Source organism: Saccopteryx leptura, chromosome 11 (genome assembly GCF_036850995.1).
Source record: "Saccopteryx leptura isolate mSacLep1 chromosome 11, mSacLep1_pri_phased_curated, whole genome shotgun sequence".
Classification (NCBI taxonomy): domain Eukaryota; kingdom Metazoa; phylum Chordata; class Mammalia; order Chiroptera; family Emballonuridae; genus Saccopteryx; species Saccopteryx leptura.
Window position 1 is genome coordinate 12,845,730 of NC_089513.1, and position 143,156 is coordinate 12,988,885.

Here is a 143,156-nt window from a genome sequence, read left to right on the forward strand (position 1 = left end):
GGCTACCGAGGAAAAGCCTAGAACGAGGCCATAGCGGACCAGAGCTGCAGCCGCCTCTGCAGTTATTTGGGGATCTGGGGTGTCAGGGGCTCCCAGTTTGGGCGCTAGTTAACTGGATGTCTCTGGTCATGCACAGTCCTGTTTGCTCCAATCCTTGTAGAGCTTTCCCAAAATTCATTAACTTACCCAGGACCAAAATGATAGTTTGTTAGTAGGCAAGACCCCTTTTTCTTTCCTCTCTTCCAGTGTCTCACAATGAGGTTACAATATTTCTATATTCGTAGAAATGCGGATAGTAAACACACAAGTCCAGTTTCCTGGCTGAGCTTTTGTTTAAGAATACAGAAATTCAGGCTCCTCTTTCTGAGCACTTCTCACCATGGAAGGTGCCGCCCGGTGGCATCAGAGACTGTGTTTAGTGTGGATTCTGGTTTCAGGAAACCTCCTGAAACCTTCATTGATTTTTCTCTTTCAGTTGTTACATGTTTTTCTGACACACTAGGTGTTTTCTCTACAATAAATGTAGTGTGTGCTGTGTCAGTTGGAGGTCTCCTAAGAAGCAGGTGCAAAGGTGGAACTCAGTGTACATAGATTCTATTAGAGGAAAGGCCTGTTAGAGCAAGTGGGGAAGGAACCCGACCTGGTTGAGGGTGATCAGGCCACAACGCAGGTGTAAGACTAACTACCCGTCGGCATAATGACCTAGCTAATTAAACACTGACTAAATCTATGCACACCTGAGTATGTGGAAAAAAGAAATCAAAATTGAACACTTTACAGACAGTTGGTAAAAATAAATATGTAACCGCTAAGATGTTTTTGATAAAATCAGATCTGGGTAAGATTGCTATGAAAGTTTAGGGGAAATGTGTTCATTTCTAGAAGAATTCAACACTGTTGTTGTGTTGCAGTCTCTCTATAGTTCAGTGAAACTAAAACTGGACATCATTGCCAATAGGTAAAGGATGTGATTTCTGCAAAACAAGTAATAAAGAGCTCAAACCAATGGATCCTACGCAAAGAAGAGACAATAGGCTCACATCACAAGTATACATTCCCACGCTTTAAGCTAAATGCAAACGTGTTATCTGTGATTTGATGGGCTTTCTCAATTAGCCAATCAACTACTCCTGACCTAGGAGCCTTCCACATGTGTTAAACACAGTACAACTCCATTTACTACTATTTTTAACATGTAAGGTAACAGAGGAAAAAAGATGTTCCTGGGCTGGAGAGAATACATGAATGTCAATTTAGGGTCATGGTTAGGTCCTTTTGTTTCATAAATATATATTTGTTAAGAATGGTTTTAGAACCTTGCCAAAATCATAAATGGTCTCCTTTGATTGCATACCTATATTTTGCAAAGATATATTTTATATATATATATATATAATGGTATAAATTTTGAGACCCCAAAAGATAGAAATTGGCCTAACAGTTTCTGTACACTGGACACCAGAAGTGGACACTCCCTCCTAGCTAATAGTCCCTCGCAGCACTGCAAAGTTATGTTCTGGAAGGACCTTGGTCTTCGTCTCCTCTGTAGATATCTGGTCCCAACGTCCATCACACAAATACCATACTTAATCAACTCTTCAATGACATGCACATTGTTTCCCACTTTAACCTCTACAAAATCGGATGCATCTTACAAATCAAAGACATTGTGTAATTGTTGTCAATGAAGCAACAGTCTTTGTGTACTTGTCACCTGTGCATGCGCCAGCTTAGCCATAGCTGCTCATACCATCCTCATTTCCACTGGGCTGTATGCATTTGGGGTACTAACCTGCCCTTTAAGATGGCTTCAAAAAATTCCACCCTGATTCAACACTGAAACAGAAAACTATTGTGTCTGCAAAAAGGCACAGAACTGGAACAGCTGGGCATAAACTTGCTCTTAGTAAAGCCAATACTCTTTGAAGGCAGTTCGGTCACAGTTCTATATTTTCTTGAAAATCACTTTGGAAGATTTAAGAAATGTAGATACCCACAAACAGGTGAAACTCAGCCACCTTTTCTCTGCTGAGAGACAGGCTAAAAGGTTGCTTACCAGGTTAAGAAATGCAACAGAAGGCAGAAGAAAGGGCCGAATTCCTCAGAGTGGGTGAAAGAACTTGTCAAAGCAATCAGAAGCCAATGACATCAGTTCTTGCATAGCAAAGGACTATTGTTAAGATGGTGTCCATGTTTGATGGGTGGTAATTTTTTCTCTTTAATCTAAGGCATCTTAGAATTGGTAAGGCATGGTACTTTTCTATTCTTTTTTTTTTTAATTGATTGATTTCACTGAGAAAGGAATAGAAAGAGAGAGAGAACATTGAGCCACTCCAGCATGTGCCCTGACCGGGGATCGAACTGGCAACCTCTGTGCTTCGGGAAGATGCTCCAGCCAAGTGAGTTATCAGCCAGGGTGGTACTTTCTCATTCTTAGAGAAACCAAATACGTGTGATATGCGTGTTCTGAAATCACACTGCTACCCACAGGTCACATGAGAGACAGTCGTAAATGCATGTGGCCCCAGAAAAAGTTGGGGGTGGACAAGGGCCCTCTGCCTTCCTTCCTGATAGCTTTACCTTTCCTGATTCTGTTCCCTGCAGGCCCAGCTGCTCTTCCTGCTCTGACACACCCGATGCCCTTGGAATAGCTCACCCTACTTTTCCTTTCCTTTCTTCATTGATGTGGTTCTGCCTCTCACGATTGTAACAGAGGTCTTGCTCAACCATGATGGCTGCGTGCAGAGCCTCCACCCTCAGTCTACCCCGCGGGTTCAGATGGAGCCTCTTCCTCAAGGCAGGACTGTGAGTGTGACCGGCTCACCCACACCCTCTTGTCCAGGCTGCTATGAGCCCAGGATACACCTGTGGTGGTTGGGATGGAGCAAGAATCTTCTGAATGAGAGACCCATGTGTATGCACTCTAAGGGCCATTCAGATCCTCTCCAATGGCTGGTCTGTTGTTTGGGGTAAGATATTTACATTTAACATTTGCATAACCTTTAACATAAGTCAAGGACAATAAGTTATCTGACGTGACTGAGTGAGAGGTGGTCTGCTGAAATAAATATTCTGATTATTAGATAAATATATCATACACACCATAAACAGCAAAAGGAGACATCAAAGAACTAGACGGATCACTTTATTTGAGCACAATTTAACATTGCAGGATGTTACAGCTCCTTTTTTTTTTTTTTTTTTTTTTTTTTTTTTTTGTACAATAATACCAGTTGTGTGCATCCATAGGAATAAAACTCCAGGTTTAATAAGGAGGCCTGGATCATAGAATGCCAAGTAGACAACTTTTGAGATCTAGGTTTTGGAAGACATTTCTGAGAGGGTAATTATCTATTCAGTGTGCCTTCCATTGGTTTCAGGCTTTCCTTCGCCTCCAAAAATAACATGAGGTCAGAGGTCATTTCTCTTCACCTGTTCCCCATGAGGCTGTCGCCAGGGGTGCAGGCTGGAGGCAGGACCTTCATTTCCAAGGGGTGAGCCCTGGCTGCCGAATGGTTATCCCCAACCCCCCAAGTTCAGACACACTGTGAGTGCTGGGGGCACACGCTGCTGCCCTGTCGTCCTGGGGGCCACTACAATTCTGGGGTTCAGGGAGCAAGCCAGGAAAGGTGGGACCAGGGCTCCTTCCAATCACTGCCCACTGGCGGGTTCTGAAGAGCTGGGGAGAAGTGGGGCTAGACCTGGGAGGCACTTGGTGCAGGGCAGGGTGGGGGGTGGCTAAGGAAGCCAAGTATTCTGGGCGAGTCGGAGATTGGGGTTTCTGACCCTTTTAGGAGGAACCGGATGTAGCTGAGTGCAGGACTGGGGCACATTAATGCCCACATGCAGAGGGGATATTTGAGAATTAAACCATCCATAAAAGCAAGGCTTTATAAATGGGCTGTGAGTGTGACAAACATTGACTTTGGGCCACAGAGCTCTGGATTTGCTGAGCGTCACGGGTGAGTGGATGACAGGGGTTGGAGCTAAGGAGGTGGCCACGGCCTCCTCTGTGCTCTCGTGGGCTTCCGAGTCAGGAAAACCTACCCTGGCATGATCTAGCGGCCAACTGGGACAATGTTAACAGAGTCCCAGTAACAGAAAAATAAAATAACAGAAAGAGGCTCCAGCCTAATTCTCTTTTTAAATAAAGTTGGGTGGCTGGGGCAATGGGGGGTTCCTATTAGAAAGTTTCATTGTGCATTTGTTGCAAATTATGAATTCCACTTTGGAAGCAAACAAAGTAGTTTGCACAGACTGCTTTCTGAAGTGGGACTAAGACAGTCAGGCTGGCTTTGCGCACCGCCCGAGCTCAAGCACCTACCTGCGTGTGGAGCAGAGCAATCAGTCACCCCTGTGGTCCTTGGGGTCCCGACTCGCCCTTAAAGAGCCTCCTTTTTTCTTGTTCCTCTGTCCTGCCTTTATGTACATTTAGTTCCCACAGGCTTCCTTTATTAATATTTCAATTGATTGTTGCTGACCTACACTTGAATCCAAATATTTGCCCTATTCAGTGTGAATTGTGCATTCAGCCAAATGCTTGATTATGTCTGTGCTCTTTTGAGCAAACTGAATGGGCTACTTGACTAGGTAATGCCGATATAGCCTGGTCATTACTCGTGTTTGTTAGAATTGACCAGATGCAACAAGCAAGGAAGGGAGAGGGGGAGAAAAAGGGTTTGTGTTTGGCTTTCCGTCCATGCCGCCACAGTGAAGCAAGTGAAACTGTGTACTCTCCAAGGCGTCGTTATGAACTGTCTCCCTGTTCTTCACAACGGACCCTTGGTCTGGTCTGAATCAAATGGGCCAGCAATCAAAAGAAAATTATGCCCTGGAAAAGAAAAATAGTATATTTTTTGTGGTGACTAGCATTCTCATTTTCTTATTTATTAATTGTCCTCAGTCTCACTCCCTACACTGTTGAACAATCATGGCATTTTTCTCTGCATAGAAAACTGATCCTTTATGAGCATCAAATGTCACGGAACTGCACAATTTACAACTGTGATATGTCAAGTCACAATTCGTACAGTTATGGATTGACCTGCAAGGGCCGGTCCTGAGTTATGCTGTCAAAACACTTCGTGTGGAATTAGTTAGAATTCTTGACTCTGACCTAAGGAAGGAAGCCAGTGCAGGTCCAGGAGGAGGATTTCGTCAGAAACAAGAGTGGTTTTGAAATGGGCACGCGTTTGGCCAGGAGCCCAGAGCAGGAAATAAAAAGATTGTACCTGTGTGTTTGCACTTGCCCTTGAGGAAATCATAGCTTGTTGGAGAAAGCAGACACGTAAAGAATGTAGAAAAGGTAGGAATGTGACCACGTAGGGCAGGATACAAAGTGATCTGGTCATTATGGACCAAACAAAGTGTGAGTAAAAGGACTCCTGCCCTTGTGGAGCCTACAGTCTGTTAGACAGGCTCCTTCATGGCTGTGCTTAAAGGAACAACAAGGTGATGTGGGTATTCAGAGCTGGAAGAGGTCACATCCAAGTGCACCAGGTATGCCTAAACTGTGATTTTGTCTAGAGAGGTTACAAAATTCTTTAAGTATGTCCCACAAGGCTCTTTGAAGACAAGTGGACCTGCTGCCTGACTCCATTTCTGTTACACTGATTATGACGCCTGGTTGTATACAAGACAGGAGGGGAAGAGGAAACCGATACCTGTTAAGTACTTACTTATGGACCAGCCATTGAACTAGACACTTGCGACCTTGCGTCTCCCTTATTTACGGAGATTTTCCTCCTGCTGTTTTGTTGTTGGTTCTGTCAATGCTATAAATATACAGTTTCTCTGGTAATTTTTTTTTTGAAATGTACATATGACTTTATTTTAACAAAGATAGAAATGGCTACCTGTTCATGAGAAGGTCGCCTTGACATCTGGTGTTTCTATAGGGTCAAAAACACCACAGAGTAAAGGCAAAACATGGCAGTTGGCTGTGCATATGGTGTTTGAAGGAGAGTGGGGGTTGAGGAAGGGGAGAGTGTCAGAGGGGAGCTCAGGAAATTTTTTTCTTATAAATATCTAACAATAATCAAACTGTTATTGTGTAAATATCTTTGGGAGGAAAAGATTATATGAACAAAAAGGTATTGCTCTAATAAAAGTATATTAACAGGATTTATATAACAAATCACTGTGTTACTGATAATCATGGTGACATAAAGGTAAGGCCCATTACTTATAACAAGGTTAAATAATCAATTCTAAAAATATTTGTATCAAACCTGTATGAGTTTCCTCATTGTGCCAAAACAAAGTACCACAAATTGGTGGCTTACAAAACAGAAACTTATCTCACAGTTCTGGAGGCCAGAAGCCCAAAGTCAAGGTGTTGGCAGGACCATTACCCCCTGAAGGCCTCTTTCCCAGGTCCTAGTGGTTTGCCAGCGATCTTTGGTGCTTGTAGATGCAGCTCTTTAATCTTCTGTCTTCACGGGGTGTTCTCCCTGTGTCTTCACATCCCCTGTCCTCCTTGTGGGTCGGTCTCTGTATCCAAATTTCCCCATTTTATGAGGACATAAGTCATATCAGATTAAGGCCAAACTATTCCAGTATGACCTCATCTTAACCAATTATATCTTCAATGACCCTATTTCCAAATAAGGTCACTTTCCCAGATACTAGGGATTAGGTTAGGACTTCAACATATCTTTTAGGGGGGACACAAGTCGACCCATAATAGCACCTGCTTCACAGTAACCTTGGAAAATCTGGTGTTCCCTAGCAGTTTCAGGTGTTCACGTCAAGACAAGAAGGGTCTTGACCAAGAACAGTGGCCATTTCAACAATGACCACACCTAGTAAATTATAACCAAAGGCCAGGAAAATGTTGGTTTTCACATTGGCAGGACAGATTATTTAAAAAACACACAACTAATATTATATTAATTAAGGGAGATACCTTGTTTTGATAATGAAAAAATGTTGACAAGTAGTATACTTGGCTGTGAAAAAAAAAAAGAGGTTAAATTGTGCAAATTATCTGATGGAGTCACATCGACTTGATATAGAAAAATACATTTCTTTCCCCATCCTTGGTATTTTCTACAAGGTCAGAACTCCTGTATTTGATGCTGGTTGTGTAAATATTTTATAATCTCAGAAATGTACAGCATTTAATGCCATACTTAATATCTGGTGGTTTTAAAATAGAACATGGCAATGGAAGGAGATTGGATTTGGGGTGGTGAACACACAATACAATATAGATGATGTATTATAGAATTGTATACCTAGCACCTATATAATTTTATTAACCAATGTCACCCCAATAAATTAAATAAATAGTTATACTTAACCCATTATCTTATAAATCATAAATATTAAATTTATAAATTGATGCATCTTGGGGCTTTTCCAAGGTATGAAAGAATTTAGTTTGGTTCAATAAATGGTTGTTATAAATACCATACTTTCTTTATAAAAGGGTCCAGAATAAGCCACTGTGGCGTAAAAGTTATTTGGGGCTGAAAACATTTAAGTTCCTGGAACCCCTTATCTGCCTAAAAATAGTTCCTAAAAAGACTTAATTTTCATAAACCTCTCCCCTGGAGCAACTCCTGTCTCTTCTAGGAGAAGAGAAGTCTGTATCACATTCAGACATTGGGAACTGGTCATACCTTCCATTATTCTTCCAACGGTTCATTTATCTTTCCAAAATATCATTTGCTTTTCTTTTTCTTTCTTAATTTTTTTATTTGTTGGTTGATATTGGAGAGAGAGGAAAAGAGAGAAAGAGAGAAACATTAATGTGTTATTTCACTTATTTATGCATTCTTTGGTTGATTCACATATGTGTCCTGACTAGGGATCGAACCTGCAACCTTGGCCTATGGGGACTACACTCTAACCAACTGAGTACCCGGCCAGCATTCATTTGTTTTTCTTGAAGGCCTTTTCTTCCTTTTTCCAATCCTGTTTCTAAGAAGGCATGTGTTCTCCCAGAACTATGCCTCTGGCCCTTCTCATCTCCTATTAAAATGGTATGTAAACCTCATAATTCTCCTTGAGTCACATTTTTCTATGAATAAAAATCTACCTTTTCTCTTGCTAATCTATCATCAGTTTTATCTGCAGGGCCCAAGCCCAGACTCTAAGCGAGTAAAGGGAAAGTTTTCCCTCTGCAACACCATTTGCTCTCTGAAACTTGCAAGGCACTGTTTGTATGTTTACTTTTTTCATGTGTTATCTCATCCTCACAAATGGGTTTCATTATCCCCGTTAAAGAAATGAGGTGACAGGCCGAGAAAAAATGAAAATAACCTGTTCATATAGAGGGCAATTTTTAAAGCAGACCCTTCTGAGCCCAAGTTTCATAGTCTTTCCATGGAGCCTATATTGTTTGATGGTTGTCTCATAACTTCGGGTTTCAAAAGAATATGCTATGTGCTCCTATTTAGGTCTCTCTCTCTCTCTCTCTCTCTCTCTCTCTCTCTTGTTGTTTGCACTTAATGACTGAACACCACTTTGCATCCAGAAAAACCTACTCCATCCATTTCTGATTCATTGACATGTAATGAACCATGTGTTATACGATTATGCATACAAATTGAGATGGAGCCAATGCAAACATGCTTGGTGCTCCAGATGTTACAAAAAGCAGTTCTATCCACAAAATCGGAGCACTGTGGCTTTACCTCAAGTCTGCCAGATAACAGCCTCTGGTCCTGCATTTGCCATTCACCATGATTTGGGGGGAGATCCCTCAGACTCCCTGAGCCTCCTGTAGTCAGCCCCTAGTATCTCAGTCTTACCTCATAGGACCATTCTACGGAACGAGAAAACGTCAAGGAAAGCGTTTCTTAAAGATCAAATCCCCAAAGGGCTGTACCTTAAAAATCATCATGAAATATCTCAGCAGAGCCCACACATCTGGTGTGGCCGCAGCAGAGGTGGGAAGTCAACCACCAACTTGCCCCATCCATGTACTTAAGGGGTTATTTCCCCCTAGAAACGGGGCCTGTGTGGCGCCCTTCAAAACTCATGGTAGAAAGCCTGGGTAATAAATTATTAAGAGAACAAAGACTGAGCTCATCGAAAAGCTATTGCTCTGTGGGTAAATACAACCCCACTGTGTATTAAACAAAAATTAAACCCCATTTTCTTTTTTGTAGTTAAGTTGCCATCAATTCAAATAGTGAGAACAAGGCCGTGGACGTAGTTAATAGCGTGCTGGCCAGCCGGGCCAGGCTTTGAAAGCAGTTAAGCTTCTCTAAAGTGCTGCTTGTGCTCAATTATAACTCACTACTTACCATCTTCATAATTTAAATCTGTCCGCCCCTCGGGAGGGGGGAATTTTTTTGCTAATCAAAGCCATGAATGCACCCTTTTCCCTTTGACAGCATTAAATTAAAGCTAAATGGTTGGTTTTGAATGAGTTACTGTGGAGAATAAAGGCATTAATGAGGTAATTTCATTACGGAGACTCATCCAGGCCCATGTGAAAACGAGGGAAGTAAGTGGAGGGGAAAGCGGTGGAGGAAATTAGGGTTCCTTCCACCCTAATTAATGTTTGGGGGCATTTAGGACAGGCACCAAATTAACTGCTCCAAAGAACTCTCATTGAAAAAAAAAAACTACATTGTGGCCGTCCCATGTAATTAGAGGACAGGACAAGAACACTCTGTGAGCAGAAAGCCGTCTTGAACGGAGTTGGCTGGTCACAGAGAGCGGGCCATTAGGGAGGCGGAGGTTTAAGGCAGCACTGGGCAGACAATGTGGGATTGTTTAGGTCCTTGAGCCCTGGGAGCTGTAAACAGGTAGCCTCTGAATAAGGAATTATGAGATTCCTGGGAGGCCTGTCTTCCCAGCAAAACAGTCTTAAATGCATCCAAAAGGAAGAAAGAGAGGTGAATGGCCCAGCGTGGTCGGTCAGTGGAGAGAATGCTCAATGCTTGTCTTAAGTGATTACGTGAGGTTGTGCGGGCCTCTCTCCTCGAGTTATCTTTACACTGCCTTTGTCTCCCTTAATTGGAGCTGATGAGGTGCTAATTGGAGACCTTTTTAAAAAGCCCACTACTTTAATCATTGGAAAATCTGGGGAGACTGAGGGAGTGGAGTTAATGAGACATTTAAAAAGGAGAGGGAGAGCGAAAATACAAGTGTGTCTTGACAAAAAGACAAAGCTGTCATTTGTGGTGTCCGGGAGGGGTGAAAGGGAAAGGTTTGACGGAGAAAGGCGAGGTATTTTCTTTCCAAAGCATCCTCGCAGGTTAGCAGGAAGAGGACCCATCTGCTCCGCCCGGCTGTTTCTTGTCTTTCGTTCTCATACTTAGTTCTCATCACTCTCTGAGTTCGGGCTAAAAAGCCTTTCTGTTTCAACTCTCTAGCTCCTTTTCAAAACTGTAAGGAGAGGGTGTATGGAGACAGGCATGCTGACCTTTGTCCCTCCACTCAGAGCGCAAGTTTTTCCCCTTTGGATGTCATTTGCCATTTTCTCGGGTCACAGAGAGGACCCTCCACCTGAGACCTTGTCCTGTCCCACAGGCATTGCATGAAATGTGCTTATGGGAATGTCCTTAAGGAGTAGGAGTTGGGGGGGGGGGGGGGGAGACAGAATTAGCTTCCCAATAGTGCCTTCAAGAGTTGACTGTGTTCTGATTTCTCTTTTTTGACTCCTCCTTTATAGTTTTATACATGTTCTAAATCTTTAGCATGAGCCTGTATAAGTGTTATCATCAGAAAAATAACATTTTAATTTTTCCACTTGAGGTAACTTTGTTTACATTTTTAAGTGGCAAAGAAATCAGAACAGAGTGCACAGCAGGGAGGAGAGGTCTGCTGTCCCAGAATGGGCTTCCAGAAACACCTTCCCGGGGTTACCGCGCCGGCTTGCCTGCTCCTGCCCCGTGACAGGGCCCGGTGGGAGGGAAGGACCCCACAGAGATGCAAAGCCCAAGCGAGGGTTGCACGGACTCCCACTCAACCCTCCCTTCCCTGACCTCTTGCAGGATTTATACAGTCTAGCACCTTATATATTACCTCCTATTGTGGTCAAACACATCTTGAAGGTTAATTTCCGAACACATTGTAACTTACTATAGAGCAGTGACCCTGAAGTTTGTCTTCCATTCCCAAATAAGTATTCTAGTGCTTAAGTTACTTTTTTCACCCTGCCTTAATGTAAAATCCAGTCATGCAATAGACCATCGGTCAAAGAAATATGAAATTGACATGCTACAGGTCGAGCCTATGACATGTACAAACCCTAGCGGGATTGGGATCTCGTTTTAGCCTTTGTGAAATGACTTGATACATGTCAAGTGCTTGGCACAGTGCCTGGCAGGCAGGGTTATGGCTCCATAACTTAAAACCGACACATAGAGCCTGAATAAGAGCCATAACCTTGGGAAGCCAACAGTCTTAAGAGGCAAAAATGACATACGTGAAAAAAACTGCATTTCCTTTGAAAACTGTAAATCTAAGGAAGAGGTTGGTTTATGGAGAGATGTTTAGAATGAATGTCACTTCTGACATCTATGGCTGTAGAAGTCAGCCTGCCTGTATCTTAGCTCTCGGTCAGGGAGACAACACTTCCCCTGTGGAGAACCTTAGGATCACAGCGCTACAAAGATCCCTCCAAGTGCCACTCTTCTGCAGATGAAGCAGGGATGTGCTCACAATCACCCAGGTCACCAAGAGTGGCCAAGTCGGCCCAGACTTGACATCTTCCTCCCAGGTCAATGCTTCAGTAGCCCCTAGGACCAGAACCAGAACCAGCCAGCCTCCTGCTCTGAAGCTCCTAAGAATGTTTGATGAGAACAGGAGAGCTCTGATGTCCTTGTATACACATACAAGCATTTGCACACATATACTAGCACCCAGATCTACACGTTGACCCCAGTTTGTGGTTGGAGGGGGGCATGGGGAATCCTTCTTTAAATTCACATGGACAATTTGAACATCAAGAGGAAAGTCTCTGTGTGTCTGGGTGGCTCTCCATCAAACTGGTTCATTCGATCGTTTGCGTACCCCTACATTCAGCGCCCAGCAAATCCTGGGATACCTGCAAAGTGTCCGCAGGTGAGCAAAACCACGACACAGCCCGATACAGCCGGCTCTCATGGAGCCCCTCACCTAGTGTGGGGCAGGCACGACACAGACTTACACGAGGGGTGCTCTCAGTGCTGAGTGCTATGGAGGACAAGCGGGCTGTGACACCAGAGCAGGTGGATGTTGTCGGACAGTCATTCACTGAGGTCTCCTAGTGACACTGAGGCAGGTGCTTTGAAAACTCTGAGCTACAGGCAGCAGACAGCAGAACCACCCCCCACCCCACTATGAAAGCACACTGGGGCCCTGGCCAATTGGCTCAGTAGTAGAGCATCGGCCCGGCATGTAGAAGTCTGGGATTTGATTCCCAGCCAGGGCACACAGGAGAAGTGCCCATCTGCTTCTCCACCCTTCCCCCTAGCCTTTCTCTCTACCTCTCTCTTCCCCTCCCGCAGCCAAGGCTCCACTGGAGCAAAGTTGGCCCGGGCACTGAAGATGGCTCCATGGCCTCTGCCTCAGGCGCTAGAATGGCTCCGGTTGCAATGGAGCAATGCCCCAGATGGGCAGAGCATCGCCCCCTGGTGGGCATGCCAGGTAGATCCTGGTCGGGCGCATTCAGCAGTCTGTCTGTCTGCCTCCCTGCTTCTAACTTTAGAAAAATACAAAACAGAAAGAAAAGAAAAGAAAACACATTGGAACAGGGGAGCTCTGCTGTCTAACAAGTGAATGGCAGCCTGAAGATGGAGAGAAAGGCGACTGGGGGAGGGAGCGGCAGGTGCTGGGCCGGGAGCCTGCGGAGCCGTCTGCAGTTGGCTGCGGCTTCTGAAAGAGCAAGAGGAAGTGTCCATCTCTGCAGCCTCTATCTGCACAGTGACCATATTTCTCATTACTAAATTTTAAAAAACAAAACAGAACACAGAATCTAACACATTGTTTCATGTTATAACTTAATTTGATAAAATAACTGGCACAGACCCAAATTAAAATGAACTTATTTATACAAGTATTCAATTGATTTTACTGGGGGAAAAAAATACCTTTAGATGAAGTCTAGGACACATGAGAGCCAGGAATTAAGTTTTCAGCATGTTAGCTGCAATGTGAGGACTGTAGAGGCACACTCCTAATTTGATAAGGAAGAAACCACGTTCCAGAAAGATACGTGACTTCCTGACAGTTATGTCAGGGGCAGGATTAGAGAGCAGGGCTCCCGCCCTACAATTCAGTGCACCCCAACACCTGCCTGGCCCCCAGGCCGGCCAGCTGCAAAGTAAAACTACATCTGTGAAACTCACAGAAAGCTCCTACTAATAAAAGAAATGCAAACTAAGGCTCCACAGTATGCCACATTTCACCCAATGGGGAAGTTCAGAAAATTGTACCAGAAAGCAAGAAAACTATGTGTTTCTTGGGATTGTATCAGTGGGACTCAGGGGGCACCTTAAAGAGGTCCCACAGGAATGATCTTGAGCGGATTAAAATGCATCAAATATGTTAAATGATACTGAACAATAAACAGAAAAGCGACAGCCGACAACAAAAACAGATAGGTCACTCTTGGAGGATGCCTGGGAACTCTTTTGTTCTGAAACTGATTACAAAAAAGGAAAGAAGCATTTTTCTTATTGGCATATAAACTGAAAATCAAAGTATATAGTTGATAGGAAGTTTCTTTTCATGGAAACATCCAACTAATAAATGAAGAAGAGATGATGGGATTAGAATATCGCCATCTCATCAGACCTGATGAAATAATAGTGGACCCAGGACGTAACTGGCAGTGGATGCGAGTGGAAGTGTACACTCCCCACTGTCTAAGAGCTGTTCTTGCCCCAATTCCAGCTGGCGTGGCCAGTCTTCTGACGGCTCAGCACTCTCAGACCCGACCTTTGCCCAGGCCTCTGCAGTTCGTACTGTTCTTCAATAATAAACTCCTAATTGATCCTCCAGCATTTTATGGTCTTCTTGTCTCCTCACCTCAGACTTCCCGCGTGATCCCTGTACGATGTGTATTTTTGTGCCTCTCTCCCCTGCTCTAACTGGTCAGTCCCTGTGGTAGGTTGAATTGTATCCCCTCCCCTCCCAAAGGTTTGCCCTGGTCCTGTCAGTACCTGTGAATGTGACCTCACTTGGAAATAGAGTCTTTGCAGATGTAATCAGGTTAAAATTAGGAGCGAGACAGTGTTGATGGTTGTATGACACTGTAAATGTACTGTCACTAATGGAAAATCTGCGTTATGTGTATTGCACTATAATGACAAAAATAAAGACATCTGCACACTGGGATTATGGAGAGAGTGAGACATCTTCCTGCCATGGCAGAGCTGTCCCCTGGGGGGAGATGGACCACACTGCTGACTGGCAAACACAAAGGAAGAGGCGGGCACAACGTGCTTTGGGGTCCCAGAAGGAATTTAATTCTGCTCAGGAGGAAATGTGAGGGTTCAAAGACCAGGGGGCATTTGAACAGACTAGGAGACAGATGACAGCCATTGTTGCCAAAGGGAACAATATGTGCAAAGGTCAGAGGTGTGTGAGACCTGGCCCCCTTTTATTATTATTATTATTATTATTATTATTGTAGTGCAATACACATAACATAAAGTTTACCATTAGTGACATTTAGTACATTTACAGTGTCACACAACCTCAACACTGTCTAGCGCCTAAACATTTTCATCGGCCCTAAAGGAAACCCTGTATTCACTAAGCAATCACCACCCCCCACACACACAGTATGCCTCTGCCTCTTCACTGCCCCTGGCAACCACCAGCCTGCTTTCCATCTCTGTAGATTTGCCCAGTTTGAGTATTTCATATAAATGAACCCATACAGTATGTGACCTACCCTGTCTGGCTCCACTCGCTTCACATAATGTTTCCAAGGTTCATCCATGTTGTAGCATGTTATCAGTTCCCCGTTCCTTTTATGGCTGAATAATATCGCCCATTTCGTTGACCCTTCATCAGTGGACACTCCTGGTGTCTCCACCTTTTGGCTCTTGTGAATAGTGCTGCTATGAACATTCATGTACAAGTTTTTGTTTGAACACCTGTTTTCAGTTCTTTAGGGTGTATACCCAGGAGCAGAAACGCTGGGTCATATGATAAGCATTGTTTGTTATTGAGGAATAGCCAAACTGGTTTCCATGGTGACTGCACCATTTCACAGTCCCACCTGGGAACAATGTGGACATCTCCACATCCTCTCCGACACTGACTTCCCCATTTTAAAAAAAATTATAGCCATCTTAAATAGGTGTTCCTTGAGTCTTTTCAAAGCATCAGTAAGATTGTAGCAGTGCTTCTCACGATGTCACATACCTGTGCAGTACTCGGGGGTCTTATTAAAATATAAATTCCGATTCAGTCAGTCTGGGGTGGGATTGGAAATTGACATTTCTTTTTTATAAGATTTTATTCAGTGATTTTACAGAGGGCAGGGTGGAGCGAGAAGTATCAACTTATAGTTGCTTCACTTTAGTTGTTCATTGGTTGCTTGTCGTATGTGCCTTGACCAGGCAAGGCCAGGGTTTCAAACAGACGATCTCAACATTCCAGGTCAACGCTCTGTTCCCTGCTCCACTGCAGGCTAGGATGATATCGGCATTTCTAACAAACTCCCAGGCGATGGTGATGCTGATACTGCTGACCCAAGAGATTCATTTATTGCCAGAGATCACAAAGCAAGATTATAGTTGTCACTCACTGGAAGCACTCCAGTAGCTGCCATCTGCGATTTGAATAAAATGCAAACCCTGTACTGTGTTCAGAAGCCCCTGTCCTCCCAGCCTGCCCTCCCCCATTCTTCAACTCCTGACCACACTCCAGTCATTCTGGGTTTCTCTTCTGCTTTTTGCACAAGCCATGGGTTTCCTGCCCCAGGGACTTTGCACTTTCTGTCCCCTCTACCTGGGACACTGCCCCTGATCCTCACTTGACCACCTCTTCATCTCTTGGGTCTCTTCATCTCAAATGTCTCCCCTGTCAAGAGACCTTCCCAGAGCCATTTCTACCCAAAGTACCAACTGCCCTGCCCACTGACTCTACGGGGCACTTTCAATCCCATTTCTATGTTTGTTTTGTTGTTGTTTGGTTGGTAATTGATATTACAATTTAAATTTTCTTTTTTTTTTTTCTGAAGTTGGAAACGGGGAGGCAGTCAGACAGACTCCCGCATGCGCCCAACCGGGATCCACCCAGCATGCCCATCAGGGGGCGATGCTCTGCCCATCTGGGGCATTGCTTTGTTGTGACCAGAGCCATTCTAGCGCCTGAGGCAGAGGCCATGGAGCCATCCTCAGCACCCGGGCCAACTTTGCTCCAATGGAGCCTTGGCTGCAGGAAGGGAAGAGAGAGACAGAAAGGAAGGAGAGGGGGAGGGGTGGAGAAGCAGATGGGCGCTTCTTCTGTGTGCCCTGGCCAGGAATTGAACCCGGGACTCCTACACGCCAGGCCGACACTCTACCACTGAGCCAACCAGCCAGGGCTTAAATTTTCTTTTTAAAAACATGGTTTTTTTTGTTTTTTTGTGATGGAGACAGACACAGAGAGAGACAGATAAGGACAGACAGGCTGGAAGGGAGAGAAATGAGAAGCATCAATTCTTCATTGCAGCACCTTTTAGTTGTTCATTGATTGCTTTCTTATATGTGCCTTGACCTGGGGGCTACAGCAGACCAAATGACCCCTTGCTCGAGCCAGTGACCTTGGGCTCAAGCCAGTGACCTTGGGCTTCAAGCCAGCGACCTTTGGGCTCAACCCAGTGACCCTGGGGACATGTCTATGACTCCATGTTCAAGCCAGCAACCCTGCACTCAAGCAGGATGAGCCCAATGAGCACAGTGAGCTCAGGGCTTTGAACCTGGGTCCTCTGCTTCCCATTCTAACACTCTATCCACTGTGCCACCTCCTGGTCAGGCAAACATGTTGACAGTTTTATCTTCTATCTCCTCATGTAAAACAGTATGAGACAAATGTCTCCTCTGTCCGATTCATTTCTCTGTCCCTAATGTTTAGAGCAGTGCTCAGCACATAAAGGTGCACAGTAAAGGAATTATTAAATGGATTAATGAATTGATTACAGTGCTAAGCCCTTCTTACACATCCCCATGGTTTTCAGGTGTGGCTGTACATACCTGAAGTCTAACCCAGAGGTTATAAATTATTATCATAATTATAAATGTGAAACACCTTCCTGCATGCTTCTAGACCATTTAAACCAGTGGTAGCCCCGACCGCCCACTAGTGGGCACTCCAGCTCTCATGGTGGGCGGTAGCGGAGCAACCAAAGTATAAATAAAAAGATAGATTTAACTATAGTAAGTTGTTTTATAAAGATTTATTCTGTCAAACTTAGCAAAAATCTGACATAAAGTACTTGGTAAGTAATTATTATTATATGCTTTAACTTGCTGTAACTCTGCTTTATAAATTTTATAAAGTAAAGTTACTTTCCTATTTTATAAATCACCATTACTGTGGAACCGATGGGCAGTTAGAAAATTTTACTACTAACAGAGATACAAAAGTGGGCGGTAGGTATAAAATGGTTGTCTACCCCTGATTTAAACAGTTGTCAGACAAAAGGCTGCATTTCACCTCAACCTCCCAGTGGCTTCATCATTGTCTCTGCTCCCATACCTGCTGGCCTCCCACACCAGAACTTTCACATCTGCTTACAATACTCAGAGAAAGGAAACCAGACATGTCCTTCACCTCAGTCTCCTCTATGTCCCTTTGTAAATGCACACAGTTGCATGAAGGGCTCAGCTGAGTGCCAGCTCCAGGGGGCCTGCCCTCGAGGCAGCTGACAACACTACACGTCTGCCCCCATTCTACAAGCAAGTGTTCTCTGTTTCCCTCCGTGGAGCTGATGCTTGTTTTCTCTTTTTGCCTTTGACCCTGAAGATGCTGAGTTTATTTGGGCCTCTATTGTGCCTCTACTTCATACACAGTGAACTTATTTGGGTCTTAACTTCCCAGAGTATTTTGAGCTTTATTCTATCAGGTTTCCCTTTGTCTTTCATATATATGTATGAAACATGGAGTATTCATTCTTTTCTCTTTGAAACAGTTCTCTAAGTGAGCATCCAACCTTCATAAATCCCATGAGCCTTTGCATCTATGTTTTAGGGATTCTTAAGTCCTTTCCCTACCACCCTGTGAAATCTGTCCTTTCCAATGTAGTGTCGGGTTGAAAGTGAGTTTCTCTTCCCAGTCCCTGTCATCTCAGCCTGGGCAGTTTTGGATCACTTTCCTCTCTTGCACACTTAACTCAGCCCTGTTGGGAGAATTAGCTCCGAAGGGTGTGCGCCTTGTCTGACGCTGGAAACATCACACTGGTCTTACTTTGACAGAGGTCATTGTCAGACTTCGCCAATACATCTTCCTTGATTTACCATTTTCTGCCTTAACCCAGACATTCAATACCCTCTGCTTTTCATCTGTTACTTGATTTGGTGATTACAGGCTGAAAATTTTTACTGCCTATAGCTCCTAAAAAATAAAATCTTTCTTCTGGTGCTGTGTTTTCTCAGTTCTGCAATTGGCCTTGGTGATCAATCATCCTTTGTGTTCCTAGCTCCCCTTCTTGTTACTGAGCATCCAAGAATGGACAGCACCAGATGGGCATCTGTCCAGCTGTGCCTGCATCGCTCTTAAAGTTGATGGCATGTAGCCTAGTGTGTGGAGGACCTGGGTTCGATTCCTGGCCAGGGCACACAGGAGAAGCGCCCATTTGCTTCTCCACCCCTCCGCCGTGCTTTCCTCTCTGTCTCTCTCTTCCCCTCCCGCAGCCAAGGCTCCATTGGAGCAAAGATGGCCCGGGCGCTGGGGATGGCTCCTTGGCCTCTGCCCCAGGCACTGGAGTGGCTCTGGTCGCAACAGAGCGACGCCCAGGATGGGCAGAGCATCGCCCCCTGGTGGGCAGAGCGTCGCCCCCTGGTGGGCGTGCCGGGTGGATCCCGGTCGGGCGCATGCGGGAGTCTGTCTGACTGTCTCTCCCTGTTTCCAGCTTCAGAAAAATGAAAAAAAAAAAAAAGTTGATGGCGTGTCTCTGCTCACTTACCTGCCCACTCACTGGTCTGCGAGCACCTGCTGTCAGACAGTGGACACTCATCTTTGTGTCTACAGCATCGAGCGCAGTGCCCACCTCACAACGGACTCTTAGTAAATGTTTATGGAGTACTGAATACATATACCACGACTTAGAAGCCACGAGACACGAACCAGGTGAGGCTGTTAGCAAACACTGAAAGAGGCCTCCGGGTGAGTGTGAGATGGGTTTGTTTCTGTAAGTGTTCAAAGAAGGGAAGGGAACCAGGGCTCACAGTGTTTGTAGAAAGCGTTATAAGACCCAAACTTGGTCATTGGAAGAAAAAGAGAGAGAAGCAACTAGGCAACCAGGAGGGCACTTGAGTTTTCCACTCTGCCCCCCAGGTTTCCGTGGGGGCCACCTTTGTCATCTTCTCATTTGTCACAGCCCTCCCTCATTAGGTCGCCCGCACTGTTGTTCTCTTCCACCTTTACCAACCTGGTCTGAAATCTTCTTATGGTGCTTATCTGTGCAACCTTATCTTATTTTCTAGCCCAGCGTGAGAAATCAAAGACTCTGATGGACAATGCCACTTTTGTCTCCTTGTCCAAAGGTCCCTTGGGCCAATCTCCCAGCCTGCTGTGGTCGCTGAGGCTGTCCCTCTGGAGACACAAGGCTGTGCAGTAATTAGGTCATAGGAGGCATGGAAACCAGAGGCTTCGGCTGGACACCAGGCGGACACTCATAAATAAAGATCAGCATCGCTCGAGTTCAAGAGGAGCTCATTTCAGATCCATAGGCTTGGTCTAGCTCAGCAGTGACAGTTATGCCCAGTTATGCTCTCTAAATGTTCTGCATTTAGTTTTTGAAGCACTTAGTTTCTGTGGTGAAATCAGTCAATAGCCATGTAATTGTTATTTCCATTTCTCCATCTCAGATTGGTCCGGGAGGCAGTTACCATGCCCAGTTCATTAATCGACTGGCCTTAGCATTAACAGCCCCTCCATCGGGGGTTGCCTTGGAGACAAAGCTTCCTGTGGGTAATCCAAGATTATCTAGCTCTTTATCCTCCATGTGACCCTTAATTACTTGCTAAATTAGAATGGTTTTCTGAAAATCACAAGCGGGGGTTAATATGTTCTTCCAGAGCTGGTCAAGCCAAGATGACACTGAATTCACTGGGAATTCAAGTTACATGATCCCTGAAGGCGTCTCTTTGAGTAAGAAGATGAACTCTCCCCCTGGGAGGTACCGCCCCCCATCAAGCTCCTGTCACTCACTGTTCCTACGCCTGCTTTTCTAGTTGTGGTTTAATCTTCTTGGGACAATTCACTATGTCAATATTGAGCAGATCCACTCTGGACAGGATCCTGCATCCATTGGTCTTTATTAATTAACTGCTTTAAATTTAAGGGCATTTTTTTATCATAATTGTAGGGCTTTACCCTTTGCGTTTATACAATTACAAACCTTTGCGTGCCAACTTTAAACAAGCATAGGAACTGAAGAAACTATTTTTTTAAACCAGAAAGTAAACACTTTGGGGGAAGAGGTATGGGTCATAGAGTGTCCAACCTAGCATTTTATAGCTTCCGAGGGAGACCAGTGGGAAGGAGGTCTGATTAGAATGCACCTAAGGAGATATTTCTTTGCTCGTTTTTGCAAATAAGTAAATATGTGTAAATGCAGGTATCGGCTGAGAATTATTATGAGAGCTTATATTTAGCACAGAGCCTGGGATCTAACAAGCATCCATCCAAGAAGTGTTTAGGAAACTGAACTGAGTAGAATGTGTTAGAAATAAACATCATTGGTGACTCAACACCTCCAGTTATTTACTCAGACTTCTGAAGGAGTCGTTGGCAAATTGCTAAAACTCTGTTCAATCAGAACGCTTAACTGATTGCATATAAAGCTTTGTGTATTCATGATTATACTCCTTGGCTGTCTACCACCTTGAAAAATATTTAAGCATCTATTGTATATAAGGCATCGTGCAGCCCTCATTTTGTTCAACTATAGTAGTCAGAATTAGCAGACGAGTCGTATGAAAATCATTTTACTACATTTGCTCATAGCTTAATCATGGTATGTGTGAAACACCAGGGAATTGACTTTGACTATATGATACATTTAGAGTAGCCATCAGAGTGAACTCCTTTTAAAGAGAAGTTTTGGTCAACCTTGGAGTGGTTACCAATGGAAACTGAGGTTTTCTTTGACAGCATTTCAAAGTAGTTTTGTTCAGCATTTGCTGAGATGTGTTCCACAAGATGGAAGTCCTGCAATATAATGAATGTTGTACAAAAGAGATTCTAGGATCAAATATCCTTGGAAAATATTGTATGAAAATGAAATTAATCAGGCTTCCCTACTAGAGAAGACCCGTGAGCTTTTAACACTTTAAAATGCATGTGAAACATCAAGTCTCAAACTTCTGCTTATAGAATTCTCATTCTCATAGTACCTCCCAGTAGCATTAATACCCTGTGAGTTTTTAAAGGACACACTATGAGAAACACCATTTTCTTTTTCTTGCCCTACTTTGGCTAATAGGTGCAGATACACTGATTTTAAAAATTGACGAATCGGATATTCCATTATCACACCCTCACCTATGAAAAGGTACTCTAATTAAAAACCATCCTGAGATGAATTTAAGCAAGTTGCTTTGGAGCCCTGCCTGAGCAGTTCTAATCATGACTTCATAAAAGCCAGGAGGAGAGGCAATCCAGAGACAGAAGTCGCTGTTCTCCATGGAGACTCAATCCAAGTCTGTGTTCTCCCTCCTTAGAAACCTTATACCTTGTTTTCCTGTTGATTAAAAAGTATCCGGGCCCTGGCTGGTTAGCTTAATCAGTTAGAGCATCATCCCAAAACACCAAAGTTGAGGGTTTGATCCCCAGTCAGGGCACATACAAGACGCAACCAATGAACACACAACTGAGTGGAACAACAAATGAATGCTCTCTTCCTTCAGCTCCCCCCCCCCCCCGTCTCTCTAAAATCAATCAATAAAAATTTTTTCTTTAACTTCTAATTATTTGAACTGCAGTATAATCTTGAACTGAAAACTCTTTGTTCTTATACTCATGTTAACGTGTCCTCCTACCTTGGGCCACTCTTGCATTTTGCATCCTTAATAAATAGTCTACAAAGTCTATTACAGACGTTACCATGTTCTTGCTTAAACCTGTGTAGGAGACACTGTCGGATGCCTTTCAGTCTTTCATTTCAATCTTCTTTCTGAACTGCTTTGGTCAGGTATTCAGCCCATGTGACGCTGGGGAGCCACCTCTATCCTCATCTCCCGGGAGAGGTCATGATTTGTCTAAGCCAGTGATTCACACAAAAAAAGTGCAGTCCCCCAACAAACAGCATTAGTATTATCTGGAGCGTGTTAGCAGTGCAAATTCTTGTGCACCATCCTCAGCCTACTAAACTAGAAGTGTTGCAGGTGAGCTCTGCAGGAGATTCTCAATCACACTGGTCTGAGAGCCACCGTTCTTAACCGAACCTGGTAATTCTATGCTTCACCAGTAATTGATTCAGTGCATGGCCTTCCCCGGGCTACTCTTAATGTTCCAAAGGTGGACATGTAACTTAAGTTGACCTAACTAGAGTGGAAGGTAGAAATTGTATTTCAAAGTTGGAAGACAATTTTTTTCCTTTCTCTCATGGGACCCGAGGAAGGAGCTGCCATCTTAGAACTAGGAGAGAAGCCTGAGGACTAAGTCAGTGCAAGGTGGAGCCAGGGCCACCTCAAAGACGCAGAGCCTGGTCATACCCCTCCTGCACCCTAGACCTACCTCTAACTTCCAGTTCTGTGAGATAACAAGTTTCCCTATTGTTTTAACCACTTCAAATTGAGGCTTGTTGTTTTTTTAATTCTTGCAGTCTATAACATCCCATTTATTAAAACATATATAGTAATTTTCTAATTTTTAAAATTAAACCTGAAATCTCCAAGGAGGTTATATTCCTACTGCCTTGCCTCTAGTATAGGGGAGCACTTGATTATGTTTGATGAGTGAATGTGAATGAACCCATGAACAAAAGTGAAATGATCACACACTGAAGGAAAAAGCAGATATGTTTTTCATTCTTATTAAATACACTTGGTTCCAAGTCATTATCAGGTTCCAATAATAATTAATCCATGAATGCAAACAATGAATTGTAATGCAACCTTAGTTTTAACACTATTTTCTTTGCAACTAACTGAAATCCTTCCCAGCTAGCTTAAGCGAAAATGAGGGTTGATTATAAGGCTACTGATGTGTCTCGCAGAGCATAGATTTTACTTCTAACTTTAGCAATCAAGAATATGTGTCATTGGTGAGGGGAGTGTTAGAGCATTCACATTTCTATATATATTAGCCAATATTTCATATTATCATAATTTTAAATTGTTTCTAGTCTGATGACTAGGAAATGGTATCTCACTGTTCTAATTCAAATTTCTCTGATTTAATTCACATTACTTGGAATAAACATCTTAACATTTATTTCTTGGCAATTTAGATTTCATTCTGGGGAAATGGCCTGTTCTAATCCTTTGTCTGCTTTGTTTTGTTTCGATGCTCATGTTGTGTGTGTTCTTCCTATTGCTTTCAAGAAGGTTTTGATTGTGAGTTCTAAATTCTAATCCCTTGCCAAGCTTATGAATTAAAGTTATATTATTCCTGTATGTAATATTTTCTCTCATTCTGTTTATTGTGTCTTTTGTTGAACAGAAGTTTTTTTCGTGAATTTACAATAGGTAAATTTATCAACCTTTCCTCCTCATGAGTTGAGGTTCTTGTGTATGTTTGAAAGAAATGTTTTTCTATACTGAAGTCATAAATATATTCTCTTGTATTTTCTTCTAAATGATTTATAATGTTGCTTTTTTTACATCTTGATCTTTCATTTACCTGGAACTTAATTTTATGTAAGGTGAAAGATAAGAATCCATTCTATTTTCTTACTTCAAATGGTGCTAATTTTCCCAGTACCATTCATTGAATAGTCCAGCATATTTCTAATACTTTGTAATAAAAAATATCAATGTTCCCATATACACGTATATCTATGGGCTTTGTTCTGATCCATTGTGTTATCTGGCCCTATCTCCATATCACCCTGTGTTCATTATAAAAATTATTATGATTAGATAGTAGAGTTAATAGAACAATCTGACAGAAAAAATCCTGCCTCCTTGGTCATGTTTTTCAAAATAGTCTTGGCTGGTTTTGGCCTGTTGCTTTTCCACATGAATTGTAGGATCAGCTAGTCAAGATTCATTGTCCTCATTAATTAGAATTGCTTTTAATTATAAATTAATGGAGGGAGAATTAAGATTTTTTTCATTTAAGTCTTCTCAAAGATGAACTTAGTATATATTTCTATTTATTTAGGTCTTCACATGGGTGTCACATTTTGGAACACTGAAAAAAATTAGATAGAAAAATCCTTTACTTACTGAGCTAGCCAGTAGCTGACAAGAAGTTTTCATTATTGCCATACATGTCACTGAAATTTTTTCTGAGCTTCATATTAAATATGCTTCAGCATTCCAAATGTATGCAAAACACTTTATCTCTAGGGAATGGATAAAAAAGGCCCTAAAAGCTCTGGTTCAATTCTTCATTAATGCAGCGAAGATGTACGATTGTTCCCTATCAAAGCTCTAGCTTTGATTCCCAGTCTAAATGTTTTGCTTAACCTCCCTTTGATAATCCGTTGTCTTTCTGCATTGGAAATCAATATCTACAAATATTTATTCTGAGGTCAAAATGGTGCAGGATGTCATAGTTCAGAGAAGAACATTTTCCTCCCCTCTCCAGTTTTCTCTCTTCTTTTGCTTTCTGTTCTCCTGCCTACTTTTACTGCCCCTCCTTTCCTTCTTAACTGTGCCTGAATTTGTCAAAGACTTGAAAGATAATGTTTTATCCCAATGGAAGTATAAAGGGACATATTGCTGACCTTTCCATATATGAGAAAAAAATTAAAGTTTCATTTTATAATAAGTAACATGTCCTCTTTCAAGTATGAGCCCTAATTTTACATTTACTAAGTAAGTATATATACAGTAAAGGTTGAAATGGGGTCAATTAGTCTGTCTAATCATAGCAGGACCAAGAAAGGTGTCTTTACATACACTGATTGTGTAAGACAAATACTATTTAAGAGCTTCACCCACACATAACATATTAATACATAAGCAACAGATATCAATACATACATGTCAAATAGAGCTTCATTCTCCCTCCTCTTTCCTAACCCAAATTGCATCCAAAGGAGTTCTTACCTACATTTTTTATTCATTGACTAAAAGGTAAACATGAAAAATTAAGTTGAAATTTTCATTATAATTGACAAATTCTTCAGCACTAACTACCGTAACATATACAATACAGTTAAGATATACCAAATTAATCATATTAGCTTTGCTCTGCCAAGATCTATGGGATGACAGATAAATAGCCCTCAGGCTATTTATAAAATGTCTGCTACTTACCTAAATAAAGTTAGGCAGTTTGTGTTCATATAAAGTCAACAAATAGTTCAGTTCTCACTGCTCAAATATCACTGTACTGGCTGTGTTTTCTTAAGGACAAAATAAGAGGTGAACTGTGTGTTGTGGTGAATGCAGCCACAATGGGACTGGCTGAATGGGGCTGAGTTAGGCTTCTCTGGGCTGTCTGTCAGTGGAAGAGTGAAGAAATGTCATTAGAATAGCTCCTGTTTATTGGGAGTTTGCTGAGTACCAGAACTGAATTCTTTCTAAAATGTAATGGCATTGCTGCTGCTATTCATCTCCCTTATCCAGATGTGGAAACCAATCTTTAGAAAGGATAAACACCTTACCCAAGACCACACACTGGGAAACCACGATTCAGCCCCAGCCGGTTAACTCCAAAGCCCTGTGCCTCACCACTGATTTACAACTGCTGAAAACATAGAGAAGAGCCTTTGGTATGTCCAACATGTTATTTTAGGAAAGGTAGACATGTGGTTTGTGAAAAAGGGCTCTTTCTTATAAATGAAACAGCTAGAGCAAAGCCTAGTATTAGATGAAAACCTTGGGTTAATTTCCTATTAAATGATGGAATGTGTGTCTGTCACCCAGAACAGTGCCTGATCTGTAGCAGCACTCAGTACAGGTGAGGTCTGGTATCAGGAGTCAAGGTAACAAAACATGGAAATGATGGCTTATATGAGTAAGGGTCTTAGCTCAGAAAATAGAAGTCTGGAGATAGGCGGATGTGGCCTGCCAAAGGGGCTCAAGGAAATTGTTAAAGTAGCGGCTCCTCTGGCTTTCGGGGCCATCATTTTTAGCCCTTGGAATTAAATTTTGAGAGAGGTAAAGCCTGAGTGACAAATTCATAGAAACCCCCGATTCAACACCAACAAAAAGATCCTAAGGCTCCACAGCCCTGTGGGTCGCTGGTTCCCAATTTGAAGTGCCCTAACACAGGCTGGTGGAGCTCAGTTGGCTGGGAGTATGCCTTGTTTCTGTGAAGAATAATTTCTGCAGAGAACACCTAATGAAAAGAACATAATGAAGGAATGCCTGTCTTCTAAAACTGGAAAGGTTTACTACAGCCACGAAGGACGGATGTGGTGGATTCACAGGTGTCAGGGCTCGCGAATTCCACTTCTAACGTGTTAAGAGACAGAAGGGTTCTTGCAGATAGGCATTGATTGAGTCGGCTCCTGCAACACCCGCTGTCACGTCGTTGGAGTGTTGGATCCCCTTTCCCCACCCGGGATTGGAGAGGCGGGGCGTGCACAGCAGACCGCTTCCAGGCCCCGCCCCCTCTGGCGTGGGCCCGCCCACAGATGCTCCGGGTCCCCCGGCCGCCTAGATAGCGGAGGCCGGGGGCGGGGCTCACCCTTGCCCCCAGGATACCTCGGGTTCCGCCAATCAGCGAGCGCCCTGTTGGCCGTCTGCGACTCCGCGCTCCTCCCCCTGCCGTCGGCCTCTGCTTTCCAGAATCCAAGATGGCGGGATCTAGGCAAAGGGGTCCTCAGGCCAGAGCACGGCCGCTTTTCTGGGCCCTGCTGCTGTCGCTTGGTCACTTCGTCAGGGGCGACGGCGTGGGAGGCGACCCTGCGTCCGCCGGTGCCCCGGGAACCCCAGCCACGCTGCCACATCGCCGTTTTGAATACAAATACAGCTTCAAGGGGCCGCACCTGGTGCAGAGCGACGGGACCGTGCCTTTCTGGGCCCACGCGGGGAGTAAGCCGGGGCAGAGGGCGGGGGGCCCGGGTCCCATCCTCGCCTGGCAGCCCCTCCTCCTCCTCACCTTCTTCCCGCTGCACACCTGTGCGCCGCGGAGGGGACCCCTCCAGGCAACCCCTCCAGCAGGCCGGCTCTGGTCTGAAGGTTCTTTCCACCTGTTCCCCGTCTTCGCTCCATTCTGCCCACCCCCCTTCCGCCTGTCCTCTCCTCGAGCTCGTCGTCTCTTTCTGTTTGTTCTAACGGTCGGTGTCTGTTACTTCTTACACTTCCAAGCACTCACTTAAACTCGCCTCTAGGCATCACGTTTCACCCCAAGGCCACGTCTCCAGGGGGAGCGTCCCGCACCCCCCAATCTGAGACCTGTTCAAGCAGCCCCCACCTCCATTCCCGCTTCCCCTCGGCCCTCCGCTGCTTTTTTTCTTTTAAACTCGGTGTTAGCAATGGTTAATGCTCCAGTTTGTACCCGATGCCCCTGACGGCTCCAGAGATGATATATGTTGGTTTTATTGTAATTTTTAAGTTTCAATGTCAGGACATTATTCTCACCGTGTTGGAACGCTACCTTACATTTGCCACCCTCGGTGACGCGGTGTGGTCTTTGATCTTTCTTCTTGCATTAAAACATTGTGTAACTTAATAGTCACACGTGTTCCTTTTTAGTTAGTAGACCAAGGGATATATATTTTTGATACTGTTTCAGAATTTGAGACTAGCATTATGTCTACAGTTTTAAAAGAAAAAGTTTTTTTTTTTTTAAAAAATCGAAATAACCTATGCTCCGTGTTGTTTAATTCATTCTCCGTTTGGCAACGTTGGTAGAGAGGAGCTTGCTTTGCTAGACACTAACATATGTGAAAGAAAAGTATCTGTACTTTAGTGCCGATGTGTCATTGCTGACCACGGAATCAGCCATAGCTCTTGACATGCTGGAAGCTCTGTTCAGTAGCCATCAGGTGCAAAGCTCTGGCAACTTGAATTCCATCTTTATGTGTAATTAAGAAGTCATTTATATAAGAAGGTTTGTATGTATCACTTTACACTGTCCACTACTTGGAACAAACTATTCCATTTCTAGAAAGTAATTATTGAATGGGAAGCACACTTCTAGGAAGGGCCATTTCACTGAAACTCAAAGGGTATAAATGCAATTTGACATAATGACAAGTCATAAAATATTTGAAGTAGAGTGCAGTTATTTTGTTTACTCAGTAGACATTAATTATGTGCCACTCATCAAGGGATATATGTTCTGGGCATTTGTTAGCAAGGTGATGTTCTTAATACACAAAGATGATGCTGGTGTACCAAACACATGTTTTGGAGTTTTTTGTTTTTCTTTTGGAATGATGATGAGTTTTTTCAGTAGTGGTGATGGGTTTGTTCACCCTTTTCCACTTCTGCATTTTCCCATTGCCTGCTTGCTCTTCTCTCTCTCATGCTTATGCCCCACATTCAGCCAGTTAATTAGGAATGTTAATCAACTACCCACATTAGTTACCTTGGCTTTCTTTACAGAGCCTGTAACCCACTAAGTTTGCTGTAGAAGTGTCAGCTAATGGATCTGGGCGAATTAAAGCTGTATGGCTAGACCGAATTTGAAATAAAGAGATTAGTATATTAGCCATGACATTTGCATCTACTGACTCTGGGCATCGCTTCTTGCAGGTGTCTTTTGCTTTTATTATTACTGTGATTTTTTTTACAGCCTCACTGTTTTATGAAACTCCACTGATTATTTTTCCCTTTTCATTTTGCTTTGAGGTTCATTATTTAAAACAACATAAAGAAAGTTAAAATTTAGCTTCAACATGGCCTTTTACATTCATCCCCAAATGAGGACCACCTCTATGTTTCTTAACCCTAATGTCCTTTTGTACTGTCAGTACACGTCCTTGGGTCCATCAGGGCAAAGATTGATAACAATTTATAACTCTTTATAGCTCTCAGAGCTCTTTCACCTTCTTCCTGATTTGATCCTTAGTAGGTAAGGCAGGTGTTATCTGTTTTATAGATTAAAGAAAAAAAACCCTGATGTTCAGAAAGGTTAAGATTCTTGGGAAAGGTTATGTAGCTAGTGTCAGTAAAGTAGATCTTAAATACAGGTCTTCTTATTCTATATCTAGTGCTCTTTCCAGGACCTGCCCCCATCTCTTAAGTGTTTGAAACTGATGGTAACAAATAGTAACTGATCTTACTAAAGCATCTGTTTTCCCTACTGTCAAGAGAGAATACAGTTACTTCCCAGCATGGATGTCAGAACTAGTTAATATCTGATAGGGTGTGCTAGAATTTTTCAGATTTAGGCCTGATAGTTGCTTTAATCATTATTTAGTCCAGCAATAGGAATAGCCAACATTTATTGAGATATTCATATGCACTTATATAGGAACTTACATGCCTCTGAGATTCTTAGAGAAATGGAATAACTTACCTATGATAAATAACTAGTAAGCGGTGGAGCTGGGACTTGAACCTTGTTTGCAGATGTGAACCACTGTTTTGGGGATCTCTTCTCTGAAAAATCTGATGCTAAAGAACTATATATTGACTTGAAATTCAGTTGACTTTCTCTCTAGAAGGAAATATATATGCACAAAATTTTGCATATAACTTTTGGGGTTTTACGGAAGTAATTGAGCCAGCCCCTTCATTTTACAGGTGAACATATGGTGAGCCCAAGAGAGTAAGAGAATTATTTGCTCAAAGTCACACAGCTGAACTGAGACTAGGAATAAGTCTCTTGATTCCTAGTGGTATGTTCTTTTCACACTGTTTGAGCTTTCTAACATTTGTAAACTGATGAAATACATTGCAGTTTTTAAAAACATTTGAAAAATAATATGAGAAGCAAATATTTGCCTTTTAAGCCAAAATTTTCTCTTTTGCATTTTTAGTGTACAGCTACAGCTTTAATTTTTTTTTTTTTTTTTTTTTTTTTTTTTTTGGCGAAGATATTGTACTATTCAAAAGATGGGGTGGGGTGGAGGGGTCATACAAAGCCCTAAAATTTAAAAGTTAAAACTATTAACATGAAATTGTTTCTTACCAAAATTACTGTATAGGTTACTGAGTTAAAATTTGATCTCTGTAAGTATAGGTAACAGTTTGGTGATGACTCATTGAGTTTTACCTAATTATAACTTAAAGCTTTTTTCCCCTGATTTTTATTCTAGATGCTATTCCAAGTTCAGATCAAATTCGAATAGCACCATCTTTGAAAAGCCAAAGAGGATCAGTGTGGACAAAGACAAAAGCAGCCTTTGAGAACTGGGAAATCGAGGTGACATTTCGAGTGACTGGAAGAGGTCGAATTGGAGCTGATGGCCTGGTATGATCATTTCTTTAACTTAAGAAATGTATATAAATGCAGATACCACCAGCCTCTAAGTGTTCCCTGTTATATTTTTACAGGCAATTTGGTATACAGAAAGTCTCGGGTTGGAGGGTCCTGTGTTTGGATCAGCTGACATGTGGAATGGTGTTGGGATATTCTTCGATTCTTTTGACAATGATGGAAAGGTATATTTGTTGTCAGGACTGTTACCCACTTGAATATATCTGCCAACAAAGTTAAGCTGTGAGAAATACAATTTACTTAACATTTTTGTCAGTTTAATAGAATTTATACACTTTAAGCTATGAGCTCCTGATTTGTCATATGCCAGCATGAGGTCATAATGGAGCCCTAACCTTGAGAATTTTGCAAGGCTCCTTTCCCTAGCACCCTGTATGTGCACAGTGGTTTCAGTGGCTAAGCATGAGTCATTTGGACGTTGGCAATGAAACCAGTAGTGTTTAGAGTCAGTCATTATAGTTTATTTTCATGAAAATATCCCGTGTGCATTACTACTACTAGCTCGCATGTTAATATCTTTTCATGCATTAATCACTTTTTTGATCAGCCTGTTTCTCTGATCTTGCCTAAAACAGTTAAGAACAAAATGTACTTATTAATTGAGAACATTAACTTGTGCTTGAGCAGCCTTAAGATTTATAATCTTGGCCCTGGCCAGTTGGCTTGGCAGTAGAGCATCAGCCTGGCATATGGAAGTCCCAGGTTCGATTCCCGGTCAGGGCACATAGGAGAAGCACCCATCTGCTTCTCCACCCCTCCCCTCTCTTCTTCTTCCACAGCCATGGCTCGAATGAGCAAGTTGGCCCTGGGCACTGAGGATGGCTCCATGGCCTTGCCTAAGGCACTAAAATAGCTTGGCTGCCGAGCAGCAGCCTCAGCCCCAAATGGGGGCTGCCAGTGGATTCCGGTCAGATGGCACATGCGGGAGTCTGTCTCTGCACCTCCCTGCCTCTCACTTGATTAAAAAGAAAAGGATTGATGATCTTTGTTTCAGCTGGTTATTTCTCTATTGGGATCATTATTCACAGTTTCAAGGAGAACTTTAATAAGTCCTTGAATGCTGGTGCCATATTAGTCCTCCTATATAAACTTCCACAAGTCCCACATTTGTCCCATGCTCTCAGTGTGACCTCACATGTTGAGATTAATTTTTCAAAAAGAGAACACATCATCAGTCTTTGTTGAGGTGTTGCATGACCTCAATAATGATTTTGTAAGAGTTTAAATTTTTTCTAAGTAAGTAGAAATCTGTTATCTTAACATTTCAATGTTAGAATATTAGAGATGTAAGAAACCTTATAGTACCTCCAAAATGATCTAGAATTCTTTGGTCTTCAGGACTTTAAAACAAATATATTCTCTTTATTTTTAGAAAAATAATCCTGCCATAGTAATTGTAGGCAACAATGGACAGATCCATTATGACCATCAAAAGTAAGTACGTGTTTTTTACATTATTCCTGATTTAAGTTTTTTTTGGAAACCTTGTAAAATAATATTGTTTCAAATCCGAACATTTTCCAGATGAAATAGGTTATTTTGTCTTGAGATTTATTTTACAACTTGGTGGAAAGCTCTTATTTTAACTTGGTTGTCTTTTAAAGTTCTTTCTGTGGACCACCTCAGATTTTAAAAATAAAAATGTGTTATTTTACTTAACCTAAAATTATGTATTACTTTTAAAAGTTCGTAAAATGTTCCCTGGCTGTCAGTGATGCTACTAGTCATGGCTTTTCATCTTTATTGAAAGGCATCTTTCAAAACATAAAGTTCAAACCTTGGCTAAACTAATGACTAAGAAATGTGTGAGACTTCTGAGTATTTAGTGTATTTGTAATGTGTAGGAATTAGGTAGCTACATTTTTTATTTTTATAGGTTTGTTGTAGGAGTAATTAACTTCTAGCCATCAATGAACTATAAGAAAAATGATTTATCCACATTTCTGTTTACTGTTTCCTACCTTAGTGATATTTTCACTCTGGTAGTTAGCTGTGGAGCTATTTAAAATAAAGGTGCCAAGATCTCCCCCTTGCGGTGCTGATTCTGCTCTGGGGCCCAGGACCCCCACGCCAGCCTCACGTAGAGGAGCAGTGTAACTTTCAGTATCCAGAGTCCTGACAGGAGTCCCAGGGACAAACTCATGCCTCAGCTTCATGTCGTCTGAATAAGTAACTTCAAATACCTTAAGACTTTGTCTTAACTTGATACAATTTTAATCTTTCTAGATACGAATCATTTTAAATAATGAGTTTTGGAAAGCTTCAGTTTTTTGTTTTTCTTCCCCTCATGCCATAGTGATGGTGCTAATCAAGCTTTAGCAAGTTGCCAGAGGGACTTCCGTAATAAACCCTATCCTGTCCGCGCAAAGGTTATATATTACCAGAAGACGTTGACAGTAAGTACCGTGCATTTATCAATAAGCACATGAACAATAGTCTAGGATGACTTTTCATTTTGAATCTTAGGCAGAAATTAAATGCATTTAAGTTGAGGTGTTGTTCATGTACTCATCAGTGTTGATATGAGAGAAGAGAAGTGGTTTCAGAGTGTGGTGTAAGTGGTCGTGTATTGTAAAACCTGGTCACTACAGGTTTGCATTTACTCAGTAAATGCTTAAGCATGCCACACATTATGTGCATAGCCAAGCCTTCAGGATACAAACACAAGTAATGCAAAAGTTATTTTCTCTGAAGAGCTTCTAAGTCTAATGCAGGAGACAATTATGTGCTGTTACTGTGCTGTGTGCTGAGTGCAGCAACACATACTATTAAGAAACCAAGGGGTAAGAATCCTGTCCCTGCTGGGCAGGAGTTGAGAGGCTCAGGACCAGGTTCACAAGAGCATAGCTGGAAGGGGAGGTAGGAATTTCCTACATAGATGAGGTGTGTATTCCCGGCGGAGAAAACAGGCAGAGGGACTTTGGAACGATTTGGGCAAGGCAAGTATGTCGATTGGTGTGACTGGAGGGCGGAGTGTTGTAAGAAGTGAGGTGAAAGGTTGGCAGTAGACAAGTCTGGCAGGTCTTGTATAGTGTATCTTTAAGGAATGGTTTAAGGCAGTGGTCCCAACTCCTGGGTCACGGACTGGTACCGGTCTGCAGAGAAAGATTAAATAACTTACATTATTTCTGTTTTATTTATATTTAAGTCTGAACGATGTTTTATTTTTTAAAAATGACCAGATTCCCTCTGTTATATCCATCTAAGATTCACTCTTTTTCTTTTTTTTTTTTACAGTGACAGAGAGAGGGATAGACAGGGACAGACAGACAGGAATGGAGAGATGAGAAGCATCAATCATTAGTTTTTCGTTGCGCATTGCAACACCTTAATTGTTCATTGATTGCCTTCTCATACGTGCCTTGACCACGGGCCTTCAGCAGACCAAGTAACCCCTTGCTCAAGTCAGCAACCTTGGGCTCAAGCTGGTGAGCTTTTGCTCAAACCAGATGAGCCCTCGCTCAAGCTGGTGACCTTGGGGTCTCGAACCTGGGTCTTCCGCTTCCCAGTCCGACGCTCTATCCACTGCGCCACCACCCGGTCAGGCTAAGATTCACTCTTGACTCTTGTCTCGGTCATGTAATACATTTATCTGTCCCACCCTAAAGGCTGGTCCTGAAAATACATATTTTCTGACATTAAACCGGTCCATGGCCCAAAAATGGTTGGGGACCACTGGTTTAAAGAGTTAAGCAGGAAAGTGAAATGATCAGATTAGCAGTTTAGGAAGAAAACTCAGGCGGCAATGTTCTTGTAATGGTATTTGTGAAAGGAGCAAAAGATGTGATTTGATCGATCCAATTGTTAAGACTCCTTGGCTTTTATGGGCCATGCGCTGTGCTTAATACTTTACGTGCGGTTTCTCACTGATCCTTTCCAAAGCCCTAGGGGGTGGGCATCCCCGTCTTGTACGTGGGAGGATTAGATATGGGGAGAGTAGATATTAGTTACTTAAAACTTGGACAGTGTCATACCAAATAAGTAACAGAACTGATTTGAACCCAGCAGCATCTTAACTGACGACTGCACTTGTGGTCTGAACTGCGGTAGAGGAGAGACTAGGCGGTACAGATTACAGGACTTAGTACTGGTTTGCTGGGAGCTGAGGAGTTGTCAAAGTTTTTTCTGGATTTGTGGCCGGGTGTACAACAGTGGTACCATGAACCAGCCAAGAGCAGCCATTGTTCGTGTTTGAGGGGAAGTGGGAAGGAAGAGGGTTGCCAAGTTTTGTTGGTGGTTAATATTAAGTCACACAGGGAAAAGGTTACAATATTCTGCCCAAATTTTTGGCATGGTCCCTGTCAGTATGAAGGGTTAATCTCCATACAATGCCTCCACTCTTAATCCCTGCCACTCTTACTTGGGTGGGGCTGGTGATCGGGGTACTGGAACCGAAAGGTGTCGAGATGGGCCAGGCCTGATGGGAGCTGTGAGAAGAGTGTGCCTATGTCCTGTGGGTCCCTGGGCTTCGAGTTCCAGGATCCTCTTAAGACATTCAGGATCAGGGCTTCGGAAGTGCATTCTGCAGAGTAGAAACGGAAGTGTCTCATTCGTGTTTTCATTCTCGACCTTTTCTGTCAACATGACTTTGGTCACTTTTACTGTCTCTCTGCTGACTTAATGACAGTCCTCTTACGTTCCTAATTTAGGGATGAGGAGCTCAGTGGTTGATAAGGGAATCTATGTAATTTTCAATAAGTTACAGTAAAAATTGTAAATTCATTGAGTTTTTTTTAGCTGTCACTGGGGTTTCAGAACAGATCTGGTCCCTCTTCTGTGTAAGCCATTCACAGAAGTCACGGTCCCTAAATTCTCGAGGAAAGGGGAACCGGGTTCTATTTTAGGAAGATTTTCATGGAAAGTTATCAAATTTTTCTCTTTCAGCCTTTGGCATATAGTGAGCAAAAACCATTTTCTTAAGTGAAATATCCTATTGTATAATGTACAAAAAATAAGTTGTTATTTAGTGAACAAGGGATTAACCTTTATAATGAGAGAAAGCTGATAGATTTTTTACAATTAGACCAAATATAAAGATCAAATAGTAGTAGTCATAAATTAACTTCTTGAAATTCCTTTTACAATGTCTGTTGTAAAAGCTATAGCTACTCTGTGTCTCTCTAGGTAATGATCAATAATGGCTTCACACCCGATAAAAATGATTATGAATTCTGCGCCAAAGTGGAAAATATGATTGTCCCCGCGCAAGGGCATTTTGGAATATCTGCCGCCACCGGAGGTCTTGCAGGTGAGTCTTGCTGTCTTTTCTCATTAAAAGTTTGTGAGTTGAGGCCCTGGCCGGTTGGCTCAGCAGTAGAGCATTGGCCTGGCGTGCGGGGGGACCCGGGTTCGATTTCCGGCCAGGGCACATAGGAGAAGCACCCATTTGCTTCTCCACCGCCCCCCTCCTTCCTCTCTGTCTCTCTCTTCCCCTCCCGCAGCCAAGGCTCCATTGGAGCAAAGATGGCCCGGGTGCTGGGGATGGCTCCTTGGCCTCTGCCCCAGGCGCTAGAGTGGCTCTGGTCGTGGCAGAGCAACACCCCGGAGGGGCAGAGCATCGCCCCTGGTGGGTGTGCCAGGTGGATCCCGGTTGGGCGCATGCTGGAGTCTGTCTGACTGTCTCTCCCCGTTTCCAGCTTCAGAAAAATACAAAATAAATAAATAAAAGTTTGTGAGTTGAGTTTTGTTGGGAATAGTGTATTTTGGAGATGTGTAGACTTGTTTACTTTTAACCTTTTAAGACAGGTTGTAAGCTTCCCATAGCCTGAGGGCCGATCTTCTGGTCCCTCGGGTCCTCTAATTCTCTCCTTAGACTCTAGGCAGGCGTCCCCAAACTATGGCCCGCGGGCCGCAATGCGGCCCCCTGAGGCCATTTATCCAGCCCCCACTGCACTTCTGGAAGGGGCACCTCTTTCATTGGTGGTCAGTGAGAGGACCACTGTATTTGGCAGCCCTCCAATGGTCTGAGGGACAGTGAACTGGCCCCCTGTGTAAAAAGTTTGGAGACCCCTGCGGGAGACAGGTGGCTGGGGCTACACACAATAATGCAGGCAGTGGTTTCCAACCAGTGAAATCACCTCGAGTACAAGGAAATTCGACTTAAGATTTTTAGGCCTATATGTAACATACATCAGGGTGGTTAACTGTTTTGTGGACCAGCACAAAATTTCTGGCAGACTGGCAGTTGAAAAACACTGAGTCAAAGGCTCCATTTGGGTGCTATTTAAAGAGAAGGAGACATCTACAGTCAAGACCAGAAAAAGTTAATTGCCAAATGGTTTAGGATTCTGAGAGGTGTCACAACACATTTACGTGAATTTGGTAGCCTGAAGTAATATTATTGAGCACTAAACTTTAAACAAGTATTTATCCATTTTTTCCACATGTGGTAATAAATGAACTTATCATTTGACATTAATACCATCTTGTGTTTATATGGTACATTATATAATTTTTTTTTTAATTTTTTCATTGATATGAGAGAGAGAGAAGCATCAGTTCATTGTTCCACTTAGTTGTTTGATTTAATTGTGCGTTCATTGGTTGCTTGTCGTATGTGCCCTGACTGGGGATTGAACCTGTATGTAACCTGAGTGTGTGGGGACGACGCTGTATCCACTGAACCATGTAATTTTATTATTTTCAAATATATGAATTGTTGCTTACACAGGGAGGGAGAGAGAAAGGATAGATTTTTTTACCCTAATTTTATATGAGTTTGCCAAATTTTGGATTAAATAACCTTCTAAAGATCACATAGCCAGTCATGGTCAGACCCAGGCAGTACTTGGTTTGCGTTTCTGACTCCTGAGTCAAGGATTCACCGCATGACTGCTCCTAAAGTTACCTCATCTACACTGTGCTGTTACACTTGTCTCTAATCTGGCTACATATCTAGATCTTCATAATAGTAGCAGAAAGCTTAAAGATTGCCTTACCATTGAAATTGCTTTTGTTTTGTGGATATGACTAGGCAGGATTGGTATTTTAGTTCAATATTTTGAGGTTTGATCTGCAGGGTCCCTGTTTTCAGCTTCAACAGCTTGAAGTTAATTTTATTTTTATATAATTTTAGATAAAATTGTTAATGACTGCTGTGTGAGGGAAACAAGTTTGAATGCTGTATAGATAGGGTAATCCTATTACCTGAACCAGGACGCTTTGAGAGTGAAAGGAGCAGCTATTAGTAATGCTGGGACGGCGTGGGTAAGCCATGACACCCCGATAAGCCAGGACAGAGCAGTGCTCTGTGTGTAACAAGAAAGCAAGGCAGGAAGTGGCGCGTGCTCTAGGACAGATAGGCAGGGACAGGGAGGAGCAGCAGACACGTAAAGGACGGGATTTTGTGTATTTGGCCAGGACATAGTGCATGAGAGTTTGTGGGGAAATTGAGTAGGGGTCTTGATGCCAGGGTTAGGAGTTTGGGCTTGATTTGACTCTTCGATTGTTTGTTCATTCCCTTATCAGACATTTATTAAACATTTATTTTGTGTTAAACGCTGCTAGATGTTCTGGTGTAGGATTTAAAAAAGTGAATTTTGCTTATTTCCAATGTAAATCTTTCTGATGAATTTTTGTCTAGGCTCACAGAGTACCATTGCATTTACCAAATTAGAGCTGATTTTAATTTCCCTTGTTGATTAGTATTTTTTAAAGCAATAGATATCTATAGATTCACAACCATAAAAATAAATCTATTACAGAAGATTTTCACAATTTTTTTTTTTTAATTTATAGATGACCATGATGTCCTTTCTTTTCTGACTTTCCAATTAACTGAGCCTGGGAAAGAGCCAGTAAGTATTAAGTTTTTCAAAAACTTGATTTTCAGTTTGGTGATACTGCCTGGTAGCTGATCAGTTGGGGATAGTGCCTTGGGTTTGGCTCTCGTTTCTGCCAGTTACTGCCATGTGACTTTGTGTAAGTTACTAGCATTTCTTCACTGGGAAACTGAGGTATTGGTATTAGCCATTTCGGGACATCCGTAAGCGTTAAATAAGACAGTGCACTTCTAGCAAGCACTCAATAAATGGGAGTGGCTATTAGTATTTTTTGTTGCAATTATTAGTATCAAAAGTAAATTGGTTATGATTTAAATAAGAACATTTTTATATTAACCTTTTAGCTAGTCATGGAGTAGTTAAAATGAGTAAAGACATATTTTGAGGTTTATTTTTTTCTTTAAAATATCTTTTTAATATGTTTTTAAACTCCAAAAAAGCCTACACCAGATAAGGAAATATCAGAAAAAGAAAAAGAAAAATATCAGGAGGAATTTGAGCACTTTCAGCAAGAATTGGATAAAAAAAAAGAGGAATTTCAGAAGGGCCACCCTGACCTTCAAGGGCAACCCGGTGAGTTGTAGCGAAGCTGTCCTTGGCCACAGTGTGTGCGGCAGCCCGTGTGTTACTGCACTTTCACTCTGTCTTAGCTGGCACACTCCAGGTAATTTCTGGAAACAGTCTGTGAATAACCCCTCAGTCTTGAAAGGGCTTGGAAATTTATGCTCCACTAAGAGTGAAGTGTGAGGGAAGGACCCCGTGTGCGTGGATGAGCAGTGACCCATGGCAGCCCCGTGAGGACAGGGGCTCGTGTTTGCTACTGGGTTCCCGAGACCTGAAACACAGCCGTGCTGACCTAGTAGTTGATAATCAGTAAATATTTTTGAATGAAGTTGTTCAAGGTTGAGTTCTTTGCTGGCACACAGTTACCTCACTGACACAGAGACAACTCCAGTGACACGAAGTGACTTCCTGGCCCTCCACTGCTCAGCGGGTTCCAGGCTCCAAGGGTAGACGTCTGAAAACACTGTTCTAAGATGCTGTCATTAAGAACTTGAGTGTGCCACCTGTTCAAAATAAAACATGTTAAGGCCAAATACAGTGACTTTATTTATTTGCTAACTTTTATTATCTGGTCGTTCCCTATCAGCACAGTTGAACTCTTAGTAGTGCGTGATTTCTAAATGATCAACTGGATGATTCAGACTTAAGTTAAAATGAAAGATAAATGTTACTCTTTCCTGGGGTTTGTTTTAAAGATTACATGTGAAGTGTGAGTATCCAAAGCTGACGATGATATATGAAATGGCTTGCTTTCAGCACGCCCAGGCACAGAGGGAACGGCAGCTCTTCCTTACCTCGGATGCTTAATCCTTCACACAAGTAAAATGCACAGGTTTTAAGAGTATAGTTTGATGAATTTTGACAGATGTGAATATCCATTTAACCATCACCCAGATCAGTACACAGAATATTGTTATCACCCCAGAAAGTTCCCTCCAGTGAGGCAACTATTCCTTTTTTATTTTCCTATTTATTGATTGATATTTAGAGGGAGAGAGAGAAACATCAGTGTGTTGTTCCACTTATTTATGCATCCATTGGTTGCTCCTTATATGTGCCCTGACCAGAGATCAGACCCACAATGTTGGCACATCCAGATGATACTAACCAACTGAGCTACCCGGCCAGGGCCAGAGGCAACCACTATTCTGATTTCTATTAACATTTCTTAGTTGTGCCCATTTATAGAAATAGGATCACATAGTATATCTGAAAGAGAAAATGATTTTTAGGTGAAAAATAATGAGACTGAATTTATAATGTTCAACTACCAGACATAGTAATTTAATCATGTTATCTGCATGTTCACTGCTGGGAAGATTATACTGATGTTCTAATTTTAATATATATTGGTACCTTGGTCACATATGGTATTTTGAAAATTACTTGTTTATTCTAGTAATTTTTTATTTGTAATTTCCATTTCAGCGGAGGAAATATTTGAGAGTGTAGGAGACCGTGAGCTGAGACAAATCTTTGAAGGACAGAATCGTATTCATCTTGAAATCAAGCAGCTGAACCGCCAGTTAGACATGATTCTCGATGAACAGAGGAAGTACGTTTCTTCCTTAACGGAGGAGATCTCTAAAAGAGGAGCAGGGCTCCCAGGGCAGCAGGGACAGGTAAGCTTGCAGACGCTCAGGTGTGCCCTCAGGTGTGCCCTCGTTAGTGTCATGTCCTGATGGGGGAGGGGTGGAAGAGCCAGGCCGCTGTGCTGCTTGTTTCTGCAGAATGTGGAGTCTGAGCTGGCTGCTGCCTGTGTTTTTCCTGCAGATTTCTCAGCAAGAACTAGATACAGTTGCGAACACTCAGCAGGAGATTCTGAGACAAGTAAATGAAATGAAGTAAGTATACAATAGTAATATCCGAGTCACATGCTCCTAAGCCTAAGTGTGACTTCTCTAGATACGCAAGCACATTATTGCTGTCAGATTCCTGCACGAGCGTAAGAGTCATATTCTAGATTGGTTTTATAAATACGGTAATATGAAGTATGAAAACTTGTGACATTTAGCCACTACAGATGTCTAAATTTATTAATTGTTCTGAGCTAGAAAAGAAAAAAGTACTTCAGCATCTTTACAAAACATGGGTTTGTCACAGTTACTTGACAGCCGGGACTGTTCATGTATTTCTAAAAGATAAAAAGAATATGGGTAATACATAACAGTTCCTTGAAAACCGCCAGGGAGTTACCACGCGTAGCACTGTGGGATTGCAACACAAGCGTTCTTGATGCCGGAACTGACGATGGAAGGAAGGCATCTTGAAGGAAACCTGCTGTGTGTCTACCTCTTTCATTCCATCTTGTCCCCTAAGGGAGACTGGACTAAGGGACGGGGCAGAGAGGAGATGCTGTGTCCTTGGAACGCTGAAAGATATGTTTCTAAAAAGGATTCACTTGTGCACATAATTAACAGCTTCCAGTGTGTGGAGCAGAGAAACAGCCAAAATGTCATGGTTCATAAGCTAGTACTGGAGAGCACTGCCCCAGCCAGTTCAGCCTTCACCAACAAGGATGTCAACACGAGTTCTTTAGGACTGGGACATTGGACAGGATTAGGGTAAATAGAAGGCGAAAATACCAACACCTAGAGATTAAAGGCAACCCAACTTTAACAGTCAGTTTGTATTTCTTTCAATTATACTGTTCAGCGTTTTAAAAAATTTTCAAGTTGTAAGCCCCTGATTAAAATAGCCATGATGCTAAATGAACAGTTAAATTCTTTCAGGAATACACTGGCTTATCTAACATTTTTTAACCATTATTTTGACCTAATTTTAAACTTTAGATGTTGCATAAATAGTGCAGTTTCTATATATCCCCCACCCGTCTTCCCCTATGTTAACAGCTTACGAAAGCAAGTACGGTGGTCAGACTCAGACTGACACTGGTTCAGCACTATTCACTCATGAGCTTATTCAGATTTCACCGGTTTCCCTAACGCTGATCCAATCCAGGATCCCATGTGGCTTTCAGTCATTTCCAAGTAGACTTCCACAGTCTAAAGTAAACCCATCTTTCCTTGTCTTTTATGACCTTTACATGAACTATATATAAAATAGCCAAAGCCAAAATCCATCATTCTGTCAGAGTTTGAAGAAGGGTGACGCATTCTAAAATTGCCTTTCCAGTTAAAAAGAATTCTTCCCATCACTTGTCCTCCTGAGCTAGTTCAGAAAAGGCAGAATAAATACTTGATTCTTTCTCCTGACCATTTTTCAGAACAGTGAGTCAGTGCCCTGGCAGCCTCCAAGGTAAACGATGAGGTAGTAAGTAAGAGGTGATTTTTTTCTTCAACTCCTGGACTTGAACATGTTTTGCTGTTTGGAGCCACTAGTCTTTATAATTGATGTTCAGGTTGTCTCATCTTTGGCCACTAGCGCCCCCTTCAAGTCAGCGTCAGTACCCTCTCGGCACCACCCAGCCGTCTTGTTGCTTCCTTCCCTTCCAGTGTCCTTCCAGGCTCCGGTGCACGTTCCTGTCCCGCACGTGCCCAGTGCATTGTTCCCTGGAGCGCTGGTCTGCTAGTGGAGATGGAGTTTTAGGCAGTCCCGTGCTTACTGCTACTGGGTGGTGGTTGCTTCTAGGCCTCTTCGGTGGACAGAGTTACGAATGTTTCTGAACTTCCATTTGTATGTGGTAGCTTGTGTCATTTGTTAATTGGTTATATATTTTAAATATTGAATTCAAAGTATTAAATGTTTTTGGTGAGTAGACAGTATTTAGCATTTCATCTTTACCTAATTTATTGTGTACCTGTTGCATTCTAGGTACTGTGCTAAGCATTTTCACATGAATATTTATTTTCACATATTCTTCTGGGTTGCTCCTAATTCTCCTCTTCATCCCTACACTGTGATACTTAAGCTGCTTAACCTCTTCATCCATTTTGATCATCAGTTATCCCATTCAGGACAATTACCACCCTTCTTAGGCCCTGTGACCCAGTCCGTCACTGAAGCTGTCAGTGCTCGAAGTTTTGATCGTTCGTCCGAACGATGGGGTCACGTTTTACATGGAGAACATTCTGAAGTCAGTGTGTGTAAGGTGAAATGTCATGCAGAGTCAAATTATCCTTCAAAAAGTTAGCACGTGATGCAGACTACTTACCACACTGGCGCTCAGTATGCCAAACCCCCAGTTTTCCTTCATATCTGGAACAGGTAGATGCCTCTCTGGTCGGCTTCCACGTGCGGCAGTAGTTCTGTCTGTAGGGGCTATCTGAGAGAACCGCAGGGGAAACAGACAGAATGACGTCTGACGTGGGAATCTCACGACCATCCCTAGGTTCTGTGATTTGCTAGAAGTACTCACAGAATGCAGAAAAGCTGCTGTACTTAACAAATGTTTTATACAACCAAAGGACAAAATCAGCAAAGGGGAAAGGGAAATAGAGTGGAGTTGGGGAAGACAGGTACAGACTTGCTGCTGTCCCCGCGCCACTTCCCAGTGGGGTCCCAGGAACAGTGCTCATTCCTCAGGAGTGATATGTAACACCATGTCCAAAGTGTCACCAACCAAGGAAGCCCGCCCATGTGACTTGGTATCGGGATTTGTGTTAGGGGCCAATCCTGTGGCGTGAAGCACCCTATTACTGACCTTCAACCCTCACTCTGCTGCCCCCTGCAGGTCTAGCAGAAACATAAGTCATGTTATTAGTGTAAACTCTGGTGGGGTCCCAGGCCTCAGGGAGACCAAAACACTTCCACACAGAATGTTCCAGGCTCTTGGTGGTCACCTCCCAGGGGCTGGTCAAGGACCAGTACTGAAATGTGCAGGATTTGAGCAGCCCAGGCCTAAAGGGTTAACTCTTCACTGCACATTAAACACCTAGAAAGATTTAAATTCATTAAGATTATCCATTTTGTTATTCAATATCCATTTATAACACTGGTTTTAACACAGATTATTTAGTTATTCTGTATGTCAGGGGTTGGGAACCTATGGCTCACGAGCCAGATGTGGCTTTTTTGATGGCTGCATCTGGCTCACAGACAAATCTTTAATAAAAAAAAAAATGTTAAAAATATAAAACATTCTCACATATTACAATCCATTCATTTCCTGCCACTCATGTTCATGTTGCGGATGGCTAGAGCCAATCACAGCTATCCTCTGTGACAACACCAAGTTTTTATTGGATAATGCGTAATGTACACAGGTCGTTGCGAGGTCAGGAAGTAAACTTCCCTCCCTTTAATCAAGTAGTCAGCTAGCTAATTGCAGAAACTCTTTTGATGAAGATGGCTAAAAGGAAAAAAGATGAGGAGTATCGTACTTTTCAGCAGGAATGGACAAAGGAATTCGCCTTTGTGGAGAGAGCAGGTTCTGCAGTGTGTCTAATATGCAATGATAAAATTGCATTGATGAAACGGTCAAATATAAAGCGGCACTTCGACACACACCATACTACATTTACATCGAAATAACCAGTGGGGGACAGCAGGAAGAAGGCATGTAAAGAGCTACTTTTTCAGAGTACAAGCTAGTCAGCAGCAACTCCATGTTTGGACCCAACAAGGTGACTGGAATTCGGCTAGCTTTGCTGGTGCTTTAGCAATTGTGAGAAACGGAAAGCCATTCACAGATGGGGAGTATGCCAAAACATTCATGCTTGATGTTGCCAGTGAACTTTATGATGACTTTTTGGATAAAGACAAGATAATCAAACGAATAAAAGACATGCCTCTGTCAGCAAGAACTCTTCATGATCGTACGATCATGATGGAAAATCAAATTGAGGCAACACAAGTGAAGGACATAAATGCAGTACCATTCTTTTCTCTCGCTTTGGATGAGTCAACAGCCATAAGCCATTTATCCCAGTTCAGTGTGATTGCAAGGTATGCTGTTGGTGACACACTACGTGAGGAAAGTCTTGCTCTTTTGCCTATGAAAGAGACAACAAGAGGGGAGGATTTATTCAAGTCTTTCACTGAGTTTGCTAAAGAAAATATCTACCGATGGATAAACTTATTTCGGTGTGTACTAATGGTGCTCCATGCATGGTGGAGAAAAACAGAGGATTCGTAACGCTTTTTCATGAACATGAAAAGAGACCCATCCTAAGTTTTCACTGCATCCTACATCAGGAGGTGCTTTGTGTTTAGATGTGTGTCGAGCAGCTTGGTGAGGTGATGTCACTGGTCATTCAAGTGGTCAACTTTATTGTTGCCCAAGCTTTAAATGATCGCCAGTTTAAAACACTGCTGGATGAAGTTGGAAATAATTATCCTGGTCTGCTTCTGCACAGCAATGTGCGTTGGTTGTCAAGAGGGAAGGTGCTCAACTGTTTTGTGGCTTGTCTGAGTGAAATTCGGACTTTTCTTGAAATGAAAAACATCAAGCATCCTGAGTTAGCTAACACTGAGTGGCTCCTGAAGTTCTACTATCTTGTGGACATGATTGAACATCTGAACCAGCTCAATGTGAAAATGCAAGGCATTGGAAATACAGTCTTATCCCTTCAACAAGCAGTGCTTGCATTTGAAAACAAGCTGGAACTCTTCATCACAGACATTGAAACAGGTCGTTTACTACACTTTGAAAAATTGGAGAGTTTAAAGATGCATGCACAGCAAGGGACCCTGCTCAACATCTTGATCTCCAGTAGCTAGATCTTCACATCTAATCTCCTGCAGTCATTCAAAGTGCGCTTTGGAGAATTTCGTGAGCGCATTTGTCTTTTTAAGTTCATCACCCATCCACACGAGTGTGCTGTAGACAACACCGACCTGAGTTACATCCCCGGTGTCTCCATCAGAGATTTTGAGCTACAAGCTGCTGACCTGAAGGTCTCAGACATGTGGGTGAATAAGTTCAAGTCACTGAATGAAGATTTGGAGAGCAGAGCTGTCGAGCAAACACAAGTGGGGAGAAATGGAAAAACTTCAACAGGCGGACCAGCTGATTGTCAAAAACTTGGAATGCGCTTCCCATCACATATCATGCACTGCAGCATGTGAGTATTGCTGTACTGACAATGTTTGGCTCTACGTATGCATGTGAGCAGTCTTTCTCACATCTAAAGAACGTTAAGACCAACCTACGATCACGTTTAACAGATGGAAGTCTCAATGCCTGCATGAAGCTTAACCTCACCACGTATCAACCAGACTAAAAGCCATCAGCAAAACCATGCAGCCCCAGAAGTCGCATTAATGGTAAGAAGTATTTTATTCATCATTGGTTAGCAACAGCATAACATTATTAAAAAGAATTCAGAAACTTACTGTACTTTAAAAGTGTTGGTCTTACATAAAATGCACACATTTACTTGTATTTAGTGTTAAACATATTGTATGGCTCTCACGGAATTACATTTTAAAATATGTGGCGTTCATGGCTCTCTCAGCCAAAAAGGTTCCCGACCCCTACTCTATGTGGTTAGATGATCTTTAGTAAAAGATAAAGGCATAGTGTTATAGTTTTATAAGTTATTTTCTCCAACGTTGAAGACAATTCAGTTTTTACAATCAGATATATTGAGCTTTGAAGTGTATCTAGCCATTTGAAATCTATAACAAAAAAAAATTATCTTTTCTAGTGATTCCACTGTCTAAAGGGATTTTCTGTTTCAGGAATTCCATGAGCGAAACTGTCAGGCTGGTCAGCGGCCTCCAGCACCCTGGGTCTGCAGGCAGCGTCTACGAGACAACCCAGCACTTCAGTGACATCAAAGAGCACCTGCACGTGGTGAAGCGGGACCTGGAGAGCCTGGTGCAGCGGAATGCCGTAAGCTGTCCCCGGGCTGGGGCTGGTCGGCCTCTGTGGGGAAGACAGTGTCCTTGCTCTGCTGCGGCCGCTATAGTTTTCCTGTTACCGCTGAATGCCTCTGCGATGCATGGTTTACAGTGGGAGTGTGTGAAGCAGTTTGTTCTGGTGTTATTACTTAGTAATTACTGTGTTGTTTATTATCACTGACCTACTTTTGCCCACTCCTGTGTTCAGGTAAAGTTGTTCCATATGTCTGTTCTTCATCAAGTTTCCATAGCTTATTGAATAGAATTATTATTTTATTAATTGCTATTTCAATAACTAGAACTCATAATTTTGACATTTTTCCCCCTAGATTACTATCTGTATGTTTATTTTAAAAAAATCATTATCATTAATGATTATCTTTCAACAGCTTTGAAAGGGTAAATGTCTGTCCCCCTTGACAGACCCTTGTTAGATGGGCGGACCGTGCGGGGTGACTGTCTCTCTCTTGGATGTCAAGGGGGCGCAGATCTAAAGCTGACAACAGCTCTCTCTAAGCAAGACTCCTTTTTTCAGCTACTTCCCTGTCTTATTTAATTTTTAAAATTTTTGTTTTTATTTTGTTTTACTTTATTAAGTGGTTTTTACGGTGTAAGCCCCATCTACATTTTTGGAGATTGGCAGTAAATATTAAAAATCGGTAATTTTTTTTGAAATGTAACGTGCATAAGAGACTATATTAGAAGACAGACGCCTGGTACTTTTAAGGTTTTTTTCTTAATTATATAAAATTCAAAAATGCTGGTAGCATTTACCTCTTCCCCTTCCAGTTTTTCAAATGTGGCTAAATAGTTTTCTTACTGACCACTGCCTCTCATCCTAAGCATTACTATCTATTTTCTTAATTCTTGATGAGGTTATCCCCCCCCCCCCAGCCTTTGTTGACACTATGGGTATTGTATGTGTGTACTGAAGAACTTGGTCCCGTAGGTGGAGCACATTGGGAAACAGTCTCAGGAGCCATTCCAATGTCTGCATACCTGAGGGAATCTTTGTCCCTGATACTTAATGGTTTCCTGATAATGGAAGGAATACTCATGGAAATAGGAAGAGAAACATTTTTCAAAATCCTAACTAGTCGAGTCGATGCTGGGAGGCCGGGAAGGCTGAGAGGGCTGAGAGCTCGGTACAGCTGTAGGCCTGTGGGGCAGTCGGTAGGGAGGCCGTGTGGGGGTCGGAACCGGAGCACATCTGAGCGGGTCCGGAGCACCATCCCCCCTCCCCCCGCGTCCTGGTCGGACGGTCACATGGCCCCTGCTGAAGGTGATGCTGTTAATAACTACTGTACAGCAGATGTCAGCTGGTCATGTCCAGGGGATTCGTGGTCTGTGACCTTCAGGGACACTAAAATGACTGTCCCTGTGGTGCAGATGGGAGTGACTGGACCGTGCAAGGCGGGGGCTGTCCAGGGTCAGCCACTCTTCTGGAAAGTTGGGTGGGAAAAGCTAAGGGGACGGAAGGTAGTTATTGGACGAATAAATGGAAATCCTTGAGTTTATGTAGTAAACCAGTTTTATAAAGATTTTCATGTTTCTTTTTCTAAAATAACTAATTTGACTAACTGTAATAGAGAGTTCTTTGCCTTATAGCCATCAAATGAAAGGCCAAAGTGCCCAGAACTGCCCCAGTTTCCATCGTGTTTATCTACGCTTCACTTTGTTATATTTGTAGTAGTGCAGACGGTGTTATTCATCGGTTATATCATGTATAGGTAAGTCTTAAAAATTTGACCCAACATTTTAGTATTTGAAATATTGAATAAAGTTATTCCTGTTCATACTAGAACTTTCCATACCTAGAAATTAGGTTTCTGCAAAACAGCTATTATTTCTAGTCTCTTTTAGTTCACATGGGAGTTTATGTATAGGATGTGTGTTTATCTTAATGTAGTTAATATTAATAGATATTGTATCTTTTAATATTAAGCAATCTTATTTCTTTCCAAATTAAAGTACATAGAAATTTTTTTTCCTTTTTTTTAGAACTCAGCAAGAAGCAGCTGCCAAAAAATTCTTCTGACCACCATTTTATATATGTACATCATGTATGTATGTACAAAATGTTGTCTTTTGGGGGGAATGTAAGTATTTAAATTGCTTCATAGGCTAAATTATTAAATTTTGTATAAAATAACTTTAAACATTGATTTGCAGTAACAGTAGACCTTAAAGACAACCACGTGTAAATTTGTGCATAGTACATAAAATCTATTTAAATTTCAGTGAGTTTCTGGCCAGTAGACAACAGCCACTGAACAGATATTGACAAAGAGGGTAAATAATAGAAAACGAGCCGCTCCCAGATAGGAGAGTTGTCCTTAAGTCTCGGATGTTGGAGGTTTTTTATTTAATATAAACACACTTGCCCACCTGCCCCCCTCAAATATGAGGTCTAACTAAGAACTCATCATGACTATTTTATAACCAAAGTATTTTAAAGAGGCCAGAATTTCCTCTCGAAGCCCCAATCCCGCAGTCCTGTAATCTAATACTACTCCCTTTGAAATCAAAGATTGTTTTGTCTGAGAGCATTAGCATCTGGATAATGGGCTTCCAAGTATTTTCGAAGTATTTTTTCCCTGATTATCAATGATACATTTGGTTGGGGAAATTTTGCCTAAAAACAAAGACGTTCAGGTGAATACATTCCTCTGGTGATAGTTTTCATGGGAATCTTGCCTGGTAACGTGTTCACTTCGTGATTGCTCATATACTGTCTTCTTCCTAACGGTGTCAGTTCAGCATTGTGAAAATAACGTTTGCATGTGTGCTTGTAATTTAAGGAGCTTCTCCCCTGTTGTGCAGCTTGTAGATGCAGCTCAGACTGCACGCTCAGAGGATAGTTTATAGTTTATCCCACAGAACCCACCACTGCGTTCCGGCGTGCACTGCCCTGCGCAGCCCAGTGCTGGCGCCCACAAGCCTGTGTGCACCAAGCAGGCTGCCGTGGGCGCAGTGTTAAGATTGCTGAAGAGAGATACAAATGGTTCATGCTTCCGATTTCCACCCTTTAATGCTGAACTGAGGATATCGTGAAACACTTGTTAGTAGGCTTAACCTTGCAATGTCAGCAGGAGGGGGTAGTGAGTCTCTGTACGGAGTTCTGGGTGTTATCCAGACGGTCTGGCATTCACATTTTACACTGCACTTCGTTTTGCTCTCCCAGCTGATGCAGACTTGTCTTTGCCAGCTTCAAAATATTGTCATCTCTTTCACCAGAAGTGGTTATCTTTCATTTGTCGTAGAATCCAAAACAATACTGTATAGTAAAATAGTACTATTTAATTCTTTCAAGCCTTCATCAATTTATTCAGAGATGTCATTTACAGATTGGGCTAACTGCCTAAAATCTATACAAAGACTATGAAGAACTCTACATTGTAGCAATACCTGACTTGAGCTGCATATGCAGACAATCCTAACATTGCTCTGTGTATTAGCATTTATTCTAGACACTGAATGAGAATATTCCAGTGATTACTGACTCAACTTCAGTCACTTCAACATAGAAAATGCTTCACTAATGTTTTTCCTTGTAGCGTTAACATTTTGAAATTCATGTTTCAGAGACATCACAGAATTTACTCTTTATTTCATAAAAAAAAATACCTTCAGAAGAATGTTTAAATTGTAGACTATGAACTTGGGAAACCCTCTTAAGATAAAAGACTTCAAAGTACTCGCTATTTTAAAATCCATGGTCACATGTGCCTGAACTTATTAAAGGAACACCCGATCTATGCAGTATCCATTTTTCAGGCTCAAATCCCTGAGGCGGCCTTCTGACCATGCAGTAGAAATGGAGACGGCTACTAGAGCATGAGTGGGAATTTTTTCTACTTAGTTGTTTCACTCGCTAAAACCACTCAGCAGAGCAGTTCACACAGGTATTGATCGTAGTATTTGAAATGTGTTTCATTTTCCTCAAACAATTGACTTTAGCTCATTTCTGAAGAAAAATGTTTGCTCTGTGAAAAAATCCGTCACTGCCAGGATCCTTTCATTTCTCTACTGTTCCGTAGAATTCAATCTGTGAACCTCTCTCAACACCAGCAAGTATTCTACAGGTGCCTTGGATTAAAACACAATTGGTTTTCAAGTTTTAGCGTAAGTCTTGCCGACGCCACTTTATAAAGAGTTGTAGTTCCATCCATAATGGCCGATCCCCTTACTTAATGTGCCGGTTTGTGTTCTATTTGTGTGGGTGTTTCATTCAGCTGGAAACTTGATTACAAAGCCACGAACAGTAAACTATTTTTTGTTACGCATTGAAGGAGTGTCAGTGTTTCTCACGCGTGCCAACGGACCGTCCGAGTCATGCAGTGCTTATTAAGAATACAGATCCCAGGCCTCCATTCCAAATCACCGGAATCAGAACTCGGGTTGGCTTCAGAATCAGTTCTCAACAACACTCAGGTGGTTCTCATGATTGAGAAGCACTACGCTGGGGAGTGAAAAAACAATAAGTGTCATTCTGTTAGCTTAAAGCTGAGCTGAAAGCATAACAAATAGAACACTTTCATTATCAATATTAGCAAATGTGCACTGATTCTTTTGTACCTACAATTCATTCAGTGTTCTTTTTACTGAAACGCTTGGTTTAGTAGCAGCGACAGACTAAACCCAGTGTTGCCTGAGCTCTTGGTCCTTTGGTTGATGGCTTTTAAACTTCGAAAATCATTTTCAGATCATGGTCAAGCCAGAAAACTCCCTTCATGTCAGCCTGCTGAAGCTTTTTGCTTTCCTGACTGTGATTGTGGTGACATTTTATCTCAGACAATTGTGCTTTTTGATAACTTGGGGAAAACAAAAATTACTTGAATAAGGGATTGCCAGGTCCGCTGCATCGCAGACGCAGTGTCTTTGTAAAGAACACGATGACAGTTGTGCATATTTAGTGTCTTTTCCTGCCCACGTGCTTATCACAGGAGATGGTGAACAAAGGATTATGTCGGGGCTCTTTTTATTTATACGATCCAATGTGAAATCACCACTTGCAACTTTTTAGATCTGTGTGTTGCCTGTTTATTTCTTTTAAAGTTTAAAAGGGTTTTCTATCCATTGTTAATTTTAACTGGATAACATTTTGTCAAGTGTTTTTTTCTGATTGTTATTTGATGCTAGCTGGAATTCAAGAAATGACATTGACCTTATTCAAATAAAGAAATATTTTAGTAAACTTGCTTTTTCCTTCATTGGTTTCTGGTAATAAGTAATGATTTATTTTCCAAACAAGGTCTAATTTGAGATAGTATTTCATTGGTGACGCGCTGCGCGCTCTGCCTTGGGTGGCGGACCACCTGCGCGGTCGCCACGTGGAAGCACAAAAATAGAAGCAGAAATGAAATGGATAAGTGCTAACCCTTGCCGGTAATGAAAAATACAAAGTAATTAAAACAATATTTCATGTTTTCACTTTTAATAACCAAATACTGATAAAAGTATAGTTAATCTGAATCTTAGTCATTACTAATGGCGGTTTAAAAATTAATTTTTAGCAAGCACCATTTAACCAAGTAATTCCAATTCTGAGAGTCCATGCAGTATAAGTGTGTGTGCTGCCGCAGCAAGCACTCCGTGCAATGTAAGGAAAGAGGAGATCTGGGGGTCAGACAGATCTGGGTTTGAATTTGGGCTCCACCACTCAGTAAAGGGGATCTTCAGTTTCCTCATAACACTTCTTTCCCACAATTGGTAGCATCGTAAAAGAATCTCTCACGTGGTTTCAGAAAGTGGTAAACTAAGGTAATGGACCCCTCTTCTGAGAAACACTGGATAAAAGATTTAAGTAAGTTAGATGGGTTCCAAAGAAATCAAAGAAAACTCAAAGCCTGTTGTGGGGTGTGGTGGTGCAAACTAGATGCTGTAGAGGCCTTTGACATTATTTGGGGCATTGGGGACATGACTTGCAGGCTAAGGAGCTGGGATTTTTAAGTAGGATGTGAAGTCTTTGGAGGGTAACACTTAGTGATCCCTTTCCACAAATCCTGGAGCATTTTCCTTTTCTGGACAAAAGACTGATTTTATACACAGCAGCAAATATATATATATAAAGTTTTTAAAGACATCCTATTTTCAATGGGATCTGCTGGGAAGGCAATGAGATTTGGTTTCATAAAGCAAAGCAATACCAGAGTGCTCAGTTGTTGCTACCACCTAAGGGTCCCCAGTGCTTGACAAGCCGACAAGCCTCCACACACACAAGGGCCAGACAGGAAGAGGCTGCTTTACAGTCAGCTGTTTCCTGGGAGGACTTATGTCTATGGATAAAATAATAAGCATAAGTTACAAAGAGCCCACATCTCCCCTCCATCTTCCCACCTCTGCTTTGGAGTGCTTTAATTAGATACTAATGTAGATTAAAGTCTTAGCCATGCACAATTCCTCCCTTGACCCTAGGAAAACCATGACCATTGAGAATCTGGTGCATGACAAAACATTGTCACCGTTTTTCTCCAAGGACACCACTAAGCTTAAAGAGAGCACCCAGGAAGTAGACTAAGAGAATAAGTGACCCGTAAGACACTGGTGATGTGACTCACAGGTCCTGACCCTTGGACAGCAGCATTGCAAGTGTCCAGAGCCTCCCTTCCATGCGGAATCCCGTGTAACGTTTCAGTGCAGCCGGCTGAGGGAACAGCAGGGGTAAATTAAGGACCGCCAGCGGGAAAGTCCCTTTGCACTTGCCCCGCTTAGGTATTTACATAAATACCAAACCAAAGGCAAATCCTCACATAGCACTTAGAAGTCCAATGAGATAAAATGATGGATCAAAGGATTATTTTTATTTAATGAATTGGACTCGGTTTTCAACAGGATATTATGCTCAAGGGCTGGAATTCATGGAAATCCCACCACAGCCATATAATGTCAGCTCTAGTGAATTTAATTGAAGCAGGACTCTGGATGAAACCATGCCGTGTTTACAATTTAAATTTGAGAAACGGCTGGGTAGGGAGGGGCAGATCTGGGAAAGATTCCTCTTCCCCCTGAAATTAGCTTAGTGTATTAATTCAGAAAGTAGTCGTTTCCACCTGATTGTATGCCTGGTAATCTGGACCATCTGCCTCTGCCTACGAGCTGGTTCACCTCTCTAATCCAGCTTACAGCCCGCAGACCGCACGCCCTTGAAGCGATGAGGCTTTGCAAAGTCCTCTGCTCTCAGATGCGTGGCTGCCATTGAGGATATTTGGAGATTTTTGTCTTTGTTTTTCTTCTTCAGATTTTGAGTTTTGGCTTTTATTTCCCCCCTGGGGCTGAAGCTATGGCTTTCTTTATGAAAACTATAATCAGTAACCAGGTAAAGAATTTAGGGTTTGGTGGCGGGTCTGAAGAAAAAAAGGAAGAGGGAGGTACCTCTGACCCTGCCGCAGCTCAAGGGATGACAAGAGAGGAGTACGAGGAGTATCAGAAGCAGATGATCGAGGAGAAGTGAGTACCCGCCACTTCATTTCCCTCCAAAAGCAGAAAGTCTGGCTGGCCGCCTGAGCTCCGTCAGCTCTGGCTGCTTTCTCTCTGCTCCTTAGATGCCGTTCCTCGTGCAGTGGGCCGCCAGCCTTACTGAGTGCTCTGCTCACCTGAACCGCTGGGTCACGTCAGCACTTACTATGTCCTACCGGCAGGACTAGATGGGAAAAGTAATGCGGGCCTCTATGTGTCGTTTTACTTCACTAACCTTTTGAGTAGTGTGAACGTTCATCCTCGTGCCTCCTAACCATCCAGAGTACAATCATACAACAGTTTTTATTTAAAAAATGTGTAAGGAGGCCTGACCTGTGGTGGCGCAGTGGATAAAGCGTCGACCTGGAACGCTGAGGCTGCCAGTTCAAAACCCTGGGCTTGCCTGGTCAAGGCACTTATAGGAATTGGTGCTTCCTGCTCGTCCCCCTTTTCTCTCTCTCTATCCCCTCTCTCCCTCTCTCTCTCTCCTCTCTAAAATGAATAAATTAAATAAGTAAATAAAAATGTGTAAGGCAACATTTTAAAAAGTCAAATGTATGTTCTTGTTTCCATAAATTGGTTATCAAACAAGCGTGATTTTAAGTTAATAAAACTGTAACTGTAACTAATTTCATTTTTTGAAAAGAACTCACTCCCAGGGGTCAGCGAGCATGGAAAAAAACCTCACTACTCAAAGGGTTAAAGCAGTTTAAGACTTTCTGATCTGGGCACGTTTCCATCGACCTCAATTTATTCAGATGAAAAATTGTGAGCCTATCTGTATAGTTTTGTTTTTTGGCTTTTCTATCCTGAAACTCACCCTCCTGGCAAGTAGAAAGCGTTCAGATTGTAAGAATTCAGACTGGCACTTGGAAGAGGGCTTTACACAACATCTAGTGCAGCCTTGATCTCACGTGTGCAAAAAAACAGGCCTAGAAAGCACAACGTGACTTGGTGTCTCAAACACTATGAATAAATGTATTATGAACATTTTAAAGATACAGAAAAATAGAACAGTATAATGAATACCCATGATATACCTGTGATATTTTGACATATTTGCTTATAGGTGGGTTAGTTAGATAGACGATAGGTGGGTAGGTGGATGGATGGATGGATGGATGGATGAAAGGATGAATGTATAGATAGAACTACTTTTAAAGTAAATCACAGGCATCATCATACCTGACCCCTCAATACTTTAGCCATATATCTTTAAAAAACAAGGTCATTCTCCTAGCCATATAAAATGTAATAACAATAAAATATTAGCAATATTTTAGTTGGGTATTATGCAATGTGAATATCACCAACAATTTTTCACTGCCTAAAGGCTGATCTTTAAGTAAGTAAATGCAATCTATGTGTGATTTTTTTTTAAGTTCAAGGTAGAAGTAAGAGTTTCAGTAATCAATGAAGAATTGAAACATCAATCTTGAGGTTAAATGTTCATTATATGTTACAAAAGAAAAAGTATTTTGCCACCATGGCGATTTTGCTAATGAACAATGATTTAAGAGGTACCTAAGTCCTACTGCCAGGATGATTGTAAGTGAAAGAGTTGATGGCCTGGAGAAAATTAAGAAAGTACAGAGACCTACATTTAATGGAAACCTTGTCTATTGTCTTTTTCTGAAAGAAATCATGGCTTAGAAACTATCTAAAATGGTATTGTGCTTAACTCTGCAGTAAATGAGAGTCGGTTTAAAAAGTAAACACACCCTAGCTTGATTCAGTGGATAAAGCATCCCGGTGCACTGAGGTTACAGGTTCAATCCCAGGTTACGGCATGTTGGAGAAGCAATCAATGAGTGCACAACTAAATGGAACAATGAAGTGGGACAATGAGTTGATACTTCTCTCTTTCTCTCTCAATCAATGGGAAAATAATTTTTAAAAAGTAAATATAACTGCAAAAATGATGTTGGTGCAAAGATGATACTTAGGCAAAAAACAAAAAAGCAGCATTCCTTGATATTGACTAGTTTTGCCTATGGCATGTAAAAAAAACAAATATAATGAAGGAATAGAAGTAGAACAATAGCACCAAATGTTCTCAGCTCATGTGGGCTTATAAAAAATAAACAGTCAGAAATTTAGACTATTTACCTAATCCTGTAAAATATTTAGTATATCTAAGCAATAAATCTGTTTGCAGAGATGGCATCTGTTTGATTAACTAATGTCCTGGTTTTCCTTCATTTTACATCAGGACAGATCAAAGACCAAAACACCCAAATAGTATGGTCATTTGTCAAATATTCATCTTTGTGTGTGTGTGAATATTATAAATGTATGCAGTCACCTAATATAAGAAACAATAGCAAGACAATGGGTCAGCCTGCTTCCCTGTGGCAAGAGGCAAGACTTCTAGTCCATTGCTTGAGTTTTCAAGAGCTTCATCACCAAGAATAAAACATAAAGAAGTAGGCATAAAAATGGTTCATTGCAAGTTACATGTAGAGAGAGCTACAGACACCAGAGTATATATAATCATTAAAATGAATACTAGCAAATAGAAGCCTTCTAAACCTGTCTTCATCATTTTAGAGAAGTCATGGGCTTGACTCCATTAATGGTAAACTAAGATCTATTTAACAATGCACTCTGCTGCACATTCATGTTGATTTTACTTCTACATTCAGATTTCTTTTCCACTCCTGGTAACATTAATACTGAGAGAGGTCTACACCTAAATAGAATATTTGGGAAGGTCTAAATAAAATAACAATCTATTTATCCCTCCATGTCTCTCAATTATATTAAAATGTCCCTTTTGCCTTAGGTATGGTACAATGATTGCTACAGTACCATTTGTAACTTGAACTTTGATATGCATCACAGACCAAAACACAAAATCTAAAATTATAGAGCACTTAGAAAAAAGCCTAGAATGTGTTTGCAACTTGGAGGTAGACAAAATTTCTAAAATGTGACTCTAAAAGCAATGACCATAAAAAATTTTAATGATAAATTAGGTGTTATCAAAATTTAAAACTTGTGCATCAAATGACACCATTAACAAAATAAATAGGCAAGTCACAAACAAAATATTTGCAAAACATATCTGATGAAGGGTTGAAATATAGAATATACTATAAAGAAGTTCTAGAACTCAATAATAAAAGCAAAAAGAAAAATAGGGGAAAGAGTTGTATATCTTTCACAAAGATATACAAATGGCCAATTAGTACATTGGGGGGAAAAAGCCTGATATAATTAGTCATGAAAATGAAAATCAAAATCACACTAAGGTACCATTACACATATACCAGAATGACTAAAACTAAAAAGACACAATATCAAATGTCAGTCTGAATGTGAAAAAATAGAATTATTCTGGTTGATGAAATGTAATATAACATAACCACTTGGGAAAAGGTTTAACAGTTTTTAATAAAATTACACTAAGCCAAATTACCCAATCACTTAGTAATTCCATGCGTAGCTATCACCTAGGAGAAATGAAGACGCACAATCACAAAAAGACCTGAACAAAAATGTTCACAGCAGCTTCATTCACAGTGGCCCCAAACAAGAAATAGCCCAGGTGTCCATCACCAGCAGAATGAAGAAACAAACGTGATCCCTTCATTCGGTAAAATACGCTCAGGAAGAAAAAGAAACAAACTACTAATAAATTTAAAACCTGGATAAATCTCAAAAGTTTTTATGCTGAGTGAAGGAGGCCTTATACAAAAGAATGCATAGTGTGTACTTAGGCTAAGGTGAAGTTCTAGAACAGGCAAAACCAACCCACGATGGCAAAAAGGCAGTGGTTGTCTTGGGCTGGAGAGTAGGCACTGATTGGGAGTGGGGTGAGGGAAGGTACTCAGGTGATGGTAGTGTCTTCTGTACCTTACTAGGGGTTTGGATTACACAGAAAAACAATCAATAGGACAAAGAGGATTGATAGAGGATAAAACTATCAACAGATACATAACTGTAATTAATGGTATGCGTGTTGTGTTTGGTGGAACGAGCACTGATTTCTACAAGTTTGAAATGCATCAGAAAATAAGATGGATAAATAAATGGTTGCAGGCTGATAGATGTGTGATAAAACATGTCTAGTAAGGTGCTCACTGTAGAATCTAGACAGTGAGTATATGGATTTCACCGAAAACTTCCTTCAACTTCTCTGTATGTTTGAAATTTTTCATAATAAAATACTGGGAGAAAAAAAAAGACCTGTTTCTGCCCACACTGCAGGTCACTAATGTCTTGGGTAAGTCACACACATAGATAGATGATAGATAGATAGATAGATAGATAGATAGATAGATAGATAGATAGATAGACAGATAGATATTCTATTTCCCTCCAAAATCAGAAGACTGAACCCAGGGTCCCCCCTGCCTACTCCAGGCCTGGTATTTTGTGCAGGCTGTGAGCAGAGTGCCCAGTCCTAAGCAGTTTAATGAGTGTTTCAGACCCAGCACTTCCTTCAGGCAGCCTTCCATGTCCTGGCCAAGGTGATTTTAAAACTTGCAGTTAAGAATAGAAACCAGTTTAGCCACCTGAAAATGAAAACGGGTATTTATCTAACTGCAAATAGTGCTTCATGCAAAGATGCTTCAGCGAACAGTACACTAGCAGAACCCCCACCAGGCCCCACCCGGACCTGACCTAGGGAACTAGAGAGCTGCAGGCAGCCCCCAGAATTCCTTCCTCTCTTGCGTTGCTCCTGTCTCCATGTGGTGGCTTTGCTCTTCTTCCTCAGCAGTAAGCTCTCTCCTCAATCTATTACCCACACCACGTGGCCCGTGGGAAATGGCAGCTTATGGCCTCTATGTTCAACTGTCACCGCTCCAGTCATCCTGCAAGTGTGTCGTCCTCAGTCCCAATCCCAGATCCCCAGAGAAGAGATTTCACTTACCCAGTGTAGTCCAGTCCAATCCAGTACAGCCAGGAGGCAGGGCCACGTGTGAGAACTGAGCCCCCAGTCATGCACTTCTGTGGGCAGCAGCGAGGGAGGCGGTATTGTGAGCTTTGCAGGCATCCCCAAGGCTGTCTGCTTCTGTCCAGATCGTAGGCAAGGAGGTTTATTTCAAACTAGCCCAATCACAAGTCCAGTTAGGTGGTCTCCAAAGCACTACAATCGACCTCGTTCTGTTGGGGTTGCCTCCTTCCAAACAGGGAAGAGAGCACCCCTTAAGGGGGTGACAAGGAAAGGAAACGGGTTTCTATTACATCCCCAAATACCATATGCCTCCAGAGCACCCTCATTCTGGATGTACCAGCTGGCTGAAGAACCACGCAGGAGTTCTCTAGAAATGTCGCTCCGCCCCTCCCCCCACGTCTGCCTGCGGGCAGTGGGTCTCGGCAGGTGCAGCCCCGCGGCTGGCTCCTCCCAGGAGGGGCTGGAATGCCCTTAGCCTTCCCTGTCCTTTGATCCTTTCTTCCATTCTTTTCCTTGTAGGATGGAAAGAGATGCTGCATTTACACAAAAAAAGGCCGAGAGGGCGTGCCTCAGAGTTCACCTCCGAGAAAAGTACAGGCTTCCACAGGTGAGACAATGCAATAACCATCCGACCATTTCATACATAATAAAAAATGGAGAATGTCTGATTATCAGCAAATGGTCATACTCATGAATAAATAGATATATAGATATATATGTGTATACACATATATATCCATACATATATAAGTAAAAATAAAATGAAATTAATACCTAGATAGATGATATAAACTTATCTAAAGACTTAGCTGAAGACTATGAAACCACTATATATAAATTCATAACGCAGGTAAGAATCGTAGCTGCCCTCATTGGGCTCTAAGTGCTAGGCGCTGTTTTAAGTGCTCTGTGTGTATCGATTCATTCAATCCTCTCAACAGACTCATAAGGTCCTTACAGTAGGGGAAACAGAGGCCCAGAGAAAGTTCCCTCCTGCCAAAGGCCACACAGCTGGAAGGGCAGAGCCCAGGGCCTTAACTTCTATAACATCCTCCTGTCTGTCAAAGGAATAATTGCTTCCTTCCTTTTGGAAATGATGTGCTACTAGGGCTGGTCATTGCCTAGCACCATGTTACCCGCCTTGGCGGCGAGGACCAGCGCCTGTGAGCTCTGGTGGAGCAGTTAGTTTAGAAACGAAACGTTGTGGGGTTGACTCAGAGGATCGTGATCTAAAAGCTATTCAACAGTGCACTCCACTGCATCTGCGTTTTCCTTTTACTGGCTGAGCAGTGGGCAGAGGATGTGTTGACATGTGGTAGGGCTCAGATGCCCTGTTGCAGGCTCGCACGAGGTGACAGAGGGCCCGTCACCTAGCTACTCTGGCTCAGTTCTCATCCCCTCAAACTGGGGGTCTCCCATCTCCTCTAAATGACTCCACCTGCTGGGTTGGTGTTCAACTTCATATCCTGGAGATGCACGCTCCCTACGAGAATGTCTTCTACCTGGAGAAGCCAGAGAGGAAAGAAGAGCCTTCCAAAGTTCCTGATCCTCTCCCCACGCCACGCCCCACCCACCCCCGGGGATGAGAGCCCCCTCCAAGGTGGCTAGGTGGGCTAGAAAGTGCCACTAAACCAATTCCCTCAATGAAACCAACTCCCCAAAAGCTAGCTTCAGAAGCTATGAGCAGGAAACAGGAGCCTACACTGTCCATGCAAGGTCACTGATTGTTACCGTACCTCATTTCTGCGGGTTCATGTGGAGACACCAAGTCCAATATAAATTTTGAGGAGTTTTATTATGAAAAGCCGGCGGCATTACACGGGCAATCCTCCTACCCAAATTATGCAGCCCTGATTACTTTTCAGAGGCTGCTTATATACTCTTCGACCACATACAGGTGGGGGGGGGGCATAGCATCATGACACAAGCTTACAACTCCATACAGGCGGGAATTCACAAGACATACATTTCACAGATTCTTCCAATGTCTCTTCCCTCCCTCCATTGCCTAGGGGCATGCTATTCCTAGGATTCAAAAAGGGGGAGAAAGAAAGCAATATACAAATTCTATCTCCTATTGAAAGAGCAAGGAAGTTCTTCAAATACCTTAGTACATGATGAAGTCACCAGGGAGTCTCCACCCTGTAGGAGAGGTTGATCCCTAAAACCCAGAACACAATGAAATTTGAACTCATTGTCACTTGAAACCAATGAAATTTGAAAAGAAGCCTTGCTTTTTGCACTGTATTCCGGTGTAGCGTGTACTTTTTCCCACTGTGCTTGCATTTTGAGAGAGAGGAGTGCTTCTAAACACTGTCCTCCTTCCACTCCCGATGTCTGGAGGACTTCCCGAGGCTCCCTGGGTGTCACTGGCTGTCTTCAGCATTGTGCTTTCCCCTGGACAGGATGCCTGGCTCAGATTTATGCTGCAGAACTGAAGCTCCTGTTCTCCTAGCTTGGGAACATCCATTTAAGCACCACAAACCTTATTTAGAATGAAGCAGAAATTATACACACACGCATGCACGCACGCACGCACGCACGGCCAACTGGCCATGTCTCTTCCACAAAGACAGGGCTTTGTAAGGATTTCTTTTTGTCCTATGAGATATAAGAAGTGGCTTTCAGTGCTGGGTCTACCACTCTCACAGACTGCGGGTGGCTTCTAAAACTATCTGAGCCTCAGCTTACCCATTTGTAAAATGGGGCACTGATACGTACGTGGTAAGGTCTTTGTCTGCAATAATACCGGGATGGGGAAAAGCAGGTTTACAGCTGTTCGTGTAAAAAATAATGCAAGAATTAATAAATAATAATAGAGGATTAAACTCTGTTTCATGTACCCACAACTGTAAACCTCCTTTTGCCTACATCCATATAATGTAAAGAACATGGTACAGCCCCTGACTAAATGGAAAAAGTTCAATATATAATAACTGTTATTATTGCTAGGGTTATATCTATGCACAGAAGTCTTGTTTCTTGATAATAACAACCAGAGGTCTTGAAGACCGTGGGCAAGCACACTGACATGTATGGACAGTGCGACAACTCGACATCCTGAAGCTCAAGAATCTGAGCTTTTGACCATTTTCTTCCTTACTAGGGAGTCAGTGGTCTCATTCATTTCCAGATCCTCAGGGGTTAACACATCTCTGAGTCAAGCTACCCTTTCAGACCAGAGAAACTTGGAAAGAAGGAAGAATTATAGCCATGAAATGTGTACTGTACATTCGTATCCTCCCTGGAGCTGGACAGGCTCTGGGGATGGATAGTGACTATATCTGCATAGGGTCCTGCTCCCTAAAGCCAGCTGGGGGTTGGGAGTGGAAGGAACCATGACAAAGTTGATAAATGGTTAACTGTGGAGCCCGGTAGCTTTCATTGCATGATTTCCCGATGTTCACACACACACACACCCTTTTCTGTACTGCTTCAAATGCATAGTGCATATGAGACCTCACCCAGGATTTTCACGGACCCTGAAAGAGACCTCCAAGTTCATCTAAGAAACTAAGGCCACTTTTGGCACAAGAAGACTGCAGCCCAGGGGAGTTAATAACATTGTAAAAACCCACAGCTATTCAGTGATAGCCAGAATTGGAACTTGGGCCTTTTAACCATGAAAAAGAGTGACTTGCAAAAGGATTTGAACACAGATTTCCTCTGCCTCCTGTGGCTGTCACACTTCACAGGTTCCCCTCGGACCTGCCCACCTGAGGCTGTGGGTGCAGCGGGCCCTCAATAGCCTCTGAGGCTAGAAAGGGGGGCTGGGAGACAGCCGTATTTCCCAGGCCTTCCCCCCTCCTGCAATCAAACCGAGGGCTGAGGGCGGCCTCCTGTCTGTGCAGAAAGGCCACTCCTGTCCAAGCCAGACAGACCCCGGCCCGGCGACGATCGAACAGCCCGCAGCCGGCGCGGACGCGACTCGGGCCCCGCGCGCCCCCTGGTGTCCCCCCGGTGTCGCAGCATGTGCAGGCTGCCCTGGGGAACCGCGCCCTCGCTGTGACTTAATTCTTCCGTGGCGACCTTGGGTTACTGTAGCAGGGACAGTGTTGGTGGTGGGAAACAGAAATACATGTCTGCGGGTAACTTTTTTTTAAGTGAAGTGCGCTCTTTTGATTGCACACTTTATTCTAAAGTGGTTGCTGTGCTCGCAAGCCTGGAAGAGCCTGGTGGGCCCTCCTAGGAGTCGCTGTCACAAAGCAGGAGGTGGCGGCTTCAGTGAGCAACCCTGGCAGGGACAGGCTGGGAGGGGTGCAGCGAGGCAGTGGGACCCTGCCCTGCGCGGTATGCCAGGGCGGATGTTTTAGCTCTCTCCGCAGCAACCAGAGTGGTGAGGGGTTCTGAAATGGTGGGCAGTGACTGTGCGATTGTGATGTTTAGCCTTCAGAGGAGATGACTTTGAGGAAATGACGGCGGTGGAGATGGTCATTTCCCGGGCCTTGAGTGCCACGCTTTTATCCTCATACCGTATCAACTCCTTGTATCCGGAGGGGTCCCTGCAGCTGCTCCCAGGAAGTGTGTGTGACGGTCCAGTCCGCCTGAGATTATGCAGAAGAACCCCTTGGTGTGCCATCTGAAAACTGCGATGGGAATTTACATCATAGGTTTTCGTTTCCTAGATGCCCCCTTAAGGAGCGAGGAGGCCTTGCAAGGCTAGGCAGTGCCCATGGGCACCATGGTGATTGGGAAAGCTCAAGACCATGGTGAAGTGTCTGGTGAATGGGAAGGAAAGGATTGAGGGGCTGACCCGCCAGTTACCCTCTTAGACCACAAGAGAGGGACAGAGGCCTGGGCTGGTGAGGAACTGCTAGGTTGGAGATGGGACAACAGATGCCCAAGTCACTACATACAACTTCATGGGCTGGCATCCTGACTACTGCACTCAATTGATTACTTATCTAATTACTACAATTAAAAATGGTCAAGATGGCATATATACAATGGAATAGTATTGAGCCATAAAAAAAGAGGGAAATCCTGCCATTTGTGACAACATGGATGGACCTGGAGGGCATCATGCTCAGTGAAACAAGTCGGAGAAAGACAGACACTGTGTGATCTCACTCAGACAAGGAATCTTAAGAAAATAAACTCATAGAAGGGGAGAACAGATGGGTGGTGGCCAGAGGCGAGGGGTGTGGGTAGACAAAATGGGTGAAGGAGGTCAGAAGGACACACTCCCAGTTAGAAGGTAAGTAGGCCCTGGGGCTATAATGTACAGCACGATGGCTATTTTAAAAATGGTCATCAAAAGACATTGATAGGATATGCATTGTCATTCCCAATTAGCTGTCACCTTTGGGCCGGGCAGGGTCACACTGAGCCCCTTCTTCGGCCTAAGTCTCTTCCTAGAGCAGGTGTGATTCCTGAGCCACCATGACTCCTTGACCCCAGTGTCTGAGTGCTACTTCTCCTTTTATTGAACTTATTTTTTATCTACAGTAAAGCACGTGATGTAGGTGTACACTCAATGCATAATCATTAAACTCCTGTAAAGTAAGGGACTTTCCCGAGATCACAAAGCCCACTGTGACAAATGGGGCCTCAAGCCTTCTCGTTCTCCTGGCACTTTTCCATGCCCCATTCCATGCCCACCACCTCCCTACCCTGTGTCTCGCCACCCAGGATGGTAGACTTGAGAGCTGAGCACACTGTCTAACAACAACAACAAAATGGCTCTGGACAGAAGGGAAGGGTGACCAGGGTGCAGTTGGGCTCCTAATAACACCCTTTCCCCTCCCTTGAAGTTTGCAGAATTCTTAGCCCCATACCATCTTATAAAGTCTATATTGGGCAAGCCGCCAAGCTAATAGTATTAACAGTCCACAGGAAGCTGGACACACTCAACATGTCCTCCAGCTAACGAGGACAGCCTGGGTACAGCAGTCACAATTCCCCTGGGTCATGGCCAGGGTTGCATAGCCAGCAGGAGGCAGTTCAGGGCCCTTCCCTTCACCCAGGCCCAGATTTGAGGGAAATTCTTTCTGGGAGCTGTCAGGTCTAATGAGGATAACAATGTCACATTTGGGAATTAGAACTGTATTTTCTAAATAAACTGTTTGGCTAGTGTTTTCTATGGAATAGAATGTTGTCACCCAACTGCTGACTGGGGAAAGAAGGCTTGAGCAGCAAGAAGGAGCAATGTAGGCCCTGGCCCTGCAGGCAAACTGCAAAAGGCCTCCTCTCTGGGCTTATTGTTTACTGTCAGTGACAATACCACTGGTCATAGCCATGTTTTTTGATGAGCACTTTTTTTTAAGTGAGAAGAGGGGAGATAGGGAGGCAGACTCCCACATGCACCTCGACCAGAATCCACCTGCCAACCACAATCTGTAGCTGATGCTCAAATCAATTGAGTTATTTTTAGCAGCTGAGGCTGACACGCTTGGACCAACCTAGCTATCCTCAGTGTCAGGGACCGTGCTTGAACCATTCGAGCCACTGGCTGCCCGAGGGGAAGAGAGAGAGAAAGGGGAGAGGAAGGGGGAAAGAAGCAGACGGTCACTTCTCTTGTGTGCCTTAACCGAGAATTGATCCTGGGACGTCCAGGTTCCATGCTCTACCACTGAGCCAACTGGCCAGGGCAGATAACCACTTTTAATTACAGTAATGATGTAAGGAGTCAGATAAGTGCAGTGATCGGATGGCAGTGATCTGAAGCATGCCTAGTAAAGTCTATGGGTCGTGATCATGTTCGGGTACACATCCATGCTGTTGATTTCCTCTGGTTTTCAAATCAGTGGTAACTAAAGGGCCTCAGTGCTGCAGTAAGCCATGATGTTCACCTTAGACTTGGATCTCATTCCATTAATTCTGTATGTTGAGGTTTTTCTCTCTGCCAGCCGCGCCTTTCTAAAGGAGTCGAATCTCTCCCAGTAAAAACAAACCAACAGCACTTTTGGGTAAACCTGCCTTTCTAGGGTGTCTTCCCTCAAGGACTGGCTGCCACTGCTCTGCTGAAACTTCCTCCTTCGGACACTCGGCCACATGGTTCCGTTTGTTTCAGCACTGGTCACTGCTTCCTCCCTGACGCCATCTCTGTCCTCAGCTTGTGAACACCACCCTCTGGTTCTCATTCTCCTCAAACTGTTTCTTCTCTCTCTTCTTCATGGGTTACCCTTCATGGGTTACTCCCCCTGTCCACCCCAAATTTTGGAATATTCCAAGTGCTCCCTCAGTCTGCTCTCTTTCCCACTGTAGGGGAACACCTTGCTGTTGTTCTCAGTGACCACCTGCCAAGGTGTATGTGCAGACCTAGAGCCCACACCTTCTCTCTAAATGTCACCCCTCCTTGGGGCCCCTCAAACCTCCTACTCAGAACAGAGTCCTTCATTATCCCTCAAACCTGCCCCTCCTGCTGGCTTCACCCGGCCAGCCCCTCCCCCAGGCTGCAAGCCGGAAGTCACCCTTGACTCTCCCCTCCTCCAGCAAATCACCAAGTCACCCTCATTTCACCCCCTGAGCAGTCCTGAGCCCCGTCCCCATGTGCAGACCTCATTGTTTCCCACCTCTTTATTACAAAAGCTGCCCAGTAGCATGTCGACTTTGAGCCTTGCTCCTCTTAAAACAGCAGAGTGAGGTTCCCAAAATGCAACCTGATCCTGTTCCTCCCAGTTTTGTTTTGTTTTAAACCTGACCCTGACCTTTTAGAATGCAGCCCAAACCGCTTGGCCTGTGGACCGTGACGTGGCTTCTGTCTTTTCAGCTTCCCCTCGTTGCTCCTGCCTGGACCACGCCTTCTTCCCACTTTGTTCTCTACACCCTGCTCCCCATTGTCCCTCTCCCTCCTGTAAGACTTTAGTCTGGTGCCACTTCTTCCAGAACCTTCCATGACCTCCCTCTCCCCACCCTTTTCCTTGCTTCCATAAGCCTGAGTACATGTCTCTTATGTCATTACCACCAGAATATTCTCACCAACTAGACTGTGTGCTTCATAACAAGACAGCAGCTCAGTTTTTCACCTTTGTGTTCAATGTCTTTGATACAGTGTGGCACACGCACCTGTGCAAAAGGTATGCTGAATGATTGATGGAATTAGGGGACAAGGGAAAGAAAAAACACACCCAAAGAACAAAGTATCAAAAACAGCAGAAAGGCTCTGTCTGCCAAGAGAGCTAAATTTAAATGAAATTTCATTAAAAAAACAAATCTGGGGGCCCTGGCCAGTTGGCTCAGCGGTAGAGCGTCGGCCTAGCGTGCGGAGGACCCGGGTTCGATTCCCGGCCAGGGCACACAGGAGAAGCGCCCATTTGCTTCTCCACCCCTCCACCGCACTTTCCTCTCTGTCTCTCTCTTCCCCTCCCGCAGCCAAGGCTCCATTGGAGCAAAGATGGCCCGGGCGCTGGGGATGGCTCTGTGGCCTCTGCCCCAGGCGCTAGAGTGGCTCTGGTCGCAATATGGCGACGCCCAGGATGGGCAGAGCATCGCCCCCTGGTGGGCAGAGCGTCGCCCCATGGTGGGCGTGCCGGGTGGATCCCGGTCGGGCGCATGCGGGAGTCTGTCTGACTGTCTCTCCCCGTTTCCAGCTTCAGAAAAATGAAAAAAAAGAAAAAAAAAAAAAAACAACAAATCTGGATTCAACATCACAATATTATAATGCAAAATTATAGTCTTGTGTAAATTGCAAAGGCTTCTTGACATCGAAATAAAGATGTCATATTTCTTCCAATAGAGGAAGTAATCCATTTTAAATAAAGCCACCAAGTTTATGTCTAAAAACAATGGTGCCCCTCCCTCGTCCTAGCCAATTCAAAGTGTATATGTAAGTCAAGCCAAATTAATAAGAGAAAACGATTCCACAATGAACCCTAATCCTATTAACGGAATTGTCAATCTAGGTTAGTCATTGAAAAATAATGTCATGCCCCCTGCTGGGCGCCATGATTTAGTCACACCTGGTGTTTGTCTGCTGGATTAAGGGCATCGTTCGGTCTGAATAACGATGAAGGGAGAAGACCGTCTATCAGTAGAACTGTCTTTCAAAGTCTCACACTGAAAGCTCCATTAGACTTGAATTTGAAATTTGCCTCTTAAAAAAGATACGATTCTGTGAAGCTTTCTTTGCCTGCCTCCTTTGAATCAGTAGCTCTTGCGGCTGCTGAGCAAGACACCAAAACCTCCTGCTTGTGAGCAGCTGTTTCTGGTGGCCTGCTGGGGAGGCCATGGGGGCCCAGCCAGGGGCCCTCTGTCCCTTCTCCCCCCACCCTGCCACAGTTCAGTGAGAGAACCACACACTGGAAGACCTAAGGGCACATGACGAAGGGAAGAGAAGGTCCTGGGACCCCAGCACAGAAAGCAGACATTTGATGCAAGTCTGTCGGCCACGCCAGCTTTCTCAGTGAATCCTGACACCCAGCCTGGAAGATTGGCTGGTATTATTTCCCCTCCATAGGTAAGAACACCAGCTGAGAGAGGGAAAGTGACTTCCCAAGGTCACACAGCCTGTAATAGCACCCCACCCTTCTGCCCCCACGGGCCGTGGTTCCCGGCTGGACCTGGCAGCCATGCTGGGGTCTCATCCCCTAGCAAGCCAAAAGACCTTCACATAATATCTTCGCCAGACCTGGGCTTCCTTCTCCGTAAATGAGAAGCTCGGACAAGGGACCTTGAACGCCTGCTTGGAGGAAAGAAGTGGGAGACGGACAGCTCCAGTTCTAGAAATTCTCATCCCATGTAGGGTGCTCTATGTGCACGCTCTCAGTCGACATTAAAAACAAGTGCCTATTGGCCTGACCTGTGGTGGTGCAGTGGATAAAGCGTCGACCTGGAAATGCTGAGGTCGCCGGTTCGAAACCCTGGGCTTGCCCGGTCAAGGCACATATGGGAGTTGATGCTTCCAGCTCCTCCCCCCTTCTCTCTCTGTCTCTCCTCTCTCTGTCTCTCCCTCTCCTCTGTGTAAAAAAAAAAAAAAAAAGTGCCTATTGTTCGAGAAGCCCAATCTGCACCCGTGTGTCCTCATGTGGATGTGCCGAGGGCTCCTGAAACAGCTAAAGAGGGAAGACCAGCGTGACGTAGCAGAAGGAGCAGCTAGCAGGCCCTGGACCATGGTCTCGACACCACTCACACATCACCTGGGCAGCTGGGCAGCAATTCTGCTGCCTGGGCCCCCGCCACACTGGGGCAGATCTCTGCGGTTGGGGCCTGGCCATCAGAGTTTTTCTACCCTTTAGACGGGATTCAGAGGCACAGAGAGGGTTGAGAACCACAGTCCCAGGGAGACAGAAGGTAAACCTGGCTCTGTCCTTCAGCGGCAACTAGTCAGAACAAAGACACCCATGGGCTGGAGCCCCGGAAACCTCATGCCTGCTCCGCCCAGTCTGGCCCAGACCCCCTTCCTTTACCTGTTTTTACTTCCTCTGCAGGTGTTTGTTGACTGGCTGTATTCTTTACTCTGTATTCCCATTCACCTAAGGTCTCCCGAGCTCTGGTGGAACAGGAACCGGGGGTTGCTGTCACCATGCCTGGAGGCTAGAGCAGCGCCTTCACTCATAGCCAGGACAGTGAGGGGTGGTTGACAAAGACAAGTGACTTTGGAAGTCCATGATCTTAACAAATATGTAAATATCAAATGTTAGATCAACTCATCAAAGTGAGAAAAATCCATTAATCTAGCTGTTTGGTATCATGTAGATCAAAATAGATAAGCAAACAAATCTGTCTAGTATCAAACACATTGGTATTTGCTTACACGCCAAGCTGGATTTACTAGGCTCTAACGATGCTTCTGGTGAACACCCAGCTTTCTGATAACTTGGTTTTTATATATATAACCACCTGTGATAGTTTGTCTTCCTAGCTCAAGTTTGCACCAAGGTGAAGGCCAGTTTGTCAAGATCCAGGGCATAGGATGTTGGGATCCAGGGTTGTGCTTACCCTTCAGGAAAATATCAGAAATCAGTCAAAGAGAATAATAAAGGCAGGATACAGGGCTATGTAAATAATGGGGCGTTCAGGACTGGTGATTAAGACTATAAATCTGGTTAAAAACCAAGAGATTAAAACTGAGTCTGGTCAGCCGGCATAAAAATAATTAGCTCTTAACTGCATTAAACAATATCCCAAATTGATAAGATTTCTAGAAATGAGAAGACCTCTGAAACAGAACCTCTAAGAATACAGCGTAGCGTTTAAGTCCCCTAATTGTATGCTGGTTCACTTCATTCATTCATTAATTCATGCTCTTCAGAGCCAAACCTCCCCTCCCTAGATCTGATTCATGTTGACTATAACTGTATTTACATTTGTGGGGTATAAGGAGGCATCACTTCCTTTCCTAGATGTGTGAACAGTGTCAAAATATCCTTGATCTCCCCAGCGGGCAGCAGAAAGTCTGGACAAGACATGCATTGTTTGGGTTGTAGACAAGGCCCCATCAGCAATGTGGTTCATTAGGCAAGGAGAAGGCCAGGTTGCCGGGTCTTCTGTGTAAATCCCACGTACGCTCCATAATTGCTTGCTCTGCCCCAGATCTTTCTCTTAAGGGCCGATATACCCCTACCTTCTGTTTCACTGCCCATGCTATCGTTTTTATTATTATTATTATTTTACTGATTGGTTTGAGAGAGAGAGGAAGGGAGACAGAAATATCAGTCTGTCCCTGTATGTGCCCTGACCAGGGATCGAACCCACAACCTGCGTTCTAACGAAACGAACTATTGGCCAGGGCTGTCCATGCCTTCTTTATCTCAGGGACCCTTTCAGGAGGAACCTTGAGGCCGAGCTGCCCTTCTTTCTCTAAAATATTAATAACTACAGGCACCATTTGTCCCTGACTTAGAGTTGACAAATCTGTTTCACAACGTGTCTCATTCAGTCTGCTCAGTAATTCTCTGAGGGGCCCTGCCGCTGGGCACCAGAAGTGGAAGGTGACTTGCCCAAGGTCATGCAGGGGGAAAGTGGCTGAACTGGGTCTGGAACCAGGTGTCCTGACTCCAAGCCTCACAATCTTCCTCCTGTCATTGGCCATCTCTGCAGGACAGCAGTCTGCATCTGGCGCAGCTTTTTACAAACGGGACCCTGGCCCTCACCCTGTCTTAGGTCTGAGCTAGCTCACTTGGTGAGGCCAGGGGTCCGGGTTTGCTTCCATAGCATTTCATTTTGTCCTCTGGCCACTCACTAGCCCTGTCTTGCCCTTAGTCATAAGGTGTCCACAACCATAAACCATAAGGTATAGGCTTATGAGCCCAGAGAAATCAATTTCAGTACTGTACAAGAAATATCACCAGAAGCAACTGGGAGCAGCATCGTCCTTCCAGACGGGCAGTCTTGTGGGTCTCTGACCACAGCCATTGACTACACCTTCAGACTGGACAACTTGGGCCACCTGCCTTGAAGCCCATGCTTTAGAGCAGGGGTCTCCAAACTACGGCCGGCGGGCCGCATGCGGCCCCCTGAAGCCATTTATCCGGCCCCCGCCGCACTTCTGGAAGGGGCACCTCTTTCATTGGTGGTCAGTGAGAGGAGCATAGTTCCCATTGAAATACTGGTCAGTTTGTTGATTTAAATTTACTTGTTCTTTATTTTAAATATTGTATTTGTTCTCGTTTTGTTTTTTTATTTTAAAATAAGATATGTGCAGTGTGCATAGGGATTTGTTCATAGTTTTTTTTATAGCCCGGCCCTCCAACGGTCTGAGGGACAGTGAACTGGCCCCCTGTGTAAAAAGTTTGGGGACCCCTGCTTTAGAGGGCTCCCTCTGTCCCTCCTCAGGCCACACTCTTTACATGGGTGAGTAGGCTGCAGGGCCAAAGGGGCAGGCCTATCCAGGGCCCCCACCCCTCTTTTAGACCACACTCTGGCTGCCAAAGACCAAATTTCCTACCTAAATGCATCCCGGGGCCAGCCCAGGCCTCTGCACCTGGTCTGCCGTTCTGAGAACGCTGAGCTGCTAGCCTGAACCTGCTGGGGCCCAAGAGCAGGGCCGGGGTCTGGCAACCACACGCACCAGGTCCCCAGGGCGAGATGGAACCAGGCTGTGACCCAGGACCTCTTTCAGTACTCATCCTCTGGGTCTCACAAGCGTGAGGATGCGCCTGACTCGGGGTCAGGGAAGCTGGGCCTTCCCGGTGGCTTTCTCCTAGAACTGGGGGCCTAGTGACAAACGGGAAATGACTAGCTAAGCCCAGGTGGCTAGGAAAGCTGAGCCTGCTGAGCAAAACTGAGGCCATTTCCAGGCCAGAGGCGAGGTGCAAAGAGAGCAAGGCCATGTGGGCAGGAGTCACAGTTCCTCAGTGCAAAGCCCCGCCCCCCTCTGAGGGCCTGGTGACATCCACAGAGATCTTATCACCAAGGAGAGAGGGACAGGCGTGTCAGAATTCCCAGGAATGCCTTTTCAAGTCATGTACCTGTTATTCGGGCTGCATATGAGAATGGGCTTTCCTCTCCTCCCTGCAAAACTGCCCAGAGGATGATTAGCAAGGAAGGCGACCTCCAGGGTAGGCAAATAATAAATAAATAGACATGGAGGATTGGCGGAGAGCCCCTGGGATGAACTAACTAATTAATCCGCACAACAGTTTGACGAGGAACTAATTAATCCATTAAGCACTTTGCGGGGCCAGGGCCTGGCTAAGTGCAGGGAGAGGCTTCTCGGAGCAGGAGCCGGGAGCTGCCTCTGGGGGTGGGCCCTGTCCGAGGTCTTCAGGAGGACCTGCGGGAGGACCACGCCCCCCGCGGCGTTCTCTCCTCTGCACCAGGCGGCTGCCTCACCCGCTGTCTCCAGAGTCCGGCTCGCTGCTCCTCTGTCCAGAGAAATAAACGCAAGTTTTGTGGGAAGGCTGTGGCCTCCAGCTTCTCGAAGGATCTATGGAAGAAGTATGGACTGTTGGACAGTTAGAATGGGAAGGGTCCTCAGAGGCCCACTTTACAGGTGGAGATCCAGGTTCAGACGTCACCTTGGCTCACCATTTGGACCTCAGACAACCGATGTTTGTTTACAGTTATTTCTGTTCAGCACCCAGGCCAGGGGCGGGGGGGAGGAGGGTGTCTCTGTAGGTGCTGACTTCAACGCTACCTGGGGACACAGCACGTGTCAAAAATCTTTCTAAAATCAAATCAGTGTGGTCTGATTAAGGCTAGAATGATCAGCTCAGGTGGTTAGAGCATCATCATGAAGCCCAGAGGTTGCTGGTTCGATACACGGTCAGCGTACATACAGGAACAGATCGACGTTCCTCTCTCTCTCTTTCCCTGTGTCTCTCAGTAAAGTGATTGTTGTATCTTTATGTGACTTGTTATATGCTTTGGTGACAAATTCCAGACTGGTCACAACATACCAAGGTGAGCCTTCAAGTTTACTTAGATCATTCCTATCATTCTGTTTTCTGGTGTTCTCTTTCATCTTATCTGCCCCTGAAGCCCAGTTTGCCTCCTATTACAACCTGCTCTCAGAAAATTATCTGATAGAAGCCATCTGGGAATGTCAAGGGCCCTTACCTTTCCCAAAGAAACTTTTTCTTTAGATTCTTCCCTCTCATTACAAAACAAAGGCGTTTTTAATACCAGGCAGCATGCTCTTTGAAATTCAGGCACAGCAATGCCTGGAAGCAGATGAAATTATAAGGCAAATCGTGGCTAGTTGGGTTGCTGAATGGGAACCATGCCTTCAGTGATTCACATAGTAAACAAATGTGTGTCAGACGGACTTCAGGTGCCAAGGATGTGAGACTGAAGTTATCATGATTCTGTGCCCCCAGGGGGCCCCGTCTAGTAGAAAAGATAGAAGGGCAATGGTTAAGCAGAAGCTGCCACTCCAGAGTGATGACTAAAGTGGGGGAGCACTGGCAGGCTACCGGGAACCCCAACCCCACCCTCCAGAATAAGATCAGCCGGGGCCACTGAGTCCCAGCCTAGGACGGATAGACAGCAAAGCTTGGTGTGTAATTCTTGAGCTTTGCATTGTCACCATAACAGAGAGGGCTTCTTAAAACACCAATTGCTGGACCCCACCAGGGGGTGCCTGGTTCAAGAGGTCTGGGTGAGGCCCGAAATTTTGTCTTTCTAACATGTTCTTAGATGGTGCTGAGGCTGCTGGGTCTGGGGACCACACTTTGAAAACCACTGTGCTAGCGGTTGTGACCCACCCAAGTGCGCTGAAAGAGGGGTGTCTCAACTAGGACCTCAGACCCTCGCCACAGCTTCCAGGCCCGGGCTCTCCCGAGAGACCTCCAACATGCCATTCTCATCAGCCCTCCACAGACCTGTATTCTCTGCTGCTGTGAATGTTTTGTCTGTTTGTCTGCTTGTTTTGGAGTGGTCTCTCTATTTCTCATTCATTTCCCTGCACAGAGCGAAATGGACGAGAACCAGATCCAGATGGCAGGAGACGACGTGGACTTGCCCGAAGATCTCCGGAAAATGGTCGATGAAGATCAAGAAGAGGAAGAAGATAAGGATTCCATTCTTGGGCAGTTACAGAACCTTCAGAACATGGACTTGGACACCATCAAAGAGAAAGCCCAGGCCACCTTCACGGAAATCAAGCAGACGGCGGAGCAGAAGTGCTCTGTGATGTGAGGGGGGGCAGGGGTGGAGGAGGGGACTGGGGACAAGGCAGAGGTGACCGCTCCCTGTGGAACCTTCCAAGCAGCATATACTTCAATGTAGTGAATAGGGTTAGAAAAACTATGATGACAAAACTCTACAAACATGTAGACAACAACTCCGATGTTCTGCGTGTCCCTGATAGAAGGTTCAGCCAGCACCTGCTGGCAGAACACAATACTTTCCTTTTAGCTATAAATGAGCTGTGTATGGACTTTCAGCTGTGAACGAGGCACAACACGTGTCTGCTTAAAGATCTTCAGGACAGCCAGAGAAAGACAGAAGCAAATGGCATTTCCTCTTTGACTTTCTCTTTAAAGGGCAAGGTCTCATCTTGTCCGGTTGTTAGCACGACTCCAGGTCCCTTCAGGGAAAGATGTGGGTGGTCCGAGTGCCACCAGGAGCCTGGGCTGCAGACTCATCTGCAAGCAAAGATCTCACCACCCCTTACTCCTACCACATGTGGCACCTGGACAGTTTGAAGCCAAGAGGCGGTAGTGGGCATGTCTTAAAAAGTGAGGAATGGCCTGACCTGTGGTGGCGCAGTGGATAAAGCGTCCACTTGGAAATGCTGAGGTTGCCGGTTCGAAATCCTGGGCTTGCCTGGTCAAGGCACATATGGGAGTTGATGCTTCCAGCTCCTCCCCTCATCTCTCTCTGTCTCTCCCTCTCCTCTCTAAAATGAATAAATAAAAAATTAAAAAAAAAAAAGTGAGGAATGAAGACAGAGAACAGACTTCATCAGCCCTTAGCCTTATAGAGCATCCTCCTAGAAGCCACGTGAAGAACAGATGTGGGGCAGGACTAGAGGCAGGAGGGCAACTGGGAAGGTCGTCACTGTCTGCATTCAGCGTGATTCAGTGTGATCTCTTGTCTGAACTCGGTGATGACATTGGGGACAAAGGGGGCAGGCATGGAGGGCACTGAGGAATTAAACTAGTCGCTGTGTCTCTCTTTCTGTCTCTGCTCCCCCCTTTCTCATCCTCTTCTTCTTGCCCCCTCTACCTACCTCTCCTTCTTTCCCCCTCCCTTCCCTCCCCTTCATTCTAGCTTCCAATAAACCACACTGTTTTTCTGTCCCGCAGTCTTCCAAGGTATACACAGATTTCCTTCTCCCAATATTTGCTCTTTCAGAGGGAATTATCCAGAAGACTTAGACCATTTACCTCTAAAACACTTAGAGCCATTTAATCAAAGCCAATCGCACCCAAACAAAACACTGGTTTTTCAGTGCACATTCAGAGACTAGACAATTCTCAAAGACAGACTTTATCAGGCAGATCTGCTCTATTGGAGGAAAGGCAACTAAGACCAAATGTGAGGGGCTATACCCAAATGTCCTGAATGTGTTGTAGAAGGAGTTTCATGATATAAAATAAATGATTAGGGGTCTAGAACCATCCATCTCGAGAATTTTTTCTTCTTCTCCAGTTGAAACTCTGTACTCACTAAACACTAACTCTCCATTTCCTCTTTTCTCCAGCCTGGCAACCTCCATTCCACTTCTGGTCGCTGGATCTGACTACCATGGGAACCTCATATGAGCAGGTCATGCACTATTCGTCCTTTCATGACCGGCTTGTTTCACTTAGCATAATATCCCTAAGGTTCTTATCTGAGGTAGCATGTGTCATCATCTTGTTTCCTTTTAAGTCTGAAGAATATTTTATTGGATAGCTATACCATATTCTATCCATTCATGTTTATCCATTCACCCGTCCATGGACACTTGGGTTGCTTCCACCTTTTGACTATTGTGAGTAATGCTACTAAGAACCTGAGTGTACAAATAGTCTAGCCCCTGCTTTTAATTTTTGAGTGAAATCGGGTGGAATTCCACCTAGAAGTGGAATTGCTAGATCATTCTTAGGTTTTTGTCTGCATTAGAAATAGCAGTTTGGATACAAAAATAATATTGAATGTAAAACTGTACTTGAAAAATTTAAAATTTAACTATATATAAAAGTAGAAATATTAAAACACTTGAACATAAACTTCTAAAGTAGCACTAAGTTAAAAAGATATCACAATGGCAATGGGAAAACATTATAACTTTAACAGGGAAGGAAACACAAGGGGGCTTCTCTGAGCTGCTGGCAGTGTATGGGGCTGGCTACATAATTGTGGGCCCCGTGTAAAATGTAAAGGTTGTTCAAAAGCTATTGGGAATTTTAAGATTGACAGTGTGGCATTAAAGTAAGGATAGGACCCTTCCAAGGGTGTTGCAATATCTGTGAAGCTGACCTTGATTCTATATTCACTTTGTAATAATTTGTTGAAGTGTAATTTACATTTTAATCACTTTTCTCTAAGTGTGCTATCTTTCAGAATAAATAAATTATATTTAATTTTAAAAAAAGGAAGGATGGGGCCCTGTCCGGTTGGCTCAGTGGTAGAGCGTCGGCCTGGCATGCGGGAGTCCCAGGTTCGATTCCTGGCCAGGGCACACAGGAGAAGCGCCCATCTGCTTCTCCACCCCTCCCCCTCTCCTTCCTCTCTGTCTCTCTCTTCCCCTCCCGCAGCCGAGGCTTCATTGGAGCAAAGTTTGCCCGGGCGCTGAGGATGGTTCTGTGGCCTCTGCCTCAGGCGCTAGAATGGCTCTGGTTGCAACAGAGCAATGCCCCAGATGGGCAGAGCATTGCCCCCTGGTGGGCATGCCGGGTGGATCCTGGTCGGGCGCATGAGGGAGTCTGTCTGACTGCCTCCCCGTTTCCAACTTAAGAAAAAAAAAAAAAAGAAAGAAAAAAAAAGGAAGGATGGAAGGGAGGGAGGGAGGGAGGGAAATAGAGAGAGAGAAGGAAAAAAGGAAGGAAGGAAGAAAAAAGAGAGAGAGAAAGAGAAAAAAAGAAGAAAGGAGAAAGAAAGGAAGGAGGAAGGAAGGAAGGAAGGAAGGAAGGAAGGAAGGAAGGAAGGAAGGAAGGAAGGAAGGGAGGGAGGGAGGGAGGGAGGGAGGGAGGGAGGGAAGGAGGAAGGGAGGGAGGAAGGAAGGAAAAGAAAGAGAGAGGAAGGAAGGAAGGAAGGAAGGGAGGGAGGGAGGGAGGAAAGGAGGGAGGAAGGAAAAGAAAGAAGGAAGGAAGGAAGGAAGGAAGGAAGGAAGGAAGGAAGGAAGGAAGGGAGGAAGGGAGGGAGGAAGGAAGGGAGGGAGGAAGGAAAAGAAAGAAGGAAGGAAGGAAGGAAGGAAGGAAGGAAGGAAGGAAGGAAGGAAGGAAGGAAGGAAGGAATGAAGGAAGGAGGGAAGAAAGAGAGAGAAGGAAAGGAGGCATGATCTGTTTGATATTTCTGAAAGGTTATCGGGCTGCAGAGTGGAAAGTGGAGAGTGGGAGCTAAGAGGAGCAGGAGGGAGACCAGTCAGAAGACTAAGTCAGTAATCTGTCCAAGCATGATAGGACGGTGGCCGACAGTGGTGGGGATGGAGAGGAGTGTCCAGATAAGGAAAATATTCCAGAAATAGAGACAAAGGGCCTGTCCAATGCGGGTGGCGTGGGAAAGAAAGCAGTATAATAATATGGGCCTCATTGGGTGCTGCGAAAATGAAATGAGAATTTTAAAGAGGGGGGAAGGGGGGAGTCTTCTCCCCAAAGATGGCCAAACTCTGAGTGGGGGTTGGGTCAAGGCTGTTGCAAAATGGGCATCCCTGGATTTGTCTTCTCAGCACCCTAAGAGGATTGACTGGCTTCCGGACTTCATCCCCTCGAGATAACTGTCTCTTTTGCTTCCCCTAGACACTCTGAATTCAATTAGTTTAATTAGAAAACAAGTAAAGAGGAATTATCTTAATATAGCTTTGCTCCTGGCAACTCAAAAAAAAAAAAAAAAAAAAAAAAAAGCCCAATTCTTTGGCAGGAATCCAAGTTTCCCACTGTCATTTACATATTTTGAGATAATGATGTAAATGTTCCTCTCTTTTTTTTGGCAAAAAGGTAGACCTCTCTTCAAAAAATTATAATTTCGTTTAATAATAATACTTTCTGATGTGTTCACTCTTTCATGAAATGTTAGTAAATATTTAAAAAACATTAATGGGAGGAAGAAGAACACTTTGGTTTTTAATGTTTGCCAATTTCTGTGGTGGAAATCCTCTCATCATAGTGGATTTCAAGTTACTAACATGATGTCACTGAACTTGGAAAGGTGCTGACCATTGGCTCTCATGGCCAAGTACCATGCAAATCTGTCACCAAAGGATTCTTTTTTCTTATGTAGAGGCTACGTGGATTGGCATCAGATGCAAAAGCAAGCTCAGGACTATGGTGATTGGACTAGTAAATGACTGGGAGTCACGTGATGAGTAACATCACTAAGTCTGTACAAGAGACATACTCCTCCAAGTTCATACACAGACTTACTCAGAGTACCAGCACAGGACGTCCATGTGCAGGGTCCAGATGGCTCAGCAATGGTGCTAAAGCCATGCAGCCTAATGGAGAGCTGGGGAGTCTGAGCCCTGGCCCAGGTCTTCTGCTTCATCTCAGGCAAATCCCTTAGCTGGCCCCCATTTCCACATTGATCAAGGAAAGGTGGGGGCCAGAAGTGAGAGAGCCTACAAGATAATCACCAAGTTTCCCCCTTCTAAGTCTTACGCACATGATTCTCTGAAATCACAGAAAACTAAATCGATATTAGTTTTATGATGTTGTTCCGAAAAATATCCTAATTGGGAGAAACAATGAAAATGTCAAAGGAGGAAAGACCACTTGCTAATTACTGGCTGGTCTGCAGAGAGCTGTGGCCCCTGTTCTTACACAAAAGGAAATCTTTCAAACAGGGTATTACGTACCCCTGGGAAACACAAATGCCCTTGGTTTCATCTTGTTCAGATGAAATGTCTATTTCCACAGGCCCATGAGAGAGGGCTCTCAATTCAGCCAAAACGCCTTCAATAGACCCATCTCTTCATTGATGTGTGTATTTTAGCCACAATTCTATGATGGGGTTATTATTCACTATGGCATCCTATATCAACACTTCAATGTAGTCTGGAAATACTAGAAAATATTCAGATTGTCATATTCACTCATTAACTGCTGTATAGAAAGTATGTTTATCATTTGTGCCAATTTTATAAATGTGGCCAAAAATAATCCTTCTTAGTTGTCTATTGGTAACAATTGTCTGGATATACCTCCAGTGTTGCTTCAAGTAGGAAAATATCTTTTCGATTAGGAAGATCAGTAGTGAGAGATAAACAAGCATAGGGTATTTTATCCCTGGACTCAATGTCAGTATCAAAGAGAGTTTAGCTATTGATTTTTGGGGGTTTTTGCAACCATTGTTAGCCACGTACATATCTTGCCCATGGCACATAATAAACAGTATAGTATAGGGGAAAATTCATAGCATCCAAGGCAGACAAACTAAATTACATATAGTAAGGGCTTACAAATATATTATTTACAAACCACTGAGTGTGACTTGCAACTCTGGGAACAAAGAGAGAATTTTCTAAACTTTGTAAGACAGCGTTGGGAGATTAAATCATACACTTACTTTATTTTAAAGTGTATCTGTCATCATTATAATTGACCAAATAAATTACAGGCTGCTCATCATACCTTTCATTCTGACATCACTCAAATGCTAAACCATATTATTCCCATATCTTTTGACTCCCAAATTTTCTTAATTTAATTTACCTGCTGGTTCTCTTATAGCCACAGAAGAATTAACAATGCAGATCATACCATGTTGGGAAGTTACACGTAGGTGTTTGATAGATGCTTTCCTGGGAAAACGCCTGGATTCAAGTCCTGGCTCCAAGTCCTGGCTCCACCTGAAACCAGCTGTGCAACCTTTGCCCAGTGACTTAACCTCTCTGTGTCTCAGATTCCTTATCTGAGTGCAGAAGATAACAGTGTTTGCCTGATGGGGTTATTGGGAATATGAATTAGGTAATTCATTAAAATAATAAAGAGTTCCTGCTGGCATAGGGTTACTATTCTACAAATAATAACTGCTATGTATTGTTTTTAACTCTAGAAAATGGAATTTGTTGAACTTCAGTGTGTGTGTGGGTGTGTGTAATGATTATATAAGTTGTATTTTGCTTTGGCTAAAACTAAAATTAAGTTGCCTTTCCTGCCTGAATGAATGTGGATCACTAGTGGGGGTGTTGGACCTCCAGTGGGGAATGGGACAGGGGGAGTTACTCCAGGATTAAACTACATCTACTAAGGGGATGGTTTACATGCAGACAACCAAGTTGTTTCATATACTTTTTAAAACAAATTTATTGATTTTAGACAGAGAGGAAAGAGAGAGAGACATCAATTTGTTGTTCCACTTATTCATGCATTCACTGGCTGATTCTTACATGTGACCTGATAGGGAATAGAACCCACAACCCTGGCATATTGTCACAACATTCTAATCAACTGAGCTACCCGGCCAGGGCAGTTTTATATACTTTATGAAGTGATATCCTACAGGCCCTTAATTAGATATTTTTCGCCCAAATCTAAAACATCACTTCAAGGGGAAATTTCTTTAGTTTATGTTTAAATAGCATGAGCTTTGTGACCACATCCCCTCCCCACCCAGTGCTCAGGAAACTCTATTGATGCCCATCTCTCTCAAGAGTGTTGTGGCCTGACCAGGCAGTGGCACAGTGGATAGAGAGCATCAGGCTGGGATGCAGAAGGACCCAGGTTCAAAACCCCGAGGTCACCAGCTTGAGCGCAGGTTCATCTGGTTTGAGAAAAAAACTCACCAGCTTGGACCCAAGGTCGCTGGCTCGAGCAAGGGATTACTTGGTCTGCTGAAGGCCCACGGTTAAGGCACATATGAGAAAGCAACCAATGAACAACTAAGGTGTCGCAACGAAAAACTGATGATTGATGCTTCTCATCTCTCTCCATTCCTGTCTGTCCCTATCTATCCCTCTCTCTGTCCCTGTAAAAAAAATTTTTTTTAATTAAAAAAAAGAGTATTGTGGATAAAGCAGTCCACCTAGAGTACTTCCAGAAATGGGACCTCCTATGTACATCCAAGAGAAGAGAGACACTTTATGCTACAGCTTCACACAATTGCTGCTTACCTTTAGATTGCGTTTTGTTAGGACTAGCCAGTCTTTATCCTCTTTCCCTCCATCCTCCTCCCCTGACTTCAGTTGTCTGTATTGTCCTTCCCATGTTACACGGAGCCTCCCTCACTTAAGACACCCTTCACACACACTCCATCACCCCACTCTCCTCACTTCTGGAAATGTTTCTCTGAGCCGTGCCTACTTTAAAGGGGCTTTAGCTGTGTCTCAGTTCAGCCCCCATGGGGGTAGGCGGGAGGAGGAGTTTTCTTTGATTCACCTAATGAATTAATGAATTAAACAGAGGTGGAGTTCAGAAGCCAGGCTCCTTACTTTTGCTGAAGCTGGGCGGATTATGATCTGGTCTGACTGCTGGAAAATTGTTGCTTCGAGCTAGAAGAATTAGGGACAGGGAGGAGTCCATTCATCTTCCCTAATCGAGTTCTCGGGAAATACACATGTAGATTAGCCCCTAACAATGACCCCCGGCTGATTGCTTGGAGTGCCCTCCACCGTGCCCACAATGGTTTTGACTAGCTCTTTATGTGGTTCACAAAGGAAGCCCCAGCCTCCCCTCGTCCCACTTGGCCCTGTTTCCCCCGTAGTCCCTCACCAGTGGCTGTTGAAGTCTTTTCTGCTTCCCCCTAGGCTCTGAAATAAACAGTAAATAAAAGCTAACTTCACCTGGACCTATTAGGGAGAGCTGGGCAGTTCCAGGGGGAATTAACTTTGGAAAACAAGGCCATAAGCCCCTTAGCATGTGGGCAGGAGCTTAAGAAAATGCTGCTAGTCTCTCTGTTTAGCAGTGATGATCAAGATCAATGTAATATTGGGCAAGTTTACATAAAAAGCGTTCTCAGTTAGAGGGGAAACAAAAAACACCAATTAATTATCACTAATGCTGCCCTCTGGTCACCAAGGTGTCAGCATCCCAGCTACCTGGTCTATGTAACCGGTACATGGGACTTCATGGGGTGCCACCAGGCTCATTTCGTGGCAGTGCCTTGGACAGACTAGGAGGCCTGAGGAGAGCAGGGGGTGGGGAGTGGGGGGGGTGAGGAGTGGGGGAGTGGGGGGGTGAGGAGTGGGGTGGGGGGGTGGAGGTGGGGGGGTGGGGAGCAGGGGGGATGGGGGGTGGGGGGGTGTAGGCTCCTTTCCCTGAAATGCGGTGGGCACCTCTTCAGTCCTCCTGGACTCCCGCACCCACAGGCTTCTCCGTCTATAGATTCTGACTTCATTTCTTTCTACCTTAGCCTCTTAGATGTAGAATTCAGTTTCTGGGAAGAATTAAAGATAACTTTATGTTTAGATGTGCTTTGAATCTTTTCAAAACATCACCCTCCACAACAATAATCGCAAATGAGCTGCAGCCAGAAAACATTAGATAAGAAGTCAGCAGGTCTGAGTTCTAGTCCTGACCCATCAAACTTAATAGCTGTATTACTTTGAGACTCAGTTTTCTCTTCGGTAAAATGGGAACAAATATATTTGTCCTGCTCACTTCACAGGGTGTGGAGATCAGATGACAGGAAGAATGTGAAAGGATTCTGAAAATTATAAAGTGATCTGCAAACACTATAAAGCTCATATTGATTTTCATTAATTTAGCTTTTTCTTAAAATTAAAAATAATTTAATTTGAATCAGTAGCTCAAGTTCCATCTGCTGCAAACTCATATGCTTGCTATTTTAATTTACCTTTTAGTAGTTGTATTAAAAATAAAGTGATTTGTATGATTACCTTCCCTCCACTTGCCCACTTAAGGATCCTTAGCGTAGCCACGTGTCTTTTTTAATGTCCTTCTAACGTCAATTTAAGGTGGAGTCCCCAAAGCTAGGTGTTTTTCTCTTGTTTCTTCTTCTGTCTCGTCTCCCAGGCTGGACCTTAAGCTCCTCAAGGCCAGTGGCCCTGGCCTTTCCTTTTCTTTGTGGGGCTGACCCGCCGTGTCAGAGCTAGACCCTCAGGAAGAACGCAGTGAACGCTCGTTTGAATGCAAAGGGGTACACACACGTGTGTGGGGGGGGGGGTACATGGGGATCACTGCCCGCCGCAAAGATTTTTAAGAATCTCTAGGTCCTCTCCTAAAAGTCCTAGGATTTTCGGAAAGCATTTAAATTCAGCGAAGCCTCGGGTCTGGTCTCAGATTTGAGACGTGCCAGAAGTCAGAGCACTGGGGGATGTGGCAAAACAAACAAAAACACTCCCCCGCAGAAATAATCTTTTCCACTTGGGCTATGAGTCACTCTGGGCCACCGAAACCTCCCGCCTCCCCCCCCCCCCAAGGGAGAAAGAAATGCAAGCGGGCTAGGCCTGTAACCCCCAGAGAAGCTGGTGGCCTCCCATCACCCCCCAAGGCCTTCCCCAGTGGGCCTCAGGTTGGGTCACTTCCTCGGCCTGGTTGGTGGGGAAGGTGCCCGCAGGGTACAGTCTGAGACCGTGGAGAACCGGGTCTCCCTCCGGGCCTGGACCCCGCAGCCCTCCCGACTCAGGGCCTCCCAGGCTCCCGCTAGGCCGCCAGGCCCTTTAAGTCACCGGGCCTGCGGGCACCGAGGGCCCCACCGGCTCCGGGACGGGCGCAGAGAGAGGAGTAGTTAAAACAGAGAGAGCCAAACAGAATAAACCGAAGTCTGAGGACTAGGGAGCCGAACGATTGTCCGTGGGGATTAAAGAGAGGGACAGAGAGGAGAAAATTCAAACTAAAATGAAGTGTGGACTGACTTCCAACGCCAGGGAGCAAAGAAGCCCTTCTGAGGGTCGTCCCGGGCGCTCAGCCCTGCGGAGGCAGCGAGCCTAAGGCCGAGGCGAGCCCGGGGAGGGGGAGGTGAAGGAGAAGGGGCGCCCAGTAGGGAGGCGAGCCCGGGCTGGGGGAGGTGAAGGAGAAGGGGTGCCCAGGAGGGAGGCGAGCCCGGGCTGGGGGAGATGAAGGAGAAGGGGTGCCCAGGAGGGAGGCAAGCCCGGGGTGGGGGAGATGAAGGAGAAGGGGAGCCCAGGAGGGAGGCAAGCCCGGGGTGGGGGAGATGAAGGAGAAGGGGCGCCCAGGAGGGAGGCAAGCCCGGGGTGGGGGAGGTGAAGGAGAAGGGGAGCCCAGGAGGGAGGCAAGCCCGGGGTGGGGGAGATGAAGGAGAAGGGGAGCCCAGGAGGGAGGCAAGCCCGGGGTGGGGGAGATGAAGGAGAAGGGGAGCCCAGGAGGGAGGCAAGCCCGGGGTGGGGGAGATGAAGGAGAAGGGGCGCCCAGGAGGGAGGCAAGCCCGGGGTGGGGGAGATGAAGGAGAAGGGGAGCCCAGGAGGGAGGCAAGCCCGGGGTGGGGGAGATGAAGGAGAAGGGGCGCCCAGGAGGGAGGCAAGCCCGGGGTGGGGGAGATGAAGGAGAAGGGGAGCCCAGGAGGGAGGCAAGCCCGGGGTGGGGGAGATGAAGGAGAAGGGGCGCCCCGGACGGAGGCAAACCCGGGGCGTGCGGAGAAGAGACCAAGGCGTCGGTCCCACTGAGCAAGACTGAGGGAGCCGAACCCCAGGCCTGGGCGCCCAGGCCCGTCCAACATCCCGCCGCCTGTCCCTGGGGTGTGTTTGGAGTGTCTGGAGCGAATCGAGGTGGGAGGTGGAAGGTTCTGAGTGCTGCCCGCGTCTGGGGTCCGGGCGAGGGAAAGACCCGCCCCGCTGCGGGGAAGGGTGCGGGGAGGGGCTGAGTCCGAGCCAGAGGGGAGGAGCCGGGCGAGCCCGCGAGCCTCCTTTAGCGCCCGGAGTCCCAGCTCCCGGGAGTCGCACCTGCCGACTCCTGCAGTGACCCAGGCGGCGGGGGACGAGGGCTCCCGCCTGCAGCGCGCGCAGCCCCGCCAGCGCGGCCCGCCGAGCTTGACCTTGGATCAGTAGCTCTCGGGTTGGACGGCTGCGCGCGGGAATCACCAACTTCTAGACCCTTCTCTGTCTCCAGAGCAGACGTCGCTCCCCAGCGCGAGGGCCGCGCCCCCTGCCTGCCGCTCTCCGCATGCACCTGCCCGGGTGCGGCCCCGCCATGGCCGACGGCAGCTTCTCGCTCGCCGGCCACCTTCTCCGCAGCCCGGGAGGGGGCACCTCGCGGCTGCACAGCATCGAAGCCATCCTCGGATTTACCAAGGACGACGGTATCCTCGGCTCCTTCCCGGCGGAGCCGGGCGCGCGGGGCGCCAAGGAGAGGGACAGGAGGCCGGGCGCGCGGGCCGCCTGCCCCAAGGCGCCGGGAGGAGGCGCGGGGCCCTCCCCGCAGGCTGCGCGGGCCGCGCCGGAGTTCGAAGGTGAGTGCGCGCTCGGGCTGCTGCGAGACCCCGGGGAGCCCAAACTAACTGCAGGAGGAGAGAGCTTCCGACTCGCGTTCAGAGGAAACCTGGGGGCTCTTCCCGGCCTCCCCGACCCCCTAGCCCCTCCGGGCCGTCTCGGAGCACGCCTCCGGCGCCGGGCCATGGGTGGGCGGGGTGGGCCCAGGGACACCCGGCGAGAGTTTCTGACCTTCGGGGCCCGCGGGCCCAGCTCCTCGCCCCTACTGCCCCAAGGACCCCGGGGGGGCGCTGCCGAGCCCGGGGCTGCCCGTCGGCCCCGCCGCCGGGGACGCGAAGCTTTCCGAGGAGGAGCCGCCCAAGAAGAAGCACCGGCGGAACCGCACGACCTTCACCACTTACCAGCTGCACGAGCTGGAGCGCGCGTTCGAGAAGTCCCACTACCCCGACGTGTACAGCCGCGAGGAGCTGGCGGGCAAGGTCAACCTGCCCGAGGTCCGGGTCCAGGTAAAGCCGGGCTCCGTCCCCGGGAGGCCCTAGTCCGAGCTCCCGCGAGGGCTCCCTTGAACCCCCGGGGTCCACGCGTTTCTGATGGTCCTTGGCCCGTTGGCCTTCCTCGACTTGACTGGCCCGGAGCCCCAGAGGAGCGTCCCAGATCTTCCATGCGCGGTCCTCTGACACGCGGTTCCAGTTTGCAGTTCCAGCTCCCCTTTGGGGGTCTCCCTCTTCTGAGCTAAGGAGAGGAATTAGGAACGGCTGGCAGGAAGAGGCGACAGCCCGTTAGACGAAGCGAGGCCGGGTGTGAGGTGGGGACATGTGTACTGAGGAGAGTAAATGCAGGCAGCGGTTGAGGGTCACCGAATTGGGGCCCCAAAGGCCACCCGAGTTACTAGGTAGGGTATTTAAAATGAAAACCCCGTCTTCCTGCGAGGGGGCTGGCGCCTCGCACTCGAAACTTTCGGTGCATTTATTTAAGGAACTGACTTTTGCTTCTCTGGTGCACATCCAACCAAACTTCCCGCTGCTGCGGGGGCCTTTTCTTTTTGTTGTGAAGGGGTTTCCGCTTTAATTAAAGCTGAATTATCTTTAATCCCTGATCATTAAAATATTTGAAAGCCTTAAATATTTGCTAGTCATCTGTGAAAAGTCTGGGAGGATTTCCAAATTGGGAAAGTTTCCAGAGGCCTGAAAGGGAGTCCCTGGGAAGAAAGTTCACTGCATCTGAAAGGAGAGCTGAGATGGGAGTTTGTGTGTCTAATGAATTAGGTTTCCAGGGAGTGAGACACTCAGATGTTTGGGGCTTTTAGCCTGGTCTTAAAAGTAAAAGAGGACAAGCTCTTGCCTAGTTTGGAGGTTTAAAGTAATGAGTAAATGTCGTGGTCTTAAAACGTAATTCCCTAATGTGACTTGGGATTAACTGACAAGGACAGTTCAATTTCTGCTAATTTGGGGCAGTAAAGCTGCAATGATTTCATTGAAGGGGTGGCCATATTAGCACCTGCTTTTCGGGAGGGGGGCTGGTGTAAGGAGAGGAAAGCACACAAGTGAACAGTGAAGAAAAAGGAGAGGCCAAGCCTTCCAGCGCCCTTGCAGAGTAGAGGTACAGTGCATGCAGGGCTGCCTTCGTACCTGAGGCCACTGCTGTCCCACCTTCCTTTCCTTCCTCTGTACTTGTTCAGGTCTTTTGACTTCTCCTCTGTGTTGTGAGCTTCTTGAGAATAGTGTCTGTGACTTCTCTGTCACCACAGGGCAAGCACGATATCCAGCATATGGTGGGTTCTTAACAAGTGTCTATGATGTAACCAGATGGGGGAGCGGTGCTAGGCAGGGTCTCCCACTGCATTGAGGGCAGCAGGGTAAGAGCTGACTGTCTGGTCTTCAGCCCTCTGACTCAGGATCCTGAGCTGAGACCATGGGGGATAGTTTGGGGGATGGAGTGGGACGTGCAAAGAAGTAGAGAAACAGAGAAGACAGGGGGATGGGAGCACTCACCCAGGCCAGTGTTTATCTTTTCTCTGTTATTGGCAAATATCTCTCTGGGTAGATTGGGGCCTCCGATAGATGGATGAATATTGTGGGAAAGGGGCAGGGTACTTACACTTTTGCCCTTCCTCTCCCCCCCCCCCCCAAAGCCCAGTCGTACACACACTTGCCCTGCTGGGCTCAGGGGCTGGCCGGCTAGTGCCTTCGCTCTCCTGGGGATCTCCTTCTCCACCCTTACTGACTCAGAACTTCCTTTTCCCTTCTGAGCTTGCAACTACATTCCCCCATTTCCCTTCATAAATATAACATTGAAGCCACTGGTTTGGTGGCTTTGGCCAAAGTCCTTTCCATATACCTCAATAAGCTAGACCAATTCTCTCTGTTGTTTCTGAGAAGGGTAACTTTGAGGTAAAACCCTAACTACAGTCCTTTCTTGTGCTTTTATCAAATCAATAATGGAAGTTTTATTGTTAAGAGGCCAGACTTCACTCTGGCAAGGGCTTTTTCTATATGTGAAGAAAAAAAAAAAAAGACTTGAATTCATTGAACCCATCTTAGGATAATGTCAGAACTAACTTCAGAAAGTAACAGTAGATACAACAAACTTAAACTGTTGTAATCATCAAAAGCCATTTATAAGAAATGTCAAAACTCCTAAATGGATATCAGTGAAATAAAAATGTAAACCTTATCAAAGCAGCAACTCAAATATGCTTGGGATAAAATAAACTCATACTTTTTTCCTAATTATCATAACTAGTAATTCATGGGGAAAGGTGTATTTTAGCATCCAGTGGTGACAGTTACTTAGAGTACTTGTTTATACAAATGTTTATAATCGAGACAAAAGATAGGAAGGGCACAGAGAGTCTGAGACAGGTGCGGCTGCTGAGAGCTGAGCCACACAGGGCGGACGCAGAGTCTAAACCGAAGTGTCGGGAGGTGCTGGCGACCAGCAAGTCGTAGAAATGGGGTGAGATGTGGGTTCCAAAGTCCTGTGGACTGATTTTAGGGTTAACTTCACTTCTTTTGGAAACGTGTACACCATAGTTATGGGCGAGTTAAAAGAGGCAAGGCTGGGAACGCCATGGAGGACAAGGACGGGATAAAGAGACCCGGAGGAAGCAAGTGAGGAGGAGCAAAGAGACAAAAAGGAGAAAGAGGGACGTAAAAAGAAGGATAATGCCAGTGGTGTGTGTGTGTGTGTGTGTGTGTGTGTGTGTGTGTGTGTGTGAAAGAAGCAGGTGCGGGACTGTCGAGCCCCAGTTGTACTTGGGATGGAGGCGCTGAGCGGGCTAGGCTGCAGCTCGACGGCCGCTGTGCTGCCCTCCACAGGTGTGGTTCCAGAACCGAAGAGCCAAGTGGCGGCGGCAGGAGAAGCTGGAGGTGTCGTCCATGAAGCTGCAGGACTCGCCCCTGCTCTCCTTCAGCCGCTCCCCACAATCCGCGGCTCTGGCGCCCCTGGGGGCGGGCCCGGGCGGCGGCGGGGGGCCGGCGGGGGGCGCCCTGCCGCTGGAGTCGTGGCTCGGGCCGCCGCTGCCGGGAGGAGGCGCTACGGCGCTGCAGAGCCTGCCGGGCTTCGGGCCCCCGGCGCAGAGCCTGCCCGCCAGCTACACGCCGCCGCCGCCGCCCTTCCTGAGCTCGCCGCCGCTGGGCCCCGGCCTGCAGCCTCTTGCGCCGCCGCCGCCGCCGCCCGCCTATCCCTGCGGGCCCGGCTTCGGGGACAAATTCCCGCTGGACGAGGCGGACCCGCGCAACAGCAGCATCGCGGCGCTGCGCCTGAAAGCCAAGGAGCACATTCAGGCCATCGGGAAGCCGTGGCAGGCCCTTTAGGGCGTGCCGAGGACCAAATCGGGCCAGATGACCCTCCTGGGAGCCGATCCCGGGCCGCAAGCGTGCACCCCTTTTCCCCCCAGGTCCCCCGACTCCGTTACTCCTGTCCCGTGCCACCTGAAGCCGCGGCCAGACTTGGGACTGGGTGCGCGTCTGCTCCTGACTCACCCGGGAGGACCGACCATCAGGTTCCGAGGCCCCTTGGCCACCCCAACCCCCACGGACCCCCGCCCTGCAGCTGGAGAGGGAGGGAAGGCCCGACGCCGCCAGCCATGCTCCCACCCTCGAGGTGCCGGAGCTCCCAGACTCAAGGGACTTAAAGCACCTGACTTCGGCGCTCCGGGGGGACTGGCGACCCCAGACACCACAACTGTGAGGCGGGGAGCGGACAAACAAGAGTTTGTATACCTGTTTGTATAAGTAGTTTCAAAGTACTGAGGGGGAATTAAAGATTAACTTGTTTTTGGTATGACTCTAGTTAAGCGCGCTCGGCACTGCGGTGTGGGGAGGTGTTTGAGTGTGAATGGGGCGCAGAAGGGGCCGTGCTGTGGGATCCGGTGAGTCAAGGAAACAGGCGAGCGCGGAGGACGCCCTCACGGTTTCCTTCCGGGGGCGCTGTTCTGCAGCGGACGCTGTGTCCCTATCCTAGACAGTCACCCCCTTTCCCGGTGCTGCGGCGCCCGGGGACCCCAGGCTCTCCTTCCCTGGCACCGAAGGGCGCGCACGAGCGTGCGGCGTTCAGGGTGGGCGGAGCCTGAGGCTCGGCTGCGCGTGCGATACCCCGCAGTCCAGTCGAGGCTGCTACTTGGAAGGATTGGCACCGATGGGAAGCGTCTACACAACCTTTCCCCGGATGAGAACTGAACGTCGCAAAGGCCCCTCTCAGATCATTGTCCAGGTCACCAGGTCGATGTCAGCCCCTGCTACCCAGCGTCGATGACATTAGTCCTCCGAATTCTGGGGCAGAGCGACTTTTCCTTTTCTGAGCCTGGTGCCGCTCTCTCGCCCCTTCCCCCCAGCTCGCTCCTTATCCCCCAATCCAGCGGTCTGTTTAACCCACGATGGGTTAGCTGTGGCGGCGCCCTGGAAATGTGTCCTGGAGCGCTTTGTGCCCAGCGGGAGGACACATCCTCGCGGGGCATCGTGGAGTATCTGCATTTCTCTGGAGCGGGCTCTGAGGTGGGAAAGGAAGCCAGAGGTCTCCGCGGGCTTCAGAAGCTGCCTAGGTTCTCGCGGAGTCCCGGGTATAGGAGGGCCCGGGACTCAGCCTGAGCGGCTGCGATATCCAAAATTGACCCTAGAAGCTGGGTGGCCGCAGAAATAACCCGAATTCCCTCTGCACACGTCCTCTGGTCCCCTTGCTACGCGTACACCCAAAGAGTTGTCTCCGGAGCCATAGTATCAACCAGCTGTCTGTTGTTCGTTAGCATGTTAGTAAACCACCCAGCCCCTGTTTTAGTCAGAATGAACCCTACCTCTCTGGGAGGTGGAAAGATGAAAGCAGATCACCTGTAAGTCCTTTGCATAAACTGTCAGTGACCTGGTATGGGGCCATACACACTATGGGCCGCTTCTCCTATCCCCTCCTCAGCAGCCCTGTACTGCGCTTGGGTTCCTGAAACCTGCTTGGGGAAAAGACTGTCTCGGAGAGAGGGAGTGTTATTGCCATGCCAGGTCCTGAGAGGCTACGGCATACACAGGACTGTGTGCCCTAGCCCTTCCCCTGGTGCCTTGCAAATAGTAGGCTGGTCAGTAAGAATTTATTAAATCGGTTATTTTCCCCAAGGTGTAGGGAGTAATACCTGCGCTTTCACTCACAAGGATGTTCTGCTGGGAAATGTATGAAGTGGCCCAGGTGATACCAGGTTTTGGCAAGAAAAAAGTAAGTAAACTCAGGATGAATGTATATGTAAATTTCTCTTAGTTTGACCTGTCCTCTTTCATTCTTTAATGCTTAGGAACAATTTATTCAGAGCACTCTCAGATTCACTGCGTCCCACCCCCAGTGAGTACCATACTCTTTTTGCCCTCATTATTCTTTTCTTTTTTATTATTCATTTTAGAAAGGAGAGAGAGAGAGAGAGAGAAAGAGAGAGAGAGAGAGAGAGAGAGAAAGGGGGGAGGAGCAGGAAACATCAACTCCCATATGTGCCTTGACTAGACAAGTGCACGGTTTTGAACCAGCGACCTCAGCGTTCCAGGTCGACACTTTATCCACTGCACCACCACAGGTCAGGCCTGCCCTCACTATTCTTATCACAGCCCTGGGCACCTCTGACCTTGCCCGTCCCACCATCAGTATCTTTCTCTTCTCTTACAATTCCACTATCGTTCTTTTTGTCTCCTCTCTCTGCCATTTTTCTATCCATTCTTTTTTTTCATCCACAACTTTCCACCACTTCCTTCTCCTCTTTTCACTATTTAGTTTTAGTCTGAGAGTGAATATTCTTCTAAACCATCTCTTTAGGGATCAACAACTTGAGCCATAACTGGATTTCAAGGACAAGTCCTTGGAAAGTGATCATAAAAATGTTAATGGTAATGATCACTGAAAACTATGACAGCGTGCTTCTAAGTGGTTTACATCTGTCTGTTGACTTATCGGAGCCCCACAAAGACCCCACCAGAAAGATACAGGTAACCCTATTTTATAAACGAGGAAGGTGAGACACAGAGAGGTTGCTCCAGTTCACACCACTGTAATTGTTGGAGCAGGAACAACAGAAGTTGGGGGCATTTCATCATACTACTGCATGCCCAAGAAACACTTGCTGACTAAGTGCTCCTCATTTCAGTTCCCAAGAATAGCTCATTAGACGACATGGGAATTGAGGTCCAAGGGGAGGGTGCCCGAACTGTGACTGCTTTCCTGGGTCTTGTGGGGAAGGCTGAACAGCACATCAGTCCCAGCGCCTCCACCCCCAAGGACTGCCCAGCAGGGCAGCTCTAAGGTCCTGCGATTCTTTTGTTTTGCATTTTCCCGAAGTTAGAGTCTGTCAGACAGACTCCCGCATGCGCCAGACCAGAATCCACCCTGGCATGCCCACCAGGGGGCGATGCTCTGCCCATCTAGGGCGTTGCTCCGCTGTGGCTGGAATCATTCTAGCGCCTGAGGTGGAGGCCATGGAGCCGTCCTCAGCGCCCGGGGCCAACTCTGCTCCAGCGGAGCCTTGGCTGCAGGAGGGGAAGAAAGAGATAGAGAGGGAGGAGAGGGGGAAGGGTGGAGAAGCAGATGGGCGCTTCTCCTGTGTGCCCTGGCCGGGAATCGAACCTGGGACTTCCACACGCCCAGTCCACGCTCTACCATTGAGCCAACCGGCCAGGGCTGGTCCTGCGATTCTTGCTGCCGACTCCAGGAGAAGGGGTGCAGGTGAGGCGGGAAGCCAATATTCAAACTGGAGGTGAAAATGGCTTGCGATAAGGAGCATTAGAGCCCCAAATACGTGGGGCCACTACTCAAGCTCAGGGCTACGAAGCACTTTGCAGAGGCGCCTGCCTCGGTGGGGCACTAGCTTCCAAAACTAATCTGTGCTGCTCTGATTTGGGGCAAGTACACGAGACTCGGGGGGAAAGGCCTCCCCAGTAAGCCTGCATTACTTGGGAAATGGTTCTTGAGTCTTCCATAATCAACCTGAGGGTCCACTGAAGGGAGACAAAAACCCGTTGCGAATGGTCTTACGGAGTTCGGGGAGGAAAGACACTGTGCTGTTCGGAACACAGCGACCCAAGACGGAGGCAGGCCTTGATTCAGGCCGACGTGGGTCCGGTCAATCTAAGAGGGAAGGCTTGGGGATCCTTCCATAGTAGACGACGTCTGCCCTGGCTGGCCGCGCGAGGGAAGCGGGCAAGTCGGCGGAACATCTGCTGTTCTGCGCCTGAGCCCTAGGCTGGGAGCCACGCGGAGCAGGGCGCTCGGACCGCCGGGGCGCGCGGGAAAGGACGCGTGGGGTTGGTCCGCGCGGGGAGGGACGCATCGGGTTGGTCCGCGCGGGGAAGGACGCACCCGATTGGTCCGCGCGGGGAAGGACGCACCCGATTGGTCCGCGCGGGGAAGGCCGCATCGGATTGGTCCGCTGCGAGAGGGGGCTGGTCAGATGCCGCCGGCTCGGGCCTGCGCAGTGTCGGCTGCGCCGCTGCGACCTCGTGTAGACCCAGCGGACGCCGCCGGCCCTGCTGGCCCCAGCTTGTGCGAAACCCGCCAGCCCCGCTCTCCCGACCGCGATTCGTCTCCCCCGCCGCAGTGGGGGAGCTCTAGTTTTCCCTGCGGAGGAGTCTCTCCCTGCTCACCGGGGGTCGTGCCGGCAGTGGCCTCCACGGGTCCCCACCTCCGGTGGTGATGCTTCTCCACCGCGGGGCGCGGGGCACGAAGCCCTCCGTTCTCCCGGTCGCCTGTCTCGGAGTCACGGGATCCAGAGGCGGCCGCAGCCCCGCGAAACCCTCCTCGCTCGGCGTCCTGGGGCCCCGCACCACGGCCCCAGGGCCAAGATTTCGATCCATCCCGGGCTCCCCGCTCTCGGAACCCGGTTCTGCGCTCTGTGGACCCGCGCTCCCACCTCCGCCGCTTGTGGGTGATGGGAGGACTCAGAGGCCCCGCGGGCGGGGCAGGCTCCCCCAGGGGTCGCCACCTGGACGGGGCGGCCCGCTGGTTTATGTCCTTAGAACATAGAGTTAACATTTGAGGAGCCGGGACCCGTCAAACTAGGACAGATAATCCCCGCCCCGTGAATCTAGAATCCCGCGAGGGAGGGAGGGGATCTCCGCCAGACTCACCGGGTCACTGAAAAGTCTGCGGAGACTTCGGAGAGTCGGCGTGCGGGAAGCGGAGACGGCCTGGAGTCCGCGTCCTCGGCCCGCGTCCCTTCTGCGGGCGGCGCACCGCAGGAACGGCAGGCTGTGCGCCCACCCCCACCCCCAGCCGCCCCGAGACTTGGGCACTTGAGGTGCTGTCTTTGCCCCGCTCCTTCCCGGCCACAAGCACACACCCAGCCCCAACCACAACTCCAACCCCGGCTCCAAGAGGCCGGCAGGGAAACTTTTAGGGACGATGATAAGAATAAGTTGGCACTTCTGCTCGGGAGGCGCGAGCTCCGCACCCTCCCGGGGGCTCGGCCTGCGTCCTAACCCGCCTGCGAAAGAGGAGGCTCCGCAGAGCCAGGCGGGGAGCGCGGGACTCTTCAAGAGCCCGAAGGCGTGCTTTGTGCCAATGTCGTCCTCTTAATTGGGAACTAGCTCTAATCATCTGACCTCAGTTTGTTAACTGAACAATCGTGGGCAGACTTAATGACTCATTAGTGATTAATTTCTTAACTGTGCCTTAATTGCTCACTGTAAAGGCCCTTTCGTAAAACTGGATTAAATCATCTAGATCCTGGGCCACGGCTCACAGCTCCGGAAGACCCGGAGAGTGTGGGGTTCTCTCCTCCCCACCTTCGACGGTCCGCTTCTTAAGGCCAGGAGCAGCAGCGCTCCTGCAAATAGGAAATCTGTGGTCCAGGCGTGGCTGGACACTGCGTGATCCTGTAACCTTAAACAGGCCCTTCCGTAAAGCTAGACCTCCAATATCTCCCCCTCCTTTTTGTCAGCCCATCATCGATGCCTGAACGGTAACACCTCTTTTTATAAGCCCCTTCCCTCTGTTCTGTACTTGATATAAGCATGTGTGTTTATCTTAGAAGGTTCTGAAGGACTTGTATACAAGGCTGCCTTCCTGTCACATCTCATAAAGGCTCTTCCCAGTGTTGGCAGTATCTGAGTTCTACAGTCTCCCCATCTGTACTTAAAAAAAAAATAGCCCTAATTTTTTTTTCACCTTTGTAATTTCCCTGGGATCTTGTTCCATTTGGGAGACTTGCAAGGCATGGTGGATGTGTCATGATGGGTAAACATGAGTCTTCACCCTCAAGGAGCATGGTCTAAGGAACCAACGATGTGACGGTACATATGTGCTCAGATACCTACAGTTCAAGTGCTGGGCAGCGAAAAACTAATGTCTGCTAACAAGTGTGACATGATCACCTCAAACAAGCCATCCTGTTTTTGGTATGGAGAAAAGCTGGGAAGGAGGAAGGGAGGGTTGGAGAAGACCCAGTAGAAGGCTTGAGACCCACCACAGAGCCTTGAGAAACTCCAGCATTTAGTGGGTGCTATTTGGAGACAGGAGTAACAGAAGAAAAACCAGGAGAGTATGGCAGCATGGAAGCCAAAGAAAGAGAATTTCAAAAGGGAAGGAATAGGCAACAAAAATGTTATTATTTTAAAACTTAAAAATCAGCCTATGATGACATAGTAAGATATAGTCCCTGCTTTCCACAGAGAAATGAGATGTAGCCATTTTGCAAACACTGCCAGTGTTTCTTGCTTCCTGGAAAGTAGTCACAGGCTGAACCTCCACCAGGTACTTCTTCAAGACTGGGAGGGCAGGGCAGGAGTTGCCCAATGTGCCTCATTTTGTATTTGTAATGATCTTGTTCCTGTCCTTCCCTTTACAATTCCCCCCCATCTGTCTTTTGCACTTACAGAAAGCCACTCATTTCACATCTAAGAAGAAGGTGAAATAATACAGTAGTCCTAGAAGTGGTAACTGATTATCTGAAATTCATTCAGCATAAAATGTTTAGTTCTTTACACAATATGGCTCTAATTTACATTTCTCCATTACTTGAATTCCTCTGCACACACCCTCTGCTCTTGCCAAACTCAACTCTCCACCAAACCTGCCCTATCTCTATGCCAACTTCTTCCTTCTATGTGGACAATCTTCCCCCACAGAGGATACTTTAAGAAATAAAATTGAAGATGCAATATACCAAAATGTGTGGGATGCTGCTAAAGTAGTGTTTAGAGGGAATTTTATAGCTGTAAATGCCTATATTAAAAAAGAAGAAATCTAAAATAATAAAAATTAAAAAGAACAAATCTTAAATCAATAACCTAACCTTCCACCTTAAGACACTAGAAAAAAAATCAGACTAAACCTGCAAGGAGCAGAAGGAATAAAATAGTAAAGATTGGGGTGGAAATTAATGAAATGGAGAATCTATTGAAAAACAAGAGAAAATCACATAGGAAAAACACTTTATATAATTAGTCATCAGAAAAATGAAAAACAAAACCCACAACAAGATATTCCTTCACATGCATTAGAATGACTAGAATCAAAATTAAATATTGGAAACCTCCAAAAAGTAAAAATAAAAATATTTTGCTCATTAAAAAAAGAGTCAGTGGCAAGAAGTATTGGTCAGAATATGGAGAAATTCAGAACCCTCAAACATAGCTGATGGGAATAAGACATGATGCAGCTACTCTGGGAAGAAATGTCTGGCCATTCTTCAGGCGATTAAATATATAGTTTCTACATGACCTATCAATTCTAGCCAAGAGAAATGAAAACAGGTTGACACAAAAACTCAAACATACAATCATTTTTCATAATAACTGAAGGGTGTAAACAATCCAAATGTCCATCAACCATTGAGTTAATAAACAAAATATGGTGTAGACATATGATGGAATATTATTTGTTCACAATAAGGGATGGAGTCCTGATGAATGCTACAATATGCATGAATCTTGAAAACATTATGTTAACTGGAAGACCACGTACCATATAAATGGAAATTCATATGCAAGTCCAGAATAGGAAATCTATCAACACAGAAAGCAGATTCATTGTTAGTTAGTCCTGGGGGCAACGGGATGGGGACATAGAGGGTTATAAAGAATATGGGATTTCTTCCGAGGTGATGGAAATTTTCCAAAATTAGCTGTGATGATGGATGGATGGTTGCACTTATCCTTGACCCAACTAAATAAGCGTACTTTAAATGAGTGAATTGCATGATATGTGAATTACATCTCAATAAAAATGTTGTTTTTTTAGAGTTTTCCCACAAACTCTTGCTGCTTCCATGCATTTCAAGTACTCACACTGGAATAATTTTTCTAAATACCATTTCACCATGCCGCTCCCTTCTTGCCAGGTGAAAATTTTCAGTCACTGAAAATGTTATCAATGTAGCTAACATACATTGAATGCCTACTGTCTTAGGCAGGGATAAATACAGCCACACACTTTTTCTGCAGTTTCCAATCTTAACTCCTCTTTCTGCCTTCAAGGCTCACCCATTCATTCCCTTTCTCATTGACCTTCTCAGAAATAGAGACCCTCTGCTCTAAACAAGTGACCTTGACAGCATCTCGCTCTTTCCAGTTCCTCTTCTATACTCTTCCTTAAGGTGGACAACTTTTTTATCCAAAATAACAGACTCACCTAAAGCACTAGCTCTCCTGGGAAAGAGACAACCGCTTAAATTTACACCACGATGTCAGAGCCTGACTGGAGACTTTTCTGCCAGGGATGGTGAGGTGAGGTGGGGTATGGGAGGTGGGGAGGCCGGACGCTGTGAGGAGCGCTCCAGGAAACCAGAGGCCTCAGGAAGTGGGAAGCGGGCCGACAGGCTGTATATTTGCATAGGACCAGCCCTGCTGCCTTGAGTGGGCTTGTTCCGGCTGTTTCACCTGGGCGAATACTACTTGTACTTTCCTCTCGGTGAAGTTTTCTGTCCCTGGTTCAAGGTTCATCTCCTTCCAGAACCTCTCGTGCTTTTACCGGCCCACTGTATCCTTCCTTGTCCCTCCCTCATCTCCTAATTTTGTTTGTTTGTTTTTAAGAGCAAACAAGCCCTCCGTAAATGTGATTGCCTGAGAGTCAGCCAAAGCTCTGCTCAAGGCTCAAGGGTTAGCCTGCACGACTTTGAATTCAGACATCAGTTCCTCCGTCTTTTTTGTTTTGTTTCCTTCTGGGTAAGGAGCACTCCTTTCAGATTACCGTACTATCCTAGAGAGATGATTGGATTCCTTGCCGGGGGATCACAGGAACATCAGTTCTGCCTCGGACTTTGTACCCCTCTCGCTGAAGTTTTTTGCCCGTAAAATCTTAAGGCTGGACTATTATAGATAAAGGACCGCTAGTATCCTCCCAGCCGCAAAATGCTGATCGTCCTTCAGTAACTTGGCTGAGGGTGCCACCTGATGGCTACCTTGAGAACTTCACCTGACGATTGAGCCCTGGACGTTTTCTAATGGAAATCCTGCTTACCAGAATCCTCAGAAAAGAATGATAAGGGCCTTTCCTCTGCCCAGGAATGCCCTCCTTTCTGAGTCCTTCTAAGTCCGGGGTTTTTGGCTGCCCCTTGGGTGGAAATCCCCTCCTTCTCCATCCAGATCCCCCAGGCCCCTCCAGGTCAACCCAACCACGTGATTCTTACTTCCATCATTAAAACCACCCTAAGAGAAACCAGGAGGGTGCAAAAGCTTCTGATTTTACATTCTCATGACACTCATTAATTAAGTTAGGAAGGAATTTCATCTAAATTATGTGCATGAAACAAACGTGATTGACCTAAACTCTTAAACCTTTAATGAGGAAATATTTGTGTATTTTTTTCAATGCACACATGTTAGTTAAATTCATAAATACTTGATGGTATTTTCTTTTTAAATTTTTAATTAGATTTATTGTGATATTGGTTAATAAAATTATAGAGGTTGCAGGTGCACAATTTTATAATACATCATCTGTACGTTGCCTTGTGCATTCACCACCCCAAGTCAAGTGTCCTTCCATCACCATCTACCCCCCTTTACCCTCTCCTACCTCCCCCACCCCCTCTCCCTCTGATATTTAAGCACTGTACTGTTGTCTGTGTCTGAGTTTTTATTTCTTGGTTTAATCCCTTCCTCTTTTTCACCCAGTCCCCACGCCCTCCCCTCTGACAGCTGTCTGTTCTCTGTATCTATGAGTCCATTTACATTTTGTTAGTAAATTTATGTTGTCTGCTAGATTCCACATATGAATGAAATCATATGGTATTTGTCTTTCTCTGACTGGCTAATTTCATTTAGCATAATACTCTCCAGGTTCATTATTTGCATCTTAATAAAATTAGCCCTAAAGTAGGGCCATTCTTAATGCAAATTTAGTTAATTTAAAAGTATATTAAGGGTAGAATTTCAGCCTGACCTGTGGTGGCGCAGTGGATAAAGCGTCGACCTGGAATGCTGAGGTCACCGGTTCAAAACCCTGGGCTTGCCTGGTCAAGGCACATATGGGAGTTGGATGCTTCCTGCTCCTCTCCCCTTCTCTCTCTCTCTCTCTCTCTCTCTCTCTCTCCTCTCTAAAAATTAATAAAATAAAAATTTTTTAAAAAGGGTAGAATTTCAGATGCCTGGGCAGTAAAAATATTTGATATATGGTATCTCCTTCCTGGTATCCTTCAAAACACTGCAAATAGGTAATAAGTGTAGGCCTCCCATTAGACATTATATACTATAAGGTTTCCACTCAGATTAGTTTCTCTCTTTTTTCTTTTTTTTAAAAGACTTTATTTATTCAATTTTCAGAGAGGAGAGAGAGAGAAAGAGAAAAAAAAAAAAAGGAGAGAGAGAGAAGGGGGAGGAACAGGAAGCATCAACTGCCCTATGTGCCTTGACCAGGCAAACCCAGGGTTTCGAACCGGCGACCTCAGTGTTCCAGGTTGATGCTTTATCCCACTGTGCCACCACAGGTCAGGCTCTTTCTTTCTTTTTTTTTTTAATATTTATTTTATTGATTTTTAGAGAGAAAACAAGGGAGAAAGAGAGATAGGAACATCAATCTGTTCCTGTATGTTGAACCAGCAACCTCTGCTTTGGGACGATGCTCTAACCAGCTGAGATATTCTGCCAGGGCTCAGGTTAGTTTCTAACACCTGGTATATAATACCAAGCTATAAATGACTTAAATATCCTAATATAGCAGCATTCTAGAAATATTTACATTTTAAAGGTGTATTTCTGGAGGTACAGTGACCAATCCACAGAATAAGGCTTGACTAGAATTTGGGTGTGTAGGAAGTCGGGTGAGGGGTGCTCTGAGGCTCAGTGACCTTTCTGGCCACCCTCCAATGACCACATGATTGACCGAGATGCTGGTGATACTTAAGGCTCAGAAGCAGGCAAGGATATTAAGAATTGCTTTAAATTCACTTGCTTTCTTAACGTTCACTGTGCCAGGAAGGGAATTATCTTGGTTCTGGGGTTTTTGTAGGAGACAGTTGTATTATAGTAAACTAGAGCTTGCCTTGGAGTTACAAGAGTGAGTTTTGCTCCGGTTTTTCCCATTCCTAAACCAGGTGCTCCTGAACTTGTTCTTAAATTACATAATGGAAGTGACTAATCTGTGTGCTGTGCCTAATATCTACCTTAAGGGTTGCTCTGAAATGCTAAGCAAGATAATTTACTATTTGGAATTTCCGGATGTGACTTTTGTTCATGCTAAAGTGGTATATGCGTCCCCCACCCCCGTGTTATGGGAAAAGTCAGAGCCACATCTTTCTGTCCTCTTTTTTGAAGAGTCCCATAGGATAATTCAAGGATAAACACAGCTTCACGAGACAGCACCTTCTCATTTCCTGTCTTCTCTTTCTAGATAGACTTCAAAAGTAACAAAGCCCTCAAATACCACTGACAGTGAAACCAGAAGGTAGTTGTGACTTGAAGAGCAGAAAATGTATGTGTGGCCAAAACCAGCTGAGATTGTCATGGAAGCTGTGCAGGCCACACAGGTGAGGGGATGACTCAGAGTCAGCCAAGACAGCAAGTTTTATGTGGCAAACACTTAAAACACTGCACACAGAGCTAGAGAATCACACACAAGTGGGAGCAGAAATTTAAATTATACACTGGGGGACAATTTTTTTCATTTCCTGTTGCATGAGGTTTTAGAACTGTTTCTATATATTTCTGCATCGCTGATTCCAAATCTGAAATTTGTTTTTTGGTGCATGCTCTAGTTTTTATGCAATTTAAATTTCTTTTTGTTACAGTTAATGGCATGCATTGGTTTTTAAATTGGAGTTAAAGGGTAAAGAGTCTTGGATTGAACATAACCACAAGGCAATTAATGTTTTACAAACATCACTTTTACATAATTTTAGTTGTTTTTAAATGTAAAAAATTATTATCTGATAAAAACACCCTCTTATTTTGTTTTAAGATTGAATCATGGCTTCTTCGAGTAGGCGTAAATGTAAGAATAGTCCTGACACCTTCTGTTATATATGTGGCTGTTACACACTTCAACGTCAAAGGCGCAATATTTCATATTTGTTACACGTGCATATATTGCCTATTTTCAAGTTCCCCTTGGTGATCAAGACAAGAATTGGGTTCCTCATATTGTGTGTCATAATTGTGAGGATATGCTTCATGACTGGACAAAAGGAAAATGCAAAGGAATGCCTTTTGCTATTCCCATAGTTTGGCATGAACCTAAGGACCACAGCAGTGACTTTTATTTCTGTCTGATCCATACAAAGGGCATCAGCAAGAAAAAACAGCATATGATCGCACATCCTAATATTCCTTCAGCAGAACGACCTATCCCACACTCTGAGACACTTCCGGTTCCAGTTTTCAATGGTTTTATTTCTTCTAAGAATGAAGAAAGTGAACATGGTGATCAAGTATATTTTGATAAGATGCATGAGGAAATGGTTGTAGAATTTGAAGGGTCTTCTTCTGATGCCAAGCAGTCATTAACCCCTCAGCAGTTTAGCCAACCCGAATTGAATGACTTAGTAAGAGATTTGGGCCTATCAAAGAAGCAGCTGAGTCAGGGGAAGACAAGATGGCGCTGGAGTAGGCAGACGTACCAATATCTGCCTCCCAGAACCAAAGTGGATTACAAACTAATTTTAAGAACACTCATCTGGAAAAACCAACTTTGGACTAAACTAAGAGGACTCTTCAACCAAGGAACACTGAAGAAGCCGCACCGAGACTGGTAGGAAAAGCGGAAACGCGGAGAGGGCTGCCCAGCTCCCTGGAGCGAACTGCAGCCGGGAGAGACTCACGTGGCAGGAAGTGAGTTTAGCAGAGAGGGGAGGGTCCTCAGTCCCAGGAACGAAGCCCCAGCCTGCAGCCCCAGAGCCTAGAAGAGGTGTATGGGCAGTACTTACCTGGAAACAAGTCAGGATACTGTTTCTGAGAAAGAGTCTGATTTCTCAGACCCAGGATTCTTCTTAAAGGGACCGCGCAGAACACCTCACTCACAACCACTCACCCGGGGCTCCAGGGGACGGGGAGAGGACCAGAGTAGCAGGAAGAGAGTGTAATCTAGGAGGCACAGGGAGAAACATTTGGGGAGACAGCCACCCTAACCCCTGGGATGAGTCACTTTCCAAATCTGAAGTGAATATTTCCCCTGGAAACAGCAATACCAGCAAAGGGAAGCAGGACACCAACCAAACAAGCTCTCCCGTGGCACTCAGAGCAGAGTCTCTTAGGAGGGAGCTTTCGGGGCTACAGTAGTGAGTCTTAGGGTCTGAGCTGCAGCGCCCCCACCCACATGGCTGAGGGATCACCTGAGGGCAGAAGCCGGCTGGCCACCACTGGGCCCAGGTGTGAGCTCAGCCTTGCCCAGCTGCAGAGGAGGAGACATGCAAAAGCGGTCAAGCCCAGCTGCGGGCCACTTGCAATCCAGCCTGTGGGGGAAGGGCAGGAGCCCCAGAAGGGGCAGAGACCGGCCCTTGAGCAAGAGCACAGAAGCACAGCCCTGCCCCGCCCACGGAAATGAGGCTTGTGGCCTGACTTGGGAGCCAGCTCCTCCCACAAGGGTGAAGCCAAAATCCCAGAACAGGCGGAGTCCTGCTACTGCACGTGGGCATGCAGTCCCACCTGGCCTGTGGAACCAAGGCTCGCAGCCATCCCACGAGCGGGCTCCTCCTGCAAGGGTGGGGTGAAAGCCCAGAAACAGGTGGAGACCTGCAGCCGAGCAAAGGTGCTCGCCACTGCCCTCAGGGCCGAGCATAAAGCCACCCACAGGGGCGGGGTGAAGGCCAAGGCCACCAAGGCTTGTACACCCGAGCATGTGATCACAGCTACTCCGTGAAGGAAAGGCGGAAACCACAGCAACAGCCCCAGTGGGAAGGCACCAGCAACGCCCATACCCAAATGCCCTAGGCAGCAACAGCAGAGGGGGTGGTGGGCCTGCAGACAGACCATACCTAGGGAACAGAGGCCACACCCAGTATACTCCAGTGGCCACGACCTTCTTTTACACAGAGAAGATGAGAAGGCAGAGAAATGCAACACAAATGAATCAAGAGAAACCCCCAGAAAAGGACCTGAATGAATCAGATATAACCAAATTACCAGATGCAAAGTTTAAAATAACAATTGTTAGGATGCTCAAAGATATTAGAACAACAATAGATGATCATTACGAACACCTAAATAAAGAGATAGCAAATATAAAAAAGGACATTGAAATAATAAAAAAGAATCAGTCAGAAATGACAAATATTGAATACAATATCAGAATTGAAGAACACAATGGAAGGAATTAAAAGCAGGATGGATGAAGCTGAGAATCAAATCAGCGAGTTAGAGGACATGATAAATAAAAGCAAGAAAGCAGAACAGAAAAAAGAAAAGAGACTCAAAAAGTCTGAGGAAACTCTTAGAGAGCTCTGTGACAACATGAAGAGAAATAACATCCGCATCATAGGGGTTCCTGAAGAAGAAGAGAAAGAACAAGGGATAGAGACTTTGTTCAAGCATATCATAGCTGAAAACTTTCCTCAATTAAGGCAGGAAAACATCTCACATGTTCAAGAAGCACAGAGAACTCCATTAAAGAGAAACCCAAAGAAATCTACACCAAGACACATGATAATTAAAATATCAAAGCTAAGTGATAAAGAGAAAATATTAAAAGCTGCTAGAAGAAAAAGACTATCACCTACAAAGGAGCCCCCATAAGGATGACTTCTGACTTCTCAACAGAAACACTTGAGGCCAGAAGGGAGTGGCAAGAAATATTCAAAGTAATGCAGAACAGGAGCCTACAACCAAGACTACTTTATCCAGCAAGGCTATTGTTTAAAATTGAAGAAGAAATAAAAAGCTTTCCAGACAAAAAAAAAACCTCAAGGAATTCACTACAACCAAACCAAGGCTGCAAGAAATGCTAAGGGGCCTGTTGTAAACAGATCAGAGGAGAAAAAGAATACAGCGAAAGAGGAATACAATTTTAAAGAATAAAATGGCAATAAATAATTATATATCAATAATAACCTTAAATGTAAATGGATTAAATGATTCGATCAAAAGACATAGGGTAGCTGCGTGGATAAGAAAACAGGACCCATACATATGCTGTCTACAAGAGACACACCTTAAAACAAAAGATGCACATAGACTGAAGATAAATGGATGGAAAAAAATATTTCACACAAATGGAAATGAAAAAAAAGCTGGGGTAGAAATACTTATATCAGACAAAATGGACTTTAAAACAAAGACTATAGTAAGAGATAAAGAAGGTCACTACATAATGATAAAGGGAGCAATCCAACAGGAAGATATAACCATTATAAATATCTATGCACCTAATATAGGAGCACCTAAATATATAAAGCAGACTTTGATGGATTTAAAGGGCAAGATCAACATCAATACTATAGTAGTAGGGGATTTCAATACCCCACTAACATCACTAGATAGATCCTCAAGAAAGAAAGTTAACAAAGAAACAGCAGACTTAAAGGACATACTAGATCAACTCGATTTAATAGATATCTTCAGAACCTTTCACCCTAAAGCAGCAGAATTTACATTCTTTTCAAATGCTCATGGTACATTCTCTAGAATAGACCACATGTTAGGGCACAAAAGTGCTCTCAACAAATTTAAGAAGATTGAAATCATATCAAGCACTTTCTCTGATTACAATGGCATGAAACTAAAAATCAACAACAACAGAAAAACTGAAAAATACTCAAACACTTGGAAACTAAATAGCATGTTATTAAATAATGAATGGGTAAACAATGAGATCAAAGAAGAAATTTAAAAATTCCTAGAAACGAACGATTATGAGCATACATCAACTCAAAATTTATGGGACACAGCAAAAGCAGTCTTGAGAGGGAAGTTCATAGCATTACAAGCATATCTCAAGAAGCTAGAAAAAGCTCAAATAAACAACTTGACCCTACATCTAAAAGAACTAGAAAAAGAACAGCAAGTAAAGCCCAGAGCTAATAGAAGGAAGGAAATAATAAAGATCAGAGCAGAAATAAATGACATAGAAGCTAAAGAAACAATACAGAGGATCAATGAAACCAGAAGCTGGTTCTTTGAAAAGGTAAACAAGATTGATGAACCTTTAACCAGACTCACCAAGAAAAAAAGAGAGAGGACTCAAATAAATAAAATTAGAAACGAGAGTGGAGAAATAACAACTGACACAACAGAAATACAAAATATTGTAAGAAAATACTATGAAGAACTGTACACCAAAAAAACTAGACAACCTAGATGAAATGGACAAATTCCTTGAAACATATACTCTTCTAAAAATTAATCTGGAAGAATCAGAAAACCTAAACAGACCAATTACACCAAATGAGATTGAAACAGTTATCAAAAAACTCCCAACAAAGAAAAGTCCTGGACCTGATGGCTTCACAAGTGAATTCTACCAAATATTCAAAGAAGAACTAACTCCTATCCTTCTCTAGCTATTTCAAAAAGTTCAAGAGGAAGGAAGACTTCCAAGCTCCTTTTATGAGGCGAGCATAATTCTGATTCCAAAACCAGGCAAAGACAACACAAAGAAAGAAAATTATAGGCCAATATCCCTGATGAATTTAGATGCTAAAATGCTCAACAAAATATTAGCAAACCAGATCCAGCAATATATGAAAAAAAATCATACACCAGGATCAAGTGGGATTTATTCTTGAGAGGCAAGGATGGTACAATGTTAACAAATCAATCAATGTGATTCATCACATAAACAAAAGGAAGGAGAAAAACCACATGATAATTTCGATAGATGCAGAAAAAGCATTTGATAAAATCCAGTACCCATTCATGATCAAAACTCTGAACAAAGTGGGAATACAGGGAACATACCTCAACATGATAAAGGCCATCTATGACAAACCCACAGCCAACATCATACTCAATGGGCAAAAATTAAAAGCAATCCCCTTAAGATCAGGAACAAGGCAGGGGTGCCCCTTTCACCACTCTTATTCAACATAGTTCTGGAAGTCCTAGCCACAGCAATCAGACAAGGAAAAGAAATAAAAGGCATCCAAATTGGAAAAGAAGAAGTAAAACTATCATTATTTGCAGATGATATGATATTGTATATAGAAAACCCTAAAGTTGCAGTAAAAAAACTACTAGACCTGATAAATGAATTCAGCAAGGTGGTAGGATATATTGATAAAATTAATACTCAGAAATCAGAGGCATTTTTATACACTAACAATGAACTGTCAGAAATAGAAATTAAGGAAGCAATTTCCTTTACTATTGCAACCAAAAAAATAACAAACCTAGGAATAAATTTAACCTGGGAGATTAAAGACTTGTATTTGAAAAATTATAAAACATTGATAAAAGAAATCAGGGAAGATACAAACAAGTGGAAGCATATACTGTGCTCATGGTTAGGAAGAATAAACATTTTATTTAAATGTCTATATTACCCAAAGCAATTTATAAATTCAATGCAATACTGATTAAAATACCAATGACTTACTTCAAAGATATAGAACACATATTCCAAAAATTTATATGGAACCAAAAGAGAACACAAATAGCCTCAGCAATATTGAAAAGGAAGAATAAAGTGGGAGGTATCATACTTCTGGATATCAAGTTATACTATAAGGCCATTGTACTCAAAACAGCCTGGTACTGGCATAAGAACAGGCATATAGATCAATGGAACAGAACTGAGAACCCAGAAATAAACCCACACCTTTATGGACAACTGATATTTGACAAAGGAGGTAAGAGCATACATTGGAGTAAAGACAGCCTCTTCAACAAATGGTGTTGGGAAAATTAGACAGCTACCTGCAAAAAAATGAAACTAGACCATCAACTTACACCATTCACAAAAATAAACTCAAAATGGATAAAAGACTTAAATGTATGCCGTGAAACCATAAGCATCTTAGAAGAAAACATAGGCAGTAAGCTCTCTGACATTTCTCACAGCAATATATTTGCCAATTTGTCTCCACAGGCAAGTGAAGTAAAAGACAGGATAAACAAATGGGACTATATCAAACTAAGAAGCTTCTGCACAGCTAAAGACAATAAGAATAGAATAAAAAGACAAACTACACAATGGGAGAATATATTTGACAATGCATCTGATAAGGGGTTAATAACCAAAATTTATAAAGAACTTGTAAAACTTAATACCAGGAAGACAAACAATCCAATCCAAAAATGGGCAAAAGAAATGAATAGACACTTCTCCAAAGAGGACATACAGATGGCCAATAGGCATATGAAAAAATGCTCAACATCATTAATCATTAGAGAAATGCAAATTAAAACCAAATGAGATATCACCTCACACCAGTCAGAATGGCGCTCATCAACAAAACAACACAGAATAAGTGCTGGCGAGGATGTGGAGAAAAGGGAACCCTCCTGCACTGCTGGTGGGAATGCAGACTGGTGCAGCCACTGTGGAAAACAGTATGGAGATTCCTCAAAAAATTAAAAATCGAACTGCCTTTTGACCCAGCTATCCCACTGTTACGAATATACCCCAAGAACACTATAGCATTGTATGAAAAGAAGAAATGCACCCCCATGTTTATGGCAGCATTGTTCACAATAGCGAAGATCTGGAAACAGCTCAAGTGTCCGTCAGAGGATGAGTGGATTAAAAAGCTTTGGTATATATATACTATGGAATACTACTCAGCCATAAGAAATGATGACATCGGATCATTTACAACAACATGGATGAACCTTGATAACATTATACTGAGTGAAATAAGTAAATCAGAAAAAACTAAGAACTATATGATTCCATACATAGGTGGGACATAAAAAGGAGACTCAGAGACATGGACAAGAGTGTGGGGGTTACGGGATGGGGGGAGGAGAGGGAGGGGGTTGGGGGAGGGGAGGGGCACAAAGAAAACCAGTTAGAAGGGGACGAAAGACAATTGGACTTTGGGTGATGGGAATGCAGCATAAGCAAATGCCAAAATAACCTAGAGCTGTTTTCTCTGCACATATGTACCCTGATTTATCAATGTCACCCCATTAAAATTAATCAAAAAAAAAAAAAGAAGCTGAGTTATTAGCCTCCAGGCCTCAAGAAAAGAATGTACTTCACAAGTCAGCTGAAGTATCCCATTTCAGGAAGCGTGAAGAAATTTTTGTGGACCTTTGTTCCGAAGACAAACACTTTGTTTACTGTCATTATATCAGTAGTCTTCTCAGCCAGCTAGGTGTTACCATTTACAGTCCAACAGAATGGCGGCTATTTCTTGACAGCTCTAAACAGAGTCTGAATGTGTTCTCCTACACAACAGTAATGTTAATGCAGCAGTTCCAATTGGTTATTCAACTCATCTGTGAGAAGATTATAATGACCTAAAAATTGTCCTTGACTTACTGAAGTATGAGGAGCATAACTGGATCATTTGTGTGGATCTTAAAATGGTAAATTTCCTGCTAGGACAACAGAGAGGTTTTACGAAGTATCCTTGCTTTCTGTGTTTGTGGGACAGCCGAGCTCGGGAGAAACACTGGACACAGAAGGAGTGGCCGAAATGCGAAGCTCTGGAAGTAGGGATGCAAAATATTGTGAATGAACCTGTAGTTAATTGAGACAGAATAATTTTTCCCCCACTTCACACCAAACTTGGCTTAATGAAGCAGTTTGTTCAGGCTTTGAATAGAGAAAGTGAATGCTTTCAACATATTATTTCTGCTTTTCCTGCCTTGTCTTTCGAGAAGATAAAAGCAGGTGTATTTGATGGACCTCAAATTTGAACCCTCATATGTGATGAAGAATTTGCCAGGAAGATGAATCAGGAGGAGAAAGCAGCATAGCAGTCTTTTGTGGCAGTTACAAAGAACTTCCTTGGCAACAAAAAGCAAAAAACTATGACCTTTGGTTCAAAGGATGCTGTTCGCTTTCCGCATTATTAGATGTAACATGAGCATTAAGATTCACTTCCTGAACAGTCACCTTGATAAGTTTCCTGAAAATCTTGGAGCTATTAGTGATGAGCAAACTACTGCTGGAGCATCAAATGAGATTGTCCTCAACAAGTACACAAATGCAAGAGCTACAAATGCAAATTTTTGCCTAAATAGAATTGAAATAAGTTTTGTGCAAATTTTATGATTAAAATAAGTGTTTTAATATGTTCTATTTTGAAATTATAGACAAATTCTGATGCAATCATATATTTTAGTGTATTAGTGTATTTACTGCATTATATAAATTATTATATTTTCACAAAGATGATGCCCAAGAAGACATTCTACTTCATTATGTTAAACTAAATGTTGGAAATTTTACAATAAGATGAAAACCTAAAATCTTGAATTGCAAAAAAACTGTAGCTTACAGAGGAAAACTAATGTCAGATTTGAGATCAGCACACTCAAATTAGGTAAGAACAAGTGTTTTTGTGGATGCAACAAAAATTTTGTTCCCCAGTGATATTGTCCAACAAACCATGGAGTCGTCCCCTTCCCCCTGGCAGACGTAACAGTTCAACGTGGACCAGCAGCAGCAGGCAGGTCATGTAAATACATAAGGCAGGTAGGGATGTGCTGCGGTGTGGCGGGGACTGTGGCAAAGTGGACAATGTGGCTGGATCCACAGGGGCAGTGCCAGGCACTGGTTGTCTTCAGGGAAACCCAGCCCAGGAGTAGCTCTTCCAATTTTGCAAAAGTTTACAACCTGAATGTATATGTGAAATCCCTTAGTTTTTATTTATGTTTTAAAACGTTTATTCTATTGATTCTAGAGAGGGAGAGAAGAGGGGAGAGAGGGCAAGACAGAAACATTAATCTGCTCCTGTATGTGCCCTGACCAGATATCGAACCAGCAACCTCTGTGCTTCAGGATGATGCTCCCACCCACTGAGCTATCCAGCCAGGGCAAATCCCTTCATGTTTAAATGTCTATGACTAATTCTAATTTTTAAGAAACAATCCAGGCAAGCAGCATATCTGCAGGCAGCATGTGACCAGCAGGCTGCTCGTTCCCAACTCCTAAGATAAAATACTTTTTCGTGTTAGTCACTTCTCTTGTCTCACTCCACCTGAAAGAGTTAAGTGGGAAGATAGGACTACAATTAGGTCTGGGATTTTTTTTTTTAATTCAAGTTCATGTAGGTTGTCCACGTAGGCTGTCTGTGGCTGAGACGTCTTGGGAGATTGCCGGGCGGAGGACAGCACAATTTGAAGCTCTCCATTTCCTTTTCATTTCTGTTTATTTCAGCGGTAGAGTCAGAGGAGCAATTATGTTGTTACAGTAACAGCCACGTGTCTTGCAAGGTGAAGAAAGGAGTCAAGGATGGGAGAGGCCCCGACAAGAGGGGCAGCCTGCCAACCACAATCACAGGGTCAGTGCTTCGAGCGAGAGAAACGGGCAACTGCTTGCTTAACTTAAGGACTCATGGTCTTAAAACTATTAAAAGGGCTTTACACGAGCGAATAAGAATGGATAAATCCCAGCGTGTTCACACTTAACAGCAGTGACGAATTTTTGAAATTGCTATATGTACCGATAGATCCAGGGTTGGGGTGAGGTCACAAGAAATGATGTTCCTCTTTGTTGTGGATGTGGTTGGAGGTCCATCCCAAATCAGTTCCACACCCTTTTCTTGCTCAGAGAGCCTTGATTTTTTATTTTATTTTATTTTTTTAGGTTTCTGTCCTTCCTCCCAGATGACTCATTGGTAAATCCCAATAAGGTGGGGTCCGTGGTCTGGTACCCTTTCATTAGTGATAGATTTAGAGCAAGCCTGGGATTCAGCTGCTCCTTAAGGTGTGAGGGATTTAGAGGCCTCTAGGAAATGACTCATAACTATTAATAAGGCGAAACCTAAAAGATGATGACCTCTTTTTGTATTGTGTTTGATGACTTCTTCGAATGCTGTCTTGTCTGGACATGACTCCTGGAACCCCAGCAGCCATCTTATGACCAAGAGAAAAATCAGCTAAGGACAAATATGGACCACTGGTAGCCAAGGGGTAGACAGAAAGACCATCATACTTGAAGATACATTTGAGTCACTGAATTAAATTGAACTAAACAACCCTGAATCCCACCTACCTCTGGATTTCTTGTGTATCAGACAGTAAAAAAAAAAAAAAAATTAAATATTTTATGCCAATTTGAGTTGAGGGGTTTTCTGTGACTAACAGCCAAAGATATCCTAACTGATGATTGTTTACATCACCCACATTTGTGGTGATGCTAGTGTAGAAAACCCGTGCAGCCAGGCGTATAAAAGTACAGCACACGCACTTATGTACAGGGCAGGATACTTGATAGGGATGGTGATAGATATATGAATTTACCAGAAATTCCAACTGCCCTTCGGTTGTTCCGCCTGACTGCCTGACCTCACCCTTACTTACTGGACAATCGCCCGAGGCAGAAGAGTTCCAAGAAGCTGGGCAATCGCCCTAAGGAGGAGCGTTCCAGAAAGCCAAAACCGTAAATCCGCAGGAGGGAACATGCCAGAACTTCTGACTCAGTACCTCCTCACGCTCTCCCACACCCTGTAAAATTCACCTCTTAGTCTGTGCCGGTGCCCTTCTCCCGGAGGAGTGCCCCGGCAGGTCTTTCTCCTCTAATTAATAAAGCCTGCACACCTGGTGTTCAACTGCCATCTCATTCTTACAGATGGCAAACGACTATGTGACTAGTTTATGCATTCACTGTATTATACTTTTTCATCATTATTTAAGAGCTGTACTCTTTCTACTCATAAAAAATCTGCTGTAAACAGTACACAGCTGCCTCCCCCATCTCGTGCTCACGGTGCCTCTTGATTGCATCCCTGCCTCCTGCGTGTGGTTCCGTCCCGTGTTGCTTTGTCCGGCAGCATGCTGCACAGGCGTATAGCCCGGGAGCAGCAGGCTAGCTCACGTAGCCTGGGTGTACCGCAGACTGTACCACCCAGGTTTGCGTTAGCGTGCTCTGATGTTCGCACAGGGATGAAGTCGCCCAACGACGCACCTCTCAGAACATGTCCCCATTATTGAGCAACACAGGACTGTATTTGGGAAGGATCACATCTTGTGTGTTTCATTTTAGAAGTTAAAGATGGAGTCTAATGATCAGCATGCATGTGATCTCTATTTGCCATCCCCTGTTCCCAGAGACAGGAAAGGCGCAGCTGTGGAGGAAGCGCACTGTCTGTAAACAATAGTTTCCCGGCACTCAGGAGGTATTTGAGGCGGGCAAGCTCATGTCAAACATGTAGCCCTGTCGTCTCGGGGTCTGCCAGTCGTGGCAGGCTTAAGACAAACTAGGTCCAGCTTGGTTCTTCCCCACAGTTAATCATCTGCCTACCCAACATCTGTTTTGTTTTGTTTTATTCTTTCGCTTATTAAGAAAAACGTGGGTTTTCTTTTGGGAGAGGTGGTGAGTGGTGAGGAAGTGGGGATGGTTAGCCGTGTCCTCAGTTGAAAAATCTACATTTTTTCATTCTCATGTGACACAGTTCTGCTCAAAAGACACAAGGTTAAAAATTCCTGGGAAAGCTTCGTTTTCATAATATAAGTAGGCCTCACCCTCTTCTGGTTTGCCATTTTTTGTTTGTTTGTTTTTTCCTGGATGAAAGGAAAATGTAAGAAAATCACAAAGACTTTTGGCTTTGATCCTTAGATTATTGCACTGGCTTGGGACTGCTAGCCCCTAGGCTCCTTGTGATCTGGGGGACATTAGATCCTTATCTTCTTTAAGGCCTGGGCATTTGGTTTGGTTTGTATATGTGTCTGAATGTAACCTCTAGTCAATAAAGATACAACTCACAAGTGCCCCATTTTCCTAAAGAAAAGGGTGTGGGTTGTCCACCATCGGTGTAAGTCAATGGGGAAACCCCATATTTGGAAAAATAAAATAAACTAAGAGCAGAGTAGTATTTTGTATTTAAAAATGCACATTAAAAACCTCTGAGAACCAAATAATTTAGGAGGCAAAAGAGGATTTTTCAAAATACGAATGATAAGGACTCCTGCTCAAAGTGTACTTTTAATATTTAAGTTTATCTTACAAGATGAACTGAAAAATCCAGACAACACTCTTGAAAAAGGTGTAAAAGCTCAAATGATCATGACTTTTAGCTGGATTACATTGAAGAAGCAACAAACCTCGTTGTTGCTCATTTCAGAAATGAAGAAACTGAGAAACCAAGAGAGAGATGAACCAACATACAACACATGTTCTTAGAGAATAAAAACCCAGATAATTAATCAAAGAGAGCAAAGCCTTGAAGATGAAGAAGACCCAAGAAAGAAACCACCTGTTGTTGTTCATCTGCCTGTATAAACATTTCTTCTTGCGTGGACACAGGCTCTGTTTTAACAGTTCAACAATAAAATAATAATAGGACTTGGACCTTCTCCCTTCAGCTGATTCACAAATCCTAGCAGCAAGTTAATTTTTGTGACTGCACAGAAAATTCTGGTCTTTTCGAGGAGAGAACAAAGGTGGAGGAGGCTGATCTGAAAGGCTGGCTCTTCTGTCTTTTCCACCTTGATGCCTCGATATGTGACCTAAAGGGAACCCATGCAGCCTCAGTTTCTTGTCTATGGTCACTTTACCACCACCCACGATAATTTTTACCCCTTGTTTAATATCACCAACTATGCCAAAAGTGGAATGTTCCCCAGAACAATTTAATGATGTCAAGAACAAAACAGCAAATTCAAATATCAGGGAACATGTGTCTTGTGACTGTGATACCACAGCCACGGAAGGGGAAGAGGGGCCCAGGGAGTGAGCACAGTGCCGAGTGGGAGGACTACAACGCTGTCGCTCTTCCTGGAGTCTCCCTCACTCCATCTGGGATTAGACCTGCCTCTTGTGTAGATTAGGCCACCTGGTATGTGAAGTATGCAGGCAGAGAGGAGTGGAAGGAAAACCAAGGGGGAAATAGATGTTCTGTGTTTTATCCCAGGAAGTGATTAGCTGGAAAACATGAAGCCCCAAGAGGGGAAGCTAGGAGTATTTCCAGTGCACTTGAAGACCACGGTCCCTCTGCTCTGGGAATGGCAATAGTTCATCGTTGTGGGTTTTCCCTTGAAGCGCTATTTCACAGAGTCTGATTAAAGCAGCCTGTGGCTAAGAGAAAAAATAATGTTAATCCCACGTTTTATTTCCATTACACCAGTGGTCGCCAACCCCCGGGCTGTGGACCGGTACCGGTCCATGAGCCATTTGGTACCGGTCCGCAGAGAAAGAATAAATAACTTACATTATTTCCGTTTTATTTATATTTAAGTCTGAACGATGTTTTATTTTTTAAAAATGACCAGATTCCCTCTGTTACATCCATCTAAGACTCACTCTTGACGCTTGTCTTAGTCACGTGATACATTTTATCCATCCCACCCTAAAGGCCGGTCCGTGAAAATATTTTCTGACATTAAACCGGTCTGTGGCCCAAAAAAGGTTGGGGACCACTGCATTACGCCCTACAGATTACAGCTCGGTAACAATGCTCTGGAGCCATCAAATAGCCCCAGTAAGAATGGAAAGGTGGGCATTGTGGGTGGGCTTGAAATTACTCTGCACTGCTTAGAAAGCCTGGTTGGTGAGTTTCAGAACCTCTGATCGGAGGGCAAAGACTGTGGAATTACCCTGTAGCACTTTTTTAAAAGCTTGCTTTTAAAGAACAAATTTGAAGGCGATATTGCTTTCTTCCCTTCTGGGTTATCCCTCCTGATTATCCTGCTTTGCTGCAGGAGTTTCTCAACATTATTACCTCTTAGAAGCAATCTTCTGTTCTTGCTCTCTGTGCACACCTGGCCCTGATTTCCCACAATCCCAAACTGGGTATTAACTGTGCTCTGGAAGAGCAATGAGCAGTCATCAATGAGGAAATTCTTTGGGGGAGTGAAAGGGGAAAGGACATCTGTTATTTGTAGCTGATCACGTCTTTTGAACATGCCCCTCTTCTTTTTGATAGTCTCACAACTTTAGTCCCATCCTTTCAAAGTAGAATCTTAAGAAGGACATCTCCCAGCTTTCCTTACAGCTAGTGATAGGCATGTGTTCCAGGTTCCAGCAACCAGACACAGACATTGAAGACTGATTTGGAAGCCAGCTAAGCGTGGAAGAGGATTTTGGGGGCATAACGCTGTGGGCAGGGTAGGGCAGTGACGGAGGCTTTGAGAGACTGAGCCAACCCAGGCAGTTGTGCGGGATGCGTTAGGGGTAGAAATTCATGCAAATGATGTCTCATCAACCCAATCAGAGGCCTGGCTTTGGGCACTGAAGCTGCAAGTTCAGCCATGAGATCTTTTCCCTGGTCTTCCCTACCTACTATGCCCTCAGAAAGGTTCCCTTCCTACTTAACCCAAGGTGGACTGATCCTGTTCTCTGCAGCTAAAAATGGCCTGACCCAATGGGCACACACAGTGTGATGGGACTTCACTTGCAAACAAGGGTTCAAAAAAGCCCTTCAATAAAGGGATTCTAATCGTGACTTGGGCTCAGTACCTAGGAGCCCTGCAAGGTCAGAAGGTTTGAGTGAGCTGTTTACATTTCTCAGTCAGAACTATGGAGGAAAAAATGATGGCAGCAAAAACACAGGATCACATCTACTCTCAGGTGACCACCAGACAAGAGGCAGTCTAGATGGGTTATCTTAGGGCAGCGGTTCTCAACCTGTGGGTCGCTGTCTTAGGGGCACTGCCTTTCTCCCCCTGCTGGAAACGCCACACCGCACATGCCCCGTTGGAGAGCGCGTCCTTCTGATAGGGCTTACCCCTTATTACCTGCCTGGCAGGCGTTCGTGGACACAGCTCAGGACTGAGTCCTCGGGAAAGAAACCCGGGAGAGTCCCAGACGTGGAAGGGGGTAAGACACTGAAGCACATTTTATGTATTTCCCCGGGGCCTGGCTCTCTATTAGTGGTGAATCAACATAGTTTTAGAAGAAATTAGAAAGAACACATCGCATCTTATGTGGTTCTTTGACAACCAGAACAAGAGTGAGATAACTCTCTTTACTGTTTCAAATGTGATTTCCCTACATGAAGGAAATCTAAGCAGATGGCAAGAAGCTTTAAAATTTGTTAACGTGTGAATGCCATGATAAAAGTGAAACTGGGTGAGTGTTATGAACTGCCAGCCATCGGTCTCTGAAAATGGAAGAGAATCTCTTGAATTCATCTTCTCCTTTTGCCGTGGACCCAACTAAATCTGGCTGCAGGAATGACTTCTCCAAGACCAGAAATGAAAATTTTAAGAAACGGTGCTACTTAAATATACTGAAAGGGGTGTTTAAAATGAGGTAACGTAGAAACTATTAAGTGCTACAGAAAAATCTGGTGACTTTGGGTGCTTGAATCCCAGTTCCAGCTACTGTGTGACCTTGGGCAAACCACTTGACCTCTCTAACCTTCCGTTTCCTTAAGTCTTAGGAATAATAATGCTTAGTCTCAGTTTATCAGACTATGAGGAGGAAAATCTCAATAACATTGGCAAAACTAATTTGGTTCTGGTTAGGGGTGAAGAAATGGGAACCATTAAGTGATGAGTCACGCCAGCCTCTACCTTCAGCTTAGTCCATCTGATGGAAATGATAAGAGTATGAGCTTCTGGCCGCAGCCTCTAGAAAGTCTGTAAGTCACTACAAGGGCTTGGGAAGTGGCCTTCAGAAGGGTGAACTAAAAATTCAGCCTGCTTTCATCAATCAATGCTGTTTTATTCATCTCTGCCACACCGTCCTCTCATTTGAAATTGAAATGAAAGAACTACCTGCTTTTTGGGCAATGCATTTAAGCTTTTATTGTGAAGGGTAACAGGTCAGGGGCTGAAATGTAACTGACACATAGATGCAAAGAGCATTCATTGGAAGACTCTTTATGGGCAATTATTCACAGCAAACAAGTTCAAACCAGAAGACGCCGCTTGAAAACCAGGAATTTAGTCAAGGTTGAACGATACAAGAAATACTAGTACTTTGCACAAAGGAAAGCTTGCAGAGGCTCCAGGAGAAGCGATGCCCGGGCCGCAGTCTCTTCGGGGTTTTGTTTTGCTTCTTTGAGAGAGGCTGTCACTGCTAGGGGATCCTTCCTTCACGTTGAGAACCTGGAACAGAGAGAGATCAGCAGCTTTAATAATATTAGGAAGAGTTAAGCTAATGCAGTCAGTGATGCCATAGCCCAACACTTGAAGTAAGTCCATTCCCAATAAACCATCCATCAGCATCACATGAAATACGTAGTTAGAAAGACAAACTCCTAGCAACGTGGGGGTGGGCAAGGCCTCTCGGGTCTGTGCTTTCACAAGTGCGCCAGGTGATTCACTTTTCCTACCAGGTGATTGTGACTAAGCACCAGAAAGAGGGACGAACTCTCTCTTTCTTTGGGAGACACTAGATCAGGGGTCCCCAAACTACGGCCAGCAGGCTGCATGCGGCCCCCTGAGGCCATTTATCCAGCCCCCGCTGCACTTCCGGAAGGGGCACCTCTTTCATTGGTGGTCAGTGAGAGGAGCATAGTTCCCATTAAAATACTGGTCAGTTTGTTGATTTAAATTTACTTGTTCTTTATTTTAAATATTGTATTTGTTCCTGTTTTGTTTTTTTACTTTAAAATAAGATATGTGCAGTGTGCATAGGGATTTGTTCATAGTTTTTTTTATAGTCCGGCCCTCCAATGGTCTGAGGGACTGTGAACTGGCCCCCTGTGTAAAATGTTTGGGGACCCCTGCACTAGATCTTTGGTGTTTTTTGTTTGTTTTTTAGTTTAACTTGCATGCTGATATAACTGGGTATAGTTTGACTAATGTTAACAATGAAATTGTTACTAAAGTAGCAGCTGTGTAGAGGGACTGTTAGGGAATGTGGAATCTGAATTCTTTTCTTGGTTTCTTTGGGAAATACCTCATTACACACAAATCAGAGCTGGTTTACGAATGGCACAATTAGACATCAGAAACTCGTGACTATACATGACAGTAGTATGGGCAACTTGGGAAGAGAAGTTAATTTGCGTTGCTGCCGATTCGAAATTTATTGTGGCGGAGGCTTCTGTTCAAATTAACTAAGACTGAAGAAAGAATGAATAGCTATAATTTAAACATATGTACTTCTTTGTTCCCATATAGCAGCCTTTACCCCCTGAGGCGAGAAAGCAGTGTTCATCCAGACTAGAGTTTATTACGCTTTTCAAGAGCATATTTCTGGGAATTCGGGTTCCCTGGCATGCAGATTAGCCATTGGTTCCTAACAAAAAAACTGCTGATCTTCTCGGGCCACTTATACCTGTTTTGTGGCTCAATTTTCTCAGCCAGGTGCTGATGAGGCCAGGGCCTGGGGTTCGATTCCACTGGCGCATCAGCCAATTAGCTTTACTCTCCTCCATGAGCCAGGAGGGTATTAAGGATCACCAACCTGCATGAAGATGCTGCCATCCATCTGGCATTATGAGCCGCAGGTGGTAAAAGGGGCCAGCAGAGGGTGTGGGAAAGGGTCCATAGAAGTCCTGCCTCATTGGCTGAAAACATTGAATCGGAGTGGTTTGGCTTAAGGGAGAGGAATAAAGCTACAAGGAAAAGAACTGTGCATCCCAGGAAGGTCAAGGAGCTGGAGGCAGGAGCTGAGTGAGCAGAAACACATTCCTTTGTTCCTTCCTAGAAACTGTCAGGGCAGCCCAAGGATCTGTAGTTATTCTTCGTTGCCTGTTGCTTTCCCTGTATTTGGAACTTCCTATGGAATTTCACGTATTAATAAGTAAAATCTTTCTATTTCCTGTACTGATTTGATGAGCCGCTGGGAGCCATCCCTTAAAAGTCAGGGCAAACTTACCTTGGTCAGATAGCTCAATGGGTTGATCAGAGCATCATCCCTAAGCGTAGGGGTTGCCAGTTTGATTCCCAGTCGGGGCACATACAAAAACAGATCAATGTTTCTTTCTCTATCTCTCTTCCTTTTTCTCTAAAATCAATCAATAATTTTTTTTTTTTAAAGTAAAGGCAAACTTGCATATCTCCTTCTTTTCCATACAGCCTCCACAACACATTTCGCAGGTCCCTTTCCTGTCCACCAAATAAGAGGAAAAAACCTAAGGCTGAAAAGAACAATGAACTGGGTTCAAGTGACAAGAGAAACCCAAAGGCCAACTTCAACTTTTATTGAAACTCAAGGCAAGCCACAGCCACATGCAGGATTATGGATAAGGCCGTGGGGCTGGCTAACCCAGTTTCTTTTTACAGAAACCATTCATTTTTGTAAGAAGGGTACAGTTAAAAATTAAGGTTAACCTTGAAAACGGTTGGCCATAATTGCTCATAAAGTTCTGGAGCTTGTCTGCCATGATATAGTAGTCTAGATTCAGTGCACGTTTACACAGATCTTCTCTGAGTTAAGTATCTTTGTCATCAAAACAAGGGAAGATGCTCAGCGTTTCTAACTACTGCTCTGGGAGGGTTGGCAACGGGCTTTTTATTACTAAAGTGGGAGAGGAGAACATAGGTGGATGGTTTTCAATTTTAAGAAAAGTCCTTCAGCCTCTCAAAACTGCTGCCAATTCTGGCAATGCCTAGCTAAATTACTAAACTACCAAGAGATATATGGATTTCTAACAAAAACTATTTTCTTGGTATGCCCTCTTTGTGAATAAGGCAATTGTTGGATGTTCTCAATTTTTATGACAGCATACTTTCATTGAAGCGGAATTTCCAAAGCCAGGGGAGTGATAAGCTGTTTTGGTCTATGCAAATACAAAACTAACTGTTGACTTTGTTTATCGTATTGCCAGGAAATATATTCAAAAAAATGGTACCGATGTTTGAACTAGCTACTTATTTGAGGTGAACTGAAACAGGATGGGCTTTCTAAACTTGCAACAAGAAGAAAGAGGCATAAAAAGAAATAGTAGAAAAGGCAAGGACTGATTATATAAAGATGGCTTTTCTTTTCAGGTTACATTGGATACTGATAAATATTGTCTCTCTGTGACGGTCCACTCAATCCATCCCACACTACTGCCATTCAAAGACCTTTTGTAATCACCTTCAAGCTTACAGAATATTCTCCTGAATATGGTGGAAAAGTTTCCATCCTTGAGGAAGGAGTCAAGTTTTTGTAATAATCCAAAGTTATGCAGAGCCACAAACAGAATCCTCTTGAAAGTTCCTCCTAAGATTGCTTGGGCATTAACAGACAAAATGGAGGTAAACTGCTCTCTAGATTAATGCCATGATGGGTGTGTGTTTTTGAAGGAGCTATGAATGTTAAGTCTATGTCAGTGTTTGTAAAATACCTTGGAGGGCTTTGTGGTGGTGACTGGTGTTATTCAGACAAAAGAGAAGGCACTGCTGTTCGCTATCCATCCATGGGCTGTCCCACAAAGCACTTGACCAGGAAAAGGCCTGGCCTACTGGGATCTAAGAAGTCAATCACAGCCCTGGCCAGTTAGCTCAGTCTGTTAAGAGCATCGAACTTGTGGGTTCGATTCCCGGTCAGGGCACATGCGGGAGGCAACCAATGAGCACACAACTGAGTGGAACAACAAATAAATGCTTCCCTTCCCTCTCCCCTCTCTCTCCCTTCCTCTCTTTGTCTCTCTGAAAATTTAAAAAAAAGAAAAAGAAAGAAAAAAACTAAGCCCTTGTCGAATAGCTCAGTAGGTTGGAGTGTAGTCCCAGCACAGTGGTTGCCAGTTTGAGTCCCCGGTCAGGGCACATAGCAGAGCAGCTCTGTGTTTGTCTGTCTGTCCCTGCCTCTCTCTCAAAGAAGAAGAAGAAGGAGGAGGAGGAGGAGGAGGAGGAGGAGGAGGAGGAGGAGGAGGAGAAGGAGAGGAGGAGGAAAGAAGAAGAAGAAGACGACATCAATCACAAATCCCTGGAGCCTTCAGAGTCCTGCTGTCCACACACAAAAAAAGGGAACTGGTCATCCAACACCTGTGATAACTATCACACAGGTGTGGGCAAGAGAATCAATGACTTGGGGCTTTTTAGGGAGTTGTTACTTATTTCGGTGTTGGTTGATTTGATTCAGATTTTCTTTCTGAATAAAGACTTCCAGAGACATTCTAAGTGATGAATATAACAAGTGAATTTTTAGGTTGAGTTTAGCCTAAAGAATCCACAGTGGAGCAGAGGGCAGTGAAGCACAAAGCCTCGCTCCAGAGAAGAAGCTCTCTGGAAAGGGGCTGTCAATCAAAGAGTTAGCCACCAGAAGAAAGTGAAGGAGCCAGCTCCCCAAGCTCTGAGAGTGCAAAGCAGCATGGCAAGGAGCAAGGCGCTTGCGCCCTTCCTACGTGCCATCAATGTGGAACATGCCCCGGAAGGGGTCTGTGCTGATGGCACACTGTCTGGGCAGACAGCACAGCCTGGGATCCTGCTCTCACCAACGAAAAACTGTGTGACTGTGCGTTTTCCTCACTGAGACCCTACAGTGGAAAGAATAATAGAATCTTTCTCCTAAGATTGTTCTAGGCAATAACAGAAAAAAATGGAGGTAAACTGCTTCCCCTGATACTTGGAGTATAGGAAATAATCAGTGAAATTAGATACTGTTATTATTTCTAGTATTTCAATTATTTTTGCCTTTCAATATAAACTTCATGAAAGTTCCTTTTTTTTTTTTTTTTTTTTTTTTTTTACAGAGACAGAGAGAGAGTCAGAGAGAGGGATAGACAGGGACAGACAGGAACGAAGAGATAAGAAGCATCAATCATTAGTTTTTCATTGCACATTGTGACACCTTAGTTGTTCATTGATTGCTTTCTCATATGTGCCTTGACCGTGGGCCTTCAGCAGACTGAGTAACCCCTTGCTCGAGCCAGCAACCTTGGGTCCAAGCTGGTGAGCTTTTGCTCAAACCAGATGAGCCTGCGCTCAAGCTGGTGACCTCAGGGTCTTGAACCTGGGTCCTCTGCATCCCAGTCCGATGCTCTATCCACTGTGCCACCGCCTGGTGAAACTCATGGAAGTTTCTTGACAGTGAATGAGAATCACATCGTTTTCAGCTGCCTCACCTTCATCCTGCACAGTTTACTTTCTCTTTTAACTTGTTTAATGTCCTTATATCTGAACAACATCTGTTTGGTAGAATTGTTTTTCCCTCTCCTCCATGAAATCATATACAGGACAAATCTGTTGCCCTTAGGTAGGTTCACCAAGTTTTGAAATAGTATGATGAAATCCAAACTTAGTAATCTAGAACAAAAATGAAGAACTACTCTTTTTGCATATAAGGTCCCAAGCAAAAATGATCTCTTCTAAAAACATCTATGAAGAGGCCCTTTCCCAAGTGTCCATCAAAAATAAACCCTATCTGTAGATCCACAGGGATTTATTCAAATATGGTCTCACTATCCAAATATTCTAGTTGGGCCTGGCAGATTTAAAAAAAACCCATTGATGTATAATTGCTAATAGAACCCCTGAACTGGAGTTTTGAAGCAACAGCATTTTGATGTGCTAAGAGGAAAAATGATCCATTATATTGAAAAGCAAAGATGGCATGACAACTGTCTTCTACCATATTTTCGCTTCATAAGACGCATTTCCCCCCCAAAAGTGGAGGGGAAAATGCCTGTGCGTCTTATGGAGCGAAAAATATGGTATTTTATTAAATATTTTAGCACACCATTTGGTTCAGAATATTTTTTTTCTTATTTTCCTCCCTAAAACCCTAGGTGTGTCTTATAGTCAGGTGCGTCTTATGGAGTGAAAAATATGGTAATTTTCTTAGCATGTACTGGCGTTGTGGACCAATGCAGTGGCGGTAAAGGCTTGCATCATAAACAACTTTATTCTTGCCTTCTGGACCCTCCCCTCCTCCCAACTCTCCCCATCACCTCCCATACCCACCCCCACTTCCCCAGGAGGTGTGTCATACCTCAGAGTCTGGAACCTACATCTGTAGGGTTGCTGCTATCCTCGGAATCCCAAGTAGACCGGAGAATCCCCGGAGGCGCCCCGTGGAGGTGACTGATGGCTTCTGGTCCCCTTTCCTTCCATGAGGCTTAGCAAATTTTTTGCAGCTTCTTCCCACAGAACATACTCCCCGTGCAGGTGGTGTTTCCGGCTCCCTTCCTCGTAGACATCCGGGGACTCTCCTGTGCTCTTCTTCCCCATTAAGTGCCCTATAAAAAAACAAAAACAAAAACAGAATGCCACCCAGAGGAATGGAGGAAACGAGATATTTAAAAGAACCCCCGTTATGTTTGCGCTGATTCCTCTTAAATGCTGAATAAATTGCATTTATTATTAAGAGTTAGTTCATAAATGACTGGCTTTGCTTTCTGTCTAAAATGCAAAATGAGCCAGACAGAAATGAGCCGGACCTGCAACTCTGGAGCCCTGGGCTTGGTCCCAGCCCCTCCGCTAATGAGCTACACGACTTCTGTCAAGTCATTTAGCATCCCGTCTCCAATTTCTGAAATATAGAATGAACAGGCTAGACTAGATGAAATCTAAGGAAGCTTCCATATCTGAAATTCTATCACCAATTCTGCATGCCCTGAGTTCCACTCCCAACCGAATGGTGGGATTTAAACACCTCCCTCAGCCAAGTCAAAGCTGCTGCTGAAAAGAAAAGTCTCTATGCTTTTCTCTGTGTGATTAAAAAAAGAAAGGCATTGCTTATCTCTTATCTGTAATACAAATGTACCAAAGGAATTTTTCATTTAGACTTTCTCAGAATTTAGCCCAGATTGAATCTAGGAAGCGTTACCTAGAAATTACAGTTTAAGGCATGTAATGAAAAACCAATTGAAAACAAGCCCTGACCAATGTTTCCCAGCCACATCAATGCGGAATTTTCCTCCGATGTCTACAACTTGCACCTGCCATGTAAAGTAATAGACGTTGCTGTGCAGAGGGCTATCGCAGGAGAAACAGGGAAACCAGCGTGTGCAAGTGGGGACAGCTATGGAGTCAAACCAGGTAGGGAGTACAAAATGTTGGCCCATGGCTTAAATATTCTCACATTACCCTATCTACTGTCTTCATTTGATTTTTCCCATCTCTCTGTAATCAGCTTTTACAGTACTCTCATATTTCTACTATTAATAAAACTATAGTGCTTTGATTTGAAGCTCACAAGGTAACAGTTCTCTGTGGCTCCAATCTGACTGGCATGAGAAGTATTTAAGGCCAACACCATGGGAATAACATTTGACAGACCTCAGTCACACAAAATAGAGAGAGGACCCCTTCCTGGCAGCTTCCTCCACCAATAGAAGCCCTCAGCACGACTTCCTTGCTGGTGTACGTATTGCCCTGTACTGTTTACAGGATGTTTCAATGCAGATCATGTCATTTGACCCACCCTGTAGTGCAGGGGTCCCCAAACTACGGCCCGCGGGCCACATGCGGCCCCCTGAAGCCATTTATCAGGCCCCCGCCGCACTTCTGGAAGGGGCACCTCTTTCACTGGTGGTCAGTGAGAGGAGCCTAGTTCCCATGGAAATACTGGTCAGTTTGTTGATTTAAATTTACTTGTTCTTTATTTTAAATATTGTATTTGTTCCCGTTTTGGTTTTTTTACTTTAAAATAAGATATGTGCAGTGTGCATAGGGATTTGTTCCTAGTTTTTTTTTTATAGTCCAGCCCTCCAATGGTCTGAGGGACAGTGAACTGGCCCCCTGTATAAAAAGTTTGGGGACCCCTGCTGTAGTGAGTCTGATGAAAATGAGACTTGCCAAAGGTCACACCCATATGAGCAAGGATTCTAGGATTAAAATTAGCTTGCAGACTAGACTCTACAATATTATGCTGCTTTTAAAGTCTTTTAAGGATAAGGTCCGAAAAGGTTTTCCAAAATTATTTTTTTATGGTAGGGATCATATATCTGTATAGCATGACTCATTATGTGACTCAGAAAGTTAATTCTCTATTGGGGAGCCTTAAAATGGGTTTAACTGCATAGCAGGGTGAGCACTTTTCAAATAACTTATGACACTTCACACAATTTCAAGACCCTATGGAGGACACTGTCCCAAGTGAAAGAATCCTGAATGGTTCCTCACTATCTCCTTGGTCACCTCAGTGCCCAAATAGCCACGAAACAACCTTGCATTTAGCCGTAACAGTGATTATGTTGGACCACTTCCCAGGAAGGAACAAGGCATTTGGCTTTGTTTGTATGGAGAAAATTGAATCATGATGGTAGGCAAGCAGGATTAGAACCTGAGGCTCCCCATAGTGTCCTAGGCCACTCTTGCTGTCCATCATCTGCTGTCATCTTGTTAGAATGCTGTAAAGGAGAAGGGCATGATTGCCAATGAAACTGAGGGACAACAGAGCTGTTTGTACAAATAAAAACTTCCTTTTTGTCGTGCCTGAATAATTTGTGAATTTTTCTAAAAACCATTCTATGATTGATTTAACATAGATCCTTGTGACTTTTTAAAAAATTTTTTAATATTTGCATATTTGGTGGGTGGGTCGTGTTCAGGCTCCTACAACCAGATCCATAGGCTGGTCATTAAAGAAGGCGCCATCTATAATATCCTGGGGTCCTATTTCCCTGGTGAGTGGGCACCTGTCAGCCAAATGATCATCTCCATGGCAACATGGATGCTATACGTCCTTCCACCTCTTCTTCCATCATCTTTTGTTATCTGTCCATATCATAATAATGGAGATCTATCACAGCATAGACAAAAGACAGGCACTTGAAAAAAAATAAAAGCGTGTCTGGGGAGGGGGGAAGCTTTGGTCCTTTTTTATCACTTAAAAAAATACCACTAAAAATGGCAGATTTGAAACATAAATGAATTTTCTTGAACTTGAAACTTGAAGATAACCCTAACTCAGGAATGACCTGAGTTAAGACAAAGTGCCAAGTACTTCCAGAAGCTTGTTTTTTCTGGTCAGCTACTTACATTGTATTTCACAGTTTGGGGTAGCAGCGTGACAATGTCAAGCCAGTCTGTAGCTGGACACAGGTGTTCAGAATTCAAGAGCACACCTCCCATCAAAGTTAGAGCCACCACCAGTGTTGGTACTGACCTCTCTTGTCACAAAAAAACATTCCCCAGAACTTCAAGCCAGATGAAAATTTAAGTTTTCAATTGGATAGCTTGTATTCTGTTGCCGCACCATACTTTTCTCAACTGGGAGAAGCAATTCATTTAACAAATCTTCAGATCTGTGCGGACCGCTGCCTCGAGGACAGTGAACATAGCTTCAGTGTGATATAATTAACACCAAACAGCATGCCCTCAGTGACTGAGGACAACAGGTATTTCTGGAGGAGAGTGGCAAGCTAAATTTAATCGAACACCACTCATGCTGGTGAAGGCTCACATTCCCTCAGAGGGCACGCCCATCCAAAGCCAACCTGTGCTGGGCCACAATGTCATTTTAGACCCAAAAGTGAGTTTCTCCGCCTCCTGCTTCCTTTCCTTTACTCTTCCTCAGCTCTGCACAGCCAGCCAAGGGAGAAAAAGGAAAAAGAACGTGTTTGAGAGCAATAAGGTAATTTAATGTTGCCGCTGGTTCGTATGTTTCTGGGTTAGGGATACCCAAGCACCACCACAGAAGGTTTGAATGCCAGGCACCCCACATACTTGGGGACAGATGTGCTCTGGAACAAACAATCAGGGTTGGCTTGTACCAGAAATAACATGGCTTTGGCTTCCCAGCTAACTAACTCTCTTGTCCCCCTCTTGGCCTGCGAGGGTTACCTAATAAGCCTTTGTAGTACAAGAAGTGTAGACACGCAAAGGAAGGCTGGAAACCCGGAAGTTTCATTTCACTTTCCCAGCCCACCAGCTGGTGGCTGGCCTGGACAATGACCACTCACTCAAAGCTCCCAGAAACCCCGTTGAGTATCAGGTTAAAAGTATCAAGTTTGGCTTTAACCCTTTCTTGGTGTCCTCTTGAGGACATGGTGTTTTTCTTCTTACTTTTTTTCTTTTTCTAATTTTTAATCTTCACTCATCCCAACCTCTCCTCTCCATACCAGATTCCGGGATTCCCTGCCCCTTAGAGATCATAAATGCTTTCACCCCCGAGGTTGCCAGGCTTGGCACACGGCTCTTTCCGCAACAGGAGAAAACCACTCTGCTGCGATCAGGGGCTCTCCAATTCTCTGGCAGAAGCATACACAACACGGACATGTGAGAAAGTGGCAGTTTCAGCCTCACTCCTTTCCATGAGTTCATCCTCATCCCCACACAGAGATTTGAGATTTGTCTGCTATATATGAATTAGCGAGTATCTTTCCAATACCCCCTCCCCCACGCCTCAGTGGATGACTAAGGAAATAAAAACAAACACAAACACCACCAACAACCACCACTTAAATCTCTTTAGGGAAGACCATCTTCCCAGGACATGTTGGGGCTGCTGTAGGTGGCTCTATGGGGAGGTTTCTGAGGAAGTTGGGCGCTCTGCCCTTGCCAGACGCTGTGCTTCGTGTGGCGGAGAGCCCTGCGGTGACACCGGGTGAGCGCGAGGCTTCAGAACTGTTACCTGCCGCCCAGTGAAGGGAAAGCCGTGGTTGCGCAACCTGGCCCTCGCCGCTGGGGGTCCCCGGGCCGAGACAAGCGAACGTCCAAGCCGGTGCCTGGACAGCAGCACTTGTTGGCAGAGGAAAAGGCAAAGGATTTAGGAAAGAGGGTTGGGGTCGCAGATCCAGAGAGGTGAGAAAAGCGGGAGGCAGGAGAGAGAAAGCCCAGGGTCAGCGTGGATAGCAGGCGCTCTTGCTTGGTGGAAAGAAGGAAGGCTGGGCAGGAGGGCAGGGGAAACAATCACAGAAGCAGAAGGACTGAGAAAATTCAGCAGAGACACAGAGATCGGATTCAGGCACTGCTCACTGAACAGGTTTAAAACCCAGGGAGGACGCACGCGCCCTGGCTGCTCGACCGGCGTGCGGCTTTGCCCCGCGCTAGAGGACGCTTGGATTCACGCAGGTCGGAGTCGAGGCCGCCGGGCTGGACCAGCGCTCCCAGACGTGCTCGGGGACCGGGCTTCCCAAAGTTGTTCAGGGAGAGAATCGCACTGGGTAAAAGGAGGTGTTTGGGTAGGTGCGGAGGGAAGATCACCTTCGCGTAGGGTGGGGTGTTTTGGAGAGCCGCGCGCTAGCTCGGGCGCCCTGGGAAAAAGGGAAGACCAAGGGACCAGCCCGCGGTTGCTGATGGACCGACGGCTTCTCAGGATGGGGAAGGGTGGGGTGGAATTTTGGGAGAACGGGGTTGGTGTTTAGGTAGAAAGGTCGGAACAAACCCAGCCCCCAAAGCCGGGCCCCAGAAACGCTGGGAAATGCGGAGACGGCCCCCGGCGCTGGCTGGTCCCACCAAGGACTAATGCGCGCCAGACACTCACCCACTGCCCAGTGGTTGCCGCGCGGGTACATCCTGGCCAGCAGGGTCTCTTCGGCCGCCGGCACCGGGGCGGCGGGTCCCCGGGGCGCCTGGCAGAGGACCAGCGCCAGCAGGAGGAGCGGCAGCTCGAGGCCGCGCATGGTCCCGACGGGAAGCCCTTGGAGCGCGCGGCGAGGCTGGGCGGAGAGCGCTCTCCCCGCCAAGGAGCGACCGCAGGACCAGGACCTCGGAGGAGCTCCGCCGCCTCCCGCGCCACTGCTGCAGCCTCCGTCAGGCCCCGACTTTATACGGGAGCCTGGGCGGGGGGGCGGGGGGCTCCTCCACCGCGGGCCGGAGCGCTCTGACGTCTCCCTATAGAGAGCAGGTGCGCCTGGACAACAGTCCCGGAAAATCATCCATCTTCCCGCTGGGTAATAAAAAGGCTGAGTGTACATTGTCTCCCTCCTTTTCTTTCCCTCGTAGTCCCATCCGCCTTCCCCTCATTGGATTAATTCTTCCCACCTTCGACGCTTTCACTCCAGCACAATGTAGAGAAAGTCCGTCCTCCCCATCCTTAGCCGGGTGCCTCTCCGATCCTGCTAGGGGCAGCAGTGACCTCGAGGTCCGGTCCCAGTGGCTGGGGGTGCAGAGGGACGAGCACAAACGATTAATTGTTTTAGGTTCGGTTTTGCTGGAAGGAGGTTGGAACCGGGATTACAAGGACTTCCGATTCTCAGACCTTTTCCAGCCCGGAGACCACCTCCCTCCTCGCGGTCCCAGCCTGCAGACCGCCTGACCCCGTCTGCCCTCCCCACCGCCACAGCTGCAACATTACCAGCAGCAATACCTTCATCCAGCCAGGTTTTCAGGGCGCCCCTGTCCGCTGGAACGGTGAGATGGAGGATGAGACAGGAAGAATCTGCTCTGTGAACAGAGCTAACAATAATAGTTGTATTACACACCTGGCTCCTTGCACAAACTTACTGCTGCTATATAATAAATGAAGCGTCTATGCCAAATTCCCCAGGCCGCCTCCACCAGAAAGCTCAGACTGCCCCCAAACTGCTATTCACACACCTCTCGGGAGCTGCCCAACTTTCCTCTGCTCCTTCTGCCTTCCGAGGTAAAGGACGGTCCCAGGCCCACTTTCCTGGGTTCCCAGTGCCATGGATACCAAGGCAATGGGCACCATAGCAATGCCACAGGGAACAGAAGCTGGTAGGAGGCTGTGGGCCTCAGGCTGCCAGAGGTGGGGGTGTGTATGTGATTCCTGCAGGCCTATTCCTCACCAGTCCCGGTGAAGTGTGTTGCTGGTGGGTCTCTGGTACTGCACGTCAGTACTGGGGTTGATACCGATTAAATTAAAATTGTACAATTTTCTCAGAATTTTCTGGTGATTCTATGCATTTGTGTCATTCGTAGAGGGTTATGTGTGCACACTGTGTGACAATATTTTTGGGCTTGGGAGAGCATGTCCATGTGTGTGTCTGTCTAAAAGATTTTTTTAAAAAGCTAATTTCAAAATGACTATGAGTAGCCAAGGAAATACAGTACTAATATCTTGAGGGAATGGCCCAAGTGCAAATCGAGAAGAAGTCCACAAGCAGCCTGGGCTCCATGCTCCCGAGATCCAGCCTCCACAGCTGGTGCCTGGCCTCTGCAGGCTGGTACACAGAGGTACTGCTGTCAGGTGACCGTCCGTGGGCTCGCTGCCTCCCACTGGGCCGTGAGCTTGCTGGAACACAGCGACTCCATGCAGACTCTCTGTGTGCCTACAGAGAGCCCGGATCAGAGCAGCGCTCAGAGAGATCTGATGAATCAAGAGCTCAGACCAGAAATGCTCAGCTCTAACTGCCTTCCACAGCCCTGGGTCTTCGGAGGAGTGTTAAACTCATGTCTCTCCAGATAAAGTTGTAGAAAATGTCCTATCTCCTTCGTTTCATGAAAGTTATTTTAGAATCTTTAAATGAAATTTCTCTCCCACAGGACTGAGGAAAAACCACTGGGGAACCAGGCTACAGAAAACACAACTGTTCTGCTCATTCGGGCAGCCCACCATGTTTGTGTGTCCGGCCGGCCCGGAGACCCTTGGGTCCCTGCATTCACCTCAGCTCTCTCTGCAAGCAGCCCAGCCCACAGGCTTCCTGCACACAGACTCAGGCATAGCCCTGTGACCAGATTTGGCACTCCAGAAGGGCTGTGACTATATCAGTATTGCTCAGGGCTGCAGCCACAGTGCCTGGCCCAGTCCTAGGCTCAGAGAAGGAACTTAGTAGATGTGAATGGATGCACTGTCCTGTCTCCTAACCAGACCAGACAATGAGTTGTTACCAGTTAGAAGAAAGAAACCAATGCATGTTTGATTCAGGTAGTATTGAATGAGCCCCAATAGATCTTAGCTGGAAATCCTCTCATACCACATTTGAAATCTTCACCCCAGCCCTGCCAAACTTAGGAAAAAGCTAAACTGCCACAAGAAAGAAACCTCACAATGCCACACCACATGCAAAAGAGAGATTTGTTTCTCTTTTTATCGTGGTTCAGGGAGAATGTGTGTGGCTGGCAGGCAACTCCATCCCACACGAATATTCAGGAACCAGTGTTCATTCCCTGCTCGTTCTTGTGCCTCTTCTATTCCGGGGGGGGGGTGCTCCTGAATGGGCTGCCCCTTGAGAAGATAGGGTGCTGGCCCCAGAATGTAAGTCAATGCACCACATCCTCCATCGAGAACACTTTACCATGGAAACAAACATCAGCTGAACTAGACAATGTGGATGAGGACCAGGAGGTTTGAGACTGAGCAGCTGATGCATGGACCACACTTAATTAGCACTGCCCTAGTGTGCTGTCTCTGCCCGCATGGCCACGGTGGCAGCTGCCAGGTAGGGGATGTGATCTACCAGCTCAAATGGAGCATGTATCTCTTCTGCTCATATTTCAGTGGTAAAAACTCAGCCACACAGTCACAGGTAACAAGGACCAATTCTTCCATCTAGCTCAGCGCACAGAGCAGAGAGAACGTAGCTACAAAGAGTGACGCCAGCAACAGGATCTGGCCGACAGGGTGGTGATTATTCCTCTTTGGTGTGGCATTCCCCTGGGAAACTTCCAGGACCACACCCACGGGCTCTTCTCTCCACTCCCGGGTGGCATTTTCCAGGAAATTCCATGGCTACTTCCCCCACGGGCTTGCTAACTCCACAAGCCATGAGATATATATCATTTTAGATGTATAAAGAATTCAGGCCTGGCCTGTGGTGGCACAGTGGATGAAGCATCAACCTGGAATGCTGAGGTTGCTGGTTCATAACTCTGGGCTTGCCTGGTCAAGACACACATGGGAGTGGATGCTTCCTGCTCCTCCTCCCTTCTCTCTCTCTCTCCTCTCTAAAAAATGAATAAAAGACTTTAAAAAATTCAGAGGCCTGGCCGGTGGCTCAGTGGGAGAGTGTCAGCCCAGTGTGTGGAAGTCCCCAGTTCAATTCCCAGCCAGGGCACACAGGAAAGTGCCCATCTGCTTCTCCACCCTTCCCCCTCTCCTTCCTCTCTATCTCTCTCTTCCCTCCCCACAGCCAAGGCTCCACTGGAGCAAAGTTGACCTGGGCGCTGAGGATGGCTCCATGGCCTTCGCCTCAGGTGCTAGAATGGCTCCAGTTGCAATGGAGCAACACCCCAGATGGGCAGAGCATCGCCCCCTAGTGGGCTTACTGGGTGGATCCCAGTCGGGCACATGTGGGAGTCTGTCTCTGCCTCCCCACTTCTCACTTCAGAAAAATACAAAATAAATAATAAAGAATTCAAGTCAGTTTATATCTTATCTCTCCCCCAGAGCAGGACTCTGTGATGTGATTTTAAGGGTGTTTCCCCAAAAGCTTGGGAGGTCTGGTCTAATCAGGCCCATTTGTGTGCTGGGAAGAGGGACTACTTAAGCTAACTCAAACAAGTGGGATTTGTTGTAAAAACACAATGGGAATTTCAGGAAATTCAAAGACAAGATGGTGTGGTTTGTCTGGGCTCCCATAAAGAATACTTCCTCCTGTCCTGTCTGCTCCACTCTTTGCTCCACGGATGACTGGCTTCCAGGCCCACCCTTGAGTTTTCCTTCCCACACAACTTCAGCAGCTATGAGGCCACTGTGCCCTGAGGGGACAACTACTGACAGGCCTTCCTGTCTCCTGCCTCTGCTGAAACTGCCTCCACCTCTACGTGTCTGATTCTGATGTCCGAGACAGAAACTTGACTGACCCAGTCACACAGGTTAGAGGTTTCTCAACAGCTCATGGATAAGTGAGTCCAGAATGTCCCATCCACTCTTGTCGGCTGCTAGGAACATGCGGTGACAAATGCAGCATGTCCACATCACAGGGACTGGGTAGGGCAGTGTTCCCTTAGCCGTGGTCCCCAACCCGCGGGCCACGGACCAGTACTGGTCCATGGGCCATTTGGTATCGGTCTGCAGGGAAAAAATAAATAACTTACATTATTTCTGTTTTATTTATATTTAAGTCTGAACAATATTTTATTTTTAAAAAATGACCAGATTTCCTCTGTTACATCTGTCTAAGACTCATTCTTGAGTCCTAGTTCAACAATTATAATTAAAAATACCACAGTTTTTATGCCGGTCGCATAATTTTATTTTGTGCATTTATCCGTCCCACCCTAAAGGCCGGTCCGTGAAAATATTTTCTGACATTAAACTGGTCCATGGCCCAAAAAAGGTTGGGGACCACTGCCTTGAAGGAAGTGGGCGGGGAGGGCACCCGCATGTCTCCCTCATGCGCAATGGCCCTCTGCCCGCCTCCTCGGGCACACGTCATTTTGTGCCGGGTAGCCTATGATTTGTGCTGTTTTCTTTCCCTCAGTGATTCACCAGACACTTCATCATGAAGGGCGGTTTTTATTTGTCCCCTGGAGTTCCAGTTGGACTTTTTACTGTGAAATAGGCCATACCTACTTTTGCTTGTGGGATCTTCCCAGCTGTCCTGTGAAGGAGATAGGATTTGTCCCATTTTATAAGTGAGAAAACTGAGGCTCAGATAGGTTGGATAACTTACCCGATGCCCAGATGGCAATAGGCAGAGCCCAGAGAGGACCTCAGATCTATCTGATCCTCGGGCTCTGAGTATGGTGACTCTGATGAAATGAAGTTCTTCTGGGAGTTGGCACGTTTCATTCCCCAGAAGGCATGAGAAGTATATTTAAATGAATCAGGGATGATTTGTTGAGACCCTTGGGTGAAATCTCTCTGTGGATTCCTCTGCATGTTTTCAGCTGTTCTCCCCCCAGCGCCACCCCACCCTGCCTCTAGACATGTGCATTCGCTTCCAAATTATCTGTGGCAGTAGGTGGACGTGGTGGGAACCCATACATTTGCTTTTTGGAGAATAACAGCCTCATGGTTCTGGCTACAATAAGGATGGCCGGAGTCCCAAAATAGAGCCCACGATGTCTGAAACTGAAAATGTATTTCTGAGATTTGTGTACTTGAATATTCTGCTGCACAATCCTCCTTGAAATCTGGATATCACTGGCATTTTACCAGTTGCCTTTTGAGGTCTCCTGAACGAGTGGACAGATGAGAGGGGCAAGACTCTAGACTTACAGTTCACCTTCTCCAGGGCATCTCAATCTGGGCACTATTTATTTTGGGCTGGATAATTTTTTGTTGTGCAGGTCTTTCCTGGACATTTTAAGGTGTTTACCAAAATCCTTGGCCTCTACCCAATAGATGCTAATAGCCTCTCCTCCGCTGTGACAACTCAAATGTCTGCAGACATTGCCAATATCCTCTTGGAATCAGCCCCACTTGAAAACCTCTGGTCTAACCTAACTGCTCATCCTCCTTTAGCCACTTCCTTGCCCAGATCTCCTTGTGTCCACACTTGAATACACCCGGTGCTGGAGAACTCCTCGTTCTTATCTTAGGAGAACATTCACATTCGAAAACTCCTCCTTACATTGAACCTAAATGTGTCTCTCTAGCTTCCCCCAACATGTGGTCCTACTCTGCTCTCTGGTGCTTCAGATGCTCCCACAGTGTTTACAGACACTGTCACACTCTCTCTGAATCTTCTCTGCACCAGGTGTTTCCTGTCTCGTCAGCACTTCCTCAGGGGCACCGATGGCTCCATCCCTCCCTATCCTGACTGCACTGAACCCCCTCCGCTGTAACTATGTCCCCCTTAAAGTAGAGAAAGTGAGAAGGAGCTGAGTCTGACCGCAAAGGAACCACTTTCATGGGTCACCCCCAGAGGGAGCTGAGTTTCTGTCAAAGGGACCTAGTGAGTAAGGGGCACTATTTTCTAGAACTTTCCATAGGTATATGCCTATGCCACTGTACAAGCAGCTGCCTGCTCCAGGTCAACCCTGCCTGGGAGGCTGGGGAGGCTCCAGATGTTACCCCACCCCTCAGGTAGCATACAGGTGAGGGCCAGAGTGGAGCAGGTGATGGGGTTGCCACAGTTCTGGGCCTGGGCAATTCTGGCTCTTTCTTCTAAGGACCTACCCTTAGAAGAGGCTGTATTCCTTATCTTGCCTGGGATGTTTGTAAGGACAAAAATTGTAAAAGACCATGCATGTGAAACCTCGGTATAGACTCTATGCGATGAAGTGCTGAGTGCACAAATGGGAGGCTTGGTTATCTCCAAACCAGCACCCCCACCCCCAGCCAGCTGACTTCTCTCGGCCGGCTGTGGTCTCTGGCCTCGAGCCAGGCAAAGCTGCAACCGAGTCCACTGGTGAGTTCTTAAGGAAAAAAATTGCAGGCAGCCCCCAGGTTACGAACGAGATACGTTCTGCAGGTTTGAAAATGTTTTAAGTATTTATATGCACAGAAAAGTAAAAATAAATACTATTTTAAGACAAACATCTGTCTAAGTTGCATCTAATAAATAGGTAAATGTGCCTGTTCCAACTTACATACAAATTCAACTGAAGAACAAACCTGCAGAACCGATCCCCTTCACAAGCCGGCGACTGCCTGTATTCAGAAAAAAATCTCTGAAATACCATTAGTTTAATCTGATTTGACTTATCAAATCAAAATACATCCATCCATCTCTATCCATGGTCCTTCATGATGGCGCCTCGCCCTGTGACACGCAGGTATTCAGACGGCTCGATTACATTACAGCAGAATGAGTCAAGTGCACGCGCCAGCCTCCCAGCACAGGCTCCTGGGAATGTTGGGCTCTTCTGTGGGTGCTCAGTCTTGCAGAGAGAGAGAGCTTTCCAGAAACCATTCCCGCAGCTCTGTGACTTGCGTTCCCTCGGATATGCTCTTCCGAAAGTCAAGCGACGGGCCAGGCACCCTCAGCTCCAGCTGCTCACACTTCAGCCACAGAGCGATCTTCAACCTTTTTCATCTCATAGCACACATAAACTAATTACTAAAATTCTGAGGCACACCAAAATATATATTACATTTTTTGCAGATCTGCCCAAAAAATAAAAATAGGTGCAAATTTGATTCATTCACATCGGAATGGCTGTTGTTGCATTAGCTGTTGTCATTTTTTTATTTGACAGTCTAAGGGAAAAGAGATCGGTGTCCCTGATTAAATAGTCAGGTACTGGATGTTTTAAAAATTCTGGCACACGGTGTTGTCAGCTGCTCACATCAGGGCCCTGCAGGAATCATGGTGCTGGGTTGAAGGGAAGAGAGAAGGAGGCTGTTGTAGACACGTTTAGTCACTTACCCAGAACAATACCCACTTCTCATTTCTTTCTTTCTTTTTTTTTTTTAAATGTTTGTTGCCTGACCAGGCGGTGGCGCAGTGGATAGAGCGTTGGACTGGGATGCAGAGGACCCAGGTTCGAGACCCCAATGTCACCAGTTTGAGTATGGGCTCATCTGGTTTGAGCAAGGCTCACCAGCTTGAACCCAAGGTTGCTGGCTTGAGCAAGGGATCACTCGGTCTGCTGTAGCCCCCCGGGTCAAGGCACATATGAGAAAGCAATTACTGAGAAACTAAGGAGCCATAACAAAGAATTGATGCTTCTCATCTCTCTCCCTTCCATTTTGTCTGTTCCTTTCTCTGTCTCTGTCACAAAATAAGTAAATTAATTAAAAAAAATGACTCCGGCCCTGGCCGGTTGGCTCAGTGGTAGAGTGTCGACCTGGCGTGCAGAAGTCCCGGGTTCGATTCCTGGCCAGGGCACACAGGAGAAGCGTTCATCTGCTTCTCCACCCTCCCCCTCTCCTTCCTCTCTGTCTCTCTCTTCCCCTCCCGTAGCCAAGGCCCCATTGGAGCAAAGATGGCCCAGGCACTGGGGATGGCTCCTTGGCCTCTGCCCCAGGCGCTAGAGTGGCTCTGGTCGCATCAGAGCGACGCCCCGGAGGGGCAGAGCATCGCCCCCTGGTGGGCAGAGCATCGCCCCTGGTGGGTGTGCCAGGTGGATCCCGGTCAGGCGCATGTGGGAGTCTGTCTGACTGTCTCTCCCCGTTTCCAGCTTCAGAAAAAATACAAAAAAAAAAAAAAAAATGACTCCTGTTTAACCTTAAATGTAATCAACTCTCACATGGCTGTTCATCAAGCCAAAAAAAAATGTTTGTTGATTTTAGAGATAGAAGAAGGGAGAGAGAGAGAGAGAAACATTAATCTGTTTCTGTGTGTACTCTGACCAGGGATCGAACCGACAACCTTTGCTTATCAGGACGATGCTTGAACCATCTGAGCTACCTGGCCAGGGCACTGTTCCTCCTTAATTCCTTGTTAACTCCAGGCCCAGCCCCTGGCAATGGGACACAGCTGCTTCAACTTTCAACTCAACTATAGCAACCCTGTGCCTGACTTTCCCCTCTTTCCCCGGGCAGGAGGGGCCATGTGACCTTCGGCCAATGGGACCTATGTGGAAGTCTGCTTGTGGTGACTTGTGGGAAAGGTTTTGCCTTCAGATAAAGAGAACGGGTATGGGTGGCACCACCCTCCCACCTTCTTCCTGCCTTGAGTGCAGACATTCCCCTCCACTTGGGCAGCTGTCTTGCAGCCATGAGAGAAAAGCCAAGAAATACCCAGAGACGTCAGCCCCGACGCCGCTGCAATGGGAAATCGTTGTTGGTATCTGCCCGTCTTGGTCTTCCTGGTACAGGTGACAAATAAACTTCTATTTGTGGCAGTCACTGTTAATAAGGTGCTTCTTGGAGCCAAGTCAATCCCTAACCAAGAGAGGGAGGTTCTGAGAAAGCACTTGGGAGCACACTAGAGGCAGCTGTCACAGCGCTTGGGCCAGAGCTGACAACGGAGTTTGCCTGTACGTAGAATGCACCACTTCTCTCACGTTTGCTAAGAATCTTCCAAGTTTTCTCACCGATACCCCTGCTGCAGTTTGTCCCCCCAGGATTATGGGTTGACAATCCCTTCTCTGGCACTCACTGTGTGACCTTGGGCAAAACACTTCACTCTCTGTGTCTCAATTTCCTCATTTGCAAAATGTGAATAATCATACCTGATTGTCGTGTAGGTTTTCTAAAAACAGCTTTAAAAAACCACTTCAAGCATTTGAAGGTGTTTTTAAAAAATATTATTCTATGTTATTTTGTTTTTTAAGGAGTTTTTGCGGCGAGGTAGCAGGAAGCTTTTTACATCACTCTGGTGTTCGTCTTCCTGTTGTATACTTTGTTATGAGCGCTCAGTTCTTTAGCACAGATATATGTGATGAAGTCACAAATAAACATTCATTAGCCTTTTTTAGAGTTTTTAAAGCTAAATAAAAGTGTTTTTGTTTTGTTTTTTCAGAGAGAGAGAGAGAGACAGGAACATCAAGCTGGTCCTGTATGTGCCCTGACCGGGGATCGAACCAGCAACCTCTGCACTTTGGGACAATGCTCCAACCAACTGAGCTATCCAGCCAGGCCAACTGAGGTTTTTATAACAGAGGGAATGTAGGACTCAACAGATGAGGAGGAGGAGGAGGATGGTGGTGGTGGTGGTGATCATCATCATCATCATCATGATAGAATAATGGTTTGCAAAGCACAGAATCACCTGTAGCCACAACTAGAGTTTTGACTTCACCAGAATTCCATTTCCCTGGTGTAAAACTGCGGCTGCAGACAAGGATTGTGGGGACAACAGGTTTTTATCAACCTCTCCCCGCTTCCCCTGCTGTAAAATCTCCTTAAAAGACAAGGTGCTACTCAGTCTGCTGAAGGGCCGCGGTCAAGGCACATATGAGAAAGCAATCAAAGAACAACTATGGTTTTGCAATAAAAGACAAGGTGCTGTGTTATTAGGCCACTCTTTCGAGGTGTGTTGGAGGAAGACCAAGCTCCCTTCAGCTCTCTCCCACCGCCCTGACCTCCCCGGTGCTATCCAATTGCTCGGACTGTCAAGTATAATCAAACCCAACCAGTTAAGAGTTTCCCTTTGCTCATTAAATTCCATCTTATTTAGCTCTGACTTAGGTTCTCAAATGTCCAGGTCCTTCAGTAATTTTAACTTTAATTTATCTTCTGCATTTGCTATTTCTCACTCATTTTGCATTTTCTGCAAATGTAATCTAAGTTGAATTTACTTTCTCCTCCGGGATGTTGATGAGCACCATATATTGGATAATATGGCTTCCTGCACCGAGCCTTATATTAGATAATATAGCCTGCACCTATGGGGCCCTTCCTGATTCTCATCCACATTCAGAGCTAATTTAAAATGCCACTAATTATGACTTGTACTGACCATTTGTCAACAAAACCTAAAACTACATTACGGTCAGGTCTTCCAGACCCTTCTTATTTGCTCTATGAATTGCTTGGGTCAGAGGTTTCACATCAAATAAATGTTTAAATGAATTCCCCTGTGGGGTTTCAAGTCCGTAATTGTGTTCAAAAACGTCTGTGCCAATATTAGAAAGAATAATCGAGGCTTTTGAATCTGTTTGCCGTTCATTAGATTCTCTTTCACCATATGCGGACAGATCAATTTTCTTATTAAATTTCTTAAAGTCTTACCTGGAAGGGCAGGCAGACCATGAGAATACTCATTTCCTGGGTCATCATGTTAATGAATGTTCCTTTTGCTTCTGGAGTGTGGAGCAGTCCCAGATCCCAAACTGTGAGTCTGTCCACAGCGTGCACAGTGGCTCTAAGAACCCGAGAGCCTGAAATGTCCCACACTTCTGCTTACGCTGGGCTTTAATTGCTCCTTACCTAGTGAGTGGCAGGTCATTAGATTATCTTCTAATCCAGTGTTTCTCAGCGTTAGCCAGTTTTGACCCCAGCTCTCACCTCCTGCCCTTCAGCCCCCGGGTTGTTTGGCAATGCCTAGAGATACTTTCTGGTTGCCACAACACAGAGGCAGGGAGTTGGGGGATGGGAGGGGCGTCAGCGGGGCAAACATTGGGTGGGTAGACACCAGGATTTGGCTAATCATCTTTGCACAGGACTGTCTCCCACCACCATGGATTTTCTGGCCCCAAATGTCAATGGTGCTGAGGTTGAGGAATCTTGTAAAATATAAGCTATCCTCAAAGCTGCCCCCTCCTCCCCCATGGCCGCCAGCAATAAGGAGGGAGAAGTTAACCTTGTTGAGGGGTGGAGAGACCTGCTCCTTGCTGGCTGGTCACTCACCCCTCTGTGCTGCAACCCCCTCAAATTTGTGTGGGAGTCGGGGGCTGAATTAGAGACTCTATATTTCTAAACCCCATATTAATTTCTTCCCTCCCTCCCTTCCTTCCTTCCATCTTCCTCCCTACCTGCCTTCTTTTCTCTTTCAACAAAGTGCCAATCGTGCGCCAAGCACTTTCATAGACACGGTAGATACAGACATTAACAGAACAGATGAAATCTTCACCCACAGGGAGCTGATGTTCTAGCTGGGGGTGGGGGGGCAAGACAGTACTCAGAAGAGGACCCTTCAGAGACCGATGAAAGGAGGCAGGGTCCTGTGACTTGAACTATGACAACCCATTTCAGGGGCCAGAAACCCAATTCAGAAGGAAGGAGGCTGAATGTTTTCCCCCGGAGTTGTGTTGTTATTATTTTAGTCAAGCTATTTGTGATCACAGCTATTAAGACCAAGCTACTTTCCATGGAGGAGTCACTTCCCAACACAGTGAATTTAAGCTGTACTCTATTGCATGATGACCACCAGGGCTGTGCAAAAGCTTATGGGGACACCCGGGCTTGCTGCTTATGAGCTGTGTGACCTCAAACAAATTTCTTCATCTTTCTGAGGTTTAGATTCCAAGAAAATAATGATTCCTACTCCTAAAGCTGCTATAAGGATTTAATGAGGTGCTGTTTATTGAGAGTTTAGCATCTATTTCAGTACTTTGCAAATCTCTCAATAAAGGACTTAGTATAATGTTTGTATGCAGTGGGGAGGTGAGCCTCTTGCTCATTCCAGTGGTCTTGTGCATGGTGAGCCACCATTATCGTCTTCTTCCTCTGCGTTTTACTGAGAGGCAGACACTTAGTACATACTGTTGGGGTGAATGCCAAGGCCTCCCTCCCTCATGGTCATGGCTATCCCTGGACCAAGTTTCTCCTCACCAGCAGTGCCAAAAAGAAACAGAGGTGGACAGCTGTTCAAGGCAGCAAGACAGACCTGATTCAGACTACTGCAGTAGGAGAGAGAGACCTCAGTATAGAACAGAGCTCAACTCTACTAAAACAAAAGGCAGGAGACCTTTAAAACACAGAGTTGTACTAAAGGATATAAGAGGGAGGTGGTCAATGTGATTAAGCCCTCTATGTCTGCTAATTGGCACTTATCCAGAAAAGTGACAAACTTCTCATATCTTTATGACAGGACATGGTTTTGCAAATTGGGGCAAGTCATACACCAAGTTAGGCTCCTCCCCTCCCACAAGGCTGGGAGATAAGGGAGCAGTCCCCCCCCCCCAAGTTTGCCTTCCACTGAGGTGGTCTCAGATCTCTGAGGAGACATTTCTGCACGGTAGAAGACTTACATCTCAGAGGAGCAGACAAAGTACATACTATTCTGAGTTTTCTAAAACAACTGCTCTAAGGAAAGGGATGTCAGGACCTATTGTCAGGATTTAGCAGAAACAAAGAGTATCTTCTTTTGACAGTGTCAAGCTTTCTTGGATAGGCATGTTTAGGGGGCTGAGTTTTTAGGGACATGACCTTAGGTTGATAGGGACTGTGCTGTAGTTTGGTCATGCTTAGTGGAGGGAGAGGAGGTCTGAACCGAGTCATTCATGCAGAGAATTTTGCCCTTCTTGCTGGGTGTGGCTTTCCCACAGACCAAGGCCTCCCTGTGGGAGGAGTCTTCAAGAGCCTTGAAGGCCTACTTGAACTAATAAATATCTTCACCCTTCATTAATCCCCATGAGCTAAGTGCTGTCATCTGTTAATAAATGGCTTCTAGTTCAGAGAGAATGGGATTTTTAAAATCTGTTTAAACATGGTTGCAAAAATAATAGTCTGGAAGTAAATATGGCAAAAACTAATGTTCCCCTTTACTCCAAGTCCAGCTCCCAGAGTTGATCATTGCTAATGGTTTGTCTGATATTTTGTCTGAAAGCCTATCCTGTGGCTGTGAGGTAGTTAGTCTGTTATTCCCATTTTACAGGTGAGGAAAACGAAGTCTTCTTCACATGTCCATGGTGACCAGCTGGTAAGTAGTAGAGCTGGGGTTTGAAACCAGACAGTCTGACTGCAGGATGCGCTCTCTTTTCCACAATGGCTTGTCTTGCTGCTTTTATGTCTTCCTTTTTGCTCTGGGATCACATTCTATTCTGAAACTTGCTTTATTCACTAGACAATACACCAAGGACGTTTTCCTGTCACTACTCAGAAATCTACCTTCTTCTTGAAAGAGTAGAACCCCTTTGTATGCAGGTATCATTTATTTAATCTTTTCTGGATTGATGGGAACAGATTAAATAAATACTTACATTATTGCCCACTTCTTGCTCTTGCAAACAACGTTGGGATAGCATTGTTGGGTGTGAGTGACCTTTGCACACATTTGTGAGTATTTCCATACGGTATAGCCCTAAGAATGGACTTGCTGTATCTGAATACGTGCACATTTGGAGTTTTCTGGTCATTTCCAAATCACCCAGAGAACACCTTTAAAATAGTATTGTGTTCCTGGGACCTGGTGACACATCATTTGTTTCACTTTTCCCTTAAATACTTG

The 143,156-nt window shown here is 45.0% G+C and overlaps 4 protein-coding genes across 6 annotated transcripts; 3 read left to right on the plus strand and 1 right to left on the minus strand.

Annotated features, from left to right (window-relative positions):
• The first annotated feature begins 26,984 nt into the window (after window positions 1–26,984).
• Window positions 26,985–51,906, plus strand: LMAN1 (lectin, mannose binding 1). Of its 2 annotated transcripts, XR_010747431.1 has the most exons (14): window positions 26,985–27,260; window positions 30,437–30,591; window positions 30,675–30,782; window positions 31,991–32,052; window positions 32,915–33,014; window positions 35,743–35,866; window positions 38,356–38,414; window positions 38,840–38,972; window positions 40,392–40,585; window positions 40,737–40,807; window positions 46,548–46,701; window positions 48,318–48,439; window positions 48,711–48,808; window positions 50,750–51,906. XR_010747431.1 is itself a non-coding variant. In XM_066353630.1 (13 exons), the coding sequence occupies exons 1-13, from the start codon at window positions 27,023–27,025 to the stop codon at window positions 48,745–48,747; spliced, it is 1,557 nt and encodes a 518-aa protein (XP_066209727.1). In that variant the 5' UTR covers window positions 26,987–27,022; the 3' UTR covers window positions 48,748–51,906. The 2 variants fall into 2 exon arrangements, 1 of the variants encoding a protein (XP_066209727.1); XM_066353630.1 differs by having other exon boundaries at window positions 26,987–27,260; window positions 48,711–51,906.
• Window positions 51,907–53,823: 1,917 nt separating this feature from the next.
• Window positions 53,824–76,977, plus strand: CPLX4 (complexin 4). Its single transcript, XM_066352607.1, has 3 exons — window positions 53,824–54,158; window positions 59,590–59,677; window positions 74,362–76,977. The coding sequence occupies exons 1-3, from the start codon at window positions 53,992–53,994 to the stop codon at window positions 74,587–74,589; spliced, it is 483 nt and encodes a 160-aa protein (XP_066208704.1). The 5' UTR covers window positions 53,824–53,991; the 3' UTR covers window positions 74,590–76,977.
• Window positions 76,978–85,098: 8,121 nt separating this feature from the next.
• RAX (retina and anterior neural fold homeobox) lies at window positions 85,099–90,166 on the plus strand. Of its 2 annotated transcripts, XM_066352752.1 has the most exons (4): window positions 85,099–85,192; window positions 85,563–85,902; window positions 86,135–86,388; window positions 89,200–90,166. In XM_066352752.1, exons 2-4 carry the CDS (start codon window positions 85,617–85,619, stop codon window positions 89,695–89,697), a joined length of 1,038 nt encoding a protein of 345 aa, XP_066208849.1. In that variant the 5' UTR covers window positions 85,099–85,192; window positions 85,563–85,616; the 3' UTR covers window positions 89,698–90,166. The 2 variants fall into 2 exon arrangements, with proteins under 2 accessions (XP_066208849.1, XP_066208848.1); XM_066352751.1 differs by lacking the exon at window positions 85,099–85,192 and having other exon boundaries at window positions 85,418–85,902.
• A 27,457-nt stretch (window positions 90,167–117,623) lies between these two features.
• GRP (gastrin releasing peptide) lies at window positions 117,624–129,353 on the minus strand. Its single transcript, XM_066352812.1, has 3 exons — window positions 129,068–129,353; window positions 123,629–123,875; window positions 117,624–117,867 (listed from the first exon to the last, which is right to left on the minus strand). Exons 1-2 carry the CDS (start codon window positions 129,204–129,206, stop codon window positions 123,664–123,666), a joined length of 351 nt encoding a protein of 116 aa, XP_066208909.1. The 5' UTR covers window positions 129,207–129,353; the 3' UTR covers window positions 117,624–117,867; window positions 123,629–123,663.
• Window positions 129,354–143,156: the final 13,803 nt, after the last annotated feature.

Excerpts from the sequence above, each read along its gene's own strand:
- GRP (XM_066352812.1), bottom strand. The coding sequence starts at position 129,206 with ATGCGCGGCCTCGAGCTGCCGCTCCTCCTGCTGGCGCTGGTCCTCTGC. Across the intron at positions 123,876-129,067 it reads CGGCAACCACTGGGCAGTGG|GGCACTTAATGGGGAAGAAG; the intron begins GTGAGTGTCTGG and ends GTTTTTTTATAG.
- RAX (XM_066352752.1), top strand. The coding sequence starts at position 85,617 with ATGCACCTGCCCGGGTGCGGCCCCGCCATGGCCGACGGCAGCTTCTCG. Across the intron at positions 85,903-86,134 it reads GGCCGCGCCGGAGTTCGAAG|CTCCTCGCCCCTACTGCCCC; the intron begins GTGAGTGCGCGC and ends CCGCGGGCCCAG. Across the intron at positions 86,389-89,199 it reads TGCCCGAGGTCCGGGTCCAG|GTGTGGTTCCAGAACCGAAG; the intron begins GTAAAGCCGGGC and ends TGCCCTCCACAG.
- LMAN1 (XM_066353630.1), top strand. The coding sequence starts at position 27,023 with ATGGCGGGATCTAGGCAAAGGGGTCCTCAGGCCAGAGCACGGCCGCTT. Across the intron at positions 27,261-30,436 it reads TTTCTGGGCCCACGCGGGGA|ATGCTATTCCAAGTTCAGAT; the intron begins GTAAGCCGGGGC and ends TTTTTATTCTAG. Across the intron at positions 35,867-38,355 it reads CGCCACCGGAGGTCTTGCAG|ATGACCATGATGTCCTTTCT; the intron begins GTGAGTCTTGCT and ends TTTAATTTATAG.
- CPLX4 (XM_066352607.1), top strand. The coding sequence starts at position 53,992 with ATGGCTTTCTTTATGAAAACTATAATCAGTAACCAGGTAAAGAATTTA. Across the intron at positions 54,159-59,589 it reads AAGCAGATGATCGAGGAGAA|GATGGAAAGAGATGCTGCAT; the intron begins GTGAGTACCCGC and ends TTTTCCTTGTAG. Across the intron at positions 59,678-74,361 it reads AAAAGTACAGGCTTCCACAG|AGCGAAATGGACGAGAACCA; the intron begins GTGAGACAATGC and ends TTCCCTGCACAG.